General features: G+C 48.6%; 5 protein-coding genes and 2 long non-coding RNA genes across 14 annotated transcripts; 4 read left to right on the top strand and 3 right to left on the bottom strand.

The window, feature by feature from the left end:
- The first annotated feature begins 12,395 nt into the window (after window positions 1-12,395).
- LOC105496173 (p53 and DNA damage regulated 1) lies at window positions 12,396-19,858 on the top strand. 2 transcript variants are annotated; one of them, XM_011766324.2, is made up of 5 exons: window positions 12,396-12,578; window positions 14,441-14,516; window positions 15,934-16,008; window positions 18,256-18,336; window positions 18,554-18,925. In XM_011766324.2, exons 1-5 carry the CDS (start codon window positions 12,492-12,494, stop codon window positions 18,574-18,576), a joined length of 342 nt encoding a protein of 113 aa, XP_011764626.1. In that variant the 5' UTR covers window positions 12,396-12,491; the 3' UTR covers window positions 18,577-18,925. The 2 variants fall into 2 exon arrangements, with proteins under 2 accessions (XP_011764626.1, XP_011764625.1); XM_011766323.2 differs by lacking the exon at window positions 18,554-18,925 and adding an exon at window positions 18,932-19,858 and having other exon boundaries at window positions 12,398-12,578.
- A 2,089-nt stretch (window positions 19,859-21,947) lies between these two features.
- LOC105496170 (tubulin tyrosine ligase like 9) lies at window positions 21,948-94,769 on the bottom strand. 5 transcript variants are annotated; one of them, XM_071079535.1, is made up of 14 exons: window positions 94,634-94,769; window positions 77,530-77,573; window positions 66,221-66,313; window positions 57,790-57,901; window positions 56,573-56,758; window positions 46,557-46,625; window positions 43,918-44,008; window positions 41,914-41,954; window positions 41,004-41,091; window positions 31,367-31,425; window positions 30,338-30,534; window positions 27,720-27,833; window positions 26,049-26,173; window positions 21,948-22,361 (listed from the first exon to the last, which is right to left on the bottom strand). In XM_071079535.1, the coding sequence occupies exons 3-14, from the start codon at window positions 66,274-66,276 to the stop codon at window positions 22,285-22,287; spliced, it is 1,215 nt and encodes a 404-aa protein (XP_070935636.1). In that variant the 5' UTR covers window positions 66,277-66,313; window positions 77,530-77,573; window positions 94,634-94,769; the 3' UTR covers window positions 21,948-22,284. The 5 variants fall into 5 exon arrangements, with proteins under 5 accessions (XP_070935636.1, XP_011764616.1, XP_011764617.1 ...); XM_011766314.3 differs by lacking the exon at window positions 94,634-94,769 and adding an exon at window positions 85,201-85,286; XM_011766315.3 differs by lacking the exons at window positions 46,557-46,625; window positions 94,634-94,769 and adding an exon at window positions 85,201-85,286.
- LOC105496169 (uncharacterized) lies at window positions 83,325-95,060 on the bottom strand. Of its 2 annotated transcripts, XR_011613428.1 has the most exons (3): window positions 94,638-95,060; window positions 86,698-86,824; window positions 83,325-83,459 (listed from the first exon to the last, which is right to left on the bottom strand). XR_011613428.1 is itself a non-coding variant. In XM_071079539.1 (2 exons), the coding sequence occupies exon 1, from the start codon at window positions 95,058-95,060 to the stop codon at window positions 94,641-94,643; it is 420 nt and encodes a 139-aa protein (XP_070935640.1). In that variant the 3' UTR covers window positions 91,574-92,655; window positions 94,638-94,640. The 2 variants fall into 2 exon arrangements, 1 of the variants encoding a protein (XP_070935640.1); XM_071079539.1 differs by lacking the exons at window positions 83,325-83,459; window positions 86,698-86,824 and adding an exon at window positions 91,574-92,655.
- LOC139358481 (uncharacterized) lies at window positions 85,393-93,599 on the top strand. Its single transcript, XR_011613431.1, has 3 exons — window positions 85,393-85,563; window positions 90,130-90,254; window positions 93,479-93,599. It is a non-coding gene; the product is annotated as an uncharacterized lncRNA (long non-coding RNA).
- LOC105496171 (dual specificity phosphatase 15) lies at window positions 94,922-103,861 on the top strand. 2 transcript variants are annotated; one of them, XM_071079538.1, is made up of 7 exons: window positions 94,922-95,010; window positions 95,981-96,014; window positions 98,096-98,178; window positions 100,241-100,290; window positions 101,261-101,335; window positions 102,495-102,666; window positions 103,562-103,861. In XM_071079538.1, the coding sequence occupies exons 1-7, from the start codon at window positions 94,999-95,001 to the stop codon at window positions 103,832-103,834; spliced, it is 699 nt and encodes a 232-aa protein (XP_070935639.1). In that variant the 5' UTR covers window positions 94,922-94,998; the 3' UTR covers window positions 103,835-103,861. The 2 variants fall into 2 exon arrangements, with proteins under 2 accessions (XP_070935639.1, XP_011764621.1); XM_011766319.2 differs by lacking the exon at window positions 94,922-95,010 and adding an exon at window positions 95,137-95,269.
- Window positions 100,234-102,602, bottom strand: LOC139358480 (uncharacterized). Its single transcript, XR_011613430.1, has 4 exons — window positions 102,464-102,602; window positions 101,403-101,565; window positions 100,533-100,679; window positions 100,234-100,335 (listed from the first exon to the last, which is right to left on the bottom strand). It is a non-coding gene; the product is annotated as an uncharacterized lncRNA (long non-coding RNA).
- A 15,627-nt stretch (window positions 103,862-119,488) lies between the features above and the next one.
- LOC105496168 (forkhead box S1) lies at window positions 119,489-120,826 on the top strand. Its single transcript, XM_011766313.2, has one exon. The coding sequence runs from the start codon at window positions 119,566-119,568 to the stop codon at window positions 120,556-120,558; it is 993 nt and encodes a 330-aa protein (XP_011764615.1). The 5' UTR covers window positions 119,489-119,565; the 3' UTR covers window positions 120,559-120,826.
- Window positions 120,827-125,534: the final 4,708 nt, after the last annotated feature.

Raw genomic sequence — 125,534 nt, forward strand, 5'->3', positions numbered from 1 at the left:
CCATGTCCGGCTAGTCTATAACATTTTTTTGTAAAGACGAATTTTGCTTTGTTGCCTGGTCTGGTCTCAAACTCCTGAGCTCAAGCAATCCTCCCTTGGCCTCCCAAAGTGCTGGGATTACAAGCGTGAACCACTGTGCCTTGCCAGGAATCACTTTTACAAACAGCCCTCATCACGTTTCCTTGCTTAGCCTTGCTTCGGGATCCTGCTGAGGGTTCAGCTCTTGTATACTGCACCCTCTGCTTGAACCAGCTCCTGATAATCTTCCTTTAGTTCCGACTAAAATATTTGCACCTGTGCAAACTATGCATGAGAACACTGATACAGCATTGTTTATAAAAGCAAATAGTGGGAATGACCTAAATGCCTATCAGTGGGAGACCAGCTAAATAAATCATGAGACTTGTGACAATGCGATGGCGTGTAGCAGCAAGCTCTCTATGTCCTAATACAGAAAGACTTCCTCGGGGAAAAACAAGGCAGAGAACAGGGGATGAAGCTAGGTGAAAAGGGGAATAATAATATATATTTTTAATGTGTTTTTATATGCATAAACTTTGGAAACTTACATAAGAAAATAAAGAGATTACTGAAGGGGGAACTGGGGAGAAGGGCAGGCAAGGATGGGAGGGAGACTTCATGATATATGCCAATTTATGATTTCTTTTTGGAGTCATGTGCATGTATTTACTTATTAATAAAATAAAATAATAATAGGGACAGCTGCTACTCAGCTCCTGCTGGGTGTTGTAATTAGGAATGGGTGGTCAGTCTGGTCACATTTGTTAATTATTCAGGAGAAGTCAGAAATTTGGATTTTACTGTGAAGTTCCTTGATTTTTAAGCACTGGCTCCAACTTTTCTCAAACACTTTTCAGGCCAAATAAAAAAGCCAGCAGGTTAGACGCAGCCTGAGGGTCACCACTTTCAGCCTCAGCCCTAATAGCTTCCTGGAGTCCTCAGCACCCCAGGTTACTGTCCCCCATGGGCAGCTACAGGACTGAAAAGTGTCTTGCCCTACCCCTTTTGCCACCCTCCAACCCGCGCCCCTTGGAGCTGTGACATGTGGGGCTTTTAACTCAAGATTTGGAAGGCAGAGCAGGGTTATGAACTCTCAGATAATTCCCTCCCCCAGGGCCCTGCAGGCATCAAGGCCCAGCTGCTCCTGCCGCCCACCCATCTGTCCCTGGGAGGTGGGGACAGGAGCGGGCTGGCAGGGAGGGGGTGGGCAGGAGTCCCCGATCTGAGCCTCAGATCACTGGGTCTGTTCAGACCCAGAATCCAAGGGGAGAAACCTGGAGATTGTGAGAAAAGAAAAACAGTGTGGCTGGCTCACCTAGTTGATATGTTCTGAGGTCATTCACCAAATTACCAAATCCCAAAGCTGCAAAGGCCCTAAAGGAACATCTTGTTCAACTCCCCTATTGGACAGATGAGGACACCAACCTGTGCTCCCCACCACACTGCCCCAGGCTTGTCACCTTTCTCCAGGACAACTGGACTGCCCCTGCCTCCTCACTGGGTTCCCAGCAGCCCCTCTTTTCTCTCCTCATGTTCAGTCTCCACCTTCAGCCAGAGGGGCCTTTTAAAAAGGGAAATTTCATCAGGTCCCACATCTGCTTAGAACTTCCAACTGCTTCCTGCCTGACTTTCAGCCAAAGTCCTCAGCCCTGCATATATTCTCTGTCCAGGCCCCCTCTCTGACCTCATCTCCCACTGTCTTTCCCTTGCTCACTCTGTTCCAGCCACACTGGCTCCTTTAACAAGCCAACCTTCTTCCTTCCATGGGGCTTTTGTTCCTGCGGTGCTCCCAGGTATTCACAAGGCTCCATCTTTCTCCTTTCTAAAATGTTGCCTCTTCAGAGGGATTTTTCTCGATCGTTTCTCCCACTCCCCTATGTTCTCTATCCTTTCACTTGCCTTATTTTTCATTCATAACCTTGATCACTACCTGATTTTATAATACGTATTTATTTGTTTCTTGCCTAAAAGGTAAGTTGCATTAAGGCAGCAGTCATGCCTATCTTGTTCACCACTGTATCCTCAGCGCTTAGTGGGGCCTGGCATATAGCAGATGCTCAGTGTGACAGAAAAGGACAAAGCGCTACAATTCAGGTAAGAGCCAGTCCTGGTTCTGCCATTACCTGCACAGGTGACCTTGAGCAAGTCACCTCACCTCTGTAGGCCTCAGTTTCCTCATTTGGAAAAAAAGGGAATCACTGACATCTTCAACTCAACAATCCTGAGAGGTCTTCTTCATCCCAATGCCTCTTTCTTCCCCATAGAGTCAGAAAGTCCTTTCAATAAACATAATTGTATTTATTTATTTACTGAATGGTCAGTATATTCACATGGTTCAAAACTCAAAGGCACAAAGGGGACACATTGAAAAGTGTCTCTCCTACCCTATCCTCCAGCCACCCTCCCCTTCCCAGTGGGCAATCAATGCTATAAGTTTCTTGAGTCTCTCTCTCTCCCTCTCTTCCTCTCTGCCTATCTCGTCTCTCTCTCATCTTCCTATTTATATACCTACCATCACCATTTTAAAACAAATGATAGCTTAATTATATATAGTCCTATACTTTGTTTTCACCACATGACAGCATTTTTGGAAACTGCTTCCTATCGGTGCATAGAGGGACCCTCATTCTTTCATAGTATGGCAACATTCCATTGCATGCACATGCCACCATTCACTTCATCAGTCCCCCAAATCATGGGCAGCTAGGTTTTCTCCAGCCTTTTACAGCAATACTTCAGTGAATGACTTTGTGGACATGCCATTTTGGGTATCTGTAGAATAAATTTCTAGTGATAGACTTGCTGATTGAACAGCGTGTGTGTTTTATAATTTTGATATATGCCCTCTATAGGGGCTGTACCAATTTATCCTGCATACACCAGCATTGAGTGAGAGTGCTTGCAAAAGGCCGTTTTAAATGGCCTGCAGTAAGTCCTCAAGACTCCTTACAGGTGGGTAAATCACTTCACCTTGCTCAGTTTCCTCTTCAATAAAATGGGTATCCTGCTTCATAGAGTGGTGGTGAGGATGAAATGAAATAGTGCATGCAAAGTGCTCAGCACAGTTCCTGGCACATAGTAGGGCCTCTATAAAGGTTAGCTATTCTTTCTCTGCCCCCAGGGAGCTCTGTGGAAACAGGGACTTTGTCTGTCATGTTCACTGCTATAGCACAGCTTCTGGCTAATAGTGGGCATCCAGTAATTATTTATTGAGTGAATGAGTCCATTTTCCAGCTTTACTTTGCTGACCAGGGCTTTCTGTCTATCCTTACAGCCTCTCTTCCCCTTCTCCTTGGACTCCAGACACACTGGTCTTCCTCTGGCTCCCTCCTGTCACAGTGCCTTTGCACTTGCAGTTCCCTCTGGCAGAAGCACTTTCTCCACCCCTGTCCCAACCCCCCACCACCCATAGCCTCTCCATTTGCTTAGTTTATTTCTACTCATCCTTGAATCTCAGCTTAAATGTCACTTTCTCAAGAAAGCCTCCTCCACCTCCAGTCCAGGACCGCCCTCTATATAATTTCACTGGACTCTGAGCTTTTTATTCAAGCATTATCACAATTAGGAGGGTGCATGCATGGTGTCAATCTTGTCCCCATGGCTGAAAGCCTGTCAGGCCCAGGACTTGGCCTGTCCTATGTACCACTGGATCCCAGGGCCTGGCCGAGTACGGGTACTCAATAGCCATTGACCTGAGGGAATAAGTGAGGCCCACATCAACTTTCCAAATGGGTGGACCTGCCTGTGCCCAGCCAAGAGAGGGGGAGTCTTGACTGAATGTTCCATCCTCTTTCCAGTGGAATGAGCTGCTCCTGAAAGGTTCTAGTTGGTTAAGGGGTAGGGGTGAGAGGCAGGAGGGGAGAAGAAGAGGGAGAGAGAGAAAGGGAGAGTGGACCCTTCATTCCCATAATTAGGTCATGGCCTCAGTCATTCAACAGACCTCTCCTGAGCCCCATCTGAGGGTCCTGAGCACCTTCAAGGAAGCCAATGGAACCCCTGGCCTCAATGGACTCTTGGGCTGGTGAGAAAGCCAAAACCATGAACAATAACAAATACCTGGTCTTGTCCAAAACAGGAAAGTGTCTGATGCCAGGAGAAAAGGGAATGAAAGTCCCTCTGAGAGAGCTGAAGGAGAGCAACCCTCTTGGTGGCAGGGGTGGGGCAGGGCCTTCTAGGAGGAGGGTCCTTAAGGGAAGAATAAACACTCAGCAAAAGACATTCCTGGCAAAGGGCACGGCCTGAGCACAGGGAAAGATCTGGGAAAGTTAGGATGTGTTTAGGAACTGGTGTTCAAGAAGAGTGGAGGAAGATGAGGCAGAAAAGAAATTGAACTCAGAGAAAAGTACAAGGAAGCATGTCCCTGAAGGATGATTGCAGCAGTTTGTATCATCTGCAAATGTGGAAACAATTTAAATGTCTATCCACAAGAGACTGGCTGAGTAAATACGTTACTTACAGCCACCACACTGGCGGGCCATGGAGAGGTGGAAATGCCCAAAGTTGGTGAGAATGTGCCTCACCAGTAGGAGTGAAAATGAGGAAGCCATCCGGGAGAGAAATGTGGCAGCATTTAGGAAAAAGAAGGCTGGGCATGCTGGCTCACGCCTGTGATCCCAGCACTTTAGGAGGCCAAGGTGGGAGGATCGCTTGAGCTCAGGAGTTTGGGACCAGCCTGGGAAACATGGTAAACCTTGTCTCTATTAAAAATTTTTAAAAATTAGCCGGGTATGGTGGGGTGCGTGCTTGTAACCCTGGCTACTTGGGAGGCTGAGGCAGGAGGATCACTTGAGCCCGGGAGTTCGAGGCTGCAGCAGGCTATGATCAGGCTACTGCACTCAGCCTGGGCAACAGAGTGAGACTCTGTCTCAAAAAAAAAAAAAAAGAAAGAAAAAGAAAGAAAAAAAGGAAGAAGAAGTGTGTGTGTGCCCTATGACAAGGCAATACCACATAGGATGTCCAGTGTGGCGCTGTGTGTGTTGATAGGGGCAGAAAGCAACTCAGGTGTCCATAATCAAGAGAGTGGACAAGTGAAATGAGGTAGAGGCAGCTCTGCAGTTCTCTGGAGCTAGAGGAGTAAGGAGCTAGAGGTACCTAGAGTGCTACAGTGCATGAAGAGATCTGAGAAACATTGGGAGAGGCAAAAAAAAAAAGAGAGAGAGGAAAGGAACATAACTTACAACTCAATAACATTTATGTGGATTCAAAACACATGCCCTGGGCCAGGCACGGTGGCTCATGGCTGTAATCCCAACACTTTGGGAGGCCGGGGTGGGAGGATCACTTGAGGCCAGGAGTTCAAGACCAGCCTGGCCAACCTGATGAAACCTCGTCTCTGCAAAAAATACAAAAATTAGCCGGGTGTAGTGGTGCACACCTGTAGTCCCAGCTACTTTGGAGGCTGAGGCACAAGAATCGCTTGAACCCAGGAGGCAGAAGCTGCAGTGAGCTGAGAACATCTCTGTGTGTGTCTTTGGGTACATGTAGGTATGTGTTTCTTTGTTTTTTTTTTTTTTTTTTTTTTTTTTTTTTGAGACGGAGCCTCTCTCTGTCGCCCGGGCTGGAGTGCAGTGGCCGGATCTCAGCTCACTGCAAGCTCTGCCTCCCGGGTTCACGCCATTCTCCTGCCTCAGCCTCCGGAGTAGCTGGGACTACAGGCGCCCCCACCACGCCCAGCTAATTTTTTTGTATTTTTAGTAGAGACGGGGTTTCACCGGGTTAGCCAGGATGGTCTCGATCTCCTGACCTTGTGATCCACCCGTCTCGGCCTCCCAAAGTGCTGGGATTACAGGCTTGAGCCACCGCGCCCAGCCCATAGGTATGTGTTTCTATTGTGTGGAATTACACACAATGATAGGAGTGGAATTGTTAGGTATGCCCAGTTTTAGCCGATACTAATAAACTGGGTATATGGTTTGGTATTTATTTATTTATTTTTGTTTTGAGATGGAGTCTCGCTCTGTCGCCCAGGCTGGAGTGCAGTAGCACGATCTCAGCTCACTGCAACCTCTGTCTCCTGGGTTCAAGCGATTCTGCCTCAGCCTCCCAAGTAGCTGGGATTACAGACATGTGCCACCACACCAGGCTAATTTTTGTATTTTCAGTAGAGACGGGTTTTGCCATGTTGGCCAGGCTGGTCTCTAATTCCTTACCTCAGGTGATCCACCCACCTTGGCCTCCCAAAGTGCTGGGATTACAGGCATGAGCCACTACACCCGGTTCCACTAAGAAGTTTTGAAACAGAAACACATAAAAAAACATGATGCATTTTGCAAGAAATTCTGAGTATTTAAGGACATATCAAACACAGTAGAGAGGGTTTCAGTGAGGTCAAAAGTGAGTGGAGGTGGGAGAAAATAATATAAACAAGAAAGGGTCCTTGCAGACTAAATCATGACCACGTGCTAATAACTGAGAGGCAGGATTAACTCAACCCACTGTACTTCAGTGCATGAAAATGAAATGTAAATTTTAATGTAGAAAATGAGATAAGCAAACAGACTATATGGCTAATATACTACAGAATATATACACACACACACATATACACACACACACACATATATATATATACACACACACGCTACAGAATTTATATTTATATATTTGAGGCAGGGTCTTGCTCTGTTGTCCAGGTTTGAGTGCAGTGGTGCGATCTTGGTTCACTGCAACCTCCGCCTCAGCCTCCTGAGTAGATGGGACTACAGGTGTGCATCACCATGCCTGGCTACTTTTTGTATTTTTTGTAGAGATAGGGTTTTTCCATGTTGCCCAGGCTGGTTTCAAATTTCTGAGCTCAAGTGATATGCCCCCGTTGTCCTCCCAAAATGCTGGGATTATAGGCGTGAGCCACTGCGCTGGCCTCACTATAGAATATTTTGCAGCTATTAGAAAATAGAAAAGAGATCTAAATGTCAATCAAAGCTGTCCAAGAGCAATGCTGCAAAGCACTAGGTTTGTGTGCGATGCCCTCCACCTGCCTTCCTGTCCTACCATCTCACAATAGTCCTGTGGGTTTTCTCCAGGTTCACAGCTATGTCTTTAAATGCATATCACAGTTCTGAAAAGACACACCCAAACTGGGATACTAGAGGGAACTGAGAAGAGCGGGAGGAGGGTAAAGAAGAGTTTAGTCTTCTCTGTAATGTTTTTAGTTTCCATAAGAAGAATCCATTTATAGAAATTAAAATGAATGAATTTGGTATTAAAAGGTAGTAGTAAAAACCAGCTCAAGGAGGGCTGGAATGTTCTGGGCTTGCACTCTCTTTGGGATCACTTAAGATTTTTCAAGTCAAGCCATGGGCCATCTGTTGCCTGGTGAAAATGGAGGCGTGGGGAGCTGGGAGACATGTCCCCACCTGGTGTCCCCATCTGGCTGCATGACCTTGGGAGGGTCCCATCCCCTTTCCTGACCTCAATGTCCTCATCTGCCCAATGGGATTCAGATTTTTGTGTTACCCAGGGATGTGGGAGGATGAAGTGAGGGCGCAAAGAGAATCACATGAATGTAAGGGATTATTCTCCGGGTCGGGGAGGAGACAGGGTGGAAGCATCTCTTCTACCCTAGCCAAGCCCATAGGGGTGCAAAGGAAGTGGAGGGAGGAGCTGAGGACCACCCAAGTGAGCACACAGCCCATCTGCAGGACAGGAGCATGTTGTCAGCAGCTGGGAGGCCCAGCCAGAGCTGGTAGGGCAGCCACCCAGGCTGCTTGGAGAATCTGGACATTAAAAGGATTCCTCTCACTGCTCTCTTAGTGCAGCTCCAGCCCTGTCACTTCCCCAAGCCCCCATTTTCACCCTCCCACCCCCTCAACACATATACACATATCTCAGAGGAATACGCTGCACTTGCCCCTCTTCACCCATCCTATCACCAGAGCCACGTGGGGCTTTCACAAGGTAAACCCAATCATATCTGTGCCTGCTCAGCACCTTCCAGCAGCTTCTCAGGATCTGAGAACAAACCAGTCCCCTTACGTTAGTGGATAAGGCACGATCCCAGGCCTCACCTTTAAGAGTCTGGCCTCAGAGAGAATCTGCCTTAAGTAGAATTCTGACTCTTCTCCTCATTCATTCATTCATTCATTTATTCATTCATTCAAAATTGTTTATCAAGCACCTACTGTGGGAGCCAGGCACTGTTCTAGACATTTGGGAGACATCAGTGAAGAAATGAATGAAAGATTCCTGCCCTCAAGGAGCCTCTCTTCTAGCAGAGGGAGACTAACAACAACCATAAGTAAATTATATGGCAAGCTGGGAGGTGACAAAAGTTATGATGAAAAGAAAGAAAAAGAAAAACTAGAGCAGAGGAAGTTGATCAGGAGTAGCAGGAGGGGCGGAAGTTGCATTTTAAACATGGTGGTCAGGGCAGGCTCCACTGAGAAGGTGTCATTTAAGAAAAGACTGGGCCAGGCGCCGTGGCTCATGCCTGTAATCTCAGCACTTCGGGAGGCCGAGGTAAGCAAATCACCTGAGGTCAGGAGTTTGAGACCAGCCTGGCCAACATGGTGAGACCCCTGTCTTTACTAAAAAAATACAAAAATTAGCTGAGCATGGTGGCACACACCTGTAATCCCAGCTATTTGGGAGGCTGAGGCAGGAGAATCACTTGAACCCAGGAGGTAGAGGTTGAAGTGAGCAGAGACTGTGCCACTGCACTCCAGCCTGGGTAACAGAGTGAGACTCCATCTCAAAAAAAAAAAAAAAAAGGAAAAGAAAACGAAAAGACTAGTAGGAGGTGAGGGAAGGAACCATGTAGACATCAGGGAAAAGTGCAGGCGGAGGCAGCAGCCAATGAAAGACCCTGAGGCAGGACCATGCCTGGCTTGTGTGAGCAGCAGCAGGGAGGTAGTCGAAGACCCAGAGAGGGGGACACTTTTCCAATGAACAAGACAGACAAGGTCTCTGCCCTGGGGAGCTCACGACTACAAAGCGAGGTGTTTAGAGAACAAAGGTGGTATGGGAAGTGCAGAGATGAGGGAAGTCCAAGAAACTGTGGGGGCCCAGAGAGGACTCGACCCTCAGGAGGAGGTAACCCCAAGCTGAGCAGTGGGGGCTATGGAATAGTTACACATGAATAAAGGCATGGGAGAAAATTAATCTAGACCGATGGGGGAGTATGTGCAAAGGCCCTGAGAATCCCACCACTGGTCACCAACCCCACTGCTGTCTCTTGGTGCAGTGGCCACCCTCTCCTGCCTGGATGATTATAGCAGCCTCCTCTTGGGTCTCCCACAGAGGGGCAAAGAAGCTAGAGTATGCAGTCACTAACGCCTCTCTTTTCTCGGTAGGAGTTCACACTCGTGGATATTAATTCACTACATTCCCCTCTCAACCTGCATCCATGAGCAGAGGAAGCAGGAAGCCATAGGCATATGCAGCAGTGTCTGCAGATGACCTCTGGGGAGGCCCTAGTGGATTTTGGGTGGGGCTCTGCCACCGCCTTCTACAGCCCTGTGTGCTCAATGTCTCCTTCTCCTCTCTGTCCTACCCTCCCTCCCTCACTAATTCTATTCAAATATTACACTGGCTGTTCCCTCTGCCTGGAACGCTCTTCCCCTAGATATCCACAAGGCTCACCCCCTCATCTCCTCCACACTTCTGCTCAAATGCCATCTCCTCAGAGACACCCTCTCTGACCATCTTATCTCAAATGGCCCCTCCATTATTCCCTCTCCACCTTGTCCTGTGCTATCTTTTCTTTTCTTTCTCTCCTTCCTTTCTTCCTTCCTTCCCTCCCTCTTTCTCCCTCCTTTCTTTCCCTTTCCTTCCTTCCTTTCTTTGTTTCTTTTCTTTCTTTCTTTCTTTTTCTTTCTTTCTTTCTTTCTTTCTTTCTTTCTTTCTTTCTTTCTTTCTTTCTTTCTTTCTTTCTCTTTCCTTTTCTTTTCTTTTCTTTTTTAGAGAAAAGGTCTCACTCTGTCACCCAGGCTAGGGTACAGTGGCACGATTGTAGCTCACTGCAGCTTTGAACTCCTGTGCTCAAGTGATCCTCCCACCTCAGCCTCCTGAGTAGCTGAGACAACAGCCGCACACCACTACATCTGGCTAAATTTTTAATTTTTATCTTTTTGGTAGAGATGGGGGTCTTGCTATGTTGCCCAGGCTGGTCTCGAACTCCTGGTTTCAAGTGATGCTCCACTTTGGCCTCCCAATGTGTTGGGATTACAAGTGTGAGCCCCCACATCAGGCTGCTATTTTTCTGGTAGCACTTTTTACCACCTGACATATATTTACTTGTTTGTATGTTGATTGTTTGTTTCTCTCACCAGACTGGGAGATTCCTGAGGGCAGGGACCATGTCCAGTTTTGCTCATGGCAGAATCCCTATCACAGGGCCTGGGAAGTCAATAAATAATTGTGAAATAAATGGTTCTGAAACTGAAATGCTCTCCGAGAGTCTTTCTGAGTCTGACCATTTCAAAGTCTTGGAAATGACTATGATTCCCCACCCCAACATTTCCAGTGGCCAGGGGTGGCCTCTAACGGCCAGTCACCACCAAGAAGCTGCTAATCTGGGAGCCTCTCTCAGCCTCTCCCCATCCAGGCCCATCTGGTAGGGGTCAAGGGTCAACGTGGTCCAGCCCTCTGTGGGTCCTGAGGTAGAGGAGACGCAGTTCTGGGGTCCAGGCCGAGGGACGCCTGGTGAGCCCCATTTCTGCTTTGGCAAACATCCCCCTTTCCTTCTCAGGGCCTGTGTCTGCATTTTTGAACCAGAAGGTGTTTATACAAAACATCCTGGGTTTGGCGACAAATTCACCCTCAGTGAGGAATCCTTAATGAATCTCCCTCCTTCCCCACACCAGGTGGCTGAAGGAAAAATTAGCTCTGCCTCTGGTAGTTGAAGGCAGCCAAAGGCTAGGCAACACAGAGGTGCTGCTGGGGCTTCTGGGGCCACAATTTTTGGGGAGGGTTTTTTCAGGGTCCAGAAATGGCATGGACACCAGGCACTCCTGGCTTGCTGTGTGATGAGGCACTGCCTTTCTCATGGCCTCAGTCTGCAGCTGTGAAATGGGGCAGTAATAATCCCATCCATACAAAGGTTGCTTTGACACTCAAGTAAGGCAAGGGGTGTGAAGGGTTACAAGAGGTCAAAAGGAGAGAAGAAGAAGCTGGAGTCAGAGAGGCAAAAGATCAGAGTGATAATACCAGTTCTGCTCTTTAGACTTTCAAAGTCCTTTCCCAGCGCCTTTTACAGCCCTGTGGGCTCAATGCCTCCTTCCCCTCTGACCTCCTGCCTGCTTCCCCCTGCCCATTCTGTTCCACATACACTGGCTGTTCCCTCTGCCTGGAACACTCTTCTCCTAGGCATCCACATGGCTCACCCCTCACCTTCTTTTCAAAGCCTTACCTCTCTCTGAGTTCTGTTTTTTTTCCAGCTATCCAATGAGGAGTTTGGGCATGAAGACCTCGTGGGAACTCTCTGGTTCTGATGGTAACCATTTTCCATCTTCCTGCCTCCTCTGGGAAGTCCTACCAATCCTACAACCCACACCCGTTTGCTTTTCTGAGCTACCATTTCATTGCTTACTGCCCATAGTTTTCAAGTCTGTTCCTTATGTATAGGCCAGTTACTTTGGGCATTGGGTCCAACACAGGGGCTCAAGTGAACTCTGGTTAAATGGAATTAAAAGTGATAAAGTGATTACTGCTGGAGTGCAGTGGTGCCATCAGAGCTCACTGCAGCCTCCACTCCCCAGGTGCAGGTGCTCCTCCCACCTCAGCCTCCTGAGTAGCTGGGACCAACAGGCGCGCCCCACCGCACCCAGCTAATTTTTTTTAATTTTATTTTTTATTTTTAGTGGAAACGGAGGTTTTACTGTGCTGGCCAAGCTGGTCTCTAACTCCTGGGCTCAAGTGATCCCCCCGGGCTTTGGCCTTCCAAAGTGGGATTACAGGCATGAGCCACTGCGCCCAGCCGATTCCTACTTCCTTCCGATTCTGTGGAGAAACACTGAGGCGGATTTTTATTCATCCCCTTTTTATAAATTAGAAACTGAAAGTGTCAGAGATTAAACATAAGTCACACTGCCACATGGGCCTTCTTGGTGTTTCTTAGCCAGGGGAAGAATCATATTTCCCAGGTCCTGATCACTACCTGCCATTAATTGTCGGTGTTTCCCACTGGAATGAAGTTCCATGAAGGCAAGGATTTTGTTGTGCTCACTGCTGCATCCTAAGCACCTAAAACTGGTTGGCACATAGTAAGCGCTCAAGAAGTGTGAACCGAGGGGTTCAGAGACAACCCACGGACTGAACTCTCTGAGCCTGCAGAGGGCGCTCCAGCCACGCCCCCAAAGCTAGGCCCCGCCTCTCACAGCCGGCTGGCGCACGAGCGTTGGAGCCTGCGCACCACCGTTCTTTTAACTGCGCAGGCGCGCCGGAAGCCCCTTGAGAGCGGCGCATGCGCAGCGGGAGTCGAAACGGAGACCCCCGGGGTCGCACGACAGCCGCAGGAGGAGTTGGTGGGCGGTATGCTATCGCCCGAGGCGGAGCGAGTGCTGCGGTACCTGGTAGAGGTGGAGGAGCTCGCCGAGGAGGTGCTGGCGGACAAGCGGCAGGTGAGAGGCCCGTCCGCGGCGCTGGGGCCTGGCGGCCGGCGCCGTCGGAAAGCCCGCGGGGTCGCGGAGAGTTGACCCGGACAGGCGGTTAACGGCTCCGAGGCGACAGACGTGGGCCAATAAATATTCGGCCGCTACTAAGCGAGCGCCTGCGCTGTGCTGGTCATTCCTCACTCTTCATCTTTTCTCTGCCCCTTGCCATGCTCTCTGGATCTCGACCCATCATGCTCTGGGCGGTTTCCTGAGCACCTGTTTCAAAATGCACTTCCCGGCCCCATGGTTGATCTGGGGGCACCGCCCTGTAAAGGCCCTCGGGGAGAGCTAGAACCGAAAAGAGGCCTGAGGGGGCCTTGTGACTGGGAGGGGGTGGGGACCTGGGGGAAGGTGGCGCCCTGTTTATGGGGTGCCTTGTAGGGGGTTTGGGTCAGGCTCTAATTTAAGTGCCAAGCTTTAGAAGGGAGTTCCTTGGGGAAGGAGGGTGACGTAATTGGATTTAGGTTTTAAAAGGATCCCCCGGCTGCTGTGTGGAATACAGAATATAGGCGGGCAAGGGTGAAGGCAGGGAGACGGGTGAGGGGCCATTGCTATGGTTCAGACCAGAGATGGATTTGGACTAGGTAGTGGTGGTGGAGAGAAGTGAAGGGGTCAGAAATGTATTTTGGAGACAGACTCAGTAGGCCGTGATAGTGGCTGTGTAAATGGGTGAGGGAGCCACGGGAGTCGTGACTCCCTCTCATCTCCAGGTAGAAGGGTCAGGTATTTACTGAGAAGGGGAAAACTTGGGCAAGAATCTGTCAAATTAAATACTGGATCAGGGTATGCTGGATGAGAATAATAAGAGCACTTAAAGTTTATCAGCAGGCCTGGCGCGGTGGCTCACGCCTGTAATCCCAGCACTTTGAAAGGCTGAGACAGGCGGATCATGAAGTCAGGAGATCAGGACCATCCTGGCTAACACGGTGAAACCCTGTCTGTACTAACAATACAAAAAATTAGCCGGACGTGGTGGTGGGCGCCTGTAGTCCCAGCTACCCGGGAGGCTGAGACAGGAGAATGGCATGAACCCGGGAGGCGGAGCTTGCAGTGAGCCGAGATTGCGCCACTGCACTCCAGCCTGGACAAAAGAGCGAGACTCCGTCTCAAAAAAAAAAAAAAAAAAAGTAAAAATAAATAAATAAATAAAGTTTATCAGCTACTTACTATGTGCCAGGTACTGTGTTAAGTCATTTAATTGCTGGCTCAATAACCTGTGAGGTAGGTACTGTTTGTAGCTCCATTTTGAGGAGAAGTAAATAGGAAGGTGAAATTACACAGCTTGAGGCAGACAGCAGGATTCGAACTTGGGTATTCCAGCTCCAGAACCAGCACTCTCGTGCAGTATACTGTACTACTGCTTCACTTCCTTAGTAGCTATTGTGTTGTTACCACTGTCTCAGTGCCCCCAATCCTGCTGTTCCAATCTAGTACTGTTGGGTTTCTCATATTACTAGTTCAGAATCAGCTGGAGAAGTTTGTCCAAAAATAAACATTAGGCCTGCTTAATCACAGTGTGTAGGGGAAGGGTTTCCACTCCCCCGGTGATTCTGACATGCCCTAAAGTTCGAGTGGATAATGCAGAATTTCCCGTTTAGTCAGCAAATGTTTTCCCAGCATCTTCTCTGGGCAGAGGGCAGCTGCACACAGCATTGTCTTTCAGACCAGGAAGCTGAGTGAGAAGAAATACATTCACACATCAATCCATTTTAGGCAGGACATTGGATGTAACCAGGAATAATTCATTGTCTCTGCAGCTGTTGTCTGTCAAGAGGTGACAGCTTGGGGCAAGAGATAGCTGAGTTCCCTCCTGTCCCTGTGGTTTTCAGATTGTGGACCTGGACACTAAAAGGAATCAGAATCGAGAGGGCCTGAGGGCCCTGCAGAAGGATCTCAGCCTCTCTGGTAAGTTGAAATTTTCTCAGTGCAGCCCTGGAGGCCTGTTCCATTTTCCTTTAAGGCCTTTACCTTGTCCCTGATAGAGATCAGGCAGGAGGTCACAGCTGTATAACAGCCTTGTGGGAAATTGAAACAGTCTGAGGAGATGGGGGAGCAAATTTTGCAGTTCTGGCACAAACTGTGGTTCAGGATTTTGCCTGCTCACTTCAGTGACTGGTTGTTAGCTCCTGGCTTAGCAACAATGGCAGACACTGAGAGAGTGTTGGGGATGTCTGAAACTGATGGTTCCTGCCCTTGTGCTTTACAGATGAGGAAAACAACGTAAAATGTGTAATTGAAAGTTGTAAGAAAGCCAAAGATGGAATTGGACTTGGGGTGGGTGTTGAGAATATATATCTGGAAGAATGGGAACCCTTTAGATGAGGCCGAGTGGCTGTGGCAGAGGAAGCAGATGGGGAGTAAGTATGGCTGGAGAGAGGGGCAGAGACCAGGCCATAATGAAAGGTCTTGGGGGATAAGGGAGGAAGTTTACATTTTGTTGAAAGTGCACTAGAATGTGGAGAATCTTCCAGTTGCTTCTCATCTCATCTGAGTAAAATCCAGAGGTCCTGCAAGACTGAGTAATCCAGCCCCCATGAATCCATGAGTGTGCCAATATCATCTCTGCCCCTGCCCCGCCCCCCATGACTCCATCCACACTGGTCTCCTTGCTGTTACTTTATTTATGTATATGGAAACAGAGCCTTGCTCTGTCACCCAGGCTGGAGTGCAGTGGCGTGTTCTCGGCTCACTGCAACCTCTGTCTCCCAGGTTCAAGTGATTCTCGTGCCTCAGCCTCCTGAGTAGCTGAGATTACAGGCATGCACCACCACGCCCAGCTAATTTTTGTATTTTTAATAGATACAGGGTTTCGCCATGTTGGCCAGGCCGGTCTCGAGCTCCTGGCCTCAAGTGATCCACCTGCCTTGGCCTCCTAAAGTGCTGGGATTACAGGCGTGAGCCACTGCGCCTGGTCCCTTGCTGTTCTGAACACCCCAAGCACACTACGGATCTTTGCTGTTCCTGTTTCCTCTGTTTGGCTCACTCTTTCCCCAGATGTCTGCAGTGCTCCCACTCTCACTTTCCTTGGGTCTCTATGTAGATATCATATAATCAGTAAGGCCTTCTCGGACTACCTGGTATGAGTAACAAGGTCCTCCTCTGGCATTGCCTAGCCATCTTAGCCTGCTTTATTTTTCTCTACAACTTTTAATCGAGGTGTGAAAAATCCTATCTTTGTTTATTCTCTCTCTTCCACTATAACATAAGCTCCAAGAGGGCAGGAACTTTGTCTTGTTCTGCTGTGTTGTATCTAAAATAATGCCTGGCAGATAATAGGTACTCAAAAAAAAATTGTTGAAGGAATTACCATTTGCTCTTTCAGAAGATGTGATGGTTTGCTTTGGGAACATGTTTATCAAGATGCCTCACCCTGAGACAAAGGAAATGATTGAAAAAGGTAAGGCCTCCTGGGGATGGGTCAGGGATGTGCTGCCTCTTCCACCAGCTTTGGTCTTAACCCAGAACAGGGAGTCAGGCTTCAGGCAGCTGGAGGAGAGGCAGCTCTGTCACAGGGTTCAGACTGCTGTGGGTTTCAATTCCACTTCTGCCACTGTGGGTTATTTCCTCATTTCTAAGAGGGGAATGTGTCTATGTAGCACAGCTGTGAAGTTGAGGTAAAACACTATGTGTGCCTAGCATAGTGCTTTCTTACTAGTGAGGAATCAGTTGGGCTGCAACTAACAAAACCAAACAAATTGAGGCTTAAGGAAATATGCTTCTTTTACTCTTGCATAAGAAATTGTCCAGAGGTGTGTAGTCCAGGCCTGGCATAGCTGCCCAGCAGTGGCACCTTAGCATATTCTCCTGGTTGTTGTTTCATCATTGCAGGCCTCATGTCCTCATGTCCTTATGCCAGGCTGGAGGAAAGACAGAAGGCTTTTGCCACATAGAGCTTTGCCTTCTATTTTGGAAGTGAGGCCATCTCCTCAGGGACTTCCTGCCAACATCTCATTGGCCAGACTAAGTCACATGGTTACCCATAGCTGCAAGAGAGCCCGGGAGAGTGAGCTTTTCTTTTTCACATGCCCTGCAATAGAGACTGGGTTGAATATGGAGGTTTGGGGAGAGTAAACGTCTAGGGTCTGCCATAGCTTGGGCACTCAGCGTACTCAGTTTCCACAGCCATAATCTGGAAGCTCTTTGGAAAAGCATCTTAAAGCAAGTCAGGCTACAAATGGATTATTGGCTAGAAAAAGAACAGGCTACACATATTTTTTCTTCCATAACCTTGAAAATGGCCAAAAGGACAAGCCAGGTTGACTCAGTCCCTGAAGATAGGGTGTCTTCACACCTCATGAAATAAAACTTCTTTTTTTTTTTTTTCCTTGAGACAGAGTCTTGCTCTGTCACCCAGGCTGGAGTGCAATGGCGCTATCTCGGCTCACTGCAACATTGCCACCCAGGTTCAAGCAATTCTCCTGCCTCAGCTTCCTGATTAGCTGGAATTATAGGTGCATGCCTTTATGCCTGGCTAATTTTTGTGTTGTTTTAGTAAAGACAGGGTTTCACTATGTTGGCCAGGCTGGTCTTAGAACTCCTGACCTCAGGTGATCCACCCGCCTTGGCCTCCTGAAGTGCTGGGATTACAGGCGTGAGCCACTGCTCCCGGCCAATTACATAAAACTACTAACAGAGAAAGCTATATCCAGCATGGAGAAGTTTCCAACTGTTGTGTTGAAAAAATACAGTAATAATATGGTTATAAAATTAAACTGCACTTGGTGGTGGGCTGTAGACTAAGCTTTCAGAGGGGTCCCTTGCCTGGGTTGAGGATCTTGTTGGCTCTTTTGGTCCCCAAATGTGGTCTTGTCACCGTACCTAGAGGGGTTCTGAGACATCATCAGGTTTCTTGGGGATCAACACAGGCTAAACAAGCTCATGGACACTGGGGTTACTCATTCACAATGAGAAATAGAACCAGGCTATAAGACTTGGCCATTCAGGGTTTCTCCCCGTCAGAAAGAGTGAGTCTGTGGGGAGACAGACTAGCCAGAATGTCACTCGTGAGCAGGTAGAATTGGCTGGGTGACTTCAGTTGATTGGTCAATGAGGCTTTGATAGCCACCTCTGTCATCACACTGACTTTTCTCAGGGGCAGTCCAGGACACTAGGAGACCCTTTTCTGTTCACAGTGGCTAATTAAGTTAAGCCTGAGCATTAGGCTTTCGTGTTGATTGTTTACGTCACATGTTCACACAATCATATTTTTCTAAAACCCCCCCACCTTGATGGACTCGGGTTTGTAAAATTTCTTAGGCATCCATTTTCTAGCCATCTAGGGTGGGCTGAATCTAGAGATGCTTCTTTGTTTGTGCATTGGAGTTTTCCATAATTTCATTGTGGGAGGGCGGCCTAAAGTCCTGATGTTGCCTTTTCTGTCCACTGACCACCTCAAGGTACTTTGCATAATGCAAAAAAGGCCAGTGTAATGGAAGTCGGGACTGCTGTGTCCTGGGCTCTCTGAGTGGTCCTGAGCAGGTCATGTCCCTTCTAGCCTTGAATCCTTCCTCAGTTGGTCTCTGATGTCTCCTTTTCCTTCCTGAAAGCTACACGCCCTTGCTGGGGAGAGGCTGGCATCTCCACTCCTGAGGTCAAGTCTGTCTGGTACAATCTTATCCTCTGCTTGCCCCCCTTATTTTTTCAGATCAGGATCATCTGGATAAAGAAATAGAAAAACTCCGGAAGCAACTTAAAGTGAAGGTCAACCGCCTTTTTGAGGCCCAAGGTATTGGCCTAGCAGGGACTGGAGACGAGGAGGGGAGAGAATCATCAGCATGGACTTTGAAGGGCAGGGGTGGGAAGCCCAACCCTCAGAGGTGGGCAGTGGCCGGGGCAGCCTGTGAGTGGCCCTGGAGGTATGCACAGTGGTTGGTTGTAGCTGCCCAGGGACAGAATGGACGGGAATTTATAGAGTCCTAGTCCTGTCACAGCTTCTTTTCCAGGTCCCAGGAACCGCTTGGGGTGATCTCACGTTATACATCAGGGCATGGCATGGGGATCAGATAGCTCCGACTGAGGAAACTCAGAAGGCTTCAGTGAGTGATTGAGGTCAGAGCTGAAATTCTTGATAAACACAAGCACTCTAGATTGGTCACAGGTCTTGTAAAAACCTGAGACAGCAGAGTCATGACTTTGTAGGTTCTTGGTGACACAGGAGTGGTGGTGATGCCTCATCTGGTGCATTGCAGAATTGGAGGCCCATCCCTGCCAGACCTCCAGGCCAAGTTTGGCAGCATTAGTGCAGCGTCAGCCCCTTTCCTGGGCCTGGTTCCAGAGCCAGCAGGAGGCCTGACATGCTGATGGATCATCTTCTCTCCTAGGCAAACCGGAGCTGAAGGGTTTTAACTTGAACCCCCTCAACCAGGATGAGCTTAAAGCTCTCAAGGTCATCTTAAAAGGATGAGACTCAAGAACCAAGATGGGGGACCAGCAACCCCCCAGGGTCATGAAGGACCCAGAACCCTCCAACCTTGACATCTGTAAGAACAGGATCTGCCCTGTAAGGGGACAGGCGTCAGGAATCTGGCCATGAAAACCTCTTTGTCTGTAGTGCTTGGCTACTCTGTGATGGCAGGAGGGAACCTTCAGCCTATCTGGCTGCTGGACCTGGACACCAGGGCTCAGTGGACACAAGATCTATTGATGGGCCCTGGTAGCCATCAGTGGGTGTGTGGGGCAGTGGCTGTGGGGGTGTAAGAATGACTGCAACAGGCACTTCCCAACAATGGCCTGCTGTTCACATGGACCCTAAGCAAGGAGGGAGGGAGGGAGGGGCGGAGTGGAGTTTCATTCCAGGTTCCCCTCAGAAGGGAGAGAGGTTTTCAGGCAGGTGCCATGGGATTGGAATAAACCAGGAGGCTCATGGGTGGTTGCTGAATGAAGAACAGAATCTTGGTGCTTTGTGGCTCACCACAGTCATCTGTGGGGCAGGCACACACCTCCCTGCCAGCTCCATTTTTGCGCTTTTTCCCTGCTTGATTCCAAGAGTGGGTGCTGCCTAGCAGCCCTTTGTGGCCGCTCTTTACTCAGGAGGGCCTTGCAGAGTCCTGCACCCGGCCTGGGTGAGTGGGTGCCCCTCTTACCATATATGACATGTGTCAAGAGTGACCTTCCACCCCCTGAAAGTGGGGCCTGGCCAGCACTGCTCGTTACTGTCTGCCTTCAGTGGTCTGAGGTCCCAGTATGAACTGTCATGAAGTCAAAACTCTTGTGTTCATTAAGGGCTCAATAAATGTTAGCTGAATGAATGAATAGCAGCAACTAGTCTTTATTTACCTCATCTAGTCCTTCAGTGAGGGCACGCCGCTCCATTTAGAATACCACCTATGAACATGGTTCTTGCCTTGAAATGAACCTGTGATAGGCAGGTGACAACAAATGGCAGCATGGCAGGGCACACCTCTCCTGGTCCCCCTGCTTCTTGGCTCTGGCTCATAGTTACATAGAAACACAGGCTGTCATGGCCAGTTCTTAACGTTTTTTCTTTCTTTTTTTTTTTTTTTTTGGAAGGAGTCTCACTCTGTCGCCCAGGCTGGAGTGCAGTGGCCGGATCTCAGCTCACTGCAAGCTCCGCCTCCCGGATTTACGCCATTCTCCTGCCTCAGCCTCCCGAGTAGCTGGGACTACAGGCGCCCGCCACCTCGCCCGGCTAGTTTTTTGTATTTTTTAGTAGAGACGGGGTTTCACCATGTTAGCCAGGATGGTCTCGATCTCCTGACCTTGTGATCCACCCGTCTCGGCCTCCCAAAGTGCTGGGATTACAGGCTTGAGCCACCGCGCCCAGCAGCGTTTTTTCAAGAGAAGCTAGACATTTGGGTTGTGAAGTTGAATCTCCTGTCTTTTAAATATTTTTGTCTAATGCAGAAACTGTTTTAAAACGTGAGTGTGGGTCACAGGTGTTTTACCCTACCCAAGCCAAACTTGGCCCAGACCTACAGTTTTGAATCCTCTTGAGTTTTGCAGAAATTACTATGTGTTTTCCCTGTGAACTCTTAAGAAGTAGGCAGGTGGAATTGGAAACAAACTGTCCATCCACAGGGGACTAGTTAAAGGAATCAGTAGCTCCAGATAGTGCAATACCATACAACTATAATCAAGAATAAGGAACAAGCTCCAAGATACATCAAGTGGGAAAAGCAAGGGGAAGGCAGGTGTCTTATAAGCTAATAATGTGTGTGTGCAAATACAATGTCATTCCCTCAGAACAGCACCTGCAGGGTTGGGGCACAGAGGTGGGAGAGAAGGAGCTGTCACCCTATACCCATTGGTAAACTTTGGATTTTAAACCACATGAATATATTACTTATTTTTAAATGTAAATAAAGTAGGGAGTTGCAGAATTCACCTTGCTAGATGTTCTCCAGTATGACTGCCTGATTCACAATTTCACCATTGGAAAATTGCCCCTTCCTCCCTTGCAGGGTGGGTGCTGGGCCAAAAAGAGCCAATCGCATTCCTTCTGGAAATAGGGAACCTGGAGCCCATGCCTGGACCTGTCTGTGTTTGCCTCAGTCACAAGGATGAATGGGAGAAGTCCTCATGCTCTGAAGGCAGAAGGTCCAGAGTAGCTTGGCTTCTGGCTTTCCTAAAGTCAGCGGGTTCACTTCTTGGATTTGCCAGTATTTTCCTTCCAAAAGTCTTCCCTTTGCGCTTAACCTAGGCAGTCAGATTCCACCATTTGCAGCCAGAGAAAGTACTCTGAAGCTGGCGGAGTGGTAGAGGGAGTAAATCCCCCTTGGAGCAGTTACCCCAACAGCCCCGACTCTTGTTGCAACCCCTCTTAAACCAAGAGGAGGCTTAGGAATGTAAGATGTGAAAATGCAGAGATTTTTACTCACACTCAACTCCCCAAGCTGTCCTGCCCATGAGCCCAAGGTTTTCTGGTTTCTGGCTCAGCTCCGAAGCTCAAACACAGGGCCTAGAGAAGCACTTAAGTCACCCATCTGACTTAGATCAATGCACCTTTGCAGAGACCCTCACTAAGCTCTGCCTCCCTGGTCTGTCTGGTCCATCTGAGAAGTGGGGATGCTCTGTCCCACTGGTTTTCAGATGATGGTCAGGGAGCCCCATGGGTTCCCCATATGCAGGGTCAGGGTATTACAAGGAGAAGAGGATGTGTTTAGGGCTCAGTACTTCCCCAGACCCCCAATAAATACAATCTAATAACGGCTTGCTTTGTAAGCACAGCTTAAAGACAAGTTCCTTAGCCTCCAAACCCTTGCTCCTGAAGGACCTTTTCAGCACTGACTTGGGAGGCATCCAAGTGTCAAAGCCAGGAGGACTTGGCTGCAGCCAGCAGTATCCCCTGAACCAGGCTTGGTGCCCAGTGACTCCAAGTAGGGCCTGTGCTCATTTATTAGATATGATCTCTTGGGGGTAGCAGAACTTGCTGTATTTGTTCTCTTTGGGCCTAATTGCCAAGTCAGTTTGTCAAGGTTAAAACACCCCCCAGTCCTAGGGATTGGCGTCTCCTGGTGCAAAGATGCCTGGGGATGGGCTGGAGGTATCCAAGCGGCCCAATTCAGGTAGTAAGCTGCAGCTGCTAAGCCAGCAAAGCTGGTGCCAGGGTGGAGGTGGGGAGGTGAGAGCTTTGAGGTGCTGTGCTGGGATCTGAGAGTGCGGGGGAGGCCTGGGTGGCACCTGCTAAGGCTGATTTCCTCCTGGCAGCTGGGGATCAACTGGAAGCTTTCTTCTGGACTTGAAGGGAGTAGAAGAGCTGCCTCAGTTGTTTTTTCCGATCGTTGATGCAGCCTGGAAAGGAAGTGGGGTGTTGGCTGGGATGACCTGTGCTTGGGAGGAGTGGAGGGGCCTGTGCCCCCACTCCCTGCTGGGAAGAGGGGACAGCGGGAGTCAGACAACCACACACAGCCTGTGGTTTACATCCTGGCTCCATTCCTGAACTGCCATGGCCCTCAAGCAGGTCATTTACCCTTTCCAGCATCGGTCTTCTCATCTGTAAACCAGGATACTACTGCCCACCTTAGGGAGTGAACGTGAGGATTGGGAGCTTCCCTCAAGCCAGGGACTGCTCCAGATGCTGAATGTGGATGGATTTGTTTGGCCTTCACGGGAATGATGTGTAGAAGAGAAAACGGGCTCAGAGAGGTTAAATCATTTGAACCCAGACTACCTGGTGCCAGAGCTACACTCTTAACCACTACCCCACACTGCCGCTCCTCCTGGCTTTGCTCAGTGAAAATGCATTTAAAGCTAGCACAGTGCCTGGCTTCTCATAGCTGCCCAGTACTGTCAGCTTTCTTCCCTTACCCAACCCATGTGTCAGGCACAACTGGCTAAGGGATGAGTTTTCCGTACATGTGGCCCCCGTTCCCAGGCAGTTCGTGCTTTTAAATATTTCTGCTGTGAGCGCTGAGACGTCTCTCCCAGGACGTTCATGGTGCTACATGTTGGCTATTTGCTCTCAGAGCTGATCCTTGGGGTAACTCTCTGGTCATTTAATCTCATGCCAGGCATAGATGGCACTCAAAAATGCTGCTTGAGTGACTGAATCTCTCTGGCCACTAGTACTGACCTGGGGGTGTCTGCCATCTTCCACATCCCCCCAAACCCTGTCTGTCCCTGCTTCCTAGGCACTCACTTAGCCATTCCCTGAGCTGAGAGCCTACTATGCACATCCTCAGGGTTTTCCAGAGTGAGTTCCATGCAGCCCTAACTTAAACTCTATTTGGCTCATTCATAACTCCCAAGTCTTCTTGTCCAGTGCAAACTTCTTGGAGTTCTAGACTCATCTCTGAGTTATCTGCTGACCCTTTCACCTGGATGTCCCTGAACACTTCCCTAACACAATCCATCAGTACTCTTCCTACCCTAACCAGCTACCCTTGTGTTTACCACCATCAACCCAAACACTTGAAACAGGAATAATTCTAGAGACTTCTAAAGCACTGGCTCTCCCAGCCTGGTCAACATAGTGAGATTTTGTCTCTACAGGAAAAAAACACACACAAAAAAATAAAATTAGCCAAGTGTGATGGTGTGTGCCTGTAGGCCTAGCTACTTGGGAGGCTGAGGCAGGAAGACTGCTTGAGCCTGGGAATTTGAGGTTAGTTACAGTGAGCTATGATCGCACCACTGCACTCCAGCCTGGGTGACAGAACGAGACTCTGTCTCAAAAAAAAAAAAAATTTAAAATATAAAACAGTGGCTTGCAACTTGGGCTGCATATTGGAATCACTTGAGAGCTTTAAAAGCTACTGATGCCCACACCAACCATATCTTGATCTGGCAGGCATCAGTAGTCTTTAAAGCTCCCGGGTGATTCCAATGGGCAGCCAAGGTAGAGAACCGCCACTTTCCATCTTTGCTACTCAAATGGGGGTCCAGGAACTAGCGCATTGATATCTGAGGTACACTGTTAGCAAAAATGGCTGCAACAATTCCATTCCTATATGCACACCTCTGTGCAAGGTGACTGCTGCTCCTCTCATCAAGAGGTGGGGTCTATTTTCTTTTTTTTCATTTTTTGAGACAGAGCCTCGCTGTGTCGCCCAGGCTGGAGTGCAGTGGCGCGATCTCGGCTAACTGCAAGCTCTGCCTCCTGGGTTCACGTCATTCTCCTGCTCAGCCTCCCGAGTAGCTGGGACTACAGGCACCCGCCACCACGGCCGGCTAATTTTTTTGGTATTTTTTAGTAGAGACGGGGTTTCACCGTGTTAGCCAGGATGGTTTCGATCTCCTGACCTCATGATATGCCCGCCTCGGCCTCCCAAAGTGTTGGGATTATAGGCGTGAGCCACTGCGCCCGGCGAGGTGGGGTCTATTTTCTTACCCAGTGACTGGGTTAGACTAACACATGCTTTGATTGTAGCAGAATGACTTTATGTGACTTCTGAGTCTGGGCCACAAAAGCCTTTGCAGTGTCTTTTCTCACCCTCTTGGAACCCCGAGTCTACCACATGAAGAAGCCAGGGCCAGACTATTGGAAGACGAGTGGCCACATGGAAAGAGAGGCCCAACTGACAGCCAGTATCAACCCCTACACCTATGAATGAGGCTGTCGTAGCTATCAAGCCTCAGTAAATCTGCCAGGTGCCTGCAGCCCTATGAGTGACCCCAGGAGGGACCTGAGGAAGCATGAGCAAATAAAACAGTTGCTTTAAGCTGCTAGGTTTTGGGAGGGCTTGTTATACAGCAATGGTTAATCCATGGAGCATTACCCAGGAGCTTGTTAGAAATACAATCTTAGGCCCCACCCTAGACCTATGGAGTCACAATCTACAGTTTAACAAGATTTCCAGGTGATTATATGCGTATTAAATTAAGCTTGGACAGGGTTATATAGTCATCCGAAGCCTTATACATTTAGAAAACTAAACAACCCCTAGAAAAATGGATAAAGAGTATAGACAGCTTACAAAAGAAGAAGTGCAAATTTACCAAACGGAAACCTCACCAGTAATCAATGGAATGCACATAAAACAACAATGAGTCAGTATGTTTCACCTCGCCAGTTGGCACAGATTTCTTTTTTCCCTAAAAATTCAAATCTGGCAAATTCGTATAATCTTCCTGGAAAGCAGTTTGGTTGTAATAATCCCATCCCTTTGGCCCAATAATTCTGCTTCTAGGAATCTGTCCTCAGGAAATGGCCAGAATTTCAGCCGAGCTTAATGTGAAAGGGTGTTCATCAGGGTATTATTTATAAAAGTTAAAAAATACAAAATGCAATTGGGCCAAATGTCCAATTATAAGAAATTGGTTTAGTAAATGTCGGCATATGTACAAACTGAAATATTTTGCAGCCATACGGTAATTTTTTTAAACTGTGCCAAGAGGCAGGAAAGTCTAACGGTCAAGCACTCAGGTTTTGGAGCCAGGCAGATGGGAGTTTGAGTCCTGGCTCACCACTTATGACCAAAACCTTCATTCAGCAAGTTACATAGCACCTGGATATCATTTCCTCATCTGTAAAATGACAATAAAAACTGCTTAAAGATGAAATGAGATAATGTATGTAAAAGATTTCATCCAGACTGGACCAAAAAGTACATTCAAGAGGGAGGCTCTTAATATACTTGAATGGAAAATGCCATGGGGAAAAGTGGGATTCGAAACTCTAGCCCAATGCCAATTTTGTAAAAGAAAAAGTATGAATATATGCATTTTTTAAGAACTGGAAGGAAATACACCAGATTGTTAAAGATGGTTATGTCTGGATGTTTTTTTATTTCTTTCTTTAGTTTTCAAATATTCTACAATGAGTGTGAATCCTTTTTTTATAATCAGGGGAAGTTTTCACTTTTTAGAAACCAAATTTAAAAATGAGGAACAGAGGTTAAGTCCCTTGCCCAAGGTCACACAGCTGGTAAGTTGCAGATTGAATTCAAACAATCTAACCACTATCCCAACCTGCCTCCTAGACTACCTGGTACCTCCCATGACCCATCCCTTGTGCCCACTCCACCTGGCCCTACATACCGAGGTGTGTGTTGCTCACAAAGTTTCCCATTCCCGACAGGTCAGGAACCCCCTCCTCTCTGCTAACAGGGCCATCATTCCACATGAGGTCAAAGCCCCCGACTCGCTTCTCCCTTCCCGTGAGCCTGGACAGGAAGGAGCACACAGGGTTAATGAAGGTGCACCTGGCGGGGCCCTAACACCCAAGTGAGGTCCCTGATCCCTCCCTGAGCCCGACTGATGTCTGTCTCTCAGAAGTCCTTTTTTCCCAACCATTCATTGACTGTTTCCCAGGTACCTATGCAGGTCTCTGAGGGATTGTTCCCCAGTTTTCCCCCAAGGCTCCTTGCTCTTGATAACGTGCCCCTATTTGTTTTTGTTGTTGTTTTTGTTGTTGTTTTTGTTTTTGTTTTGAGACGGAGTCTCTGTCACCCAGGCTGGAGTGCAATGGCACGATCTTGGCTCACTGCAACTTCTGCCTCCAGGTTCAAGCGATTCTTCTGACTCAGCCTTCCGAGTAGCTGGGACTACAGGTGCACACCACCACACCCGGTTAATTTTTGTATTTTTAGTAGACATGGGGTTTCACCGTGTCGGCCAGGATGGTCTCAAACTCCTGACCTCAAATGATCTGCCTGCCTCGGCCTCCCAAAGTGCTGGGATTACAGGCATGAGCCACCGCGCCTGGCCACGTGCCTCTATTTGTGATTTGTGGTTTAAAGTCTCCTTTCCTCCTTAGACCTTAAACTCCATAAAGGCAGGGACTAGTTCTGTCGTGTTCCTTACTGTGTCCGCAGGATATGGCACAGGGCCTGGTACAGAGCAGGGCTCAAAAGTTTGTTGAATGAATAGGTGATGGTAGGAATAGTGGATACCTGAGGTTTCTGCCTGCTCATCATCCATTTCACCTTTCAGTCCAAGAGTACCTTGGGTTTTCCTTTGAGAACCACTTCTCCCTCCCTCATCCCATGGCTCACGTGGGGTTGACCCCACTCCCGAGGATGTGGGCACAAGAACTATGCTTGGTCAAGCAGAGTCACAATGAGTGGTTTAGGAATGGTCATGTGTCCCAGTTCCCAGCAAGGAGAATCAATCCTCAAACTTCTGCTGGAATAATTGGGGAAAAGCTAATACAGAGGAAAGAGAGGGAGGGGGAGGGGGAGGGGGAGGGGGAACAGACTAGCCAACATTGAGCACCTGGATTCACACATTCACCCATTCCTAAAAGTAGCTCTGGGGTTTTTTTTCTGCCATTGCACATTGTTATAGCAATAGCTTTGTACTCAGCACTTACTGTTAGCTAGGCACTAGATAGTAAATTATCGTTGTAAATTAATCTAACAACTCTGAGAGGTAGACATGGCATTTCCTATTTTGCAGATGAGGAAGCTGAGGCTCAGAAAGGTGATGTGACTAGTCCAAAGCCTCACAGTCAGAAGGTTTCGAGGAAATCCTGCTGGACTGTCTCAGAAAGCTGTAGTTGGCCCTGCTCTGCCCTGGAGAGGTCAAGTCCTTGGGTCAGGACCCTACCCTCTGTGGACATCTCAGCTTCTCCATCTACAAAGTGGTAGGGCAGGCCAAAGCCATCACTGAGGGCCACTCAGGCCCCAAGGTTCTAAGCTTCCCCTCTTCCTTGGTGGGAGCCTCAGTTGTCATGTACAAGGACATGTGATCAAGGCTGCCCTCCCTCACCTTGCTTCCATGTCCACGACATGCAGGGTGTCTTCCAGGAGGCAGGTCTTGAGCTCATAGTCTTCCTGGCTGCTGGCTGTCAGTGACGGGGACGCATTGACCTCCAGGAGCCACCTGGGGAAGAAGGGGAGTAGAGAGTCTTAGGGTTACTCGGTCCCTGGAGCCCCTAGGATTTCACTGAGAGGCTAGATGGATGCATGGACCCCACCCTTAATTCAATCCAGGCTACTCCCTCTACCTTTCTATTTTTTTAAATTATTTTTATAGAGATAGGGTCTTGCTAGGTTGCCCAGGCTAGTCTCAAACTCCTGGCTTCAAGTGATCCTCCTGCCTCAGCCTCCCAAAGTACTGGGATTACAGATAGGAGCCACTGTGCCCAGCTCCCTCCCACCCCCCTGCCTTTTTTTTTTTTTTTTTTTTTTTCTAGAGAGGGAGTTTTGCTCTTGTCGCCCAGGCTGGAGTGCAATGGCATGATCTCAGCTCACTGCAACCTCTGCCTCCCAGGTTCAAGCGATTCTCCTGCCTCAGCCTCCAGAGTAGCTGGGATTACAGGTGCCCGCCACCACGCCCAGCTATTTTTTTTTTTTTTTTTTGTATTTTTAGTAGAGACAGGGTTTCACCATATTGGTCAAGCTGGTCTCAAACTCCTGACCTCAGGTGATCCACCCACCTTGGCCTCCCAAAGTGCTAGGATTACAGGCATAAGCCACCTTTCCACTTTGAAGAAAGGTAACTTAAATGTAGAAAGCTGGCATAGGCATGATTATGGTGCTTTCGTGGTGTTATTGTTTTCCCTTCTTCCAACAGAGATGTGAATGCAAGAAAAACTTCCCTTTCTTAGTGAAAATTTGCGCACTGTAGGTGGCACCCAACCTGCTGTGTCAGGGGTTGGGAAGCAGTGGGGAGAGGTGGAGACTGTGGTGAGCTGGAAAGGGCATTCCATGTCTAAAGGGGTGGCTGTGGCCAGCTCCAGGAGAGTGTTGCCTTGTGGGCGTGTGAGTCCAGAATTGAGAGATCATCTGATTTTTCCAGAAAAGCCAAAAATTGTGAATTTTTTTTTTTTTTTAAGAGTCAGGATCTGGCTCTATCACTCAGGCTAGAGAGCAGTGGTGCAATCTTAGCTCTTTGCAGCCTTGAATTCCTGGCCTCAAGTCATCCTCCTGCCTCAGCCTCCTGAGTAGTTGGTATTATTATTATAGGTGCTTGAGCCACTGTACTTGGTAATTCTGATTTTTATGTAAACATCTTCCAAATTTTAGAGCCTGTCAATAAATTAAAATTAAAAACAAAAACAGTCTAAAGGCCAAATTCCAAGTATCTGCAGGCCAAAAGCAGCCCAAAGACCTCCCGCTAACTACCTCTTGTCTTGTTCAACCCCATCCTTTTACAGACAGGAAGCTGGAGCCCAGAGAGGGAAGGGCTCACCTGGCAGGTCTGTGGGAGAGCAAGTCCCTTTCCACTATACAGCAAATTATCTTGGTAAATTACTCTAACAACTTGGAGAGGTAGACACGGTGTTTCCCATTTTACAAATGAGGAAACTGAGGCTCTGAGGGGTGACGTAGCCACCTGGGGTCCTGTGCAGCCAGTCTTCTTGGACCTGCAGAATTTTTGCCCACACGGAGGGGCACAGCCAGAGTCATCCTAATCACAACACTCAGGGCTGGACCCCTCTTGTCCAGGCCTAAGGGCAGTGCTGAGGGCCATTGTTTAGGGGTCTCAGCAGGCCAGGTGGTGATTAACTGAGGGTCCCTCCCCCAACCTGACTACCCAGGCCCCAGGGCTGCAAGTGGATGCTCCAGTGCTTCCTGCAGTAGCTGGTGTCCAAGCACCGACCAGAGCTTATTCCTCCATCAGGTCCACCTTAATGCCAGCAGTCACATCCTGCTACAGGGGACAAAGGAGAGAGTCCTGCTGGTGCCGGGACCCTGTTTCCCTTGAGCGAGGGCTTCTCCTGGCTTAGAAAACCCCTCAACACTTACATGGTGACCCTGAATAGAGGGTTGGCTCCTGGATCTGGCAGTGCTGGTGAGGAGCAGCTCAGTCCAAGTCCTTAGACCCTGGGCCTGGCTTTGCCCTTGACTGGCTACATAACCTCAAGCTCCCTGACCCTCACTAGGCTTCTGTGTCCTGTTGCATCATGTGAGGCCATCATAGTGGTCCCTGCCAGGTCCAGTTTGTTCTATTCATCAGCTCAACCTCTTCCACCGGCATCTTGGGAGTGGATCGAAGTCTTGGCAAAGATCAACATTGTAACAATATTCCATTATATGGTGCTTTGCATCTTCAAAGCTCCAAGACTTACAGAGGGGAAGTTTCTTGCCTGGTATAGGGGAGAATTCCTGACTCAGCAGATGATCAGGAAAGGCCTCCCAGTGCCAGGCTTGGTCCTCAGTGCTCTACAGACTGTATCTCACTTATTCATCATAACGTTCCTATAATGACCTATGGATAGATCCTGTCATGACCAACCTCATTTACAAATGGGCAAATTGAAGCACAGAAAACGTAAGTGTGCGCAAGGTTACACAACTAGGAATTGGCAGAGCTGGGATTCAAACCTGGGCAGTCTGGGTATTCAAACTGTGACCTCCTGGCTCTCCCACCCACCCACTTACGGCTTGAGGTCCTGGTCGATGAGGATGTCGTAGCCGTACAGCTCGAAGCAGTGCTTGTCACTGATGATCACCTTCTGCACACTCTGCAGGCTTTTGACAAAGATGTTGTCGATGTCCCTGAAGAGCGTCTCCACCACCTCGGGCCCGTGTTTGGATGCCAGGTACTGCCGGAAGCGCTGCAGCATCCACTTGCAGCCCTGGGCCCCAGGCAGCCAGGTTGAGAGAGGAGCCTCAGTTAGTCAGGATCTGGCCTGGTAGGACCCTTACACAATTGCCTTCAGTGTTTCCCTTAGACCTGGGCAAGAGGGGCCCAGCCCTGAGCCCTGTAATTAGGATGACCCCAGGTGTGCCCCTCTTTCAGGGGAAAAAATTCTTCATGTCTAAGAGGACTGGCTATGCAGGATCCCAGAGGTCCCTACCCACACGGCCTGCGTAGGCCCCTTCCCTGAGCCTGACTTGCTGAGGACAGACCACACTGACCATGTGTACATCCCAAGGCCAAGGAGTGACCAACAGGCTGCCGTTTTCAGGGGTGTGTATGCACAAGGGCCCCACTGTGTGGGATGGAGCCAGAGGAGGGAGAGAAGGGAACAGGTGTGAGCTGGGGACCTGCTCTCCTGTGTCCCCTTGGTCTGGCCCTTGACTTTGAGAAGTCTGAGAATTCTGTATTTGAACCTGGCCTTGCAGGTTATTTTACATAGATAGAGATAAAATATATCTGTATGATACATTACATTAATCGATTAATCCATTGACCAATAGAAGATATCTGTCAAGGTAGGGGAATAGGACATTTTTTGTTTAGGGGTGTGTTAGTGTGATTACAACTTTTAAATACTTAGACACATGATATGTAGGCCTCCATTTGTAGTCCTGCCCTGAGCCCTGCAAGTGGGATGGGCAGGCCTGCCTCACTGGTGAACACAGGCTCAGACAGGCCTATCCTGGGCTCCTTGCCACTCCACCCTCCCTACCCCGACCCGGCCCTAGAGGGCTGCCCCCGTGCAGAGCCACGCCTGGCTTCCTCACCTTCTTTGGATGGTAGTCGGGAGATGTTTTTTGCACGGCGACGTTGGTGAGGTGAACATCTGGGAAAGGGTGGTAGTCAAGGGTCAGTGTGAACAAAAAGGGCGAGCCCTGCCCCCCGAAGTCCCCGGGACTGAACTGAGACCTTGCTTGGGAATTGATGGGGAAGACTACGAAATAGCTCCACGGTCGTGTGTGTGGGCTTTGGAGTCAGTTGGGCCTGGGTTCAAATCCTGCCTGCATCTTTCCTGGCTGTGGGCTCCTGAAAAGCCATTTCACTTCCCTGGGCCTATTTCCCCACCTTTTAATGGGGGTACTTAGTAGTATATTGACCTCACAGGGATTTTTCAAAAGGTTAAATACTGTGCCTCTTCCAGTGCCTGGCATAGCTGATATTATACTACGGTTTTTCTTTTCTTTTTTTTTTTTAAATCTTTTTTTTTTTTTTTTTAATCAAGAGGAGTGGTTCTAACAAGTAAAGGAACTAAATACAGAACAACCATCTCAGGACACACTAGGCTGTCTGTCACTAGAGGGGTCCAGGCTGGGCGGCCACTTTGTAGGAATATTGGCAAAGGGATCCAGCACTGGGATAGGGTCAGGGTGGCCTTGGAAGACCCAGCCCGGAGATTTGGCCTCTCAGTACCATCACCATCATCACCACCAGTGACATCAGCAGCACTTTGCAGCTTACAGAGCATCTCACTTGTTCCCCAAATTATTCCCGTCTCACAGATGAGACCTTGGAGGCTCAGAGAAGTTAAGTGACCACCATTCAGAATACTCCTTCCTTAACATCTTCCCCCCACAGCTAAGCAGGATGGCTTCCTCAAACCTCCTTGTATTTGTTTGTCTGTTTGTTTTGAGACATAGTCTGTTGCCCAGGCTGGAGTGCAGTGGTGCAATCTCAGCTCACTGCAACCTCCGCCTCCCGAGCTCAAGCGATTCTCCTGCCTCAGCCTCCCAAGTAGCTGGGATTACAGGCGCCCGCCACCATGCCAGGCTGATTTTTGTGTTTTTAGTAGAGATGGGGTTTCACCATATTGGCCAGGCCAATCTCAAACTCCCGATCTCAAGTGATCCGCCCGCCTCAGCCTCCAGAGTGCTGGGATTACAGGTGTGAGCTACCACACTCAGTACCAAACCTCATGAAATGGCCATAAGACCTGACTTTCTCCAGGACTTACTTGGGGCATTTCTCAGATGGGGAGGTAGAGGTTCTAGGTCTCTGACTCCAAGTCTAATTCCCCTAAACGTATGGTTCTTCCAGTTTGTGGTGTATTGAACAGAGTAGGGTGGTTTCAACCTCTCTGGAGAAGGTGAGTATCCTCCTTAGCATCTTTTTCCTAGACATCTTCTTTAGAGCTCTTCTTCAGAGCTCTTTTTTTTTTTTTTTTTTCTTTTGAGACGGAGTCTTGCTCTGTCACCCAGGCTGGAGTGCCGTGGCACCATCTCAACTCACTGCAACTGCTGCCTCCCGGGTTCAAGCGATTCTCCTGCCTAAGCCTCCCAAGTGGCTGGGAGTACAGGCGTGTGCCACAACGCCCAGCTAGTTTTTGTATTTTTAGTAGAGGCAGGGGTTTTACCATGTTGGCCAGGCTGGTCTGAAACTCCTGACCTCAGGTGATCTGCCTGCCTTGGCCTCCCAAAGTGCTGGGATTACAGGCATGAGTCACCACATCCAGCCCAAAAATTAATTTTAAATGGACCACAGACCTAAATATAAGAGGCAAAACTATGAAATTCATAGAGAAGAATAGAGGAATGAGTCATTGTGACCTTGAGTAGGCAGGTCCTCTTAGATAGGACACCAAAAGCACAGATGACAAAATAAAAAATAGATAAATTCAACTTTATCAACATTTAAAACTTCTGTGCTTCAATGGGAATTATGGAAAAAAATGAAAGAAAACTCACAGAATGAGAAAAAATATTTGCAAATAATGTATCTAATAAGGGACTAGTATCCAGAATACATACAGGATTCTTATAACTCAACACTAAAAAGATAATCCAATTTAAGAATGGGCAAAGGATTTGAATAGATTTATAAGTGGTCACAAGCACATAAAAGGTGCTCAGTATCATTAGTCATCAGGGAAATGCCAATCAAAACCACTGCACATCCACTAGAATGGCTATAATGAAAAGGACAGATAATAGCAAGTACTGGCCAGGCATGATGGCCACGCCTGTAATCCTAGCACTTTGGGAGGCCAAGGCAGGCAGATCGCTTGAGTCCAGGAGTTCAAGACCAGCCTAGGCAACATGATGAAACCCTGTATGTACACAAAATACAAAAATTAGCCAGGCATGGAAGCGAGCATCTATAGTCCCAGCTACTTGAGGGGCTCAGGCGGGAGGATCACTTGAGCCTGGGAAGTCGAGGCTGCAGTGAGCCAAGATCACACCACTGCACTCCAGCCTGGGCAACAGAGCAAGAATTTGTCTCAAAAAATACAAAATAACAAGTGTTGACGAGGATATAAAGAAATTGGAACCCTTAAACAATACTAGGGGACATGTACAATCGTGCAGCACCTTGGAAAACAGTTTACAGGTTCCTCAAAAGTTAAACATGGAATTATTATGTGCGGCAATTCCACTCCTAGATACATACTCAAGAGAAACGAAATAGGCTGGGTGAGGTAGCTCATGCCTGTAATCCCAGCACTTTGGGAGGCCGAGGTGAGCAGATCACTTGAGGTCAGGAGTTTGCGACCAGCCTGGCCAACATGGCGAAACCTCATCTCTACTAAAAATACAAAAATTAAGTCAGGCATGGTGGCGCACGCCTGTAGTCCCAGCTACTCAGGAGACTGAGGCACGAGAATCGCTTGAACCTGGGAGGCAGAGGTTGCAGTGAGCCAAGATGGCACCATTGCACTCCAGTCTGGGGGACCGAGACACTGTCTCGAAAAAGAAAAAGAAATGAAAACATATGTCCACACAAAAACTTGTACATGAAATTTTTATAGCAGCATTTTTCATAATAGCCAAAAAGCAGAAACAACTCCAGTGCCAACAATGGATAAAATGGTATACCCATTTTACTGAATGTGATATATCTATACAAGGAATATTTGGCAATAAAGAAATATGAAAGTCCAGGCGCGGTGGCCCACACCTGTAATCCCAGCACTTTGGGGGGCTGAGATGGGCGGATCACCCGAGGTCAGGAGTTCAAGACCAGCCTGGCCAACATGATGAAACCTCATCTCCACTAAAAATACAAAAAAAATTAGCCGGGCATGGTGGCCTGCGCCTGTAATCCCAGCAACTTGGGAGGCTGAGGCAGGAGAATCATTTGAACCCAGGAGGCACAGGTTGCAGTAAGCTGAGATGGCGCCACTGCACTCCAGCCTGGGCAACAAGAGCAAAACTTGGTCACAAACAAACAAAAACCAGAAAGAAATATGAAGTACTGATCCATGCTACAACATAGAAGAACCTTAGAAACAAGCCAAGTGAAAGAAGTCAGACACAAAAGACTGCATAGTGTATGATTCCATCTATATGAAATATCCAACATAGGCAAATCCACAGAGACAGGAAGTGGCTGCAAAGGCCTGGGAGGGGAGTCTAGGGAGGAATAGGGGATGATGGCTAATGGGTATGGAATTTCTTTGGGGAGAGGATAAAAATATTCTAAAAAGCTGGGCATGGTGGCTCACACCTACAGTATCCTCTACTCAGGTGGGTGAAGTGGGAGGATCATTTGAGCCCATGAGTTCGAGACCAGCCTGAACAATATAGGGAGACCTTGATTTAAAAAAAAAATAAATTTTCTAAAACTGATTGTGGTAATGGTTGTGTGGATATGATAAGGCATTTCATTGCATGCTTTCACTGGGTAAATTGTATGATATGTGAATTATATCTCAATAAAGCTCAATATATATCTCAATATATGAAGATATTATGGCCAAATAAAGCTGCTATAAAAAATAGGAAAAGAGAAGGCCAGGTTCAGTGGCTCATGCCTGTAATCCCAGCACTTTGGAAGGGCAAGGCAGGAGGATCACTTGAGCCCAGGAGTTTGAGACCAGCCTGGGCAACATAGTGAGACCAGTCTCTACAAAAAATTTTAAAATTAGCTGCGCATGGTGGTACATACCTGTGGGCCCAGCTACAAGGGAGGCTGAGGTAGGAGGATCGCTTCAGCCCAGGAGATGGAGGCTGCAGTGAACCATGATTGTACCACTGCACTCCAGCCTGGGCAACGGAGCAAGACTGTCTCGAAAAAAAGAAAAAAAAGGAAAAGAGGATGCTGGAGCAAAGTGAGTTACTGGCTGAAGAGGACGAATAGCTCTCTTCGGATGAAGGAAGCACGGCTCCCAGAACTTCACACTTCACACACTGCTCTTGCCTGCTGTGGAGGAGACAGTGGGCCTCCTTAGGAGCAGAGGAGGAGGAGAGGCTAAAAGAAAGGGGTGGGAGATGGGTCAGCAAACCTCAGAGCCTCCCGTCTCTAGAGAGGAACCTAAAACCAGGTCTCGATGGACCAACGGTCAAGTAGCAGAGTAAACATATAACCAAATCCACAGAGAAACAGAACTGATTCATGGTGAAATCTTTAGGAGAAAAAGACTTTTCTTAGTTTAGAAATGATGGTAAAAATCACAGAAGAAACCAGTGGACAAGTAAGCCGTCAAGCATGTGAAAATAAATATGAACAGATGTCAAGACAAAAAGAATCAGTGACCACAGAAAAGATGTGTAGCAAATGCAATAGTCTAATGTTTCTGTCACATGAAAATCCCACATGAAGTAACAGTAAAAAGTATGACTGTTTATATACTAAGTAAAGGATATGGACAAACATAAAAGAGAAAATACAGCTGGTAGGACCCCATCTGGGAAAAAGCTCAAAGTTCCTAGTAATAGAAGATACGTAATTTCAAAGGCATGCAAATGGGGGAAAATGAAAATTGGAAGAAATGCTAATTTTAAGGCAAAACTCTGCTTCCTCATCAAGTCAGTGGGATGTAAAAAATCTTTTCATTTTGAAAACTTCAAAACTCACAGAATATTTGCAAGAGTCATATAATGAATGCCCCTATCTGCTTCACCTAGATGTGCCCAATCATTTCAGAAATGGCTGTTTAAAACAATTGTCCCCAGGACTGGGGAGCTGGGATGAAATGGACCAGTCAATAGGAGGGTAAACATATTTTATTTTATTTATTTATTTATATTTATTTTTGAGACAGAGTCTTGCTCTATCACCCAGGCTGGAGTGCAGTGGCACAATCTTGGCTCACTGCAACCTCCACCTCCCTGGTTCAAGCGATTCTCCTGCCTCAGCCTCCCGTGGGGTGAGTAACAGGCGCTCACCACCACGCCTGGCTAGTTTTTATATTTTTAGTACAGACAGGGTTTCACCATGTTGGCCAGGCTGGTCTCGAACTCCTGACCTCAAGTGATCTGCCCACCTCAACCTCCCAAAGTGCTAGGATTACAGGCGTGAGCCACCACACCCAGTGAGGGTAAAAACATAAAAGGACACTTCTGGGAAGCAATGTGGCCAGATGGGCTTGACTCAGTATTTACACCTCTATGACACCATCCAAAGGAAACATCTTAAATACCGTAAAAGATTTATGAAGAAATATGCTCCTTTGCAGCATTGTGTGTCACTATAGCAAGAAACTGAATACTTCCCAAATGCCTGCAGCATGGGGGATTAGAAAACCAGGAAACCTACTCAGTGGAATATTTTTGTAACAGGAAAAAAAAAAAAAAGTCTACAAGGAAAATACTGCTGATAATGTTTAGTGCAAGAAAAGGTTATATTTATACAGTGGGATCATTTGTATATAAAAGGTGAATGACAACAAAATTCCCTACAAATAAGCCTAGAAGGAAAACAAGTAAGTAGTTTTTGCCAGAAAATGTGCCTAGAGAAGGTTTCTTTTCCTTTTGGTACTTTTCTGAATTTTCTGATTTGATTTTCATGAGCTATACCACTTTTATAAAAACTATATCCTTTAGATGTTTTATGATGTTATTATTAGAGTAAGGCCTATCCGTTGTAGAAACAATTCATAATAGTCATGTATAAAGTTGAAAATAAATGTTTCCTGACCTGATTCTAATACTCTGCAGTTTTCAGAGTTAATAAATTAGTGAGGCTGGGCACGATGGCTCACGCCTGTAATCCCAGCACCTTGGAAGATCAAGGTGGGAGGATTCAAACTGTTGAATCGAGGTCACACTCTTGAGCCTAGGAGTTTGAGACCAGCCTGGGCAACCTAGTGAGAACTCATTGCTACAAAAAACAAGTTAGCCAGACATAGTGGCGTGTGCCTGTGGTCCCAGCTACTCAGGAGGCTGAGATGGGAGGATCACTTGAGCCCAGGAGTTCAAGGCTGCAACGAGTGGTGATCCCACCACTGTACTCGATCAGGGGCAATAGAGGAGGAAACTGTCAATCAATCAATCAATCAGTAAGATAGATTAGTGAATCATGAACATCCTTTCATACTTCTTCTTAAACAGAAACATTCTTCCTTAAAGGCAAAAACGAGGCCGGGCGTGGTAGCTCACGCCTGTAATCCTAGCACTTTGGGAGGTGGAGACGGGTGGATCACGAGGTCAGGAGATCGAGACCATCCTGGCTAACACGGTGAAACCCCGTCTCTACTAAAAAAAAAAATACAAAAAACTAACCGGGCGAGGTGGCAGGCGACTATGGTCCCAGCTACTCAGGAGGCTGAGGCAGAATGGTGTGAACCCGAGAGGCAGAGCTTGCAGTGAGCTGAGATCCGGCCACTGCACTCCAGCCTGGGCGACAGAGAGAGACTCCGTCTCAAAAAAAAAAAAAAAAAAAAAAAAAGCAAAAATGGGAACGTGAATATACCAGTTCTCCATCTTACATTTTGTTTTTAACTTAGTCATCTGTTTTAGGTACCTTTCTATGTCCTGATATTTCGACCTATCTCATTGCTTTTAATAGATGCACAAGATCACATAGATGCTTTATCATTCATTTCACCATCCCTCAAGGGAGATTTAAGGGATCAAGGGTGATGACTGTACACTATTATATACAGTGTTTCAATGAATATTTTTGTATTTAGTATATGTATAGATATACTATATGTAAATATATATTTGAATAATTATATATAAACTATATATATTATATATAATAAAGTCAGGTTGAAAATGTTTATTATTTTGTGATCCAAGATTATTTTAAAATTTGGTATGTAATATCTGATGTGAATATGATAAAATATTAATCTGTTAAATCTGGATGGTAAATGCATGGGTTGTTACAGTCTTTCCTGCAGTTTTCTATTTATAGGAAATTATTTTCTATTAATATTTCAAGATTTAAAATTTTAAACAATATAAAAGAAGGGGTGGAAAATGTGTATTTACTCACTGTGAAAACAGCAAAGCCTCATTAACTAGTAACTAGCCTCGGGAGAGGGCTTGATTTGTTTAAAAAGTCCCCATGATGCCCAGAGCTGTGCAAACATTTTTAAGTGGGAGAGGAGGACCACTAACATTTACTGAGAGGTCACTCTGGGCCAGCCACTGTTTTAAGTGCTTTACATGTATTATTTAACTTTAGTAAAAAACAAAAAACAAACAAACAAAAAAAAACTTGATGACTTGCGTATGATAAATGCTTGTTAGAATTACAAAATAAAATGAATGTACTGGAAGTGCTGACGTTGGCAAAATAGAAAAAAACAAATTGCAAAAAATACTCAGAAAGGTCTAATCCCAGTCTCACATGCAGGCAATGCACATGCATCACCTTTGACACGCACTCAACTGAATGGGAAAATTAACGGAGAGAGATGCACATGGACTAAAAGCATTGGCTAGGTTGCCCACACCCGAAGCTGGGTAGCGTCACCCCTTTCCATCTTTCCAACGTGCAGGTCATCTGGTCCTGCCCACTTGCCTCCTAAATATTGCTGGATTCTCTACCTCTTTTCTTCTGAGGCTCAGGCCTAAAGATCTTCTTTTGATGTGTTTATTATGACCAGATAATACATTCACATTGCTCAAAAGTTAAAACGCACACAATGTATGTAAGGAAACATCTCCTTTCTACCTCTGTCTCCACTCACATTTCTCTTCCCAAACGCTACATCTATTTCCAGCTTCTTTTTTTTTGAGACAGTCTTGCTCTTGTCACCCAGGCTGGAGCGCAATGGTGTGATCTCGGCTCACTGCAAACTCTGCCTCCCAGGTTCAAGGGATTCTCATGCCTCAGCCTCCCTAGTAGCTGGAATTACAGGCAGGTGCCACAATGCCAACTAATTTTGTATTTTTAGTGGAAATGGGGTTTCACCATGTTGGCCAGGCTGGTCTCCAACTCCTGGCCTCAGGTGATCCACCTGCCTTGGCCTCCCAAAGTGCTGGCATTACAGGTGTGAGCCACTGCACCCAGCTTCTTGTCTGTTCTTCCAGAGATGTCTATGTACAGATAAGCAAACATATATATATATAGAGAGAGAGAGAGAATTTTTTTTTGAGACAGGGTCTATGCTCTGTCACCCTGACTGGCACACAGGGGCAAAATCACAGCTCACTGCAGCCTCGAACTCCTGGGCTCAAGTGATCCTCCCACTTCAGCCTCCTGAGTAGCTGGGAGTACAGACATGTGACACCACATCTGGCTAATTTATTTTTATTTTTATTTTTTTCATAGAGACAGGATCCCACTATGTTGCCCAGGCTGGTCTTGAACTCCTGGCTTCAAGTGATCCTTCTGCCTCAGCCTCCAAAGTGCTGGAATTACAGGTGTGAGCCACCACATCTGGCCAGATATAATTTTTAACATGAACGAGAACATACTTTCACACTGTTCTAGACATACTTTGTTTTTTCCCAATTAACAATATATCTTGGAAATCGTTTCATATCAGGACATAAAGCACTTTCCCCATTCCTTTTTAACAGCTTCATAGTATTCCACTGTATAAAGGAGCCATTCATTTCATTGTTCCCTATTTTTTTCTCTCACAGACAAGGCTGTGCAGTGAATAACCTTGAAGCCTGTCTTGTCTCATACTGCAGATGTACTTGTAAGACGATAAAATCCCAGAAGGGGAATTGCTGGGTCACAGGGTAGGTGCATTTATCTTTTAACAGATCTTTGCCAGATTGTCTTCAAAGGAGTCATACCAATCAATTTACAAACCCGCCAGCAACATATGTATTCTCCCAGCCTCGCCAGGACAGCGTGTTATCAAACTTTTGGTCTTTGCCAATCGGATGGGTGAAAATAGCATTGTGCTTGAATGAATGAGTGAGCCAATGACTAGGCACCGAAGAAACAGGCGTATACAGTGTTCTCCAAAGGGCTAAAACTGTCCGACCCTAGGAATATAAGTAAATGTGAATGTTAGGCATAGCACCAAAACTATGATTAGGCAGAGCGGTTTGTGGTGAGCTGCGCTAAGCAGAGTTGGCCTCTCCCACGGAATCACCCCCACAAGACTGGAAGCTCCCGGAGGGAAGGGACCAGACCTGTCTCATACATTGTCTCCTGTGCCCAGACCACAGCAGGCACTCAGCAAACATCTGTGGGACAAAGGAGTTCACTTGCGACCGGCCAGAGTGTGGGAAGGGGTAGGTGTGTTGGGGGTGGTTCGGCAGGATCCCAGGATACACTGGTCATCAATGCTGTTCAGCGTGAAGCGGGTGTTGGAGAATCGGGCAAAGCCATCCCGGTACAGCCAGGCCCGCAGCGGGATGTACTAAGGCAGAGGTGGAAACAGAGAGAGAGAAGGGAAGGGGAATATATTCAGGCACTCTCAGACCGCCTAGCTCTTGCACCTACCGTTTCCTCCACCCGGAGTGCCCTTCTGTCTTTCCCAAATCATCCTTCAGGCACCTGCTTTTACACCAGCCTTCTTTGATTCTGTCCCCTCCTTTCCCCCAGGGGGAGGGGGATACAGAAGGAAACAAAATGAAGGTGAGGTCCAGGAGGACAGGGGTGGGGCCTGCCTCAGATACCTCCATATCCTGTGCCCAGCAAAAAGATCTGAACGTTGGCTGGATGAAGGAATGAATGAATGGGTGGAGGGAACATAGCCGCTCCCTGGTTAAGAGAGTAGGCTCTGAGGCCAGGCTGCCTGGATTTGAATCCCAGCTCTGCTGCTCACCAACTGCGTGACTTTGGGCAAGGTATACAACCTCTGTATCTGTTCCCTCATTGTAAAGGGAGGATAATAATAGAACCTGCCTCTCTGCGTTGTTAGGAGGCCTGAATGAGATAAAACCTGCTAAGTGCCAGGGCCTGGTACTTAGTAGGTGCTCTATAAATGTCTGCTGTGGATGACCGAATGAATAAAGAAGGGCAGATAGAGGGCAAATCTAAATTTTTGGGCATCTAAGATGGTAAACCTCAGATAAGTCTTCCTGCCCCCACCCTATCCCTAGATGTCCCTTGGGGCTCTCCCAGGCAGAGAAGACCAGACAAGTTCATACAAGGTACCCCCAGGCCTCTTCCCCCCATCTCCCTAGTCCAGCCACCCTTTAACCCCTGCTGGAAGAGGGACCCCACTTTTGTTACTCACCGACATCACCAGCACATAGACACGCAGGTCAAACTTGCGGCCTGTCAGGCAAAGAAAGAATTTGTGCACAAATATTGATCATCAGACATTGTGCTAGGTTTTGGGAAAATAGCAGTGGACAGACAGGAAACCCCGCCTTCATGAAGCTCCCACTGAAACGACACAAGGGACCAGGTGCAGTGCCTCATGCCTGTGATCCCAACACTTTGGGAGGTGGAGGCAGGAGGATCGCTTGAGGCCAGGAATCCAAGACCAACCTGAGCAACATAGTGAGACTGTGTCTACAAAAAATTAGCCTCACGTGGTGGTGCACACCTGTAGTCTCGGCTGCTCTGGAGATTGAGGCAGGAGGATTGCTTGAGCCCAGGAGATGGAGGCTGCCTGAGCTCTGATCATGACAATGCACTCCAGCCTGGGTGACAGAGCGAGACATGGTCTCAAAAAAACACAACAAAAAAACTGCACAAGGTATAAAGAGAGAATAACGGGAGGCGGGGGAGGGGTGCGTGGGGGTCAACTTGGGGGAAAGGCTTGAAACTCAGTGGTCAAAGACCCCCATGGGGAGTGGTGACCTTCATGGAGTGAAGGTGCCTGCCTAGCCCAGAGTGGTGCAGGACCTTGGGCAGGAGGAACTGCGAGAACAGAGGCCTGGAGGGGGAAAGAGCTCGGGCCAAGGGCAGAGTGGAAGGAGATGAGGTCGGCTAGGCTGGCAGAGGTCAGGGCCCATGCAGTTTTGGGGTTTTGTCTCACAAACCATGGGAAGCCACGGAAGGGTGTCTCCTCCCTCTGGCTGCCACGCTGAGGTGGAGAGAAGTGGGCAGAACAGCAGCAGGTGCCAGTGAGGGAGCAGGTGTGGTGGTCCAGGAGGGAGAGGATGGTGGCCGGGCCCAGGGTGGAGGTGAGAGGAGCAGCCAGGCAGATTCAAGAGCTTGTAGGAGCTTGGTGAGAACCAGATGTGGCAGGGGAAGAGGGACACACCCAGAATGGCTCCTGGCTTCTAGCTGTGTCCCCGACACAGAAGCTGAGGAGTGGTGGGGGGATGGGAGGGCAGAATTTGGGATGTGTTGGGTTTGAGTGGCTGGCAGATGCCCAAGAGGGATGTCACAGGCTGCTGGACATCAGGATCTGGGGTTCAGGGGCAAGATCTCGGCTGGGGACAGAAAGCTGGGAGTCACTGGCCTTTGGGTGGTGTTTAAGCCACAGACAGGATGGGGTCACTATGGGGAAGAGAGGAGAAGAGGCCTAGGGACTTCCCCCTGGGGAAGGTAATTGCCAGAGGACGTGGGAGGAGGCAACTGGCATTAACACTATTGCAATGACGTCCCGCATGCCTGATGTGCCTGTAGTTCCCAGAGCCCCAGTGAGAAAAGCAGATGTTGGCCTGCCTGGGGAAACCCACCAAGGTTGCGGGCAGGAGGCTGGGTTCCACCTCAGGGCCTTCTGCCTTTGCAATTCCTCCTCCCTGCATTCCCCTCCCTCCAAATCTACCCACAGTGACTCATAGTTGTCACTCAGGTCTCAGGTCACGTGTCCACCCCCTGGCCCCCATGTCACTCTCTGTCCCATTGCTCTGCTTGACTGACTTCCTAACACCCAGCACTGCATGGGACCGTCCCGTGGTTTGTTTTCTGGTTTATTGCAGCCTGCTCATCAGGGGTGTAAGCTCCAGGAGAGCAGGGTTGGGGGGTAGCCAGTTTTCAGGGCAGTGCTGGCACCAAGTAGGTACTTTATAATATTTGTTGGATAAATGCATGAATGAATAAGTTAGTTTTTAAAGGAGGAGAATTTTCCTGAACCAAGAAGGGAGTGGAATGGACATGCTGGGGAGAGGGAACCGTACAGGCAATGGCTAGGAGGTGGGAGACTGCAGAACCCATCTCTTTCCACGCAGCCCTTCATGCCTGGTGTCAGGCTGGGCCCTTGGCAGGCTGCTGGTCAAAGCTTGTTGACTGACTGACTGATGACCATGCAATGGAAGAGCAGGAGCAGAGACAGCCATCTCACCTCCTATCAGGTAGGGATTTTCAATGTAACGCTGAGCCACATAGTTCTCCACAGGAATATCATCTTTCTGGTCATCAGAGCTTCTTGTGTCCTAGTTGTAATAATAATAATAATTGAACATTTATTTATGGAACATTTCCTATGTATTAGGCATTGTGTTAGATACTACTTGGGGTAGCTCATTGGATCTTTAAATCAACCCTATTAGTACTTACTATCAGGTAAGTACTAATGTTATTTCCATTTCACAGATTAGAAGCACAGAGAGGGAGAGTAACTTGTCCGAGTTCACACAGCCAGTTAGTGGTGTTGCTGGGATGTAAACCCACACAGTCTGGGCCCAGAGCCTGAGTGTTTAACCTCTAGACTTGTGCTGCCCAGTAGGGCAGTCACTGGCCACAAGAGGCTATTTACATTTACCTTGATGAAAAGTAAATGAAATTACATGCTACAGCATGGATGAAACTCGAAGACATAAGGCTAAGTGAAATAAGCCAGACACAAAAGGACCAATATTGTCTGGTGTCACTTAGATGAGGTGCCTGGAGCAGTCGAGTTCATGGAGATAGAAGGTAGATGGGGGCTGCTAGGGGCTAGGGAGAGAAGGGGATGGGGAGCTTGTGTTTAACAGTTTCAGAGTTTCAGTTTGGGAAGATGAAACATTCTGGAGATGGACGGTGGTGGTGGTTGCACAACAATGTGAATGCACTTAATGTAACAAAGCCACACACTTAAAAGAGGTTACAATGGTAAATTTCATGCTACATATTTTACCACATTTTTTTTTTTTTTTTTGAGAATGAGTCTTGCTCTGTTGTCCAGGCTGGAGTGCAGTGACATGATCTCGGCTCACTGCAACCCCTACCTCCCGGGTTCAAGCAACTCTTGTGCCTCAGCCTCTGAAGTAGCTGGGATTACAGGTGAGAGCCACCATGGCTAAGTTTTGCATTTTTAGTGGAGATGGGGTTTCACCATGTTGGCCAGGCTGGTCTCGAACTCCTGACCTCAAGTGATCCACCCACCTCAGCCTCCCAAAGTGCTGGGATTACAGGTGTGAGCCACCACGCCCAGCCCACAATTTTTACAAAGGATATGAAATTAAAAATCCAGTCCTCAGTCACACCAGCCACATGGTAAGCGCTCAACATCCTGCATGTAGCTAGTGGTCACCGCATTGGAGAGCACAGATATCCACCATTTCCATCCCTCTAGAAAGTTCTGTTGGACAGTGCTGCTTATACCACCCATGGGCCCCCGAGGACATTGCTCCTTCTTCTCTACCTGCCAGCCCAGCTCTGGAAGACAGCAATGCTCTCATGCATCTGCACAGCACCTCACAGGCTGCAAACGCCTCTCCCACCTATTGTCCCCTTCACTCAAAGACAAGGGTCACACACTTGATGGGGTGACACAACAGCCCCAACAATGGCAGGCAGCACTGGCTCTCAGGGTAGACCTGCTCCACCCCCCATTGTTCCCCATTTAGCTGTATCATGACAGAAGCAGCCAGGTTTTGCCTTCCTGAGACCTGGGCCCAGCCACTCACGTGGCTGCCAGAGGGACTGACAGTGCTCCAGCAGGCTGGGCCTCCAGGCTGCTGAGCTTCTTCCCTGCAGTGCCCTGACAGTTTCATGGGAGGAGTCAAGACACTGAGCACTGCTGTTCACCTCCTGGTACAGCAGGGGCCGGTCCTATAGGATTTCAGCCATCCTGCTCCTCCCACCCACCCTGCACCATCGTCACCACTCGGGTTCAGAGGGTTCAGAGGGCTTCGGTCATTTTCCCAAGACCACACATCTGCTGAGTGGGAGAGGCAGGATTTGAATCAGGATTTCTACTGCACCATGTCTTGGGACAGGAAGGGATTGGGGTTGGGAGGGAGCTGCCCCCGAGGCTCAGTCTAGGCCCTGAGGAAGAGTCAGCCAAACTCTCCCCAGCCACGTGAGCAGGAGGCCCAGATAAAAAATGTGCATTGAGGCCGGACTCGGTGGCTCAAGCCTGTAATCCCAGCACTTTGGGAGGCCGAGACGGGCGGATCACGAGGTCAGGAGATCAAGACCATCCTGGCTAACACGGTGAACCCCATCTCTACTAAAAAATACAAAAAACTAGCTGGGCGAGGTGGCGGGCGCCTGTAGTCCCAGCTACTCGGGAGGCTGAGGCAGGAGAATGGCATGAACCTAGGAGGCAGAGCTTGCAGTGAACTGAGATCCGGCCACTGCACTCCAGCCTGGGCGACAGAACGAGACTCCGTCTCAAAAAAAAAAAAAAAAATGTGCATCGAGCGCTGAGTGCCAGGCACTGTGCTGGGTGTGTGGGTATGTGTGAGAATGTGTGTGTGTGTGTGTGTGTGTTTATTAGCTCACTGCATCCTCAGCAGGTACAATCACCATCCACATTTACTGGGGCACTGACAGGTGAAGTAACTTGCCCAAGGGCACACAGCTATTGAGTGATTGAGTGGCAAGGTCAGGATTTGAACCTGAACAATCTGGCTCTGGAGACCCTGCTCCAATGGGCAGACCTGTGGGCAGAGTTTCTCTGCCAGCCCTCTGAGCTTTGACAGCAGGAAGGAGGGGCCCCTCCTGCTGGCAAGGTCAGAGGAGGGTTCAGGGAGGAAGGAGAAGAGGCAGGCTCACCTTCCTCCAGTCCATGATGTCCTTCAGCCTGCGGAAGAGGAAGATGCCTTTCCCCTGTGACCGGGCTACCTGGGGTGGGGTGGGCGCAGAAAGCCAGCTCTTAGCTCTGCATGGTTCTTCGTTGGCCCCCATGGCTGGAGGCTCTCCCCAACATATCTGTCTCTTTTTCCTTATGAGCCCCCAACTCTCCCCAGAGGAAGGCTAACTGAAGGAGCTGGAACAGAGAAGGTGCTAACCCTGGCAGAGGGAGAGAGGGAAGCGAGGGAAAGAGGCAGACTGACTTAGCTCACAAAGACATACATTTGCATGAATAATGCAAAAGAACAGACAATTAAAAAGCCATTTCTAACAGTCCTGGGAACATATTATCCAATTCTTTTTTTGGAAATCAATTTGCCTTCCTAATTAGGGTTTGCTTCGGCTAATACTGAAATCAGCCTGCCTTTACTGAAACCCAGCATGGATAATTCATAGCTTCACAGAGTCTAGGGGCTGACAGAATCTTTGATCTCTTATGGAGTGGTCCTCAACAAAGGCATTACTCCCCTTCTACCACTGTAGAAGGACAACAGTCCTCCTGCCTGACTTTGCACACCCACAGTGCCTAGGAGCTCACTACCTCCCCCAACCCACGCCAAACACAGCCCATTTTGTTACAGGATAGCTTTGTTAAGTAGTCATCCAAAAGGTATATATGAAGTGCATACTGTATGTTGAGCTTTATGCAGTAACCCAGACCTCATAGAACGTTCACAGCCTAACCTGTGTTGAGCTAAAACTGGCCAGTCTGGCTTTGGCTTCTAGGACCTCCTAGAACAAAGCTGATTCCTGGGTCCAGAAGAGTCCTTTAGGTATTTGCAGCAACTGAGCAGGTCCCCCAAGCCATCTTACCTCCAGCATAACTGCAAACTCTCATTTCCTTCTGTTCTCCTCTGAACATGGCCCACCTGACCCACCTGAGGCTCTCTGTACAAGGTAGGGGCAGGCAGGGTTGTCAAGTGTGGTTGTACAGGTTGTTAACTGCACAAAGGGCCCCTGCTCTGCCTGCCATGCTGTGCACCCTGGTTCAGGGTTGTGTATGCCCAGAAGACTGGGTGCCAAAAACTCTATGGAGTACTGGTGGTGGCTCAGGGGCAGCCAAATGTGCATAGCAATTTTAGAAAGCAACTAATCAGTGTGCACCAGGAGCTTCCAACAGTTCACAGCCTTGCAAAAGACTTGAACAGGCATTTTATGAAAGAAGATTGCCAGTGTAAACATACAATAGGTTGGGCCCAGTGACTCACATCTGTAATCCCAGCACTTTGGAAGGCCGAAGTAGGAGGATTATTTAAGCTCAGGAGTTTGAGACAAGCCTAGGCAACGTAGTAAGACCTGGAGACCTCATGGCTACTAAAAATAATTTTAAAAATTAGCTGGGTGTGGCCGGGCGCGGTGGCTCAAGCCTGTAATCCCAGCACTTTGGGAGGCCGAGACGGGTGGATCACGAGGTCAGGAGATTGAGACCATCCTGGCTAACACGGTGAAACCCCGTCTCTACTAAAAAATACAAAAAACCAGCCGGGCGAGGTGGCGGGCGCCTGTAGTCCCAGCTACTCGGGAGGCTGAGGCAGGAGAATGGCGTAAACCCGGGAGGCGGAGCTTGCAGCGAGCTGAGATCTGGCCGCTGCACTCCAGCCTGGGCAACAGAGCGAGACTCCGTCTCAAAAAAAAAAAAAAACAAAAAAACAAAAAAATTAGCTGGGTGTGACAGTGCACCCCTGTAGTACCAGCTACTTGGGAGGTGGAGGTGGAAGGATGACTTGAGCCCAGGAGAGCAGGGCTGCAGTGGTCAGGGATTGCACCACTGCACAGCCTGGGCAACAGTATGAGACTCTGTCTTTAAAAAAAAAAAAAAAGAAGAAAAGAAACAAAACAAAAGAACAGGCACTCAACTTCATCAGAGAGTTCACCAACAGAGAAGTGCTAATTGACAAAACAAGAGCACCGTCATCTTGGACAAACACCACCACTTTAAGTTCCAGCTCCCTTTCTAGCCTCATGCATTCCAAGGAAATCACTTCTCTTCTAACTATGAACAGCCAGAAAGAGCAGACAGTAAAACACTGATAAGACAGCTCAGGCACAGAGGGAGGCGGGGGGAAAGTCTCTTGGGCAACTGCCAAACTTCACCCTCATACAATGGACTCCAGTAAAACAGTGGGTCTTAATAAGCACATTCCTTTCCCTTCAGGTGCACTAAGATAGGAAAGCTAAAAGCAGACTTGGGGGATATGCCTGCAGCTGCAGAAAGATGTATGGGAACAGACACACAACTCTCCCTCCCAGATAAGCACAACAAAGAGACACAGAAGCAGTCCAAGCCTCTAATAAATTCTCCCACCCTGAATCCTTAAAAACTCTTAGTCTGGCTGGGGCACGGTGGTTCATGCCTGTAATTCCAGCACTTTGGGAGGCTGAGGTGGGCAGACCACAAGGTCAGGAGATCGAGACCATCCTGGCTAACACAGCAAAACCCCGTCTCTACTAAAAATACAAAAAATTAGCTGGGCATGGTGGCAAGTGTCTGTAGTCCCAGCTACTCAGGAGGCTGAGGCAGGAGAACGGTGTGAACCCAGAAGGCAGACCTTGCAGTGAGCCGAGATCGCGCCACTGCACTCCAGCCTGGGCTACAGAGCGAGACTCCACCTTTAAAATAAAACAAAACAAAACAAAAAACTCTTAAGTCTGTAAGAAAGTGTGGCTCTGACCTAACTCAGCCAGAAGGCTCCTCTCAGGTTTGTTTTCTCTAAAATAAACCTGTCTTGACTGGCGAGCCACCTTTCGAGTTTCTCTCCTCTTTCTTTAATTCTTACACTAATGAAAATCACAATATGATACTACTACATACTACCTGAGAATGGTTAAATTAAAGACAGACAATACCAAGTATTGGTGAGGATGTGGAGAAACTGGAACTTGCACACACTGCTGGTATGAGAGTATGTTGTTTGGAAACTGGTAGCATCCGCTAAAGCTGAACATAGGCATCCTCTATCCTAGGTCCCAGAAATTCCTCTCCTAGGGACCTACATGACAGAAATGTCTGGACATGTCACCATGGACATGGCCCCAGACACCCATAGCAGCACTATCATAATAGCTCCACCCGGAGACTACCCAATGGATGAATATTTAATCAATGGAATAGTATACAAAGATGACAGTAATGTACAATTACCCACAACAGCAGAATGAACTGCAAAACATGTCAAGGGAGAGAAACCAGACACAAGGTACTCACCCTATAAGATTCCAATTAATTGAAGTCCAAAAGCAGACAAAGCAAACCTATGCTGTTTAGTGCCTTGAGGGGCTGTGAGTGAGTGGAAGGGGATCTAAGAGGGTGGCTGAGGGGTAGGGAATGCTCTGTTTATGACCTGGGTGCTGGTTATTTGAGAGGATTCACTTTGTGAAAATTCATACTGTGCCCCTATAATTTGACTACTCTTCTATGGTTTATTAAACTTCAATTAAAAGGTATCTTTTCAGGTTCATACTCTTTGATCTAGGAACCCCTATCTCCAACTCCATTGGCTGCCTTTCCTATGGCCACTTTCCTTCTTCTTTTTCCTTGCTAGCAAAGCCCACCTCTCATGAGGGAGGCTGGAAAGGCCAGATGTAGGTTTTCCCAGCTTCCCTTGCAGTTGGTGGAAACCTCATGACCAGTTTTAGCCAATCAGACCTAAGGAGACATTTGTTCAGAGATTCCAGGAAAGATGTTTCTCCTTTCTAAAAATATTAGGGAAGGAGCTGGGGAGAAAGGGGGTCGGGAAGAAAAGTCCTGGCCTCCTTCCTTCTTTCTTTGAATGCTACTGTCTGCAGAGATGATGCCTGTGACTGCAGCAGCCATGTCACACCTATGAGGTGACAAGTCTGATGACAAAAAGCCAGCACACAGGCTGCAGAGTGGATGGAGAGAAGGAGCCTGGGCCTCTAGTGGCATCATGGAGCACATCCCCAAACCTGGATCTGCCTACCCTCAGCCTTCTAGTTCTGTGAGATAACAAAATGCCTTTATTGTTCAGGCCATTGTTACTAACTTGACACGACTGTTCCAGGAGGTGCCTTCCTAAGGGACTAACCCTAAAGAATGGAAGATGAAGCGCCTGCATGGTGTTACATTGGGGTTGGTGAGATGGAAATCACCTAATACTGATTAGGAAATCACCTAATACATCCAGCAGATGGCAGTTTCCAAAAACAACCACGACAATATTTCTAGTCCCATATGTTCTCCAGAACCCTGTCAAGAGGTAAAGTCAATGTCCCCTCCCTTGAATCTGGAAGTGTCTCTACTAATTGCCTATGGCAGAAGTGATGTGTGCATTCCAATGCCAGATCATAAAAGGCAATATAGCTTCCACCTGGCTCTCTCTTTCAGGATGGTCGCCCTCAGAACCCAGCAGCCATCCCGTGAGGAAGCCCAGCTCACAGGAAGAGGCCCACCTGGAAGGCAACTGCGTCTTTCAGCCCTCAACCCTGGCTGAATTCCCAGCCAACAGCCGGCACCTACTTGTTAGCCCAGCCAGTGAGCAGGCTAGGAAGGGGATCTTCCAGCCCTCAGTGGATGCTGGGGCATAGATGAGCCTTCCCTGTCAAGCGCTGCCCAAGCTGGGGGCTCATGAACTAAATAAGACATTACTGTTGTTTCAAGTCACTATGTCTGGGAGTGGTTTGCTTCTCTGAAATAGATAATCAGAATACGAACTTTAGTAAAATGGTTCATAACAATGGCAATGCCAGCAGCTAATACTTACCAGGTGTTTACTCTGTGCCAGGCACTGTGATTTACACACGTTACCTCATTAAAGCTTGAAAAAAACACACAGCTTTGACATAAACATTAATGTTATCCCCATTTTGCAGCCGAGAGAACCAGTGAACAGAGAGGCCAAACACATTGCCCAAGGTCACCCAGCCAACGGGTGACAAATCCGAGATAGTTAAATCTGTGCTACACAAACCTGGGGCTCATATACCTCTTGCAAAGTGCCGGGGATACACAAAATCACATGATAAACATTGCTACTTCTGGGGACATCTCTATTACTTGATGGTTTGGGAGGGAAATATTTTTATATTATGCTTTTTTCTTTGAGACAGGGTCTTGCTTTGTCACCCAGGCTGGAGTGCAGTGGCGCCATCTCAGCTCACTGCAACCTCTGCCTTCAGGGCTGAAGCACTCCTCCCACCTCAGCCTCCTGAGTAGCTGGGACTACAGGTGGGAACTACCACACCTGGCTAATGTTTACATTTTTTGTAGAGACAGGGTTTCTTCATGTTGCCCAGGCTGGTCTCAAACTCATGGCCTCATGTGATCCACCCGCCTCAGCATCCCCAGGTGCTGGGATTACAGGCGTGAGACATGGCGCCCAGCCATATTATGCGTTTTATAAAAAGATATATTTTTTATTGGAAACCACTATTTGAATGGATTATCAGAATAAGCCATAAATTTTTGTGCCAGCTGTGGCCAACCAAAGTCCTTGTCCCCTTGTCACCCCATGCCCTGTCGCTGGGGGCTGCATTCCTCACGTAGCATTCATCGGGTGTGGAATACAGCCAGTGGCGCAGCCATGCCCTCCTCTCCTCTGCCAACAGAACCCATCTGGACCAACTCCTCCCGGTGGCCCTGTCCTCTGGGGCGGTCTGAGCCCTCACGGTTATTGCCATGTGATTGGTTCAGGCAGGGGCCAGCAGGATGCTACGGGAAGCCTGCTGCAGGGACTTCTGGGAAAAATGTGTGTCTTCTTCAAAAAGGACATGAGGCCAGGGCATTCCTTTATTCCCAAGGCAGGGGAGGTATGAAGAGGGGCCCGGGAGAAGCAGCCAGCCTGCTGGGCTGGGAATTGGTGGGGTTGCTAAGCCACCCAATAAACCATCCCTAGAGTCAGCTTTTCGTCATTCAAAAAATTCCCCAGTGTCTGTAAATGTAAATTAAAAAAAATTTTTTTTCATCTTTATTTTCATTAACCCCTAACCAGATGTTCACATTTCTCTCTATTAGGAATGCAACAAATCATAGGAGTGTTAGCCATGCCCGTGACTTTGCCATCAAAAGAGATCACAGTGATTTCGATATCACATTACAATTGTTGCAGATATCTCAAAATATTGTTTATGCTCCTCTTGACTTTAAAATTATGGTAGCTGTGAGGCCTGCTGTTAGATCCTCTTTAATTGTTAATGAAAAGCACACATATTTCTATAGCACAAAGAATTTCGTAATAGCTTGTGTGGTGCCCATGACAATGCACCTTGCAGGCCTCCAACAGAGTAACTGACTGAGAGTGCCAGCTGCTTCCAGTTGAGGTCTAGCTGTGTTTGCCAGAGCGCCTTGCTAGGGCTGCTCAGTCAGTGACTGCGCCCCAGGGGATATGAAGACCAGCCATTCCTGAGAGACAGTGGACTCCTGACAGCCAACTTTGGCTGAGGCCTCCCAGGAGCCTTGATGAACTTTCCAAAGGCTTCTAATCTTCCTCCCTCCCTCCCTCTCTTCTTTCTTTCCTTCCTTGGAGGCCTGACTTCTCTCCCAGTCTCACCTGCTAGTTCCCTCCCCATTTTTTCTCACCAGCCAAACTGTTTAATTTTGTCTTGGCATCCGTTTCTTGGGGAACCCAGACTAACAGTTTGATAATGGCTTTTCAGTATAGCTGCCTTCTTTTATAATGAAATGTACTGTATTTTCTGTTTTGAAAACCACAACTCTTTCATTGGTACATGCTTATCTCCAAACTCATCAAGCTGTCTACATTAAATATGCACAGCTTTTTCTATGCCAATTATGTTTCAATGAAGTGGTTAAAAAAACACCACTATTCTGTGATAGGGTCCACACATTTCACCAGATTCCAGAGGCCAATGGCATAAAAACAGTACAGAAGTCTTGCCCTCTTGTCTAAGCTGCTGTTATTTGGATTTTCTATTCTTTACTAAGCAAATCATCCCAACTCTTAGAAAGTTTCAGTGAAAAATTCTGAGAAGCTCTGGTTGGGGTAAACTAGTGTAATGGAATGTTAGAATGTGGCTCTTCCTGCCTTGCAGTTTGGAAATAGGCCCCCAAGGCTGAGAACAGCCCCCTGGTTGCCAAGAACGCTTGCTGCGGTGTGTGAAGTGTTAGACCAGCTTGGTGGACACAGGGTGAGCAGATAGATAGGCCCTGTCCCTGAGCAGCTTGCGGGGCACACAGAGAGACTGACAGGCCCAGTCCCTGACAGCCAAGCACCCACCTCCCCATACCACAAGGCATACTGGAGTCACAGTGGTCCCATGACCCATGTCAGTGTCCTGCCCACCTCCCCACCAACCCTGCCAGCCTGAACTGCTGGCAAGGGAGAATGCTTCCATGGGAAAAAAGTTAAGAGCAATGCAATGTTTACACTGGACATTTAAATGCCAGACCCTCTTGGGTCTGTTCTTATATTCCCCTAAGAGCTCCAAGATGGGCTGGGGCTGTGGCCTGGTGGGAGGAGGGTCCCCACAGGGTGGTGGAGAGGGGATGATGTTGCCTGCTCCCTTCTGAGTCCTGGGCTGCTCTGCTGCCACTGATGAGGAAGATGAAGACTCGGCAGACACCAGGAAGACAATGCAGAGGAGATGCCCGAGGGCTGCCCTGTGACTGGCCGGGCCACAGCAACTATGCGAAAACTTTCGCCTGTGGGTGGGCAAAGATCAACCATGTCACAAAGACAGGCCTTATGGGAAGAGTGGAGGGACTGGGGGGACTCTTCTCCCTCTATTCTCCAAATTTAGGGCAATGTTCTGTTTTTAACACTCTCTCCTCCTGAACGGAATCCAAATAAGATCCCGGAATTAATACTGAAACCCAGTGGTTCTCAAAGTGTGGTACTCAGACCAGTAGCACCCTCAGAACCTGGGGTGATGGTTAATTTTATGTGTCAACTTGATTAGGCTATGGTGCCCAGTTGCTTGGTCAAATACTAGTCTAGATGTTTCTCTGAAGGTAGTTTGTAGATGTGATTAACATCTGCAATTAGCTTTTTTTGAGATAGGGTGTCACTCTGTCACTCAAGCTGGAGTACAGTGGAATGATTTCGGCTCACTGCAGCCTCAACCTCCTAGGCCCAAGCGGTCCTCCCACCTCAGCCCCCAAAGTAGCTGGTACTACAGGCACATGCCACCACACTCAGCTAATATTTTTGTATTTTTTGTAGAGACTAAGTCTTGCATGTTGCCCATGCTGGTCTCAAGCTCTTGGGATCAAGCGATCCTCCCACCTTGACCTCCCAAAGTGCTGAGATTACAGGCATGAGCCACTCACCTGGCCTGTAATCATTAATTTTAAGTTACCACCCTTGATAGCATGGGGGGTTCATTTAATCAGTTGAGGGCTTAAGAGTAAAAACTGAGTGTTTCTGAAAAAGAAGCAATTCTGCCTCAAAACTGTAACATAGAAATCCTGCCTGAAGCTCCACCCTGCTGGCCTGCCCTGCAGATTTCAGACTTGCCAACCCTCATAATATTGTATGAGCCAATTCCTTACACACACACACACACACACACACACGCTTTCCTTTCTCTGGAGAACCCTGACTGCTATACCTGAGAACTTGCTAGAAATGCAAATTCTCAGGCCCCCACCAGGCCGACTGAATCAGACACTCTGGGGTGGTGGGTGGGATGCTTGAACAAGCTCTTCAGGAGATTCTGTTGCATCCTCAAGTTTGAGAACCGCTGCTCCACAATCTCGATACTGAAAGTGTATGCACAGACCAGCAGCACTGGCAGGTCCTGGGAGCTGGTAGAAATGCACATTCCCAGGCCCCACCCAGACCTGTGAATCAGGCTCTGCATTGAACCAGGTCCCTGGATGCTGCACGGGCACTCTAGGGTTTGAGAAACACTGACCTAGTGCTTTCCCAGGGACACAGCGAAGAGACAGTGTTTCCTGGACTCTTGGAAATACCAGTGGTCAATTATCAGGCACTTAATGCCAAGCCCTTGATATAACTTGTATAATTCATGTGTTGAATGTGTGTAACTTCACTGAATTCTCTCACAACCCTGTAAGGTAGACACACTCATTAATTCCATTTTACAGATGAAGAAATGAGCCCAGAGGGACTTAAAGGGGTTGGGTGACCTGCTCAGGGTCATATAGCTTGTAAGCAGTGGACACAGAATTAGAACCCAGGCCAGAAATGACTAGAAGCACAGAAGCACCCACTCTCCACTCCCCAGACAGGGTGCCTCACGATTTGGGAGACAGGACACACACACACACAGACGCACAGACACACAGAGCCAAGATGCCTCCTCTTAATTACAGCTGTAGCTGCCGTTGTGTCTGCTGCTAACAAAGGCTGTGGGCTGGGAATGGAATCAATTTAATATGCAAGTGCTGTTCCCAATTAGCACAAATTACCATCTGTCTGAGAGGATAATGCTGGGAGCTGGAATCTGCCCCGGTGGGTCACAGAACTCCATGCGCATCAGCCTAATCCCTACTGCTGCAGCCACAGCCTTCCTCACCGTCTTCCCTGGACACAGGAGAGGCAGGATGGGCCAGGGGAAGAACCTGGGAGGCAGGTACACCCTGGCTCCGTGCCCGTTGGGAGCATCCATTATTTTTGTCAGCCCAATGTCAGTTGCCCTCCAAGCACCTGTGTTATTGGCTAAATCTGCATCAGCCAAAATCAGTCTTCAGCTCCACAGGAAAGGTCTGCTCCCTCCTCCCTCCCACTCCCTCCCTGGGGCCTGGAACATTCTCAGGCCTGGAAACATAAGAGGGCTTTGATCACTTCTGCATTCAATAAACACTCATTGAGCACCTACTGTGTGCCGGCAACCATAGCTGCTGGGTCCACACACTGCAGAGAAGAGGAGCTAAAGCTGGCCCTTCGGGAAGGCAGACTGCATCTAAGGCTGCATTCCCAGACAGTGTCTGCACCTGATCCCTGCTCTGGTGCCTGGGACTTGTTCCCTCCCACCAGCCCCGGGCACTGGGCACTCACAGGCTTCATGATCCAGGTGATTCCTGGGTTTTTGCGAAACTCCTCCACAAAAAGATGGTACTCGCAAGGCATCTCAAAGGTTTTGGGGAAGAAGTCGCACTTGGCTGCCTCCAGCTTTCCCGCTTCGCGCTCCAGCTGCTTCCGGAACCGCTTCAGGTTCTTTACCATATAGTTCTTCCGGGTCAGCTGGGCGGCGGGAAGGACAGGCAGCCATTAGCTCCTGCTCGCAGCCCCGCTCACCTCCCAGCCACACACATCCACCAGCCACCCTGCAGCCTCCATGCTCTGGCCCACAAAATAGCAACAGTAAGAGTAACTTTGACACAGAAAGAGCTTGCTAGTCAAGAATTATCCCCATTTCACAGATGAGGAAACTGGGGCTTAGAGAGATTAAGTCAATTGCTCATAGCTATCCAACGAAGCTATGGATTTGACCAGGATTTGACCAAGGCCTGTCTTGATTCCAAAATTCATGCTTTTGGCTGAGCACGGTGGCTCACACCTGTAATCCCAGCACTTTGGGAGGCTGAGGCAGGCGGATCACAAGGTCAGGAGTTCGAGACCAGCCAGGCCAACATGGCAAAACCCCATCTCTAATAAAAATTAGCCAGGCGTGGTGGTAAGCACCTGTAATCTCAGCTACTCGGGAGGCTGAGGCAGAAGAGTCACTTGAACCCGTGAGGCAGAGGTTGCAGTGAGCCAAGATCGTGCCATTGCACTCCAGCCTGGGTGACAAGGGCAAGACTCCATCTCAAAAAAAAAAAAAAAAAAAAAATCATGCTTCTAACCACTAAGCTAGACTAACCTTTAAAAATCTCCCACCACAGCCTCCCCCAGTCCTGTCCCTTCTAGACCTCCTTCCCATCTTTAGACCCCAAACTTCTCAACTTGCCTCCACCCTGAAATCACCATAATCATTCATACATCCTCTCCCTTCAGACCCTGCACCCTCAAACCAGCTTGCTCCTCAAATCTTGGTGCTGAAACTCCAACCAACCTGTGACCTCCAATCCTCAGGCCTTAGATCCCTATACCCCCAAACCATTTGGCTCTCCATAGGTCTAGCCCTCATACTCCCCACCTGGCGTTGCATCCCACATTCTAATACACTTTTCCAATATACTTTTCTGTTCTGATCCTTGTACCAGCTCCAGCTCATGGCCACACCCAGTGACATGAGTTGGTTGGCTCGGTCCCCTCCTGCCTGCCCAGCTTACCTCGTAGTGGTTCCGGAAGTGACTGATCCGCACATGTTCGTCCATGTAGGTGTGGTCGAAGTTCTCCCGGAGCCAGCTGACGTCGCACCAGTAGAAATCCCACTCTCCTTCACTGGGGTTGCGGTTGGGGGTGGGGATAAAGGTCATGATCTGAGGACCTTGGCACTGCAGGGCCCAGGGAGGTGCTGCCGAGGGGGTTTGAGGAATGGTACGCAGCAATGTGTCCCTCTGGAGTCTCTTGAAAGTGGCCGTGGGTGTCACTGGCCTAAATGTTCTTTGTTAGACCAGAGCAAAAACCAGGGAACTGTTCCCACAAAAATCCAGGTGGCTGGCTTCCCTTGAGCTATCACTGAACCCAGAGTGCCTCCTGGCACCTATTAGTTGGGCTGAGGAGCGGCCACCCCTTCAGACAGGGCACACCCTCCCCAGACCACAGTCCCTACGACTCTCTGTGGTGCGACAGCCACTTGGCCTCACTTGTTCTTGCCAGTTGCCACGCCTGCAGCCCGCAGTGGAATGAGCTAACTTCTGCAAGCCCCTCCCAGTTCACAAAACTCTCTGTTCACCAAATCCTCAGAGCAGCCCTCAAAGGTGACTTGGATCATCCCCAGAGCTCTAAGGCGGGATGACCTTGCTCACCGAGGACATGGCAGCAGCAGGACCCACATCCAGCTCTGCCGGCTCCAAATTCTGACCCATTCTCCACCACCATGCCAGGGAGAGGAAACCGGGTCAATCTACCAAATCTGGGTGCCAGTGCTAGGGTGCTGGGAGGAGGAGCTTGAAAAGATGCCACAGGAAATAAAACACCACCATGATTGTTCACAATCATTTTTAGGTAAAAAAGTACAGATACAACTGAAGCCCCCTGTCTATCCCTGCCTGATTCTATCTTCTTCTCTCCTGCTGCAAAGGAAACCATCAGCCTGAGTTTGGTGTGTTATCATTTCTATGCAGTGGCTTTTTTTTTTTTTTTTTTTTGAGACGGAGTCTCACTTTGTTGCCCAGGCTGGAGTGTAGTGGCGTGATCTTGGTTCACTGCAACCTCTGCCTCCCAGGTTCAAGCGATTCTCCTGCCTCAGCCTCCCAAGTAGCTGGGACTACAGGTGCGTGCCACCACAACCCGCTAATTTTTTATTTTTAGTAGAGATAGGGTTTCGCCATGTTGGCCAGGCTGGTCTGGAACTGACCTCAGGTGATCCACCCACCTTGGCCTCCCAAAATGCTGGGATTACAGGTGTGAGCCGCCGTGCCCGGCCTGCAGTGACTTTATAGTTTCATCATGTACATATGTGTGTATCCATGCATCATGGCACATGGCATTGTTTGTCATGATTTTAAACTTAACACTAATACTTATTACTTACCGGCAGAGCAGGATTTGAACTCAGGTCTCAGGCTCCAGAGTCCAAGCTCTGTGGTTAGAACCACTCCCGTCTGTTTCTTTTCACAACATGCTTTCTTCCCACCAAACTTTTGTTTTGGAGATCGATCCTTTTGATACATAGGAGTCTAATTCAGTCATTCTAATTGCCATTTCCCATTCCATTGGGTGAACATACCACAGTATATCCATTTTCCTATTAAAAGGTGTTTGGGGCTGGGCGTGCTGGCTCACACCTGTAATCCCAGCATTTTGGGAGGCCAAGGTGGATGGATTGTTTTAGCTCAGGAGTTTGAGACCAGCCTGGCCAACATGGTGAAATCCCATTTCTACCAAAAATACAAGAAATTAGCCAGAAGCGGTGGCATGCACTTGTAGTCCCAGCTACTCTGGAGGCTGAGGTGGGAGAATCACTTGAGCAGGGGGTTGGAGGTTGTGGTGAGCCAACATTGTGCCACTGCACTCCAGCCTGGGTGACAGAGTGAGACCCCATCTCAAAAAAAAAAAAAAAAAAAGTGTTTGGTTTGTCTCCCTTTCCCCCCACCCCTTTTCTCTAATACAGACAAGTAGACTGAGTTTTAAAGGACATCTGAAGGAAATTTGAGGCAGAAATGGAGAAAAGTGAAGAGACATCGCCATCACCTTGGGATGATGAATGAACAGGCCCTGAACAGGACCAATGGGGAGGATGCAGGGGCAGACTGTAGTTCCAAAAGATGCCTACACTATATCCCTCATCCAGAGGCTGCGGGGCTGTGAGGCCACAAGGAGAACCCATGAGAACCTTCTTCAGCTGTCTGCCCTAGTGAGATCCCCACAAACAGCTAGCATCGACTGCCACACTTGTGAGTCAGATGCCCTCAGACTACTCCTGCCACCAAGTGACCTCCAGATCTGGACTCTTCCCAGCTGATGCCCCCAGCTGATGTCACAGAGACAAGCCAGTCCCACTGTGTCCTGTAAGAGTCCCTAACTCACAGGAGCCCCGTGCCTAATGCAATGCTGTCCTAAGCAGCTAAATTTTGGGATTTGTTACACAGCCATAGCAACTGGAACAATGGCCAAGCAGTTGAGCCTTGTGTTGTAAATGGAGCTCCCTTTGGAATTTTCTTTCCTTTTTCTTGAGACGAAATTTCGCTCTTGTTGCCCAGGCTGGAGTGCAATGGCACGATCTCAACTCACTGCAACCTCTGCCTCCCGGGTTCAAATGATTCTCCTCCTTCAGCCTCCAGAGTAGCTGAGATTAGAGGCATGCACTACCTCGCTTGGCTAATTTTGTATTTTTAGTAGAGACGGGTGTCTCCATGTTGGTCAGGCTGGTCTCGAACTCCTGACCTCAGGTGATCCGCCCGCCTTGGCCTCCCAAAGTGCTAGGATTATAAGTGTGAGCCACTGCACCCAGCCTGGAATTTTCCTAGAACTAAAGATTTAAATTGTTTCTCCTTGTGGCTGCTGGTTTGGTGTTTCTCCTGAATGTCACACCATGTGCAGAAGGGCTTTAAAGCAGGCAGACAGGCCCAGCCTTTCACTGTGCTCAGAGATGTCCAGAGATGGACATCGGTGCACACACTGTGCACAGATATGGTGACGTGAAGCACATGGTAACAGAATGACACTGGAACTAGAAATCTATGGTTTCCAAATTTTGTCCTAAGTTACTCATGAAAATCTGGGGCCTGGTCCTTCTCCAAACCTCCCCTGTGGCTGTGCCCAGGCACAGTGGTTTGCAAGAATGGTTTCAAGAACTGATGGAAACCCACTGGAGAAGTGGCTGATTGGGCATGGTGGCTTACGCCTGTAATCCTAGCACTTTGGGAGGCCGAGGAGTGTGGATCACCTGAGATCAGGAGTTTGAGACCAGCCTGGCCAACATGGTGAAACCCCGTCTCTGCTAAAAACTAAAAAAATTAGCCCAGCGTGGTGGCAGTTTCCTGTAATCCCAGCTACTTGGGAGGCTGAGGCAGGAGAACTGCTTGAACACAGGAGGCAGAGGTTGTAGTGAGCCGAGATTGCACCACTGCACTCCAGCCTGGGCGACAGAGTGAGACTCGATTTCACAAAAAAAAAAAAAAAAAAAAATGGAAATGGCCATGTGTTCTATAAACCCTCAGACACCATAGACTCGCAGATTCCTGGCTGGCTGGCTGGGGCTTCATCTAGATGCCCAGTGCTGCCTTTTTGCCACCCTGATGTTTTTACCAAGTCATGTCACACAGTGCAAGGAGCACTAGAACAGGAATCAAGAGCCCTGATTCTCGTCTTGTCAGGCAGTAGCACTTATGTGACCTTGCCCTCTTCTCTGGGCCTCAGTTTCCTATTGGGAAAATCTAGGTGTGGTAACCTCTAGGCAGGATGATAGACTGCAATGAGCCAAACTGATACTAAATAATTAAATAAGGGGCAGGAAGAGAAAAACTTTCTCTACAGAAGAATGCCACCTAATACATGTAGAAGGAATGACAGAGAGTAACCATTTTGCAATTATTGTAATAATATTAGATTTAGGCAAGAATCCTCAAAAAAGGCCAGGCACGGTGGCTCCCGCCAATAATCCCAGCACAGTGGGAGGTCAAGGCAGGGGGATTACTTGAGCCCAGGAGTTCAGGACCAGCCTGGTCAACATGGTTAAACCTCATCTCTACAAAAAATACAAAAATTAGCCAGGAATGGTGGCATGGGCCTGTAGTCCCAACTACTTAGGGAGCTGAGGTGGCAGGATCACTTGAGCCCAGAGGGTCAAGGCTGCAGTGAGCCATGATTGTCCCACTGCACTCCAGCCTAGGTGACAGAGTGAGACTCTGTCTCAAAAAAAAAAAAAAAAAAAAAAGAATTATCAAAAAATGCTAAAACCATTGCATGAAAGTTTGTTGGGAACAAGATATTTGCAGTCTCAGAGTATCTGCCCATGAGATACTTATTAATTATTTTTTTAAAGTTAATTTACATTGGAGAAACCTGGCAGACACCACCTTAATCTAATGGTCAAGCAAGGTACTGTCACCAGTGATAAGACACATTGACATCACAAACTCCCCATGAGTTCCACTGGAAAGGGCACAGCACCACTTCTGTGATATTCCTGCCAAAATCCATAACCTCATGATGAGAAAACATCAGACAAATCCAATTCAAGGGACATTCTACAAAATGTACTCTTCAAAAGTGTCAAGGGCATGAAAGACAAAGACCAAGGAACTGAAACATATTTAAGGTAAAAAAGGTCAACTAAATGCAAAGTGGGATCCTGGATTGGATTCTGGAACAGAAAAAGGATGTTAGTGGAAAAAAACTGGTGAAATTCAAATGATGTCTGCAGCTTGGTTAACAGTAATATATCAGTGTTAACATCCTGACTTTGACAAATGTACTATGATTACATAAGCTGCTAACAGGGAAAGGTGGTGAAACTGCTAAAAGAGGAAGCTATGTATGATTTTTGAAACTTTTCTGTAGGTCTAAAGTTATTTCAAAATAAAAAAATTTAAAAGTAAGTATTTTAAAATATTAAAGTTGGACCCCTACCTCACACCATATAAAAAATTAAATCAAACACCTAGATGTAAGGGCTAAAACTATAAAACTCTTAGAATAAGACATAGGAGTAAATCTTTGTGACCTTGGATTAGACGATGGTTTATTAGATGTGATACCAAAAGCACAAGGAACAAAAGAAAAAATAGGTTAAATTGGACTTTATCAAAATGAAAAAGTTTTTACCTCAGAAGACACAGTAAAGAAAGAGGAAAGATAATTCACAAAATGGAAGAAAATATTTGCAAATCATATATAAGAATACCCTTATAAGATAGAATTCTTATAACTCGAATATAAAGAGACAACTAAATTTAAACATGGGCAATAGATATTTCTTCAAGGAAGATTTATAAATGGCTAATAAGCACATGAAAAGATGCTAAAAATCGTTAGCCATCAGGGAAATGCAAATCAAAACCACAATGATACCACTTCATACCCACTAGGATGGCCATAATAAATGTGAGGGTCGGTACGGTAGCTTATACCTATAATCTCAACACTTTGGGAGGCAGAGGCAGGAGGATCACTCAAGTCCAGAAGTTCAAGATGAGCCTAGGTAACATAATGAGACCCCATCTCTACAAAAAAAACCTTAAAACATTTAGCAAGGTATGGTGGTGTGTGCTTGTAGTTCCAGCCACTCAGGAAGCTGAGGTGGGTGGATCACTTGAGCCCAGGAGGTCAAGGTTGTAGTTGGCTGTGATTGTACCACTGCACTCCAGCCTAGGTGACAGAGAGAGACCCTTTCTCTAAATAAATAAATAAATAAATAAATGGATGAATAATAACAAGAGTTGGTGAGAATGTGGAAAAATCGGCACCCTCATACACTCCTGGTGGAAATGTAAAATGGCACAGCCACTTGAGAAAACAGTCTAGCAGTTCCTAAAAAAGTTAAACATAGAGTTATCATATCACCCAGTCACTCCTCTCCTATGTATATACCCACAAAAAGTGAAAACATATGTCCATTCAAACTCATACATGAATGTTCACAGCAGCATTATGTATAACAGCCCAAAGGTGGAAATAACCTAAACACCTATCAATTAATGAATAGATAAATAAATGTGGTACTTCTTCACAGTAGAATACTATTCAGTCATAAAAGAGAATGAAGTCCCAGCTACTCAGGAGGCTGAAGCAGGAGAATCACTCAAGCCCAGGAAGTTGAGGTTGCAGTGAGTCATGACTGCACCACTGCACTCCAGCCTGGGTGACAGGCTGAGACCCTGTCTCAAAAAAACAAAACAAGAAACAGAAAAAGGAATGAAGTACTGATACATACTGCTACATGGATAAGCCTTGAAAACATTACGTTAAGTGAAAGAAGACAGGCAAAAGTTTACATATTGTATAATTCCACTTATATGATGTGTCCAGAATAGATAGAGACAGGGCCCAAGACAGGGGCTGGAGGGAGGGAGAAATGGGAATGACTGCTGGTGGGTATGGGGTTTCTTCCTGGGATAATGAAAATGTTCTGGAATTAGATCATGGTTTTGACATAGCAGGTATGTGGGGAAAAAAAAATGGTGATGATTACACAACTTTGTGAATATTCTAAAAGACATGAAATTGTATATATATACTTTTTTTGGACTTAATCAAAATTAAAAAGATTTTATATATTTTTTCTTCCAACATGTAGGTATTGATGCAAATCCCAGCCCAAGCCCTCACAAGCTGAGTGACCTCAAACATGGCATTTTCACTACTTTGTGCCCAGTTTTCTCATTAGTAAAATGGGGATGATGATAACATCTACCTGAAAGATTTGTTGGGATGACTAAAAGATCATGCATACAAAATGCTACAGAGTGTCCAGAAGGCTTAGCTAATGGTAAGCAGCACATATTTCCTGAGCACCACACAGCAGGGCAGCTATCCCTCTTATCCCTTCTCCCCTTTCTCTACAGTAAAAGAATTTTCAGCATTTACTTGAGAAAATGTAGCCTGTATTTCCCCGAATAAAAACTACATTTTCCAGATTCGGCTGGGCGTGGTGGCTCACACCTGTAATCCCAGCACTTTGGGAGGCCGAGGCGGGTGGATCACAAGGTCAGGAGATCGAGACCATCCTGGATAATATGGTGAAACCCCGTCTCTACTAAAAATACAAAAAATTAGCTGGGTGCGGTGGCGGGCGCCTGTAGTCCCAGCTACTCAGGAGGCTGAGGCAGGAGAATGGCGTGAACCTGAGAGATAGAACTTGCAGTGAACCAAGATTGTGCCACTGCACTCCAGCCTGGGCAACAGAGCAAGATTCCGTCTAAAAAAAAAAAAAAAAAAAAAAAAAAACCTACATTTTCCAGATTCCCTTGTAGCTGGGTGTGGCCACATGGTTAAGGTCTGGCCAGTGAGCTGTGAGAGACTCCTGGGTTGTGTCCTTCAAGGGATGGGCTTGCCTTTTCTTTTTTTCTTTCTTTTTTTTTTTCTTTTGGGACAGGGTCTCACTCTGTCACCCAGGCTGGAGTGCAGTGGTGTGATCACAGCTCACTGCAGCCTCGACCTCCTAGACTCAAGCAATTTTCCCACCTCAGCCTCCCAAGTAGCTGGGACTACAGGCACACACCACTGTGCCTGGCCAACTTTTTTAAAAAATTTTTGTAGAGACAGGGTCTTGCCATGTTGCCCAGGCTGGTCTTGAACTCCTGGACTCAAGCGATCCTCCCGCCTTGGCCTCCCAAAGGGCTGCAATTATAGGTGTGAGCCACTGCACCTGGCTTATGCCTTTTATTGCCTCTTGCCTACCTCCTGCTGTTTGGAATGTGAAAGCAAGGCTGGAACTCCATCTTGGACTATGAAAAACAAGGACTTCACCTAAGGGATAGTAGAGTGGAAAGACAGAAGCAGATGGATCTCACATTTCTGTGGGGCCCCCTTACCATCTCTGAACTTCCTACATATGAACTTCAATGGGATAGATAAACTTCTAGCAGGTCGAAGCCTCTTTTACTTTGGGTTTCCATTGCATACATCCAATCCTTAGCCCTAACTAATAGCACCTACTCTGTGCCAGGCATCACATGCTGATTTGTCTCAATCAGTGTCCCCAGAGGCCAGCATGAAAGAAGAAAGGCAGGCTTACAGGCCAAAGTCACAGAATTAGCAAGTGGCCAGGGAAGAGCAGTCCTTGATCTGGACCCATCACAGGAGGATCCAGGCCACAGGTCTGTGGTAGCTGCATTCCTAGTTTCTACTGAAAGCCGTAGGACACAAATGCGCCTGGGTTTGAATCCTGCTCTGACACTTGCAATGCTGTGTGACTTTAAGCAATTGGTTTCATAACTCTGAACATAATCTTATCTTACGGTTTAGTTGGAAAGCTTAAATAAGACAGAGATGATAGCGATAATGTGCCTGGCACATTGTGGGTGCTAAATAAATATCACAGCCACTTTGGGACAAGTCCCAGTGGCCACCCAGGGGAATTAGGAGAAAACCGAAGGAAGACAAGGACCTGTGAGACAAAGGGAAGAAGGGACAAGGCTGGGGGGAGTGTCTTACTCCTTCACTTCCACCCATCCTGGCCTGTGGCGAAGGACGTCCATGAGTGTGTTCATGAGGGTGGTCTTGAACCGGATTGACGCTCTCTGCTCTCTGCAAGACAAGGCAATGAACATTTGCTCAGGATCAATGATTTTCCTAGGGTGGCGCAGGGAGAGGAAAAAAGTGGGAGGAAGAGAAGTCAAGTTCCATACCTGGAAAGTTCCACACTGTATTTTAGAATTTAGCATTAGAGCATGACAACACTTAGCATAATCAAATTGAGAATTATAGCATCTTCAAATCATTGAAAAATAATGATCATTGTATCCAAGCCTACTACGTGCCAGGCATGATCTGGTTGCTTTCCATGTGCTATGACTAATCCTTACGTGAAATGATAAGTATTTGCAAAGCCCTCTCCTGGCAATCATCTGGGAAGATGAAGCGGATGTACTTTTTCCTATTCCTCCTACTGATACAACTGAAAACTCAAGATATTATCTATAAAACAAATACAAGACGAAAAGATAGAGAAGAGGGCAGACTGGCTGAGGACTTCAGGACCACGGGAACTACAAGGTGGTGAATTCCCTGAGTTTCCTTTTTATCTCATACAGTTCAGATATGGAGATGAAAAGCCACCAACCCAGAAATGCCAATGGGCACAGACGATAAAGCTTCAACAAAAGCACCCCGTTTCTAGCCAAAGGACCAAGAAAGGAGCAGCCTAGCCAGGCAGAAGACTTGGACATCACTGCTCTACTCCAGCTGGATCCCCAAGAACACATCTGTGGCCCATTCCCAGTGATGCCAGCAAAGGCTGGGTAGGGAGTCTAGACTTCCCCTGAGGTTGCAGCAGGGCACCCAACACCCCTGCCCGGTGCTGTCAGAGAAGGCCACAGACATAGCCAGGCTTTCACCTCTGCCAGGCGGTAATGAGGCTTCCACCCCCACTGAGCAGTGGAGACCACGTGTGGAGCCTGGACTTCCTCCCCGACCTGGCAGTAATGAGGTGCCCTCCCACTCTGGGGTGATGTTAAAGAGGGCCTAGAGGAGAGCTGGAAATCAATACAATCGAAAACAGAAAAACAGTATAGCCAAACGGTAAAATAAAAGGCAAGTTCTCTGGAAAGATCCATAAAATCGACAAGCCTATTTGTCAGTAAGACTGACAAAAGAAAGACCCAGCTACCCAATAAGAGGACCGAAACAGAGGCTCCTGCTATGGAGCCCGCAGGTATCACAGCCACAATGAGGAAATGCTCTACACACCTACATTTGACAGCTTAGATGAAATGGACCAATTCCTCAAAAAGCACAATTACTACAACTCATCCAATATGAAATAGGTAATTTGAATAGCTCTATAGCTATTAAGGAAATTGAATTTATAATTCAAAACCTCCCAAAAAAGAAATCTCCAGGCTCAGATGGTTTCACTGTAGAATTTCCCCAAATATTTGAAGAAGGATTAACACCAATCCTACACAATCTCTTCCAGAAAATAGAAGAAGAGGGAGAATTTCCAAATTCAATTTTGCCAAGTTAGTATTAACCTGATATCAAAACCAAAGACAGTACACAAGAAGTAAACCACAGACCAATATCCCTTATGAATATAGATGGAAAAATCCTTAACAGAATGCAATCAAATAGATTTCAGCAATATATAAAAACGATTATACACCATAACCAAGCAGAGTTTATTCCAGCAGGCAAGGCTGGTTCAATATTCAAAAATTAATCAATGAGCCAGGCATGGTGTCTCATGCCTATAATCCCAACCCTTTGGGAGGCTGAGGCAGGAAGATTACTTGAGGTCAGGAGTTCAAGACCAGAATGGCCAACATGGTGAAATCCCATCTCTACTAAAAATACAAAAATTAGTCAGGTGTGGTGGTGGGCACCTGTAGTCCCAGCTACTCGGGAGGCTGAGGCAGAAGAACCGCTTGAATTGGGGAGGCAGAGGTTGCAGTGAGCTGAGATAGCGCCACTGCACTCCAGTGTGGGCGACAGAGACTGTCTCAAAAAAAAAAAAAACAGTCATTAACATACTAAAAAGGAGAAATCACATGATCATATCAATTGATGCAGAAAAGGCATTTGACAACAATTAAACACTCATTCATTTAAAAACTTTGAGAGGAACTTCGTCAACTTGATAAAAGCATCTAAAAAAACTTGAGCTAACATTATAATTAGTGGTATGTGAAAGTTGTCAGATTCAAAATGGAGTCACTTATGTCAGACCCTGGCAAAATAGGGCTGGGGGCCCGGCGAGGTGGCTCACGCCTATAATCCCAGCCCTTTGGGAGGCCGAGGCGGGTGGATCATTTGATCATTTAAGGTCAGGAGTTGGAGACCAGCCTGACCAACCTGGTGAAATCCCGTCTCTACTAAAAACACAAAAAAATTAGGCCGGGCGCAGTGGCTCCTGCCTGTAATCATAGCACTCTTGGAGGCCGAGATAGGCGGATCACCTGAGGTCAGGAGTCCCAGACCAACCTGGCCAACATGGTGAAACCCCGTCCCTACTAAAAATACAAACATTAGCTGGGTGTAGTGGCTGGCGCCTGTAATTCCAGCTACTAGGGAGACTGAAGCAGGAGAATCACTTGAACCCGGGAGGTGGAAGTTGCAGTGTGCTGAGACTGTGCCACTGCACTCCAGCCTGGGCAAGAGAGTGAGACCCTGTCTCAATAAATAAATACATACATAAATACATAAATAAATACATGAATAACCTTACTGTCCCAGAAGTCAGAGGGACTGAAATGGGTTGGCAGAGCTTCATTCCTTTTGGAGGCTCTATGGGAGAATTTGTTTCCTTGCCTTTCCCAGCTTCTAGCCAGGTATGGTGGCATGTGCCTGTAATCCCAGCTACCCAGGAGGCTGAGGCAGGAGAATCGTTGGAACCTGGGAGGCAGAGGCTGCAGTGAGCCGAGATCACGCCACTGCTCTCCAGCCTCCGCCCCATGCTCTTAGCCGGGCATGGGGGTGCACACCTGTAGTCCCAGCTACTTGGAAGGCTGAGGCAGGAGAATCTCATGAACTTGAGAGGCAGAGGTTGCAGTCAGCCGAGATCCCACCACTGCATCCAGCCTGGGTGACAGAGTGAGACTCCATCTCAAAAAATAAAAAGTAAAAAAGTAAAGAAACAGCCAGGGAAGGTCATGAAGGGAGGATTCTCATGTATAAGTTGCCAGATAATAAGAACCATCACAAGAACATTTTCCAAACCACAGCTTACCACATGAGACACAAGTACTGCTAACAGCACAAGGGCAGCTAGCAGCTAACAGATGAATACTAGCCTGACACTGTTTCTCAGGCCCAATCCAAAACTGCAAGGGCCTAACAAGAACTCCAAGACTCCAAGTCCTACCTAGCAACTAATGACACTCACCAATCTGCTACTGAACTCGCCAGCTCTCATAAAAAACCCTGCTAGCACCAATGAACTTTCTTTTGAAACAACTTACGTAAATCTCCTCTTTCCCCAGGAGAACCCTAATCTTTTCCTTTGTTCTCAGACATGCTGGGGGCCATCCTAGTCTATATGGACATCCTAGATTGCAGTTCTACTTCTTGTATATTATTCCCAAATAAAACCTTTTTACTTGGAGATTTGTCTCTATTTTTTTATGTTGACAGATGAAAAACTGGAGTTGGAGACTAGCCTGGGCAACATAGTGAGACATTGTCTCTAAAAATAAAAATAAATTAAACAATAATGGGCACTGTAGCCCCACCTAGTTCAAACACTAACAAGCTCAAAATGGCAGTGAAGGAGACTGGACTGGAGTGCACACAATTTAATTAAAGCTGCAGCCCAATCCATGTTCAATTCAGCTTTAGGAGGAATCTGAAAGATCAGCCCCTAACCCTAACCGCTAGACAGAGGAAGGAGCTTACATACTCTATAAAGTGTGTGTATGTATGTGTGTGTATATATAGACTAAAATTTATTATATATAATTGCTTTTCATACACAAGATCCAGAGTGCAGTTCTAAAAATATAACACATGCAATAGCAAAGTAGGAAAATGTAATACATAATCAAGAGGAAAAATAGCCAATTGAAATAAACCCATAAATGACTCAGTTATCAGAATCATTAGAGAAGGAATTTAAAAATCTTTATAAATATGTTAAAGGATTTATGGGAAAAGATGGATACAATGTGTGAATAGATGAGTTATTGCAGAAAAGGACCAAATGGCCAAGTGGCTCACACCTGTAATCCCAACACTTTGGGAGGCTGAGGTGGGAAGATCACCCAGGAGTTCAAGACCAGCCTGTGCAACACTGTGAGACCTCATTTCTACACAAAGTTTTAAAATTAGCCAGGCATGGTGGCACGTGCCTGTAGTCCCAGCTACCTGGGGAGCTGAGGTGGGAGGATCACTTGGGCCCATGAAGTTAAAGCTGCAGTGAGCCATGATCACACCACTGCACTCCAGCCTGTGTGACAGAGTAAGAAACTGTCAAAAAAAAAAAAAAAAAAAAAAGAACCAAATGGAAATTCTAGAAGGGAAAAATATAATATCTGAAATTAAAAGTTCAATGGATGTGCTTAACAAGAGACTGGGCATTGAGAAGGAAAAACCATACATTTTATAACAGTACAACTGAAATTGTTCAAACTGAATTAGAGAAAAAATTTGTACATGAACAGAACCTCAGCGACTTGTGAGATAATATCAAGCAGTCTAACATACATGTAATTGAAGTTCAAGAAAGAGAGGAAGAAGAGATAGGACAGAAAATATTTTTTGAAGAAATGGTGGCTAAAAAGTTTTCCAAATTTGATTAAATTATCAACTCACAGATCCAAGATGCTCAATTAACCCCAAGCAAGATAGACACAACATAAACTACACCCAGGTAAGCCATAGCCAAATTGCTGAAAAACAGAACAGTCTCAAAAAAAAAAAAAAAAAAAAAAAAAAAACAGCCTGAGAAAAAAGACACATTGCATAGGGGGGTGGGGGGGAGGGGTGGAGAGTGGGAGTAGAAGACAAGAACAGCTGACTCTGGCCGGGCACAGTGGCTCTCGCCTGTAATCCCAGCACTTTGGAAGGCCAAGGCGGGTGGATCACCTGAGGTCAGGAGTTCAAGACCAGCCTAACCAACATGGAGAAACCCGTCTCTACTAAAAATACAAAAATTAGCTGGGCGTAGTGGCAGGTACCTGTAATCCCAGCTACTCGGAGGCTGAGGCAGGAGAATCCCTCGAACCTGGGAGGTGAAAGTTGCAGTGAACTGAGATCGCCCCACTGCACTCCAGCCTGGGCGACAGAGCGAGACTCTGTCCCCCCCCGGAAAAAAAAAAAAAAGAACAGCTGACCTCACATCAGAAACAACATAAGCCTGAAAAGACAAAAGAATATCATCTTTCAAGTGCTTAAAGAAAAAAAGATCAACCTAGAATTCTATATCCAGTAAAACTTTACTTAAAAAATGACAGTGAAATAAAGACATTTTCAAATAAATAAAAGCTGAGAGAATTTATTGCCAACAGATCCACACTATAAGAAACACTAAAGAACGTTCCTCAGGCTGAAGGAAAATTATACCAGATGGAAATTCAGAAGGAAAGATGAGTGGAGTAAATATGGAATACTTTCTTCCATGTCTTAATTAAAAAAAAAAAATACAAGTAGCTATTTAAAGCAAATATAGTGAGAATGTAATGAAGGGTTTGTAACATATTTACAAGTACATATATGACAAAAATAGCAGCACAAAGGACCAGAGGGGAGCAAACAGAAGTGTGTTGCTGTAGGGTTCTTAGTTGTACCTGAAGTGGTGTAATTATGCTTCAAGGTAGACTTGAAGGTGATAAGGTAAGGATGCATATTGTAATCCCCTAGAGCCATAGGTTGTGAAGTGTGGTCTCAAATATTCCTCAGGGTCCCCAACTCTCTTTCAGGGGTACACAAAGTCTTCCCTTTTCCAAATACCTTTGTGAGGCTGGATTTTCTTCCTGTCCTTCGACCAAAACAATCTATATTAACAGATTGAGCACAGAAGATCTGGAAAGTCAAATGTTTTCCAATAAGCCAAACATTAAAGAGATTCACAAAAATGTAAAATGACTACTACTCACCTCAGTACATTTTGGTGGGGAAATATAACTATAACTCCTAAAAATGTTGGGCCGAACACAGTGGCTCACACCTGTAAACCCAGCGCTTTGGGAGGACGAAGCAGGCGGATCACTCGAGGTCAGGAGTTCGAAACCAGCCTGGCCAACATGGTGAAACCCCGTCTCTACTAAAAATACAAAAATTAGCCGGGCGTGGTAGCCTGTAATCCCAGCTACTTGGGAGACTGAGGCACGAGAATCGCTTGAACCCGGGAGACGGAGGTTACAGTGAGCTGAGATCACACCACTGCACTCCAGCCTGGGTGACAGGGTGAAACCCTGTCTCCAAAAAAAAAACAAAAACAAAAAAAGTTTATGCTACTATGTAATGAGTATTTTATTGATTTTTAAATGAATGAATAAGTATTTTTAAAATTTATCAGCTTAGGCCGGGCATGGTGGCTCATGCCTGTAATCCCAACATTTTGGGAGGCCAAGGTGGGTGGATCATCTGAGGTCAGGGGTTCGAGACCAGCCTGGCCAACATGGTGAAACCCCATCTATACTAAAAATTACAAAAATTAGCTGGATGTGGTGGTGCATGCCTGTAATCCCAGCTACTAGGGAGACTGAGGCAGGACAATTGCTTGAACCTGGGGAGACGGAGATTGCAGTGAGCCAAGATCGCACCACTGTACTCCAGCCTGGGTGACAGAGTGAGATTCTGTCTCAAAAATAAAACAAAATAATAAAATAAATTAAAATTTATCAGCTTAAATTTCTTATATGGTACACATTGTTAGATGTATGCCACATATACAAAAGTTAATTCGTTTCACAATAATTTTTAAGTTGTAAAGGGACCCACCCTGAGCTTAAACTTTTAGAACTGCTGCTCTAAAGTAACCATTTAAAAGATCAAATAGGCCGGGCACGGTGGCTCATGCCCGTAATCCCAGCACTTTGAGAAGCCAAGGCAGGATCACTTCAGCCCCGGAATTCGAGACCAGGCTGAGCAACATAGTAAGACCTCATCTCTACAAATAATAGGACAAAAAAAAAGATAAAATTAGGAGGTTTCGCTAAAAGTCAATAGAGGAGACAACATGGACTACTAAAAATATATGCAATAGACCCAAAACGACAAAGAGATACAATTTCAAAATCCATCAGGTTGCAGAAAATATTAAAAATCAGGCAAATATCAAATGTTCGCAAGAATGTGGAGAAATGACAATTATTTTACAATGCTGATGGGGTGCACATTGGACACATCTTTGGAGAGCAATTCGGCATATTACAACAATCAAGGACTATGTCACACACATCAGACTGGCAAAAATCTAAAGGTCCAAGTTTTGGCAACAATGGGATAAAATGGAAACTCCTCCTCTGCTGGTAGAACGCACTTTGGAGGGCCACTGGGCAGTTGTCAGTAAAATCGAATATGCACGTACCCTAAACTCAGCAACCTATCCTAGCTCTATACCCTGGGTTTGTACTCTGCATTTCTACCAGGAAACACATGTGCAAAGATACTTGTCTGTAATTGTTAATATTGTTACAGAAATAACCTGTGGCACACACTGTTGGTGGTCTACCCATATCCCTTTGGCATTCACCACTCCTGTGCGTGCAAATCAAAGAGCTTCCCACTGCCAGCACCTTCGATGCTACCTGAGGGTTTTCCCTGGCCCCCGGAGTCTGCTCAGCCAGCATGTGGAGCAGATTGGAAGCACCAGAGTGAACTGCCCCTCTGCCAGCAGCATACAAGCAGTGACGACTGGAGTTGATGGATAAATCCGCTAAGTCTCTCATCTCTCACTTAGGATGAGTCTGCAGTGCATTCTACGTTCTCCCAGGAATTCCCTGGGGGGATTGAGCCCACTTGCTCACAGCAATTACCTGTCGATGATGCACCTTTTACTGGTTTCCCTCCTCAGCTGTCTTACTTCCCCACTTCCCTGTCAGTGCTCACTGGAATTACCTTCCAAATAAACCATTTGCTCTCACATCCTTCCCCCAGGGTCAGTTTCTGCTGAAACCAGTACTTCATAAGTGCTTTTCGACAGGAAGATGGGTAAATAACGTGTGATACACAATGAAACAGAGGTAGCAGTTACAATGCATTCAGAGCTACATGTGCCAACGTGGATAAACATGAAACATATTTTGTGTGACAAAAGCAGGGTGCAGAATAGTAATAACAGTACAATGACACTTAACATAACTTGTATTCCTAGCTACCCATGCAGTTGGGGTGGCCACGTTACACAATTCTAGTCAATAAGATAGAAACATAAGACTGCTAGAAAGGGTAAGTTCCTGGGACAGTTTTGGTCTTTCGAGGAAGGAAAGAAGGAAGGAAGGAAGGAAGGAAGGAAGGAAGGAAGGAAGGAAGGAAGGAAGGAAGGAAGGAAGGAAGGAAGGAAGGAAGGAAGGAAGGAAGGAAGGAAGGAAGGAAGGAAGGAAAGAAGGGAGGGAGGGAGGGAGGGAGGGAAGGAAGGGATGTGGCTTGAGTTTTCCCTCCCCTCTTCTTCCTGTCTTGATCATGACTGAAGGCTGGAGCTATAGCGGCCATTTGGTCTCCATGAGGAAGAGGTCAAGACAATCATGAAGGCTCATGCCTGTAATCCCAACACTTTGGGAGTCCGAGGTGGGAGGATCACTTGAGGCCAGGTGTTGGAGACCAGCCTGGGCAACATAGTGAGACCTCATAACTACAAAAAATAAAAAATAAAAATTTAAAAAAATTAGTGAGGCCGGGTGCTGTGGCTCACGCCTGTAATCCCAGCATTTTGGGAGGCCAAGGCGGGTGGATCACAAGGTCAGGAGCTCGAGACCAGCCTGGTCAATATGGTGAAACTCCGTCTCTACTAAAAATACAAAAATTAGCCAGGTGTGCTGGTAGGCGCCTGTAGTTCCAGCTACTAGGGAGGCTGAGGCAGGAGAATCACTTGAACCTCTGGGGTGGAGGCTGTAGTGAGCCGAGATCACACCACTGCACTCCAGCCTGGGCAACAGAGCAAGAGTTTGGAAAAAAAAATAGCCAAGTGCACTGGCATGAGCCTGTAGTTCCAGCTACTCAGAAGGCTGAGATGGGAGGATTGCATGAGCCTGGGAGATCAAGGCTGCAGTGAGCCATGATCGCACCACTGCACTCCAGCCTGGGCAACAGAGTGAGACTTCATCTCAAAAAAAGAAAAAAAAAAGGCAATCATGAAGACGCTGGCTCTGACATTATTGAACCACTGTACCAGCACCCCAGGCTCTTTGTAATGTGAAGAAAATAAATACAATTTGTTTAAGCTACTATTACGAGTTTTCTCTTACTGGTAGTGGAACACATATCTACATGTGCCCTAATAAGGCACATAAATAAAAAATGTTTTATGGTAAATACCTGTGTGTGTGTGCGTGTGTGTGTGTGCCTTTATGAAATAAGTAGATGGGGCCTTGATATGGTTTGGATGTTTGTCCCCTCCAAGTCTCAAGTTAAAATGTGATTCTCAGTGTTGAAGGTGGGACCTGGTGGGAGGTGATTGGATCCTGAACACGTATCCCTCATGAATGGTTTGGCAACATCCCATTGGTGATAAGTGAGTTTTCACTCAGTTCATGGGAGATCTGGTTGTTTAAAAGAGCCTGGGATCTCTCCCTTGTTCCCACTCTTGCCATGTGACATGCCTGCTCCCCCTTTGCCTTCCACCATGATTGTAAGCTCCCTGAGGCCTCACCAGAAGCTGAGCAGATGCTGGTGCCATGCTTGTACAGCCTGTAGAAACATGAGCCAATTATACCTCTTTTCTTTATAAATTACTCAGTCTCAATTAGCCACGCATGGTGGCGGGCATCTGGAATTCCAGCTACTCGGGAGGCTGAGGCAGGAGAATCACTTAAACCTGGGAGGAGGAGGTTGCAGTGAGCCAAGATCAGGTCATTGCACTCCAGCCTGGGCAACAAGAGCGAAACTCTGTCTCAACGTAAATCAATCAATAAATAAAAAGTCTCAGCTATTCCTTTATAGCAATGCAAAAACAGCCTAACACAGGCCTGTTAAGTGCTCTTTGTTTTGTTGGGATGGGGGTCGGGTGGGCATGTATGTTTAGGGCCAGGATCCGGAACATTGCTGAGTTGCCCTGCATAAGAGAGTGAGAGATTTGAAGTTGGTGGGATAGTCAGTATGGAGAGAAAGAAGGCAAAGAAGATGGGCGCTGCATGAGAGAAGCATCCCAAATCACACATGCCCTCCTCAGTGGTGGTATAGCCAGGAGGGACTTTAGAAAGAACAGAAATATCTGGCTGGGCACGGTGGCTCACGCCTGTAATCCCAGCACTTTGGGAGGCCGAGGCAGGTGGATCACCTGAGGTCGGGAGTTCGAGACCAGCCTGACCAACATGGTGAAACCCTGTCTCTACTAAAAATACAAAATTAGCTGGGCATGGTGGCACATGCCTGTAATCCCAGCTACTCGGGAGGCTGAGGCAGGAGAATCACTTGAATCCAGGAGGCAGAGTTTGCCGTGAGCTGAGATCATGCCATTGCCCTCCAGTCTGGGTAACAAGAGCGAAACTCAAAGGAAAAGAACAGAAAAGAAAAGGAGAGAAAGACAGAGAGAGAGAGAGAGAGAAATATCTAATGAGCCAGAGAATAGATTATCAAAACATTTGCTATGTAAACTACCTCCTCTAACTCCCCACAAAAATCTTCAATAAAGTCTACATTGTTCACTCCTGCTTTGTGCAAGTGGATTCTCTTTAGGAGATCCAAAGGGGTGCTGGGTTTGGCATCCAGGTTGTCGATGCAGAGTGAAGCAGATCAGAGGACAGCTGACATGCAAGTCATCAAGTCATCACAGGGTTGTTGAAGGAGGCAGGAGAGACCAAAGTTAGATAGTGGGCCCTGGAGTCCAACAAGCTCTGCCCCTAACTGATCATGTGATCTTGAGCAAGTCACTTAGCCTTTTTGAGCTTCAGTTTCTCCATCTGTAAAATGGGCACAATAGTAGTATCTACTTCAAATGGTTGGGGTCAGGATTCAATGAGCCAATACAGGTAAAGTGACAGGCCCAGAGCCTGGCACATGGTAAGTGCTCAATAATGGTTTAGCTTTACTACTTCTACTATCATTTTCATTATAATTGTTGAAGTAGAAAAGTGAGAGAGGGATTGAAAAGGCGAGGGAGGGAGGGAGGTTGGTTGTCTGTGATTGTTGGATTGGATGGGACCACTCACCGCTCTTTTCCCTTTGACAATCCATGGCCCTTGTAATTTTGGTTCTGCAATGAGGAAAGGAAAAGGCTGTAACTGGTTTTGTATATCTGCCCTGCTTTCCCAGGTTAACTTACTGCACATATTAAAATGCCGAAACCATCAGACTCAATAATGCTTAGGTCTGAGACATGAAGGTCCAGTCTGATCAAGTTCCCACTGGCCACCATGTCCCCAGCAAATGGACCAGAATTTATCTGCTATGAATGAACTCCCAAGTATCCAAGGTACCACCTTACTGCAGGTTTGCTCCACAGATACGACCAGTATAGCAAATGCCTGATTTTCAGTACTCCAAAGGTCAGCCCTGAACCCCAGTTTTGAAAGCTCAGCTCAATACACTGTGTGAGAAGGATCTGAACTTTTTTTTTCCTTGTGTTTTTTTGAGATGGAGTCTTGCTCTGTCGCCCAGGCTGGAGTGCAGTGGCGCAATCTCAGCTCACTGCATCTTCCACCTCCCGGGTTCAAGTGATTCTCAGCCTCCCTAGTAGCTGGAATTAAAGGTGCCCACCACCACACCCAGCCAATTTTTGTATTTTTAGTAGAGACAGGGTTTCGCCATGTTGGCCAGGCTTGTCTGGAACTCCTGACCTCAGGTGATCTGCCCGCCTCGGCCTCCCAAAGTGCTGGAATTACAGGTGTGAGCCACCACACCCAGCCGATCTGGACGTCCTACTCTTAACTTGGAATGTTTGATTAAATTGATCCCAGAAGAGGCTAGGTTAAAGACTCAGAGCAATGTCAATTCCTTTCACCCCAAATGGACCTTTCAAATCCTCAGTGGGTGGTGGGTATTATTTCACTTCAACCACGTCCAAAACAGCTTGGCCCTCTGTCCTGGGAAGACCAATCCCTAAGGCACGTATGACGAGAGAAATCGAAATTGGTCCTGTGCAGGATGACATTTGCAGCTGGGACAGACCTGCCATCTGCATTCATTTTCTATTGCTGGGTAACAAATTATTACAAAATCAGTGGCTTAAAATGATGGGAATCCATTATCTCAGTTTCCATGGGCCAGGAGCGTGGGCATGGCTTAGCTGCATCATCGGCTCAGCTCTCACAAGGCCACAGTCAAGGTGATGGCTGGGGTTATGGCTCTCATCTGGGGCTTGGGGTCCCCTTCCAAGCTCATTCAGGTTGTTGGCAGAATTCAGTTGCCAGGGGTTGTAGGATGGAGGTCCCTGTTTACTTGCTAGCTGTCTGCTGGGGACTGCTCTCAGCTCCTAGAGGCTGCCTGCAGCTGCAGTGTGGCCCCATAGGCACTTCACAACATGCACGTTTGTTTTCCTCCAGGCCATGTGGAGCACGTCCCTCTGACTTCCAATCCTCCCCTCTCCAAGTCACCTATGATGGAGTCCTAAGTAATGGAAGGTAATCACCATAGTAACCATACCATCAAATTCACAGACTCCTCCATGCTCAAGGAGAGATAATTGTACAAGGCATGTACGCCAGGGGGTGGGAATCTTGGGGCCCATCTTAGAATTCTGCTTAGCACACCAGCCTACCCCTCAAAGAGCGGCGGAGAGGGGTGGAGGATACTGCTTTATAAAACTGGCAGAAGCAAGCCCCACTGAAACACAGCGAAATCTTCTTTCATTCTTCCATTCAAACCCTTCCAACTCCCCCAACACTAGTCAAGCTGTCCTCGTCTTTTTGTATTTTATCTTTAATCCTCTCTCATGCTTTCAATTCCATTTTCCATATGTTTATCCAGTTGCTCCAGAGCCTTTGGTTAAAAAAATTTTCCTCTCCTCATTGAATTGCATTGGCACGTCTGTCGCAATTCAATTGACCATGTGTATGTGGATCTATCTCGAGACTGTGTTTTATTCTATTTACTTGTCTATCCTTATGTCACTATCACATTGGCTTAATTACTGCTGTAGCTTTCTAGTAAATCCTGAAGTCAGGTAGAGTAAATTTTGATTTCAGGATTGTCTTTGCAATTAGGGGTCCTTTGTACTTCAACATAAATTTCAGAATTGGCTTGCCAATTTCTACGAAAAAACATGTTGAGATTTTGACTGGGATTGCATTGAATCTACAGATATTTTCAGGAAGTGACATTATAAGGTACTGAGCCTTCCAACCCATGAGTAATATGGTCTCTCCATTAATTTAAATGTTTAAAAAATTTTTTTCTACACTATTTTCTAGTTTTCAGTATAGCAGCCTTATACATTTTTAATTAAATTTATTCTTAGGTTTTTAATTTTATGATGCTATTGGATACAGTATTTTCAAATTTCGTTTTCTACCTGATGATAGTAAATTGTAACAAGCAGAAAAAGGCCATCTCCAAAGATGTCTGTGTCCTAATCCCTAGAACCTATCAATGTGTTACATTATATGGCAAGGGGAATTTAAAATTGCAGATGGAATTAAGGTTGTTAATCAAAGAACCTTAAAATAGAAAGATTATTTTGTATTTTCTGTGTGGGCCCAATGTAAGGATCCTTAAATGTGGAAGAAGGCAGAGTCAGTGTCAGAGTGGCAGTCATACACTGTGAGAACTGACTTTGAACATGAAAGGGGACCATGAGACAGTCTCCAGAAACTAGAAAAGGCAAAAAACAGGGCTTCTCTCCTAGAGCCTCCAGATATGAAGGCAGCCCTGCTAACACCTTGATTTTAGCCCAGCGAGAACCCTTTCAGACTTCTGATCTCATTAACTGTAAGACAGGGACCACGCACAGTGGCTCACACCTGTAATCCCAGCACTTTGGGAGGCCGAGGCAGGCAGATCATTTGAGGTCAGGAGTTCAAGACCAGCCTGGCCAACATGGTGAAACTCCATCTCTACTAAAAATTACAAAAATTAGCCAGGATGGTGGTGCACACCTATAATCCCAGCTAATCAGGAGGCTGAGGCAGGAGAACCCAGGAGGCAAAGGTTGCAGTGAGCCGAGATTGTGCCACTGCACTTCAGCCTGGGTGACAGAGTGAGACGCCATCTCAAATAAATAAATAAATAACTGTAAGATAATAAATTAGTGTTTTTAAAAGCCATTGAATTTGTGACAATTTGTCACAAATTGGAAACTGATACATACATAGAAGTATAACTGATTTTGTACATTGACCTTGTATTTGATGCCCTTGCTGAATTATTAGTTCTGGTAGTTTGTAAATCCTTTGAGTTTTCTCTGGATACAATGATGTCATCTGTGAATAAAGGCAGACTTACTTCTTTCTTTTCAATATTTACGCTTTTTATTTAGTTTTCTTGCTTTATTGCACTGGTGAAAACTCTAGTATATACAAAGTTGACTAAAAGTGGTAACAGCTGACATCCTTATCTTGCTCCTGATCATAAGAGGAATGCATTCTCTATTTCAGCTTTTAAGAATGATACTGGCTGTAGATTCCTATAGTTTCCTGTACTAAATTGAGTAAATTTCCTACTATTCCCTGGTTTTCTGAGGGTTTATCATGAACAGGCTTTTTTTTTTAAACTTACTTAAAACATCTTTTCTTATACAATTATGCAATTATATAATTCATTTAAAACATCTTTTATTATGTAATTATTATGTAATTCGACCATTATAGGAGTCAAAGATGTTTGACTCCGAGATGTTTAGCATTTACATCTGCCTGGGCCCCCAAGAACAGTAAACTTTATGGTAACATCTTATTTAGCATTTCTCAGACTAGCCTGAGGACTCATCTAAGGTTAAGAATTCTTGCTGGGCGCAGTGGCTCATGCCTGTAATCCCAGCACTTTGGGAGGCTGAGGCAGGTGGTTCACGAGGTCAGGAGTTTGAGGCCAGCTTGGCCAACATGGTGAAACCCTGTCTCTACTAAAAATACAAAAATTAGCCAGGGTGGTAGCAAGCACCTGTAATCCCAGCTACTCGGGAGGCTGAGGTAGAAGAATCGCTTGAACCCGGGAGGCAGAGCTTGCAGTAAGCAGAGATGGTGCCATTGTACTCCAGCCTGGGCGACGGCAAGACTCCGTCACAAAAAAAAAAAAAAGATTTCTCAGGAGAAAGGTTTTTTCCCCTACACTGAAGCTGCCTAGCTTCCTAGTTGTCTCCCACTGCTGAAGGGTAAACTGGTTCTAATTACACTTTTACTAAGGGTGGGGGTCTCTGAAGGGTCCAGCTTTATGGTGAGGTCTCAGTTCCAACTCCTTGCCCAGTGGGCCCCATGACACTTCAACTCCTGTTTGTGAGACAATCAATGACTTCCCCAAGGAAAATGACGAATGAAGAATCAGTTAGTGACAATTCTGTTTTTTATTTTTCTTCTGTGTGTGTGTGTGTGTGTGTGTGTGTGTGTGTGTGTGTCTGTGTGTCTGTGTGTCTGTGTTAGGGTGGTGGTCCCTTGGGGATTTTTCTTCTACCAATCCTTGCCCCTCCACATACGCAGGTCAGTTACACAGTTCAAAGGATGTCTGTTATATTTTGGCCAACAGTTTTAAGTGTGTTGTGTTAATAAGCTTTTCAAGAAATCTGATCTGTTATATTGCCTGAGATAGAAGTCCTATTACTATCTTGACCCAAAAAACAGCCCAGGGATATAAACTTTCCCCAAACCACTAAAATAATGCATTTAGAAAAGAAAAGGCTACAAGAATTTTTTTTAAAAATGATCTTATTGAGAAAATGATTCAAAAGTGGCTTGGTTGCTTGTATGGGCTACAAACAGAGAACTTTTATTTCTCGTTGGTGCCATTCATGGAGGGTAGCATGAATGGCACCAGTTGGTGTTGAGTCAAAAAGAGCATAGGATTGTGACACTGCCAGCTGCCTTCATTCCTGGCTCTATTCCTGGAGTCCTGCTCTGAGCTCCCTGGTACTACCCACCAGATGGAGACAGTCATGCTGAAACCAGTTTGCCACACCAGCCTACCGATTGTGATTAGACTTTGAACATCTAACCAGGGATCAGCTTCATTGCTTAGCTGGTTCCACTAACCCCAGTTTCATTCCTGCCTGATCCAATTCCTCATTTCCCCTTAGCCCTCTGAAGAGTTCCCAGCATGCCTTGGAGCTGAGGTCTTGGCGACCATCACCTTGAGGAGATGAGGTCAATGGTTGGAACATATAGTATTCTGACTTCTGGCCTTCTCTGGGCATGTTTTTGTGAGAGTACACAAAGTATATCCTGGCATGTTCTCTTAAGGCTGACATGAATGATCCTGTTCAAATAAATTCATACTCCTATGTCCCCTGGGTCATTTGAAAGAAACCGCAAAGTCCTAAGTCAATATATAGGAGACCTTTGTTTCCCTTTCCAACAACAAAAACAAAATTCATCATTTCACAAAGAAGTAGTCCACTATTTTTTTCCTTCATCCAACGTGGTCTGCTACACCCATGTCTAAACTATATTCACAGTGTAGACTGCTAAGAGTTTGTGCATTCTTCAGCAACCTGCAGTTCGTCCTTCCTTTCAAAGGAATCAGTTGGGTTCATGGGAAGGGACTATTTCAGTAGATGTTTGTTTTCTTTTTTCTTAATAATATTTTTATAAAATGATACGCAGGAAGCTGAGGCAGGAGGATCACTCAAGCCCAAGAGGTTGAAGCTTCAGTGAGCCGTGTTCATGCCACTGCACTCCAGCCTGGGCAACAGAATGAGACCCTGTCTCCAAAAAAAAAAAAAAAAAAAAAAAAAAAAAAACGGTTATATGTGTCCCAATCTGTGTGTTTAAAGAGTATTAATTTTTAAAATTTGAGAGTTTGGTCATGATTAGCATAGTAGTTGAGGTAGAGGAAAAAATAAATTCAAGACATATTCAGAAAGTTAGAGGAAGGAGGCTTTTATTGGATGTGGGATGTGAGGAAGATGGAGGAGCCAACAGTCCCAGTTTTTTAGCTGAGCATCTAGGTAGGTCATTCAACAGTCATTCAATATGTATCAACTGTAGTTAGCTCTGTGCTGAGGACCGGGAATACGGAGAAGAACAAGTCAGATTAGATCCCAGAGCAGCGAGGAAGACAGATGTTAAACAAATAGTCACATGAGTAATGAATTGTAGTAAAAAGGCGAAGTTCAAGGCACTCTGAAAGCAGATAAACTCACTTTTTGTTGGGAGAGGGAATTAAAGAAATAAGAGGCTGACCAGGTGCAGTGGTTCATGCCTGTAATCCCAGCACTTTGAGAGGCCAAGGCGGTAGATGGTTTGAGGCCGAGTTCCAGACAAGCCTGGGCAACACAGCAACATAACATAGAGACTCCTGTCTACACAAACTAAAAAAGAATTAGCTGAGCATGGTGGCACACACTGGTAATCCCACCTACTTGGGAAGCAGAGGCAGGAGAATCGCTTGAGCTCAGGAAGTCGACTGAGCCAAGATCACACCACTGCACTCCCTCCTGAACAACAAAGTGAGACCTCGTCTCAAAAAAAAAAAAAAAAAAAAGGCCGGGCGCGGTGGCTCAAGCCTGTAATCCCAGCACTTTGGGAGGCCGAGACGGGCGGATCACGAGGTCAGCAGATCAAGACCATCCTGGCTAACACCGTGAAACCCCGTCTCTACTAAAAAATACAAAAAACTAGCCGGGCAAGGTGGCGGGCGCCTGTAGTCCCAGCTACTCGGGAGGCTGAGGCAGAAGAATGGCGTAAACCCGGGAGGCGGAGCTTGCAGTGAGCTGAGATCCGGCCACTGCATTCCAGCCTGGGCGACAGAGCGAGACTCCGTCTCAAAAAAAAAAAAAAAAAAGGAAAGAAAGAAGATAAATGAAGGTTCCACTCATGAATGAGAGCTGGGATTAAGAAGTAGGATAGAGGCTGGGCGCAGTGGCTCACGCCTGTAACCCCAGCACTTTGGGAGACCGAGGCGGGCAGATCACGAGGTCAAGAGATCGAGACCATCCTGGCCAACATGGTGAAACCCCGTCTCTACTAAAAATACAGAAATTAGCTGGGCGTCGTGGCGTGCGCCTGGAGTCCCAGCTACTCTGGAGGCTGAGGCAGGAGAATCGCTTGAACCCGGGAGGCAGAGGCTGCAGTGAACTGTGATCACGCCACTGCACTCCAACCTGGCGACACAGTGAGACTCCGTTTCAAAAAAAAAAAAAAAAAAAAGTGGGTTGGGGTGGGGAGAGCGGATTTTACAGTAATTCATTTTCCCTCTTCGACTTTCATTTTTCCCATTCTTAAAACGGGGGAATTGGTCTGTGCCCTCTTAGAGGGCAGAGGTTTGTCTGATTCACCTGTGTCCCTTGACCAGCAATGAGCTTGATGGGGGAAAAGACACTAATTAGCGTTGTTTTGAATGGATGGATAAACGGATGGATGGATGGATGGATGGACGGGCAGGCGGGCTTCGCCAAATCAGGAAATCTGAAATTCTGAGGTTCAACTTCCCCAGGGGTCACGGAGCTTAGAATCCCACTGTTGCGTAAATTTCCCCCCAGCTGGCCGGGCTCGCTGGACTTGCGCAGCAGCTTGGGCGGCGCGGTGCATGCCGGGAGTTGTAGTCTTTCCTCTAAGTTCGTTGACTTTTTTTCTTCCTTTTTCCGGAATTCCTCCGCAAGAACACCACCCCCTCTCCCCGCCCCACCCCGCTACCCATTCCGCGGGGAACACCCATCCCCAACCGATTTTGAATCCCTCTGCGGCTTTCCTCCCTTTTTCTAGGGACGATAAAAGCATCTGGGTCAGGTTGACTCCTACCTTGGGTCGCGACATAACGCGATTCCCCACGGGCCAGATCCAAACCGCCACCACTCGCAGCGCGTGCTTGTGCGTCCCGTTGCCAAGGCGACAGAGAAGCGGCTGGATCCGCCGCTCTGATTGGGTGAGCCAAAGGCACGCTCTCGGCGGAGTGCGCAGACTCCGATCCACTAGAGCCTCTGGAGGCTCTTGGGTGTCCTGGCAGCCTAGGTCCCCCGGCTTCCTCAACCTTTCTTTCCCAGGACCGCCTCTCCGCGACCCTGGGGCTATTCGTTCTGAGGCTGGCTGCCTCTGCCCCCCGCCGCCTCCAACTGCACTTCCCTTAAACTAAGAGCGCTGCGTCTGAAAAGTTGTCAGCTTTTGGTAAATGTAATTTACCAGATGTAATTTACTGAGTTTCCTTACTTAAAGAAGTTATTCACTAAGTCACCTGGTCACTTGGTCAGTCAGTAACGCGGCCAGTCACCTTTGCTATCCCAGCCGCTAATTCTTAAGGTCTATGGCCTCACCAACATTTGATGTTGTCCATCTTTTTCATTTTAGTGACTACAGCGATAGCTCATTGTAGCTTGTTTGAGACAGAGTCTCGCTGTGTCGTCCAGGTTGGAGTGCAGTGGCACCATCTCGGCTCACTGCAGCCTCTGCCTCCTGAGCTTAAATGATCCTCCTTTTTCAGCCTCCCCAGTAGCTGGGATTACAGGTGCATGCCACCACGCCCGGCTAATTTTTGTATTTTTAGTAGAGACAGGGTTTCACCATGTTGGCCAGGCTGGTCTCGAACTCCTGACCTCGTGATCACCTGCCTCGACCTCCGAAAGTGCTGGGATCACAGGCGTGAGCCACTGCACCCAGCCAGCTCATTTTTTTTTTTTTTTTTTTTTTAAAGTACTGAGGTTGGGTTGACTGGGAAGGAGATGAAGGAACTTTCTGGAGTGATGGGGATTTCCTTCTCTTAATAAAGATGTGGGTTATATTGAGTATACGCATTTGTCAAAATTGACTAAACTGAAAACTTAAGATCTATGCATTTCATTATTTGAATGCATATATAAGAAAGAGACAAAGTTATCATTTGCAGATAACATGAGAGTTTAATTGTTCAGAATTCTTGGTTACAAAAAAAACTATCTTTGATTAACTGAAATAGAAATGGAATTCATTGGTAGGATATTGAATGAGTCACAGAGTTGTTGGAAATCAGAATCAAAAAATGGGGAAGGAATTCAGGGAGTCTAGCTGATCAAAATTATGGTCAAAATCAGAGTTTGCAGAAACTTTGATTGGGGTGCCATTTCTGATTATTACTGGACATCAGACACCACTACTGACATGACTGCTGCAAATAGCACTGGATGCTGTTGCTTTTACTGGCACCTGTGCTCAATAGATACTACTACTAGTACTGGAATTGGCCAAATGAATACTCAACAGACACCTGCTTTGTTGTACTATTTGTTTCAGATTTAAAGTCCACAAACGCTGCCAGGGCTAGAGTACCTGACTCTTCTAGCTTCATACAGTAGTAGTGTGGAAGATGCTGCTAGTTGCCTACACAATATCCATTCTTCTCTTCTTCTGAAATAGATGTCCCTCAGAACTGTCTGCATTTAAAAATCCAAAGAATCTACAGAGTATTAGAACAAATTAAAGGTTTAAAAAAAAAAAATCAACCCAAAAATGACATTTGAATTTCTATATACCAACCATAGCTGATTGGAAACTACAATAAAAATATATAGCAACAGAAATATAAGATATGTAGAAACAGATCTCATAAAGTATATGAAAGACGTTAAACAACAAATTCTTATGAAGCATCTACTCTGTGTCCTGCTCTGTTCTTGACTCTGAAGATACAGCAGAGAGGAAAAATGACAGAGCATTTGCCCTAATGGAGTTTATATTCTCATAGGGAAAATTACAAAATATTATGAAAGGACATCAAATAAATGCAATAATATACATGTTCATGGATGGGAAGGCTCAATATCAGAAAGACGTGTATTTTCCCCAATCCAATCAGGATTTTTGAGGAATCTTGTCAAAATCAAAAGAACAATGTGTATATGTTGGGGCAAGGAGACACTTCTCTGCCTACCAAGCCAATGAGGAGTAGAGCTTCAAAACAGACACAGGAGAGAGTGTGTGTGTGTGTGTGTGCGTGTGTGTGTACTTGATGTACAATAGAGGTGGCATTATAAATCACTGGGGATGGCCGGGCGCGGTGGCTCAAGCCTGTAATCCCAGCACTTAGGGAGGCCGAGACGGGCGGATCACAAGGTCAGGAGATCGAGACCATCCTGGCTAACACGGTGAAACCCCGTCTCTACTAAAAAATACAAAAAACTAGCCAGGCGAGGTGGCGGGCGCCTGTAGTCCCAGCTACTCGGGAGGCTGAGGCAGGAGAATAGCGTAAACCCGGGAGGCGGAGCTTGCAGTGAGCTGAGATCCGGCCACTGCACTCCAGCCCGGGCGACAGAGCCAGACTCCGTCTCAAAAAAAAAAAAAAAAAAAAAAAAAATCATTGGGGAAAAAATAGAGGACTCGGTAAATGGCACTGAGAAATTTACTTTCCATAGAGTTGAAAAATAGATGCCTAATTAAATGGATTAAATAAATATGATAACAAATATTTAAGACATATACATGTTATATTTATTATCTTGGGGTGGGAAAGGACTTCTTAGATAAACAATAATAAAACACTACTCATAAAGGAAAAAGATGATCTGTGACTACCTCAAAATTTAAACTGCCAGGCTGGGCGTGGTGGCTCACGCCTGTAATCCCAGCAGTTTGGGAGGCCGAGGCAGGCAGATCATGAGCTCAACAGATCGAGACCTGGCCAACACGGTGAAACCCTGTGTCTACTAAGAATACAAAAATTAGCTGGGTGTGGTGGCACATGCCTGTAATCCCAGCTACTCAGGAGGCTGAGGCAGGAGAATCACTTGAACCCTGGAGGCAGAGGTTGCAGTGAGCCGAGATCATGCCACTGCACAAAAGACATGGTAAATCCGATTAGCAGATAAGCTACAGACTGGGAGGAAACATCTAGAACATATATAACAAAGGATTGGTGCTCAAGGAACTCCTTCAAACCGTTAAGGAAAAGACATCCCTACCCTCACCCCTACAAAAGAAAAGAAACATGGGCAAAGGATATAAATAGGGAATTTTCAGCAGAAGAAACTCAAATGGCCGGTAAGCCAATTGAGAAATGTAAATAAAAATAATTGTATGATTTGAAATACATCAACTATACAAAAATAAAATATGTCAATGTTTTTTATGAGGTCAGATGTTAGTGAGGACGTGGGGAAACGGGAGCCTTTACATGCTATTCACACCTTGGAATGCAATTTGGCAGTATCTCATAAAGTTGTGGAACCTTACAACCCAGAGATTCCACTACTAGACAATATCCTATAGGCCCACTGAATAGCCTATAGATTCCACTACTAGACAATATCCTATAGGCCCACATCTCCATGGAATACCTTTCATCTTGTAGTTAGTGTGCAAGGTGACAACCTTCCTAAAGAAATTTTTACGCCACTACATAGGTCATATGTATAAGGATGTTGTTTGCAATGTTCTTGATAACGCCGAAAATATTAGAAACAATCTAAATGTCCACTAGTAGGGTGATGGGTGAATAAAATGGGATAGATTCCTTTTTTTTTTTTTTTTTTTGAGACGGAGTTTTGCTCTTGTCACCCATGCTGGAGTGCAATGGTGTGCTCTTGGCTCACTGCAACCTCCACATCCCGGGTTCAAGTGATTCTCCTGCCTCAGCCTCCCTAGTAGCTACAATTACAGGGACCCACCACCACGCCCAGCTAATTTTTGTATTTCTAGTAGAGATGGTTTCGCCATGTTGACCAGGCTGGTCGTGAACTCCTGACCTCAGGTAATCCACTGGTCTTGGCCTCCCAAAGTGCTAGGATTACAGGTGTGAGCCACCACAGCCGGTCAATATATTCTAATAATAAAATACCATACAGTGATAAGAATGATCCAGAGCTATATCGATATGTACATATTCCCAAAACCTATTGTTGAGTGAATAAAAGAAAGTTGTAGAATGAGAAATGTTTTTTAAAGGTTACAATTTGTGTTAATTATAAACACATATAAAGTGTGTTTCATATTCTTTTGTATGTATAGATAGTAAGAGTTTAAAAACACAGACTCAAAAGATATGCACCATAGCCAATCCTTGTGAGTATAGTGGTGAGTATCCCCGCCTGTCAAAAGATATGCACTAAATTCATGATACTAGTTGGGGAGAGAGTGAAGGAAGTGGGGAGAGAAAAGGAAACTTAACTACTTCAAGTTTATTTAGAATGTTTTTGTTTTATTTAAACAACACAATTGAAGCAAATAGGTCAAAGTATCCTTACCTGGATTTAAGATTTTTTTTCCCAATGAAAAACAACACAGGCCATAGCAATAATATGATAGAGGAAGTTTAGCATGCTTTGGGAATGCACAATAGTGGTTTCTAAACTAGTCTAATAGGAGTCAGTAAAGACTTCCAGGAGGAATGAGAGTTAGCTTGGTAAGGAGGATGGGAAGAGCATTCCAGGCAGAGAGAACAGCATATGCGAAGTTGGAAGTTAGAGAAAGCAAAGCACGACACAGATCAGTAACTAGGAAAGAGTGGAGTAGAGGGGAGAGACAAGACTTCCACACCTGTTTGGTCTTGTTTCCTTTTTCACAGATGTGGAAACATAGCCCTAGTGAAGGGAGTAGAGACAAGGGTTCTTACTCTGTCAATTTTTCTGTGATAATAGTAATGCCAATGGTAATAATAATAATAATGTACTGTGTTCCAGTCTTTCTACTAGGTATTTGAAACATGTCCTCTCATTTAATATTACTACAGACCTACAGAGAGTTTTTTTTTTCCTCCCTATTTCATAGATGATGAAACTGAGGCCCAGAGAAGTTGAAAAAAAACTTGCTTAAAGTCAGTGGCAGAAACCACATCCCACAAGGCCTCCTTGTGTGCCATGCTAAGCAGGTTGGACATTTTCCTAAAGGTGTTGGTGAGTGTATGAATTTCCTGTTGCTGCTTGTAATCACAACATAGTGACTTAAAACAACACAGACGTAGTATCTTACAGTTCTTGAGGTCAGAGGTGTGAAATGGGTCTCACTGGGCTAAAATGAAGGTGTCGGCAAGGTTGAGTTTCTTTTGTAAGCTCTAGGATAATCTGTTTCCTTGCCTTTTCAACTTGCATCCCTTGGCTGTGGGCCCCCTTCGATCTGCAAACCCAGCAATTACACCACTCCAACTTCTGCTTCTGTCATCTCATGCCCTCTGATTCCTACTCTCCTGCCTCCCTCTTTCACTAATAATGACCCTTGTGATTATGTTGGGCCCCTCTGAGTAATCCAGCATAATCTCTCCATCTCAAGATCAGCTGATTCTGGCCAGGTGCGGTGGCTCACGCCTCTAATCCCAGCATTTTGGGGGGCCAAGGTGGGTGGATCACTTGAGGTCAGGAGTTCAGGACCAGCGAGGCCAACACGGTGAAACCCCATCTCTACTAAAAATACAAAAATTAGCCAGGCATGGTGGTGGGCACCTGTAATCCAAGCTACTCGTGAGGCTGAGGCAGGAGAATAGCTTGAACCCAGGAGGCAGAGGTTGCAGTGAGCCAAGATTAGCAACTATAATTCCATCTGCAGCTTTAATTCCCCTTTGCCATGTAACATAACATTCACAGTTTCAAGGAAACAGAGTGTAAACACCTTTGGGGGGGACCGTTATTTTGTCTACCACAGTAATCCACTAAAGGGCTTTAAGCAAGGGAATGACAGGGTGAGACCCATATTTTAGCATCTTCCTATTATTGGTTTTGTAAAATGGTCATTTCATGATTTAAGACAGATTGGGCTTTGTATTAACTAATAATTCCAAAGGCTGAACAGTACATAGATATTAAATGTGTTAGATCTAATAACACATACGGGCTTTTAACTTAAAAGAATTATTTCCTACATGTAATTTGTGTCTTCCCCCTTAACACTCAGTGGGAGTACAAAGGACTGTTATAATTGCCCCTCTATGGGTAAATTAAGAGACATTGGCTCACCTGCCTAGGATCGCAGAGCTAAGGCCAGGGCCATGGTAAGGAGCTAGTCTTCAAGCTCGTTTATCAGTTTCCTTCCTTCCTTGCTTCCTTGCTTCCTTCCTTCCTTCCTTTCTTCCTTCCTTCCTTCCTTCCTTCCTTCCTTTCTTTCTTTCTTTCTTTCTCTCTTTCCTTCCCCTTCCTTCCTTCCTTCCTTTCTTGGTTTCTTTCTTTCTTTTTCTTTCTTTCTTTCTTTCCTTCTTTCTTTCTCTCTCTCTCTCTTTCCTTCCTCTTCCTTCCTTCCTTCCTTCCTTTCGTCTTTCTTTCTTTCTTCTCTCCTTTTTTTTTTTTGACAGGGTCTCTTCTGTCATCCAGGCTGAAGTGCAGTGCTGTGATCATAGGTCACTGCAGCCTCAACCTCAAGCAATCCTCCCACCTCAGCCTCCCAGGTAACTGGGACTACAGGTTCGTGCCACCACACCCAGCTAATTTTTTGTTTTAGTTTGCTTGTTCGTGGAGACAAAATTTCGCCATGTTGCCCAGGCTGGTCTCCAACTCCTGGGCTCAAGCGATTTTCCCACTTCAGCCTCCCAAAGTGCTGGGATTACAGTCTTGAGCCACCACGCCCAGCATCAGCATTTCTTTACACCATCCATGGGTCGGGCATTTGGGGAAACTTAAGTCAGCACATCTTTGACACAATTTTCTACATATAGCTCAGTGCCCAATAAACATGTGTTGAATTGGTGAAGACCCCTGCTTTCATTTCTGTGACACAGATAGTAACTTTCAAGGCAGGAAGCCTTGGGGCCACCCTAATATTCCTTCCTTCCCCCTACATCCAATCAATCTGCAAGTCCTTTCAGCTGCCCTGCCAAAATATTCATATATGCTGAGTCCATCCCCTTCTTTCCAGCTTCTCGGGTCCCACTCTGTCCCAGGGCACTGTCACCTCTTACTTGAGCTGCTGCAGTGGCCCCCACAAAGGAAAGGGTCAGTGAGGGGTCAAAGTATTTGACTTAAATAAATCAGATGACCTGGCCTCCCAGATTAAATTTTCCTGTTGGGTTTTTATCAGACAGAAGAGAAGAAAAACTGGCCAGGCCCGGTGGCTCACACCCGTAATCCCAGCACTTTGGGAGGCCGAGGCGGGCAGATCACCTGAGGTCAGGAGTTTGAGACCAGCCTCAACATGGAGAAACCCCATCCTACTAAAAATACAAAATTAGCTGGGCGTGGTGGTACACACCTGTAATCCCAGCTACTTGGGAGGCTGAGGCAGGAGAATTGCTTGAACCCAGGAGGTGGAGGTTGCAGTGAGCCAAGATCGCGCCATCGCACTCCAGTCTGGGCAACAAGAGCGAAACTCCGTCTTAAAAAAAAAAAAAAAAGAAGAAGAAGAAGAAGAAAAGAAAAACTTTAACTCCCAATCATGACCATATGTGGTTCTGCATGCTCTGGCCCCCAACCGTCCTCTTAACACCTCCTGTAGCTCCCTCTACTGCAGTCCCACTGGCTTTTTACAGAGGCCAACCTACTCCCATCATAGGGCTTTTGCCCATGCTGTTCCTTCTGCTGGAAATACTCTCTCCACTCTTTTTCTTTTTTGTGTGCGTAATTTTTTACTTTTTGAGACAAGGTCTCGCTCTGTCACCCATTCTTGAGTGCAGTGGTGTGATCATGGCTTGCTGCAATCTCGACTGCCTGGGCTCAAGTGATCCTCCCACTTCAGCTTCCTGAGTAGCTGGGACTACAGGTCCCGGCTAATTTTTTTGTTTTTGTTTTGTAAAAACAGGCTCTCCCTATGTTTCTCAGGCTGGTCTCAAACTCCTGGGCTCACACAGTCCTCCTGCCTTGGCCTCCCAAAGTTCTGGGATTACAGATGTGAGCCATCATACCCAGCCAAATTTCTTTTAGAGGTGAGGTTTTAGTATGTTGCTTAAGCTGGTCTCAAACTCCTGGGCTCAAGTAATCCTCCCGCCTCAGTATCCCCATGTGTTGGGATTACAGGCATGAGCCACCGCACCTGGCTTTCCGCTCTTTAAACAGCTGGGTTCTTCTTATACGTCACCTCTCAGCTCAAATGCCACTTATTCAGAGAGGTTCTCCATGTCCGCTTTGTTTCCTTCGTAGAAAACTGGGACCATTTGTAAATAATTTGTCTCTTTGCTTACTTTGTTTGCCTTCCCTTCTAGATCTGAGATGTCTAATATGTAGCTACTAGCTGCATATGACTAGTAAGCGTTTGGAATGTGACTTGTCTGAATTGAGACTTGCTATAAATGTAAAAGACAGCAGATTTTGAAGAGTTAATACAATTTAAAAAGGATATAAAATATCTCATTTATAGTTTTAGAATACTGACTATATGTTGAAATGGTATTTTGGATATATTGGGTTAAATAAAAATATTATCAACAATTAACTTGTTTCTGCTTTTTAAATGTGGCTGTACATGTGGCTGGCATTATACTTCATTTGGACAATGCTGGTCTAGACCGTTAGCTAATGAAGGTAGGAACAATCTCTACCCACTGCTGTGTCCCTAGTCTCTATCATATACTAGATGCTCAGTAAGTATTTACTGAATAATTTGGTATTTATGAGAACTCTGGGCTTTTATGAGAGCTGAGACAGGCAGTCCCATGTATGCTATGAACTTGAGGGAGGAAGAAACAGGAAAGAAACAGTTTTATTTTTCTCCAATCACTGTATTTCAAAGGGCTCTGTGGATTCTCTCTGTCCTGCTCTCTATCCACAATCCCCAGTCACCTACTACTATAGATTGAGGGGTGGGGGTGATGGCTGGAGGAACAAAGCTGGTGCAGCTGCTTCTATTTCAGTCCTATAGGAAGTGTCTTGATTATTTTACTTTCTCCAGCTTTGGTCCTGGGAGCCGGAAGGGCTCACCTCAACATCCTTAGATACACAGATAGGGTTAGCTGGGGCTCATGGGGACTTTCCCAGGGTCATCTAGCAGGTCAGAGGTGAACAGGGCCTCAAACCTTGGTCTCCAGACCCCTTCCAGGACCCTGACCTCTAGCTATTAATACATCCTGATGTAGTCTCCTTTAGACTGGAACCCTCCCTGAAACCCCTCTCCCAACATTCACCTGTGATTTCTTGGGGCACCTAATGGCAGTTGTGCCTGGTCCCAGAGCTTACCTAGATGGCACCATCCCTCCCAGGGGCCGAAATGGGTAGAAGGAAGGAAGGAGAGGGTGGATGTATGGATGGGAAGATGGACGGGTGAATGAGTGAACAAGAGGGTGGGAGAATGGATGGGAAAGGAGGATGGCTGGTTGGTAGGGTGTCTGCACGGGTGGAGGGGATGTATCGGAAGGAATTACCCACTTATCACGTTCCAAGCAGACTCTGAAGAGCAGAGAGCCGTTGGCGATCAAAGTCCAGCCCCGTCACGTTTCTGCTGGAAGCCGCGGCGGGAGAAGTTGGGTGCTTTGCCCCGGGGCCCGCAGGGAGGTCCAGGCAGAGCCGGAAGGGGGACGGGAGTTTGTGGACCGGCCGGGGGGCTCTAGACGACATCCCCCCATCAGCCTGCGCCTGCCGGTGCCAGGGTGGGGTAGCGCCCCCGCCCCCACCTCCGGAGGTGGCGGCCCCACGCGGCCCCAACAAACTGCCGTTGTCCCGCGGGCCGTGGGCCCGGCACACTGGGGCTTTGTCCGGCCCCCCGCCGCGACCCGAGGGGGGGCCCCACATGACCGAAGGGGTAGGAGGAGCCTGTGGCGGCGGCGGCGGCAGCGGCGGCTCCACCACCATTTCCCTCCCGGGCCGGGGGTCGGCGGGCGGTGGCAGTGGCTGGGCAGGGCTGGGCAGGGCCGCGGACGCCAGGCCCCCCGTTCCCCGCCAGGCTGCAGGCGCCGGGCCTGGGACGTCAGGGCAGCTGTGACCGGATCGCTTTCCGGGCGACGAGCTGGGGGTGCGCTCGGACCGCCGCCCCCGGGATCATGGGCAATGGCATGACCAAGGTAGGGGGCGGGCCCCGCGCAGCCTCCCCGGCCCCCGCCCCGGCCGCCGCGGCCCGGCGCTGACCAGCTCCGTCCGCCCGCCTCTGACCTTCTGGTCTCGCCGGTGTCTGTGCGGCGGCATCTCCGTGTTCCTGTGGTTTGAGACCGCGGCTGTCGGGTCTCTCCTTCTCTGACCCTGCGTCTCTGTCCCCGCTGTGTCCGCCCTCTCTCCTAGACTCTGTGTCTCTCGCTGTGTCTTGTTTTGGCTGTCACTCCCGGGCTGTCTCCCAGTGAGTCCGGCTCTCCGTCTGCATGTGTCCCTCTCCCTTGTCGCTGACTCCCCTGCTGTCTCCGTGGCTGTTTCTCCATCCTGTCCCGCCTCTGCATGTCCCTGCCTTTCTGCCTCCCCAGCCCCAAAATTTCCATCCCGGCACCCTGCAAGTCCACCTCTCTCCTCTCCTCCTAAGACCTGCCTTCCTCCTCTCCCCTCTTATACCCAAGCTGGCCTCCCTTGGTTCCCTCGGTTGGTTAACTGGCCCCCTCGCCTACCCTCCCCAGAGCCCCAGACCCCTCTCACAGAGGACCCAGGGCCCACAAAAGGGAAGCGAGTGCTCCCTGAGCCCTGAGGTTCATACCCTTCATAGGACAGTGAGGGGCTGTGGGCCCCCCAGCTGCCCTGGGGGTGGAAGGGGGTGCCTCTGCCCCACTGACCCCTGCCTGTCCTTCCTCTAGGTACTTCCCGGACTCTACCTCGGAAACTTCATTGGTGAGCACTGCCCACTCTGTCCCGAGGCCATGGCACTCTGCCTGTCTCAGGCCTGTGTCCACCATTCATGCCCTGGCCCATGTATCTCAGGAATGGGGTTGGGGGTAGGGAAGCGGCTGCAGGCTGGGAGGAGGAAAAAGCTGATGAAGGACAAGGGGTGCATGTGCAGGTGAATGTCCCCAGGCTCGAAGAGACATGGAGGGAGCATGGGGGCCTGACGTTGACATCCCTCCCCGCCATTCAGCCTTACCCAGTGTTCTACCACAAGACCAAAGGAACAGAGCAAAGGGCTCGGGGCCTGGGCTGTGGACCTGAGCAAGTCTACACCCGCACTAAGCCTCAGCCTCCTCCTCAGCACAAAAGGTCTACCAGCCGCTGAGGGCTCTTCTGACCCTGAGGTTCTGGGTTGAAGTCTGTTTAGGGGTGCTGCTTCCAGCGGGGAAGCTGGGAACTCTTCCCCTCTTAACTTCCTCCTTGTCAGAGGAGAGGTCTCTGGAGACGGGCTGGGCCCTCTTGTGAGCAGGGTCATGAGCACCAATCCCGTCACACCCCAGAGCCCTGAAGCAGGTGGGCAGCCTGGAGCTGGAAGTTGGCGGGGGTGAACTGGCAAGCTTTACATTCCCCACTCTCTCATCCATTCCTTCCGCAATCTTCAGTCAGGAGGAGGGGACACCCATGTATAGATACGTTGTTCCTCAGTGGCTTCCAGGCTGGTGGCTGGCAGGCACAGCTGAACATAGACCTTGGGTAGAAAACATGCTTGGTAGAAAACATGCTAAGGGGGCCGGGCACAGTGGCTCGCACCTTTAATCCCAGCACTTTGGGAGGCAGAGGTGGGCAGACCACCTGAGGTCAGGAGTTTGAGACCAGCTTGGCCAACATGGTGAAACCCCGTCTCTACTAAAAATACAAAAATCAGCCAGGCATGGTGGTGGGCACCTGTAATCCCAGCTACTCGGGAGGCTGAGGCAGGAGAATCGTTTGAACCCAGGAGGCGGGGGTTGCAGTGAGCCGAGATCGTGCCACTGCACTCCAGCCTGGGCGACAGAGCGAGACTCTGTCTCAAAAAAAAAAAAAAAAAGAAAAAAGAAAAAGAAAACATGCTAAGGGGCAGACTGGTCCAGGGCTTGGGTGACCCGAGGTGAGAAAATCATTTCCATCTGCAGAGTCAGAGAAAGCTTCAGAGAGGGAGGGGCTCAGGTGCTTTACCCTCGTAAATTCTGGTCCCTTCCTTCCTGGGAGCTCCCTCAGCTGCTCATGCCACATTGATTTCTGTGAGTATTTGGCCAAGTAAGGTCTGAATCCTCTGTAAGTGTGCAGGCCCCATAAGGGCAGGAGCTACGAAGCTGGCCCCAGACCTCCAGTGCCCAGCCAAAGTATGCAAATGATTAGCACTCGGTAAATGCTCATCGAATGAGGAAATGGAGACAGAGGGGACATGTGTTATTTATTCTGAATATAAAAGGTCTGCATATGCTGGGTATGCAGCCCCTAGAGAGGGCCACTGTCGGGTACATCCCTTGTTCATATATCTTTGTAGATAAAGGCATAATATTTAAAATAAAAGTGGAAGCTTATTCTGTATCCTTAAAAATACATTGTGGGCATCATTGCACATCAACATATATAACTCTTTTTAATGGCTGCATGCTGTGCCAAAGTATGCCTACACCATTAATCATACAGTCCCTTTTTAACGAACACTAGGTTGTTCCCATGTTTAAACTATTTGTGATATAAGCAGGACTGCAGAGAACATCATCCTCCACACACGGCTTTCTGTGTGAGCAAGTGCTTCCGTAGACAAGATTCCTAGAAGTAGAATTGCTGGGTCAAAGAATATGCCTGGGAAGGGTATTTTGGATGAAAAGAACAGCATGAGCAAGGATGGAGAGATGCTGGACTGTTATTTGCATGTGCCTCAGAAGCAAGAGGATCAGGGAGCCAGCAGAGGGTGGGCCAAGGTGGAGTGGTGGGGTGAGGGGGAGAGCTGGGCAGGCAGTGAGCTCCCTCCGCACTTGGCCATCAGGGACAAATAAGTTACGCCAGCCAGATTGGCTCAAACATCCTGTTTCTTTCAGATGCCAAAGACCTGGATCAGCTGGGCCGGAATAAGATCACACACATCATCTCTATCCATGAGTCACCCCAGCCTCTGCTGCAGGTACTTCTTACCCCCATCCCAGGGCTATGCGGGGTGGGAGGGTGCAGACCCGTTTATCAAATATCTACTATGTGCTAGGTGCTATGCTTCCTTCTTGACTCGTTAACTCATTTGGTCTCACCACTGGGCCATTTTACATTATCATCCCTATTTGGCAGCTGACGCCCCGAGAGGTCAATTAACTCACCTAAGGTCACATATCCAGGAAGCTGAGGAGTTGGGGTACAAACACAGGCCATCTAGCACCAAAGTCTCACACTGAACCTTAAAATGGCCCCCATATGGGCTTCCCATGGCCCAACTGGATGAATGAATCCAAACGGATGACTCTGGGCTCTGTGTCTTGCTATGCAACCTTGGACTGTGACTTCACCTCTCTAGGGCTTCGATCCCTCAGCTCTGTCTGCCCCCAGGGGGCTGTTGTGAGGATGCACAGGGACTGCAAGATAGTGAAGGTGCTTTGCACACTGTAAAGTGTGGTCCCCTCTAGAGCGGTTGGTGCTGGTATTATCAACTCCTGGGAAAGGGGCATGAGGGTGTTAGGACCCATCAGAGGAAAGTAATAAATCCAGACTACACGTGCTTATGTCAGGAACATCTTCACCGTTTATTTGTTTTATGACCTTGCAGACAGGACTTTGCCCCCTCTGAGCCTCAGCTGTCTGATCTGTAAAATGGGAACTTTGTAACAGTACCCACTTCACTGAGTGGTTGGGAACTACATAAATAGGTGCCCAAAAAATCACAACTGATACTGTAACAAAGTTAATCATATTCTTATCCCATGAACAGAGCCTCTTCTCCCTTATCTATTAGAGTCTGTATCATCCACTGGAGAGAAAGAACCATGGGTGGGAAAAGGTCCTGGAGATCTGAAACGTAGATCCGGTTCTGCCATAGACTTGCCGTGTGACCTTGGCCAAGGTCTTTCCCTTCTCTAGGCCTCAGTTTTCCCATATGTCAGATTTGATATTCTCTAACAGCAACCTCCAATAATCTACGATTTTCAATGTCATTCAGAGAAGAAATTTCCAGGCCATTGGAGTCTTATTTTGCCTCCTAGGGCAGCCTCGTTTGGGAGTATTTGGAGTAAACAGTCACTAGATTGCATGGGGAAGGTTGTCAAGTCATGAGTGTATTTACTAATGAAATGACAGTCTACACAGTGAGTCTCTGCTCCTATGGCCCTTCCTGCTTCTCCCGAGCATCTCTCCTCCCTCCCGCTCCATCAGCGCATTTACCAGGCAGGGTTTGATAGCACCACACAAACCCAAGGCCAAATGTGTTGCAAAGTGAAATTGCAAACTTTGCCAAAGATGCAGGATGTCATGACCTTGGGGAATGTGAGTGAGAGAAGGGCTGGAATCTCACACAAAGCCATGGATAAATGAGAACCTGGCTGGTGGTCCGTTAGTTACTGCCAGTGGTGGGCCTGGCCCCTGAAAAGATCCATTTGAACATCAAAATGTTAAGACGGTTTCTTGAGAAAAGCAAGGAGGTCCTCAGGAGGCGGGCAAAAATAATCTTCATGATATTGTATGGCTAATCAGGAAACAAAGGACATCACAGCAAGTTTGTTGGAAAAAAATCCTGACAATTTATTCCTTGATTATTCTCACAATTAGCACATCATTTTATAACCAGGATTCATGAAATGTATACTTGTTTTCATGATTTTTGTTTCTCTTCAAGATAATCAAATCTGCTTTACCTTTTTTACGAAGTAATTTTGTAATTTGCATTTGGAGTGGAGTCCCTTTAAGTAGCCCTTTCCTGGTGATTTGATAAAGGTTCCTGGGTCCCTGTTGGGAGGGATAGAAGACCTCATGCCCAAGTCGCTGATGGGGTTAGGAGACACCATCTGCTTAGAAGGTTCAGGAATCATAAGTGGTCACAGCTGGGAGGCCTCAGAGATGACTACTTTCTTTGGACAGAGAGGACCACGGTGGGCCAGAGAGGGGCAGGAACTGGGCTGGGGTCATGCCCTGCCTGGGCAGCTCAGACCAGCGTCAGGGAGGGTTGCAAGCAAGGTCCCCTGCCTGAGTGTATTTTGTACTTGTAGGATATCACCTACCTTCGCATCCCGGTGGCTGATACCCCTGAGGTACCCATGTAAGTTCCCCTGGATGGACCCACAGATGGACAGACAGCCGCCTCCTGTGGTGGGCGAAGGGGAGGGGGTTTGAAGGAGGACAAAGTACTCAGGCCAGAAAGTTATCACAGGTGGTCAGCTCAACCAGTCCCAGGTTTGACTCTGTCTCAATCATGCCCTTGTGATATGCCCTTGGCCAAGACTCTCGACCTCCCTGAGCCTCAGTCTCATCAGTATGAAATGGGAAAAAGACACTCTGTACCTTGGGACCAGCTACACCAGCTGATTTGAAAGGGTCACGTTCAGTCTGTTCCTGGCCTTGGGGTTAAGACATCTGGGTTCCAGCCAGGCTTTGCCATTTACTTGCTGTGTGACCTTGAACAAATCACTTCCCCTCTCTGAGCCTCACCTGTAAATCCAGAGTGCATGATCAGAGTCAAGGAGGCTTTCAAAGATCAGATGACAGAGGTCAAGGATCTAGCATAGGGCCTGAAGTATAACCAAGCTCAGAAAATGGGATTTTTGTTTGTAACATCAGTAGTCATGCGTCCCCGCTTGGGATGGAGCCAGGCAGACAGTCCTGCCCCTTGGGAATCTTGCTCCCAGCCCGCTGCTGCCCGTCATTGTGCCCAGGTGCTCTGATTGCAGACCCCAGAGGAGTGGGACCCTTGTGTTTCCTCCCACCCATTTATTTGAAAGGCCACAATAAACCCATCATGATAACAGGGTCCACAGGAGGAGTGCTCCTGCCTAGATGGTGAGATTGGCCCTGACTGGCCTCTCTCACTGCCTGAAATGCCACCATTCTTGCTTCACACACACACACCTCCAGCTCATGCTAAGTACTGGCCCCTATTCACTGCATGTGCTGGCTGACCTGGGGAACCCAGTGCTCTGTGTCCCTTGCTATCCTGTAATTGGGGTGGGGGTGGAACAACTCCTGAGAGATCTGCTCCACAGTGCTCCCTACCCTACTGCTTTCTCCTCTAGCAAAAAGCACTTCAAAGAATGTATCAACTTCATCCACTGCTGCCGCCTTAATGGGGGAAACTGCCTTGTGCACTGGTGAGTCAAGGTTGGGGGGTAAGGTGGGGGAGGAAGGAAGTGGCTGTGCCCTCTGTTGAACACATACTCATCCTATGGGAAGGTTGAACCTGTGAAGGATCTTCTCCAGCCTGTCACAGTGCCTGAGGGCCCACCATTCATTGGAGAGCGGCCAACCCGGGGCTCTATTCCTTATGAGCTGTGTGGCCATAGCCAAGTAGCTGTTTCTTTCGGAGACTCAATGTCCTCATCTGTAAAATGGGGAAAAGAAAGAAAGCTGACCTGACGGGACTGTTGGGAGGAATAGTGAGGTCATGCAAGTAGTTCACCCTCCAGTAGTTCTGGGCCTCTCTCCTCCCCTCCGGGCCTTGGAGGTGATGGTGCAGGGCAGTGAGGAACCCCAAGCTGGGAGACAAGAATTCTGGGTCTTCCCAGGTGCTTCTCGCTCAGTTGATGTCATTCATTCCTTAACTTCTCGCTGAGCGCCCATCCTATCCAGGCTCAGGCTGGCTCTGCTGGAGGCCCAGCAACGAGGCTGGTTTCCCAAGTCTCATCTCCCACCCTCTCCCTCCTTCCCCTTTCCAGCTGTACTAACCTCCTCCCCATCTTCCAAATCTACAAGGCTTATGCCTCATGGTCTTTGTGCACACTGCCCACAAGGTTCCTGAGTAACCCTTATCCATCTTTCAAACTTCATTGATGTCTATTCCTTGGGAACCCCTTCTCTAACCCCACTCCACCTATAGATTAATACCTCTTCCTATGTGGATCTCCTAGCCCCCAGACTCATCCTCAAAGCTATTATCACCACCTGGAATTGATTCTCTGATCAATGTCTGTCCCCCCAGCCATACTGTAAGCTCCAGGACAGCAAAGACCGTGTCTGTTTTATACCCGCTACATTCCCAGTGCCTGAAAAAGAACAGATGCTCAGGACATATTTGTTGACTGAATGAATGGTGTTTCACTCAGGCCTTTGATGTGGGAGAACCCAGGGGGTGCTCTAGGCAGAGGGAACAGCATGGCAAAGGCCTGGAGGTGGGATGGCAAGTCCTGACAGGTCCCTTATGGTTGGAGCTCAGGAGGCAAGGGTGGGAGAGCTGAAGCAGGGTGGGGTGCGTGGGGGGCATGGAGGACACTGGATCTTACTTGAAGCCTGAGGGGTTGTCGGGGATCCCAGCTTTGCAGGCATCTCTCGCAGCACCACGATTGTGACGGCGTATGTGATGACTGTGACGGGGCTAGGCTGGCGGGACGTGCTTGAAGCCATCAAGGCCACCCGGCCCATCGCCAACCCCAACCCAGGCTTTAGGCAGCAGCTTGAAGAGTTTGGCTGGGGCAGTTCCCAGAAGGTAGGGATGGATGGGGTCAAGGGCTGGGTTGGGCCATGGGTGGGAGATCCTTCTTCCCACTCAAACTGATCACTGATTGGAACAAATTTAGCCTGTGCCTCAGACCCGGATTTTTCTAGGGTCTCAAACTCATGGCCTTTGAGCTAATCCAGCTCCTAGGTGTATTTTGTCAGACAGCCAGGTGTTTTCTTTTTCAATGTAGAATTTGAATGCCTTTAGATCAGTGCGGGCCCTCCCATTTGACTAGGTCTTCCAGCACTTCCCACTGCCTGCCCTACCTGGCTGGAACCTGAAGGATTTGAGTGTTTGACCCCATCGGGGAGAACTATGTCCTACTCCACCCCTGTGTCCTTGATGAGACCACAGCAGTTTCCCTCTTATACCTCTTGGGCAGATGCCCCGTAGAAATGTCAGGAACTAAGCTTCCCTGGGAACAAAGGATGAGAGGGGGAGGGCTCTCAGCAGGTTGAGGGCGGTACCCAGAGGCTTATCTGCAGGACGGCGTTGGCAAAGAGTCGGGCAAGGAAGAAACCTGTGGGAATGGGGTTGTGAGCACAGAGGTGCAAAGCGGGAGGAGTTACCCAGAAGTGCAAAGAGGGAGGAGTGATCCCGGCTGGGCGCCTGGGGTCAATTTAGCAGGTCTGGAAACGGGAGTGTCAAAGGCGGAAGAGGGGTCAGGGAGAGGGAAGGGCCTCCTAGAAGGGAAGAGGAACTCAGTGACGGGATGGAAACCCGGGAGACGGGAGGCAAAGAAGACGCTCAGGAAGGGAGGGGCTCTGCGAGGTATGGGACGCTCGGAGAAGGGCGAAGGTCGGGAGGGTGGGGGCGGGGCCGGCTGCCTTGACCCCGTCCCGCGGCCGGCCTTGACCCCGCCCACCTCACCCGCCCACCCAAGCTTCGCCGGCAACTGGAGGAGCGCTTCGGCGAGAGCCCCTTCCGCGACGAGGAGGAGTTGCGCGCGCTGCTGCCGCTATGCAAGCGCTGCCGGCAGGGCTCTGCGACCTCAGCCTCCTCCACTGGGCCGCACTCCGCAGCTTCCGAGGGAACCCTGCAGCGCCTGGTGCCGCGCACGCCCCGGGAAGCCCACCGGCCGCTGCCGCTGCTGGCGCGCGTCAAGCAGACTTTCTCGTGCCTCCCTCGGTGTCTGTCCCGCAAGGGCGGCAAGTGAGGATGCAGTCCCGCCGTGGCTCCCCACTTCCTCCCAACTGGCTGCCTTCGGGGGCTGTCGGCGCCTTCCACGCCCCTCAGGATGGGCCCAGAGGCTGGGGGAGCCCCGCGGCGGCCTGAACCCTGCCTCCCTCGCCCGCCCTGCTCATCCGCGTCTGCAGTCAGCATCCCCAACCTGTGCGTCTCTGTGTCCGGGCCGGCCGGCTGCAGCCACCTGGTGCCTTAGTCCGTGGGCTGGGGGAGGGGGCCCACCCTTAAAGGCGGCGGGAGGGGAGGGAGGGGGAGTGGAGGGTTGGACGGGCCTGGAGGGTATTAAAGAGACACAGAAGAAGCTGCCTGTCCGAGTGCCTCCCAGTCATTCAACGAAGGCAGGGCAGCACCAGCGGGACTCTGCCAGGGGCCAGCAGCCTGCAGGAAAGGGGATGCGAGGGAGCCTGCATCCCCTGGGGCCTGAGGAGCCCACCACCCTCCCGCAACTGTAGTCTGCGGAGTTGCCTCCTGGGACCGCACCTCCTTCTCTAAAACCTCCCCTCTCCCACCCAACATACATCTCTCCCAAAGCCACCGTGTCCCGCCTGACAAGGCCTGAGTTCCTCCTTATCTCGGAACCTCCTGCCACCTTTTGAATCCCTCTCTTCCACCCTGAGTGGCCCCTCCGCTCCCCGACTCCCTTCCCATCCCTGTGCACAAATACTAGCTAGGAAGATAAGGTAGTGCCTCCCTCATCCTGACCTTTTACTGCATGAGTTTACTTAATCCTCAGGGAGGAAACAGAGGCTCAGAGAGATCAGGCAGCTTGCCCGAGCACACACAGCCAGAGCAGGGGAAGCTGGACGCTAGCTTAGTCAGTCTGAGTCCCACGATGGCAGGTAGTTAGGAAGTAGCTCCTCTGGTTTGGGAGGTTCCTGACAAGGAGGCTCCACCCCCAGCCAGTGGGAATGACCCTTCCTGCCAAGATTTTAAAGGCCAGGGCTGCCCATCAAAGCAGTAGCTGGCTCTGAGGATGAGTAGAAGTCACTGCAGCTGATATTTCCAAAACTATACCCAAAGTTGAGAGGGATTGAAAATAGCTATAACCCAATAGCCCCTTGTATGGGATTCTTAATATGCACAAACCACTGTGCTCAGGGCTGCCGGGGAGGCACCGATTCCAGCACTGGAGTTGGGGGATGGACAAAATAACCTTCAGCTGCCACCCCAACTTCCTACTCCTCATTCATGCAACAAATGTCCATTGAGTACCTACTGTGTGCCAGCCATTGTGTTCGGCCCTCGGTATATAGCAATGAGCAAAACCTCTGCTTTCAGGTAGCTGCCATTCCGGTCGGGAAGATACCAGATAAAAAATACGCCGGGTGGTGAGGGAGTGGACCATTTGGTTATCTGGGGGAAGCATTCCAGGCAGGCAGAACATTAAGGGAAAGGCCATGAGTTCGTAACCTCCTTGCCAGTAGCCTCCAAAACCAGAAGGAGTTACTTCCTAACTACCTACCGTCATGAGTTAGGGTCTTTCCCTTCACAGTTAATGTGAAGAGCAAAGTGGCTGGACTTACCAGAGTGCAGGGAGCCCACATCCTCCAGGCTGGTTAGTTTAAATGGCAACCAGATGCCCCATTTAAAACACCTTCTATCTCTGATGGTGTCTTCCCCTATTTAAAAGTTTCCATGGAGGCGGAGGCTGCAGTGAGCCAAGATCGCACCACTGCACTCCAGCCTGGGCGACAGAGCGAGACCCTGTTTGGAAAAAAAAAAAAAAAAAAGAAGCCTCCATGGCCCCCATCATCTATAGGACTGATCTGATGTTCCAGATCAATCCTTCCAGATGCTTCAAGAGCCAGGCGGCTACTGGAATATGGGGCTGGAGGAAAGGAGGAGCACGAAGAAAGCCCTCCTAGCAGGTACACATCAGGAACAATGCTTCCAGTCTCTGGTCAGTGCTGGCCGGGTGCCCAGCTCTGTGCCCACTGCTGCTGTGCAGAGGTGCAGGGAGTGAGGGGCGTTCTGTCTCAGAGCCTCAGTTCCACGAATACAGCAAGGAATGGCGCAATCTGAGCAACTTGATCTCTTTCATATCCCACATCTCCTTGGACAATTTAATGAAAGATGCAAACCCCAGAAAAAAATGCATAGACATGAAATTTACATTCACTTTTGGGGGTCAGAGACCCCCACCAAGAATCCACGAAGTGCAGGTGTAGCTGTCAGCAGGCAGTGTGGGGCACACATTTTGGCTCCTGGCTGCACTACCCACTAGTCCTGTGACCTTGTTAGAGGGTTTAACCTCTCTGAGCTCAGTCTTAACATTAAAACAGGGCATTATACCAACCTCATAAGCTGTTGTGAGAACCAATTGAGACACTGCGGGAAAGTGTTTAGTCAGGCCCAGCACTGTGATGAGCAGTCAGTCAGTGGGAACTCCTAATATTTACGGAAATAAGTGTGACCCCCGGACCACCTGCATCAGAACCTCATGGGGGAACTCATTACAATGTGGGTTTCCTGGGCTTCCTGCCAGAAAGTCTGATTCTGCAGGTCTGGGATGGAGGTCATGAGTGTGCATTTGAAACAAGTTGCTACCTCTCAGTTCTGGCAGGAGTTAGTTTGAGAAGCCCTTGCCTTTCCAACCTCGACAGTCCAGGTCCTGGAAAGAGACTGACAAGTTTGCAGGTGGGCTGGGAAGAGCAGGTGACAGTTGTAGGGTGGGGCAAAGCTGTGTCTCTGGAAGCTAGTGGGGGCCCGCCTCCTGGGACCTGCAGAGCCCAGGCTACCCAAGTTGAGTGGGTCTTGTGACCCACAGCGGCTCCTGCCGCCCCATAAAAGAGGATCAACGCCCTCCAGGCTAGGCTGCTATGGGGAGAGGCAAAAGGAAAGGGCCTCCCAGGAGAGGGGACAAAAGACAAAGTGAAACCTGCCCACCCAGACTTTCACTTTCATAGCCTCCAAGCATCATCCAGGTGGCCCATAGTCCCCAGGCCCACGTGGATCCAGCCACTGCGAGCCCAAGACCTGGCCCCCTGAGCACTGCATCCCTGATGGCCAGAAGGAAGGAAAGGTCCCCGATGGCAGGTGACCCATGGCAGAGCCAGAGGTCCCCTGCGCCTCTGGGACTGGGGTGGCACAGATTGAGAGTGGATGCTACATGGGGTTACGCTGGGAGGATGTGGACAAGACCCTCTTTTGCATCCCCTGGAAGCACATAGCCAAGCAGGGCTACCAGGCGCAGCAGGACTCAGCACTCTTCAAGGTAAGGGGACAGGGGACTGGAGACGCTCAGCACTGGGCAGGTTCTGGACACAAGTGGCCCCGGTACTGGGACTGACCAATAGCTGTGTGACCCTGGGCCACTCTCTGGCCTCTAGGACTGAGGGTAATCTTCTCTACATATAAGAGACCCTCAGACACTCTCTTATAACAATCAGTCAAGGCTGCCACAACCTGCACCACCCTTCCCTCTCAGAGGACCTCTTCTCCCACTCCACCAATGCACTCATGGGAATTCCCTCAGCCTCCCACCCCCAAACCCACCAACCTCTGCAGCTCAGGAACCTTTTTGGTGCTCCCAACACCAGCCCCTCTCAGGGACCTCCTGCAGGAATGTCCTCCCTTTCCCCAGTCGTCATTAACTTCTTCCAAACTGGCTCCTTTCTTGAGAAAGAGATGGTTAAGCTGAGGATGGTGGGAGCTTGCCAGGTAAAGGTGAAGAGGAGAAGGTGTTGCAGGCAAAGGGAACCACATGTGCAAAGATCTAATGGTGATAAAGACATGAAGCATTTAGAGACGAAAACTACCAAACTGGGGGAGGAGAGGGAGTGGAGGCAGATGAGGCCCGGGAAGGGCAGTTCATGCATGGCTTTGCAACCATGACGAAGAGTTGGAACTCTTTCACAAGGGTAATGGGGAGCTATGATAGGGGAGGGTCAAAACCAGATTTATGGCCAGGAGCTGTGCGTCAACTGTAATCCTACCACTTTGGGAGGTCAAGGCAGGAGGATCACTTGAGCCCAAGAGTTCGAGACCAACCTGGGCAACATAGTGAGAGCTCATCTATAGAGAAGAGAAAAAACAAAAAAGACCAGATTTGCATTTAGAAAGATCCCCCTGGAGGACCTTCTGGCATTGTGGAGGGACAGTTGCCGTCATTTCAATTCTGGGCTGTCTTCCCTGAGCAATAAGCAACCAACCACACACCCACACACCCCCGCCCCCCCAAAACACCAAAGTCACCTCCAGCCCCTCCTTCTGTGGCCTCCCCGTCTTTCCACAGTGGGAAGCACCTGGAGAGCCTCCTCACACCAACTCCCTCCCTCTCAGCCTCCCAGCCCCCCATGACCAGTCTGGCTTCTGTCCCTCTTGATAATGCCTAAGTTGCCAAATCCAAGCATATGTCACTGTCTTCATCTTCTTTGGCTCCTGGATGGGTCTGGGTGGGTCTGCATCTCGTAGGCCCTCCCTCCTCCTTGAAACACTCTCACTTGGCTTCCAGAATCTCTGCTGCCTGCCCTGCAACTCCTCCCAGGCCTTTGCTTCTCAGCCTCCATCCTGTCCCCTCCTCTGCTGGGGCTCCCAGCACTCACTTCTGAACCTACTTCCTCATATCCCACTTTCCCCTTCCATGGCCTCAGCATGGTGGCTCCGGGTCTTCCTCTGAACCCCAAGTCTGCTCATCAAGCTGCCTGCTGGGCGCTGTCTCCTGGATGGCCCCCAAGCACCTCAAACTCAACACACCCAAACATCACACTCATCAGCTCAGCCCTACATACTTCTGCCATCTGGGTACCTGAACCCTGGCCACTCCCCACCTTCCAGCCTAATTCTACTCCATTACCAAGGCCTGCCGGCTCTCCCCGCAGAACATCTCTTCAGTTGATCTGCTGGAACCCATTTCTGTCAGCTATCACGGGACAGCTGCAGTGACCTCCCAGGGCTTCCTGCTTCCCCCATCCCTCAGCAATCCCTGCAGTCCTCAAGAGGGATCTTCCTAAATGCAAATCTGGCCTCAATTCTCCCATACTCAGAATCCTTCCATAGCTCCCCATTGCCCTTGTGAAGGAGTCCCAACTCCTCACTATGCCCTCAAAGCCGTGCATGAACTGCCCCTCCCTGGCCTCATCTGTCTCCACTCCCTCCCATCCCTGACTGTAGCTCCTTTCATTTCTAAATGTTTCATGTCTTTATCACCGTTAAACCTTTGCACATATGATTCCCTTTGCCTGCAATGCCTTCTCCTCTTCACTTTTACCTGGTCAGCTCCCACCATCCTCAGCTTAACCATCTCTTCCTCAAGAGAGCCTTCCCCGGGAGGTGAGGAATAAAATACTACAAATTTGGTTCAGTGTATACAGTTTGGGTGATGGGTGCACCAAAATCTCACAAATCACCACTAAAGAACCTACTCATGTAACCAAGTATCACCTGTTCCCCAAAATCTATGGAAATAAAAAAAATTTTTTTAAAGAGCGTTCCCTGATGCATTCATTTATTTAATGCATTTATTAAGCTCCAACTCAGTGCTTCTTTCAAGTCATCACTGACTCCAAAGGTGCAGGCTCATTGAACAACTTTCCCTATGAATTTTAAGTGACTGCTGTGAATTTGTGTTCTCTAGCAGACCATGAGCCGCTTGAGGGCAGTGTCATCAAGCACTGTGCCTGGCACATAGTAGGTGCTCAATAAGTGTTGAATGGGTGGTTGCATGGCCTGTCCCTTAAGACTTATATGCTGTTGTTCAAAGGCAAGAGATTCTGGGGTCTGGCCTCCCCATCCTTCTGGCTGCTTTGACCCATCCCTCAATCCACCACTGTCACACACATGACTCCTTAGCTTCAAACCCTTCTGGTGCCCAAAACTCATGGAATAAAGCTTGGCCTTCAAGGACATTCATGATCTAGCTTCAGCCTATCTCTTCCTCCTTAATTTCTCTTGCTCTTTCCCCCACCACACACAGTCGACCCTCATTATTCATGGATCACATAGTTGCAAATTATCCTATTTGCTATAATTTATTTGTAATCCCCAAAGCAACACTTGCGTCACTTTCATGGCCATTCATGGATGTGTGCAGAATGGCAAAAAAGGTAAGTCGCCCCCCCCAACCACCCAGGAACATTCGAAGCTCAGGTCAAACAAGGCAATTCTCTGCCTTCTTATTTCAGCTCTCATACTGTAAACAAGTGTCCTTTTTACAGTCTATTTCCACATTTTTTATGTTTTTGTGCTTTTTTGTTGGTAATTTAAAATGGCCCCCAAGCATAAGGTTGAAGTGTGGTCTAGTGTTCCTGAGTGCAAGAAAGCTGTCATGTACCTTCTATGGAAAATACAAGTCAGATAAGCTTCATTCAGACATGAGGTTTAGAGCTGTTGGTTGTGAGTTCAGTGTTAATAAATCAGCATCATATTAAATAAAGTTCCTCAAACAGAAACACACAGAAAACAAGGATATGTGTTGGTTGGTTGATGAAAATGGTGTGACCAGAAGCTGGCAGGAACCTAGCCCTGTATTTCCCCTAGGAGCAATGGTTCGTTAGTCCCTAATTTAGTGTTTATGGGAACTTTATAGAACACAACTAACTCCCTCAAATAACGAGAGTCGACTGTACCCTCAGACACACACACCCAGCAAGGGCAACACCAGGCTGCTCACTGACCCCGGAGTGCACCATGCCTTCCACACCTCCAGGACTTTGCTCAAGCTCTTCCCTCTTCCAAAAATGTCACTCCATCTCTCAACTTCCTACTCACCCTTCAAGGCCAGCTCAATGCATCCAACAAATACATACTGAGGGTCTCCTGTGTGCCAGGGACCATTCTAGTCACTTGGAGACCACAGCCATGAACAAAAACAATACTCCTCTAGTCATGGTGACAGCACCCTCTGCCCTATGCACATGTCATCTTCATGTTATTCTTAATATAATAAGTGTCATGATAAATAGCACTGTGTGCCAAGCACTTATCTAAGCACTTTATATGCACCAGCTCATCTTATACCTACCCCAACCTCATGAGGTTAGGTGGTATTGACACCTACAGACATTTACAGACAACGAAATTAAACCTCAAAAAGTCTCACCCCTAGCACCCACAAGGACCTGTGGCTTTTCTGTTTTGGTGTCCATGTTTCCCACAAGACCTGGAGTCTCTGAGGACAATGATTGAGTGCAATTCATCCGTTAAATCCCCCTCAGTGCTGAACGAGAGAAATGTAGCAATACATCTCCTGATGGCCTCCTCTTTGATCACACTGGCCTTGCCTGAATTATCCATCTCTTTTTCACTGCAGGCCCTTTGCCTTTGCTGCTCCTTTTACTGGAACACCTTTCCCCGGCTGTTCGTCAGGCTCCATCCAGGTGTTAGCACAAATGTTACCTCCTGAAAGAGGCCTTTTCTGACCACACTCTTTAAAGAAGCCTCCCAGGTTAGGCGCGGTAATTCACACCTGTAATCCCAGTGCTTTGGGAGGCCGAGGTGGGAGGGTCACTTGAGCCCAAGAGTTCGAGACCAACCTGGGCAACATAGTGACACCCCCATCTCTACAAAAAATATTACACTATTAGCCAGACATGGTGGTGTGTGCCTGGAATCACTCGATTCCAGGAGCTCGAGGTTGCAGTGAGCCCTGATCACCAGGCTGGAGTGCAGTGGTATGATCATGGCTTACTGCAGCCTCAACCTTCTGGGCTCATGTGATCCTCCTGCCTCACCTCACTCTCCCAAGTAGCTAGGACTATAAGCACATACTACCACACCTGGCTAGTTTTTAATTTTTCTTTTTTTTTTTTTTTTTTTAGTAGAGACAGGGTCTCACTCCTTTTACATTTTAAGAAATGTTCTCTGACCCTAAAAGATTTTCTCCTGCATTATTCCCACTAATTTTTATCATTTTGTCTCTTACTTGTGGTTTTTTTAAACCATTTGGAGTTCAGTTTGTGTATGACAATAGGTAGGGGTTTCATTTTATGGCTCGGCAGATAGCAAACCACTGCCATAATTTTATATCCCATCACTCTATTTTTTCTTTTATTTATCACAATCCATAATTTAGAATATAGTTATTTCTGTTTAACTGATTACAGCTGTCTTCTCCCGTTAGGCTTGAGTTCCTTGAGAGCAGGAACCATGTCTATCTTATTCCTCATTTAATCCCCAGCCCTAGCTGGGGTCCTAGTAGGAGCTCAAATAGTATGTGTTGTGGGGAGGGAGGGAAGGAAAGGGAAGGGAAAAGGAGGGAGACAGAGGGCAGGGGGCAGGACAGAGTCTCATCCCTCTGCACGGCCCAAGTGCCCTAGCTACTCCTCCCCAAGTGCCCCCTGAAGCCCCCCATCCCCCAATCCCCTTCAGCCTCCAGGCCTGGGTGGTGCACAAGCGTTTGGAGGGCACCAACAAAGAGGCCCCTCCACCTGGAAGAAACGACTCCACTCTGCCTTCAACAAGAGCGCCGCCTTCCGGGCTGTGAGAGTCAGTGCAGCCAGCTGGACGCCTCCAACTTTTTTTTTTTTTTTTTTCTTTTCTTTTGAGACGGAGTTTTGCTCTTGTCACCCCGGCTGGAGTGCAATGGTGAGATCGCGGCTCACTGCAACCTCCGCCACCCAGGTTCAAGCGATTCTCCTGCCTCAGCCTCCCAAGTAGCTGGGATTACAGGCACCTGCCACAAGCCCAGCTAATTATTTTACATTTTTAATAGAGACGGGGTTTCACCATGTTGACCAGGGGTCTTGAACTCCTGACCCCAGGTGATCCACCCACCTTGGCCTCCCAAAGTGCTGGGATTATGGGCATGAGCCACTGCACCTGGCCAACACCTCCAACTTCTACAAGACCACATTGTGTCTGCTGGCTGTCCCCCAGGTACCATCCTGCCCCTGGAGGTAGTGGCCAACGATGGCTGTCTAGCAACAAGGATCTCTTTGCTCTTCTATAAAGTGGGTGGTGGACTCATTGAGTTCAAACTCATGTGCTGGTCAATTTAGGACGCCTAGACCACACAGTTTATCTCCCCACTAGAAAAGGAGGAAACTGGCTGGGTGCGGTAGCTCACAACTGTAATCCCAGCAATTTGGAAGATGGAGACAGGTGAATCACCTGCGATCAAGAGTTTGAGACCAGCCTGGCCAACATGGTGAAACCCCATCTCTACTAAAAATACAAAAAATTAGCCAGGAGTGGTGGCAGGTGCCTGTAATCCCAGCTACTCAAGAAGCTGAGGCGGGAGAATCACTTGAACCTAGGAAGTTTAGGCTGCAGTGAGCTGAGATCGCACCACTGCACTCCAGCCTGGGCAACAAGAGCAAAACTCCATCTCAAAAAACGAAAGAAAGAAAGAAAAGAAGGAAACTGAGGCCGAGAAACAGGTGGACCTTGCCTGAGGCCATACAGTGAATTGGGGTACTTGTCTGGGGTCATCTAAATTGAGGGGGTTCCTCCTGGGGCCCAGGGAATAGCAGGCTGTCTCCTGCCCAATGCAGTTACCAGGCCTGTGTGCCCCCTGAAGAGGTAGGCATGCCCTGGAGTCCACAGGAAGCTCCTGTGGAAGTGGCTGAGCCCACCTGCAGGTCAGACCTGCTGAGTGTGTCCTTCCAGCCCCTGCAGCCTTGCCAGCCCAGTCACCTCTCAGCAAGCCACCCGCTGGCCCCACCCTCTCTGGCTATGACCTCCAGCACCATCATTTACCTCATCCCTCCAGACCACCAGCTCCATACCTATCCACATGCTCCCACCTGCTCCACCTTTTCCTACCTCTCTTGCAGCCCTCCCTCCATCTGCAGCGCCACCAGGCCATTCCCTTCACCTCCACCATCTTCAGTTTCATTCCCCTGTCTGCAGCCACCCCATCTTCTCCACACTCATTCCTCTGCCCTCCTTGGGTCCATCACTCTACCCCCATGCACCCCATCAGGTGCAGCTCTGTCACCTCTGGCTCCCTCACTGTTCCCATCAGCTCTGTCTCCCTCGTTCTGTCTGTATCACCCCTATTATCTCCACCCCATCACCCTTCCCCCATGGTTGATAGCTCATTGCTCTGTTCCCATCACCCCCACCCCCCACATCAGCATCCGGCTCTGTCCCACATACCTTTCATCTCCAGCTCCCTTGCCTCTTACCCCCAGCACTTTTCTCCCTATCGCAATGACCCATCTCTGACCCTAATACCTACAACATCTTCATCAGCTTTCTCTTTACCTCCATGGGGTCTGGGGAGTTTGAGCTCTGAAACTTCAAAGTTCTTTTCTCAAAAGCCCAGTGCAATAATATTGACTTGGACAGCGAGCCTTTTACTCAGTAACACTGTCAACCCCAGCTGGCCTTCAGTCCGCCCAGACCTCTCTCCGCCCCTGGTGGGGACAGTCTGGGAACTCCTGAGGAATCACAGGCCTCCTCTCCCACCCTCACGGCCCCTTCTTCCAATGCTCAGGATGGCTCCGGATTTGCCACAGAGGATGAGGACAAGGAGCGGCCCCACAGGCTGGCCCAGCAGGGTTCCTTACTATCATCCATCCTCTTCCCGGGCCCTTTGGTTGAGCACAGTGAGGACTGGGTCTCCTCACCCAGCCCTGCCTCCTCCCTGGCCTCCTCCTCATCTATGGGTCCGGGGTGAGGGTGAGGTGGTGCCTGACTGCTTCCTCCCCTTCGCCACGGTACCAGGCATAGGACCTCAAAAACCCCTGTGCCCAATGTCATCCGATGACTTCAGCAATCTGGTAAGGAATCGAAGCCCCCTCCCCTCCGACCAGTGTGCTGAACTGGGGAGGGCTCCAGGGTGGGGCCAGCCCACCTCTGTCTCTCACTCAAAGCACCCAGCCCAGGCTCCCAATAATAGCCACAACAGTCAACATTTGCTGAGGGCTTAGTTTATGCCAGGCACCCTTCCAAGCTCCCCACAGCCTCCAGATGCTGCTATTCTTCCCATCTTGCATATGCCCAAACCAGGACACAGAGCTCAAGAACCTTGCCTGCGGTCACGCAGCTAGTAACCCTGGGAAAGTTACTAACAGGTCACAACTCCTAAGTGGCGGTGATAGACTAGAATCTAACGGCCTGGCTGCAGAGCCCGCAACCCTAACCACTGAGCAGGACTGCTGGTTTCTCATGAGATGCTGCTAGGTTGTTGTTATTGTCGCTGTTATGGTTATTTCTACCTGCATCAAAATCTTTGCTGGGAGGAAGCTCCTACAATCCCAGAGGATTTGCTGGGAGGGTTATGCCTTCACTGTAGATGGCCCCAGCTTTAACTACAGAGCTCGACTATCAGTTCGTTTATACTGCAAGCTATTATTTACTACTATTATTACTAGAATTCTTATCAGCACTGATAGGGAGAGAGCACCCAGAATATCCGAGGTAGAGGCTGGGACGACCTCTGGGTCAAGCAGAGTTTGCAGGGGAGGGTAAGAAGGTGGGGGGAGCTGGCGCCGCCCACGCCCAGCACGTGTACCCTCTCTCTCGCCCCACAGCCTGCTGGCTACACATGTGGCTCTTCTCTGGCGCAGCGCTGGTGCGCTAAGCCACCGGGCGCACAGCCCAGCGCTGTCGTCTGAGTCCGCGGGCCGCCGCCGCCGCCGAGCGCCTGCTGGGGCCGCCACCTCACGTTGCAGCAAGTTCGCTTCCCCGACCCACGGCCCAGCTCCCACATGTTGCAGCGCCTGCTGCCTCACCTGGAGCGCGGTGTGCAGCTCTGAGTGGCTCCAGAGGGCGTGTTCGCCAAGTGCCTGTGCCAGGGCCTGTACTGGTGCGGCCCGCTCACTCTGCACCCAGCGCAGCCCAACAAGGTGGAGCGCAGGCGCACCTGCTAGCTGCTGAACACACGCGGCTTCCTCGAGGCGGTAGGACCGCTGGGAGAGTGGAGCAGAGTGGCGTGGGTACGGGGGCATAAGGACGCGGTGGGCAAAGGAACACGACAGAGGACAGTGGGCACATGAAATGCAGGCCCAGGGGCATGGGCCTAACGATACTGGGCATGAGGTGGACATTGACACAAAGAATATGGCACAAAAGCACGAGGGATGGGAAAGAATACGGGCACCAAGAGGGCTGGGCACAGATACGGAGACAGGCGTATATGGGGTGCTGGCATGGGGCAGGTTTGAGGCTTTGGGTGTGGAGCATAAGAATAGGGCTTGGGTACCTGTATTGGCTTAGGGCATAAGGTGGATGTCAGGTGCACCAAGCATGCAATAGATATAGGTGAGTGCCAGTGGGCATGGGTTGGGCATAAAGGCATGGGGGTGGGCATAGGGGCCAAGGAAGGGACATGAGCCGTGGAAGTGGGCACAGATGTGGGACATGGGACAGGCATAGGGACGTGGAAGTGGGGCTAGGGCACAGGCACACAATGGGATGTGGGCTTACAGGACTTGGGCATGGGAAATGAGCACAAGGTAGGCACCAGTGGGTTGCCTAGTTCTTGCCCAGTCCCCACAGTCTCAGTGCCATATAATTGTGTGCCCACCTGCAGGACGGTCACCCAGACCCAGAGTGCCAGATCTGCCTGTGCTTTGGCGAGGAGGACCCAGGCCCCACAGAGCACCCCGAGGAGTGGCTCATCATGGCATACGTGATTCACTCCTTCCACTCCAGCCGAGAAGCACGCCCTCCAGTCCCCTCCAGACAGCCCTTCCCACGCTCCCTCCAGTCCCAGCCCTGCTTCTGACCCTTCTAGCACCCTCGGGTCTGTAGGACCCTACCTGGAAAATGGGGGTAAGGATTCGGCTGTAACTAGGGCTGTGACTTCCCGTGGGAATATCCGAGGTGGGAAACCTAGAGGATCTGCTCATCCCACCCCGCGCAGGTGCAGGTGCAGGTGCAGCTTCGGCCTGGGAACTCATCCTGCACTCTAAGTGCCTCAACCCAGCGCCCAGATGGGTCCTCAGCCTGGCAACCCCGCTGGCATCACTCACCTTCAACGCAGCTGCCTACATCCTAAGCGGGCCACTTCCTCCTCATGTACCCGTGGAAGGCAGCCCCCAACAGGGGGGCTCCCTACTCCCACCCAACCCTGCCCACACTAAGCCCATGGGCTTGGGGCCTCCCCCGGCGCATCACCCAGGTCTGCTGGATGGCAGAGGTGGATCGCGGCCTTCCACTCCTCTGCCACAGGCCCCGGAACTCGAGAGTAGGCCACACCACCCCACTGCTGGGCATGGGGCTTGGGCGGGAAACTGATCTCAATCTTGAGGCCCCGGAAAAGCAGCAACTGGGGCAGAAGCAAGACTTCATCTCTTGCTGACAGCCCAACTTTTCAATAGTGCTTTCCTCAGAGCCAGCCTTAACCTGCCATTGAGTCCGTCAAAATGTTTGCTTAAAGCTTTTACCAATAATTAGATCATCAGGGTTGTTTAGTGTGGGATCAACCCATAACAAAACTGCCTAGCCTCTCAGGGGCCTTGAATTTCCAGACCCTTCCTCCTCCCTGCAGCTAGTCTCTCTTCTTTATTCTGGGGGCTGGGAAGGATCCCAAAACAGAGAACTTGGCCGAACCCTGGGCTTTGGATGCTAACTTCTGAAGTATCAGCATCTGTAGGATGCTGTCCTTGAAGAAACTGCCGCAGACCTCCAAACGCAGCCCTAAGGCAGAGGCCAACGTGGAAGACCAGCCCTTCTCCAAGCCCCAAGGGTCTTTGCAAGCTGTATGTTGTAGGGAATCTGAGAACTGGAAGGGGGACTACAACCAGAAAGTTGGTTCCCCTGCCATGGGAATAAAGTAGCTGTTTTCCACCCCACATATCTGGCCTTTTATTCTTTTCTGAGTTCTGATTTTATTTATAGGAATCCTCTTACAGACGCCAACATTGTAAGTCTTTTTTAATGATACATTAATAAGCCACCTTCACGGGGGGGAAACTGTGATTCGATAAAGGACAGAAATCGATCAATGGCTGTTTGTTTAGTCATTGAGCAGACATTTCTTGAACACCTACTCTGTTCCAGGCCTCTGTTCCAGCGTCCAGTGTGTGACACTGGGGTACAGCAAACAGCATGGGCTTTACTCTCTTGGAGTTCACATTCTGTCTTCTAGTGGGGACCCAGCGACTCTCCCCGACCCCTGCCCCTCACTGAAGAGGCAGTATTTAAGAATTACAGAATCCTAGGCTCATATCCAGCTTTGTCACTCACTAGATGTGGGACATCAGGGAAGTTACTTACCTTCTCTGAGCCTCAGAGCCCTCATCTCTTCAAAAGAAGCAGTGAAGCACTCCAGGGCAGGGTTGGTTGGAGAAGTAAGTGTAGGGTTGGGGAGGTGAGCTGCCCTGATACAGAATGGGTGAGCAGTGACTTGGGAGTGGGAGAGCAGAGAGGATGCTGCCCCCTCCTCCAGAAGGCCTGACTCTTCTGGGCCTGACCTGTCTGGACCTCCCGGCCCGAGGCTGCAGCTGGGGTAGCCTCAGTCCAGAGTGACAATCCACAGCCATGTTCATATCCCCACTCCATACTAGGTGCTGGATTCTGTGTAAGGGGAACCTGTTGCCTCCCCACCATGGCCTGGACAGCTGAGGAATCATCAGCTCCGTGTTAGAGATGGGGAAACTGAGGCTCAGCCAGGGTTTTGAGGTGTCTCTTGGGAGGGAGAATGTCTCTCCCCAGATAGCTGTCCTTCCCACACCAGGCACTAGGGGACGACAGGGGCTCAGCAGAACTGAATTTCATGGGCTCTGCTTACCGTCCTAGGTGCCGCTCCCTCCAGAGCTAGGAGGACAGGGTAGGAGTGGTGTGGTCCCGAGGGCTCTGCACCGCAGGAGAAGGCAGTAGGCACAGGCCCGGGAGGAGAAGAGGGAAAAGCAGGAGTAGAGGTAGGGATTAGAGAGGGCCCTGGGGCGTCTCTCACTCTAGGGGAACTGGGCTCAGGCCCTGCCTTTCTCTCCTCTCTCTCTCTCTCTCTATTCACTCCTTTCACGCCTTGTGTTTGCACCTGTGTCTCTCTGTCTCTCCTTTCTCTCTGGCTTTGTGGATTTCCTTGTTTCTGCCTACTCAGTGATTCTCACTTTCTCCGTATACTACATGTGTGTCTGTGTGTGTGTCTGTCTGTGTGTCTGTGTCTCTGTGTGTCTGCGTGTTGCTTGTGTGTATGTCTCTGTGTATGTGCTTGTGTGTGTGTCTGTGTGTATGTCTATGTGTGTGTCTCTGCGTATTTGTGTGTGTGCTTATGTCTGTGTGTGTCTGTGTCTGTGTGTGTCTTTCTCTGTGTGTCTGTGTGTCTCTGTGTGTCACTACGTGTATGTCTGTGTGTGTCTGTGTGTATGTCTCTCTGTGAGTGTCTGAGAGGCTGTGTGTCTCTGTCCGTTATGTCTGCCTCTGTCTTATCTTTACCTCTCCATCTTTCTCCCTCTTGTGATATCTCTACCTCTCTCTGTCTCTCTCTTTTTCCCCGTTTCATATGTTTCTGTCTCTCTCATTTTGTTTTTGTCTCTGTCCCGCTCAGTTTCACATCCTGTCCCTCCCCAGCCACCACCACCCAGCACACGTGGGCTGAGGGTCTCAGTCCCCTCCTTCCCACCTCCTCATCCCTGGCAGCTGCTCGGCTTCCCACTACTGGCCTCTCCTGCCCGCCTCTCTTGGGCCTTGCGGGAGTAGGGCGAGGGAGGAGGGGAGGACAACTCAGCAGACCCACCCCTTTTTGCCTTTCCAGGCTGGGAGGCTGGGCCAGTGGACCTTTTAACCAGCCTGGGCAGGCTGTTCCGGACGTGAGCCCTGGACGCCGAGCCTGACCCAGCAGGTCCTGGCAGCCCGGCCAGCCCGGCCAGCATGCAGCAGCAGCCTCTGCCCGGGCCCGGGGCCCCTGCAGCTGAGCCAACCAAGCCTCCCTACAGCTACATCGCCCTTATTGCCATGGCCATCCAGAGCTCGCCGGGGCAGCGGGCCACGCTCAGCGGCATCTACCGCTACATCATGGGCCGCTTCGCCTTCTACCGCCACAACCGGCCCGGCTGGCAGAACAGCATCCGCCACAACCTGTCACTCAACGAGTGCTTTGTCAAGGTGCCCCGCGATGACCGCAAGCCAGGCAAGGGCAGCTACTGGACGCTGGACCCTGACTGCCACGACATGTTTGAGCACGGCAGCTTCCTACGCCGCCGCCGCCGCTTCACCCGGCGGACAGGTGCTGAGGGCACCAGGGGCCCGGCCAAGGCACGCCGTGGACCCCTCAGGGCAACCAGCCAGGACCCAGGAGTCCTCGACACCACGACCAGCAGGCAGTGCTCATTCCCACCAGAGCTGCCAGACCCCAAGGGCCTAAGCTTTGGGGGTCTGGTGGGGGCCATGCCAGCCAGTATGTGCCCAGCAACCACTGATGGCAGGCCTCGGCCACCCACGGAGCCCAAAGAGATTTCCACGCCCAAGCCTGCATGCCTGGGGGAGCTCCCCGTGGCCACCTCATCTTCCTCATGCCCAGTGTTTGGCTTTCCTGCCGGCTTCTCGGAGGCTGGGGGTTTTAATAAGGCCCCTACACCCGTCTCGTCCCCGGAAGCAAGCATCGGGAGCAGCTACCAGTGTCGGCTGCAGGCACTGAATTTTTGCATGGGGGCTGACCCAGGCCTTGAGCACCTCTTGGCTTCAGCAGCCCCCTCCCCTGCACCACCCACCCCTCCAACCTCACTCCGGGCCCCGCTGCCCCTGCCAGCTGACCACAAGGAACCCTGGGTTGCAGGTGGCTTCCCTGTCCAGGGAGGCTCCAGCTACCCGTTGGGGCTGACCCCCTGCCTATACCGGACGCCAGGAATGTTCTTCTTTGAGTAAAGGCAGCCTCGTCTCGGGCAGTCCCTGCAGGTCCCTCACCCTCCAGGCTGAGCCTGGCTCTAGGACCTGGAGAACTCTCGAAGGACCCAGCCCTGGTGAGCCAAGGACAACCACACAGAAAGCCAGGATGGAAACGGTGCTCAGCCTGGCCCCTGGGGCCTCTGGACAAACTTGGGGGTGAGGGGAAGCGGGGCCTCTTGGGATTGACTCTGTGGCTCTCAGGGCCAATAAAGCCATATGATGATGAGGGTCAGCTTGCCTGATGGCGGGGGACTGAGGGCCAGGGCGCCCGCTTGTATGTGGGATGGCTATAGCTGTGGGGTTGTGCAGCAGGGGCAGAGACCCTGGGTGGGAATGTCTCACATGAGGTTTTCTCCTGCTGGGGACTTTCTCAGGGAGTTTCCCAGAAAGGGAGAGGAAGGGGAGGTAGGGAATGGGGGGCAGGGAGAGGAGGATACAGGCCAGGGAGAGACTGGGCAGGGGCAAGCCTGGGCTGGCTTGAGGGACTGATTCTCCAGTCTCAGACACTGGGACTCGATAGCCTCCATAGGCGCAGTCGTCATAACCCTGACAATTTGTGACCCTGATCCTGTCCCGGGCTTGTATATGTCATCTCACCTGTGTGACATGGAAGGTTGGCCCCGTTTACAGTGGTGGAAACAGGCTCACCAGCTCCAACTCTAGATGGCAAATGGATGGCAGAGGGCAAATCAAAACCATACCTGTGTGGCTTGCAGCTTGAGTGCGGACACGGGTGGAGAAGAGGGTCAGGGCAGAGCTGGTGGTGGCCCCCAGACATGGGAGGGCTTTGCTGAAATCCTGGAAGGCCAGGGCTAGAAAGGCACCCTTTACCCATTGCACAGACAGGGCACCCAGAGTTCAAAAGGCAGCACCTACCCCTGTTTGGACTTCCCACATTAATGGGGGCGCTCCCCTGAGCCCCTAGCTCCCTGAGGTCCTCTGGTGACTCTTTAAGACGGCATTTCTTGGGGCCAGTGGCATGGTCTGTGACTATCCTCTAAGCCCTGACTTTTGACCTTCTCTAACTACCCCTTCACAAGGAAGCAGGAGAAATGGGGATATTCCTCGTTAGAGGAACAGAGATAGGAACCTGAAACATCGCTGTCCTCACACACCCCAGCACTGGAGGAGCAGAGGCGAATGGCTTCCTGCCCAGAGCCTCGGTCCTCCTATCTGGATCATGGGCACAGGGAGAAGAGAGAGGGATGCTGGGGCACCCCTATTCTGGTTTTTGGTATGTGGTCTAGAGGGTCTTATGTCCCATGAGGTTTCACCCAGGGGGCTGGAGACCCCTTCTTGGGCAGGCAGCCCTGTCCCCTCCAGAGGCCCTCCCTTGCCCAGGCAGCCCTGAGGACTCCAGCCTCTGCTGCTCCCTCCTCCCCCAACAGGTCCCCTGGGGCCTGGGAGGAAGCGAGCCCGGCTGGACAGCCCAAACTGTCTGGTTCCCACAGTCTCAGAGCTGGGGTGGAGGGGGACCTGCAGGGTGAGAGGGACTGGGAAAACGCCTGGCCAGCTGTGGGGCCCCTCCCCACCATGCCTGCTGAACCCCAGCCCGGAACCCATCTAACAATGGGGAGAAGGAGCAAGGGTCTGTGCAGCCTCCTATGGGCAGCCTCATGGGGCAGAGGGGAGAGGAAAGGCCCTCTGTGTGCAGGGCATGGTAAGGAGGGGGAAGCAGGCTCTTGTGTGAGTCTCTACCACGGTGTGTGCCTGTGTGGATCAGTATGTCTCAGGCTGCGTGTGTGTATATGACAGAGAAAGAGAGAGATGCAGAGAGACAGACCCTGCAGAGGCAGAGACAGACAAGATTCAAAGGGATGAGAGTTCTTTCTCAGTTGGGTCTGGGAAAGAGGCCTCTGCTGGGCACTGTTCCCATTGTGCATTCCTGTGGAGCCCTGGTGACCCCAGTCCCTTCCCAGCCTGGGTTCTGAGCTACTAGGAGGAAGGGAGGCCGGCTGGGGTGGGGGAGCCCAGGCCTCTGCCGCCGCACTCCCCAGCATCCCCCTGAACCGCGGAGGTTTAGCTCTGCGCTAGGGTGGGGACTTGTGGAGAACGAGGCTGAGTCTCCTGCTCATCCCTTGCCCTGGGGGAACGTGCGAAAGGGTTGCCCACATGCAGGCTCAGAGCCTCCTCTGCACATCTCTCTCTGGCCTCCAACATAGTCGTGAAGTGAAGACAGGCCCCCTCAGCCCCAACTCCCCAAGCAGGACCTTGGACTCAGTGCATGCCTTGGACTCACTATAGGAACCTGGACCAGTGCCCAACTCTCTGCATTTCACTCCCTTTGCCCAGTGGTTGCGGGGAAGGGCAGCCTGACTCAGGGTCTGAGTCCCAGGAACGGATCTGACCTGGGGGATGGCCTGGAGGAGGTCCCTTCTCTGGAGGTGCTGGGCAAGGAGACACCATGATCTCATGCACCCTTGGCTAGCTGCCCAACCCGGGACCCCACCCATGGGGCCTCCTGCCTTCACATTCTTTCCATGACCAACATTCACCTCTGGCTCCCAGCTGACCACCCTCGTCTGGACAGGGGTTGCGGGGGACAGTGAATGCCTCTCTCGACCCAGAGAGAGCCCCTTGGCACAGATGGAGAGACCAAGGCCAGAGAAGATAGGTGACATGCCCAGGGTCACACAGCAAGGCAGGAGCAGAGCCGCTGCTCAACCCATCCATGGCACCCCCTCTGATGCCTTAATGTAGCTCTGGAGGGGAGGGATGGGGCCATCTCGCTGGACTCTGCGCCTAGGACCCTCCTCATAGGAAGGTCTGTCTCCAGGAGGGAATCCCAGTCCCCATGCCTCCTTTTCAGCAGGTGAGAGCAAAAAAGGATACCGAGACTCTCACAGAGTTAGACGAATCAAATCCTAAAATGGGAGAATCAGAATCTGAAATGAGTATTTCAGAATCTTCCAGAGTTTTTAATCATAGCAACTCAGATTCCTGGAATATCAGAGCCTGAAGGGCACCTCCTGCCCGATTTCTGAATCCTCTCTACATTAAAGTGGTCGACATCACATGGGGTTCCAAGAACGGGGAGCCCACTGCCTTTCCAGGTGGCCGGCCCCTTCCCACAGAAGCGTGGCAGCTCTGAAAGACCATTAGGAAGCTTCACCTGCTGGGCCTCGGCCTTTGTTCTCCTGAGGGAGGAGAGAACTCCTGGCCCCAGGAGAGGCCACCCTTACCCACCCACAGGGCTGGCCTTCTCAGCGGGGCCCTCCTTCCCAATGCCTTATCTCCAGCCTACTCTCCGCCCACCCCCTTCCTTCCCTGGTTTATGGCATTCCATGGCCCAGAGTTAGACACTCCTGCCCACACCCCAGACAGTGCCTTGGCTAAGGGGAAGGAGACCCTCTTCCTTGGAGGGCAGGGCCCTGCAAAGCTGCCACAGTGATGAGAAAAAGCTGGGAGGTTGTGTCGGCCAGCCTGGCATGCCGCCTGCTGGGAGAGTATGCAATCCAGGAATCTAGACCTCAGCCAAAACATCCCTTCCACACCCAGACTCCCATCCACCCAAGGACCAGGCACCACGTCCTAACTGTGTGACCTTGGGCAAGTTGCTTCCCCTTTCTGGGTTTCCCCCATCTGTAAAATGTGGACCCTAACAGTACCTACCCCCATGATGTTATTGTGGGGATTACATGAGTTAATATTGGCAAAGTGCTTAGAACGGGGTCTGGCACATGGCAGCTACAATATCAGTATTTGCTGGCCGGGCGCGGTGGCTCACGCCTGTAATCCCAGCACTTTGAGAGGCCAAGGCGGGAGGATCACTTGAGGTCAGGAGTTTAAGACCAGCCTAGCCAACAGGGTGAAACCCTGTCTCTACAAAAAATACAAAAATTAGCCAGGTGTGGTGGCACATGCCTGTAGTCTCAGCTACTCAAGAGGCTGAGGCAGGAAGATCGCTTGAACCCAGGAGGCAGAGCTTGCAGTGAGTTGAGATCGCGCCACTGCTCTCCAGCCTGGGGGACAGAGCGAGACTCCATCTCAAAAAAATAAAATAAAATAAAATAAAATAAAATAAAATAAAATAAAATAAAATAAGTGTTTGTTAAGTACAATAAATAGGTATTTGGGTCCTGGATATGTCTCCCTTGACCTGATTTACGCCCCAGAGGAGTGTCTAGCTGCTGTGGAGGCAGGAGGACAGGATTTAGGGGGAGGAAGGACTGTTACATGGACAAGGCTTTTGACTCAGTTCCTGGCATCTTCACTTCCTTGCTATGTGACCTTGAGCAAGTGGATTCACCTCTCTGAGTCTCAGTTTCCTCATCTGTAAAATGGGGGCAATGATTCCAGTCCCCAGGACTGGTATGCGGGAAGCCTTGTCCTGCACACTACCTGCACAATTCAGTCAACAGGAATGAAATTAGAATTTATTAATAAAACAACTCCATTGGAGGACCTCATGACCTCAGTGTAGTCCTCTCCATCCTTCCCTTCACACAGGGCAAAACTCACATCCCCACAGGTCCGGAGGTGCCTAATCTCTTGTTCCCACCCTTCTGGTATTAGGTGGTGACTCAGGGAGGCAGCCAGTGGGGCAGAAAGAAGCGGTTCCATGGCTAAAAACAGGCCACTGTCAGCCAGAACCCAGCCTGGTGTCCCTGGAAAGACCAGAGCTGCCTCCTCTTGACCACAGCCCTCAGGGCCAGTTTTGAGGTCTCCCTGAGCATACAAACAAGAGAGGGCCGACCCTCCCACTCCCTTAGGACACTCGCCTCCCGTGAGTTTCTTTTCCATCTCTAGGCCTTTGCAGTGGCTGTTCCCTTTGCCCCCACTGGCTGTCTCTCCACATCCACGACCCACATCACATCACCTTCTCTGAGAAGCCTTCCTGCACTTCCTTATCTAATTGGATGCCCCCAGATCATTCTCCCTCTGCATCCCATTTGTGCTGCTGAAATAGCATCTGCTGCAATGTAGAATTACTCATGTGCACATGTACTCACGTT

This window comes from Macaca nemestrina, chromosome 15 (genome assembly GCF_043159975.1).
Source record: "Macaca nemestrina isolate mMacNem1 chromosome 15, mMacNem.hap1, whole genome shotgun sequence".
Lineage (NCBI taxonomy): Eukaryota > Metazoa > Chordata > Mammalia > Primates > Cercopithecidae > Macaca > Macaca nemestrina.

Excerpts from the sequence above, each read along its gene's own strand:
- LOC105496168 (XM_011766313.2), top strand. The coding sequence starts at position 119,566 with ATGCAGCAGCAGCCTCTGCCCGGGCCCGGGGCCCCTGCAGCTGAGCCA.
- LOC105496171 (XM_011766319.2), top strand. The coding sequence starts at position 95,249 with ATGGGCAATGGCATGACCAAG. Across the intron at positions 100,291-101,260 it reads GATACCCCTGAGGTACCCAT|CAAAAAGCACTTCAAAGAAT; the intron begins GTAAGTTCCCCT and ends TTTCTCCTCTAG. Across the intron at positions 102,667-103,561 it reads GCTGGGGCAGTTCCCAGAAG|CTTCGCCGGCAACTGGAGGA; the intron begins GTAGGGATGGAT and ends CGCCCACCCAAG.
- LOC105496173 (XM_011766323.2), top strand. The coding sequence starts at position 12,492 with ATGCTATCGCCCGAGGCGGAGCGAGTGCTGCGGTACCTGGTAGAGGTG. Across the intron at positions 14,517-15,933 it reads GAAGGATCTCAGCCTCTCTG|AAGATGTGATGGTTTGCTTT; the intron begins GTAAGTTGAAAT and ends TTGCTCTTTCAG. Across the intron at positions 18,337-18,931 it reads CCGCCTTTTTGAGGCCCAAG|GCAAACCGGAGCTGAAGGGT; the intron begins GTATTGGCCTAG and ends CTTCTCTCCTAG.
- LOC105496170 (XM_011766314.3), bottom strand. Across the intron at positions 56,759-57,789 it reads ACTTCCGGAACCACTACGAG|CTGACCCGGAAGAACTATAT; the intron begins GTAAGCTGGGCA and ends CCCGCCGCCCAG. Across the intron at positions 22,362-26,048 it reads TGTGAGCAACACACACCTCG|GCTGCATCAACGATCGGAAA; the intron begins GTATGTAGGGCC and ends CTTCCTTTCCAG.
- LOC105496169 (XM_071079539.1), bottom strand. The coding sequence starts at position 95,060 with ATGGTGGTGGAGCCGCCGCTGCCGCCGCCGCCGCCACAGGCTCCTCCT.